At 51.1% G+C, this 143970-nt stretch overlaps 3 protein-coding genes across 8 annotated transcripts; 1 reads left to right on the top strand and 2 right to left on the bottom strand.

Moving 5' to 3' along the window:
• Window positions 1–6: 6 nt before the first annotated feature.
• CCDC197 (coiled-coil domain containing 197) lies at window positions 7–20581 on the bottom strand. Its single transcript, XM_089663643.1, has 9 exons — window positions 20386–20581; window positions 16748–16793; window positions 16181–16357; window positions 12862–13019; window positions 10184–10266; window positions 7482–7654; window positions 3577–3687; window positions 2470–2580; window positions 7–267 (listed from the first exon to the last, which is right to left on the bottom strand). Exons 1-9 carry the CDS (start codon window positions 20490–20492, stop codon window positions 106–108), a joined length of 1128 nt encoding a protein of 375 aa, XP_089519769.1. The 5' UTR covers window positions 20493–20581; the 3' UTR covers window positions 7–105.
• Window positions 20582–58054: 37473 nt separating this feature from the next.
• On the top strand, window positions 58055–124373 carry ASB2 (ankyrin repeat and SOCS box containing 2). Of its 5 annotated transcripts, XR_016308655.1 has the most exons (11): window positions 58060–58280; window positions 72843–73095; window positions 82562–82669; window positions 91180–91346; window positions 92422–92577; window positions 94816–95061; window positions 97017–97191; window positions 103123–103684; window positions 106933–107086; window positions 110589–116911; window positions 116943–124373. XR_016308655.1 is itself a non-coding variant. In XM_089663646.1 (10 exons), exons 2-10 carry the CDS (start codon window positions 72863–72865, stop codon window positions 110726–110728), a joined length of 1941 nt encoding a protein of 646 aa, XP_089519772.1. In that variant the 5' UTR covers window positions 58060–58280; window positions 72843–72862; the 3' UTR covers window positions 110729–124373. The 5 variants fall into 5 exon arrangements, 4 of the variants coding, with proteins under 4 accessions (XP_089519774.1, XP_089519775.1, XP_089519772.1 ...); XM_089663646.1 differs by having other exon boundaries at window positions 110589–124373; XM_089663647.1 differs by lacking the exon at window positions 58060–58280 and adding an exon at window positions 58688–58726 and having other exon boundaries at window positions 110589–124373.
• A 5104-nt stretch (window positions 124374–129477) lies between these two features.
• Window positions 129478–143372, bottom strand: FAM181A (family with sequence similarity 181 member A). 2 transcript variants are annotated; one of them, XR_016308654.1, is made up of 3 exons: window positions 142923–143372; window positions 140324–141734; window positions 129478–129894 (listed from the first exon to the last, which is right to left on the bottom strand). XR_016308654.1 is itself a non-coding variant. In XM_089663645.1 (3 exons), exon 2 carries the CDS (start codon window positions 141669–141671, stop codon window positions 140826–140828), a length of 846 nt encoding a protein of 281 aa, XP_089519771.1. In that variant the 5' UTR covers window positions 141672–141734; window positions 142923–143370; the 3' UTR covers window positions 129478–129894; window positions 140821–140825. The 2 variants fall into 2 exon arrangements, 1 of the variants encoding a protein (XP_089519771.1); XM_089663645.1 differs by having other exon boundaries at window positions 140821–141734; window positions 142923–143370.
• Between the last annotated feature and the right edge of the window lie 598 nt (window positions 143373–143970).

Below are 143970 nucleotides of genomic sequence, written 5' to 3'. Positions count from 1 at the left end.
AATCTGCGCCAAAGCGTCCAAATCAACGGATCTGATCTCCACCGCAATGTCACCGGGACTGTGAGAGGTAGAAGAACCCGCCGGGTGGTCCCTCCAACCAGGAAATCAGTTCTGGGAGGAAATCGCCCTTTTGGGACTTTTCTTCTTCTCCTTATTGGCCGTCTTCTTCTGTCTCCTGAGATATTCCTCCGGATTGGACAACACCTGCAGCTCTTCGTACGGCTTTCTGGCCAAACGTTCGATCTGGATTTTCTCCAGAATGTATTCCTGGAAATATGGAGGATGAGAGTCACTGAACGGCACCGTGTGTACGATGGGAGTCACTGAACGGCACCCTGTGTACGATGAGAGTCATTGAACGGCACCCTGTGTACGATGGGAGTCACTGAACGGCACCCTGTGTACGATGGGAGTCACTGAACGGCACCCTGTGTACGATGAGAGTCATTGAACGGCACGGTGTGTACGATGGGAGTCACTGAACGGCACCCTGTGTACGATGGGAGTCACTGAACGGCACCCTGTGTACGATGGAGTCACTGAACGGCACCCTGTGTACGATGAGAGTCACTGAACGGCACCGTGTGTACGATGAGAGTCACTGAACGGCACCGTGTGTACGATGGGAGTCACTGAACGGCACCGTGTGTACGATGAGAGTCACTGAACGGCACCCTGTGTACGATGGGAGTCACTGAACGGCACCCTGTGTACGATGGGAGTCACTGAACGGCACCCTGTGTACGATGGGAGTCATTGAACGGCACCCTGTGTACGATGGGAGTCACTGAACGGCACCGTGTGTACGATGGGAGTTACTGAACGGCACCCTGTGTACGATGGGAGTCACTGAACGGCACCGTGTGTACGATGGGAGTCACTGAACGGCACCGTGTGTATGATGGGAGTTACTGAACGGCACCCTGTGTATGATGGGAGTCACTGAACGGCACCGTGTGTACGATGGGAGTCACTGAACGGCACCGTGTGTACGATGGGAGTCATTGAACGGCACCGTGTGTACGATGGGAGTCACTGAACGGCACCGTGTGTATGATGGGAGTCACTGAACGGCACCCTGTGTACGATGGGAGTCACTGAACGGCACCGTGTGTATGATGGGGAGTTACTGAACGGCACCCTCTGTACGATGGGAGTCAACTGAACGGCACCGTGTGTACGATGGGAGTCACTGAACGGCACCGTGTGTACGATGAGAGTCACTGAACGGCACCCTGTGTACGATGGGAGTCACTGAACGGCACCCTGTGTACGATGGGAGTCACTGAACGGCACCGTGTGTACGATGGGAGTCACTGAACGGCACCCTGTGTACGATGGGAGTCACTGAACGGCACCGTGTGTACGATGGGAGTCACTGAACGGCACCGTGTGTACGATGGGAGTCACTGAACGGCACCGTGTGTACGATGGGAGTCATTGAACGGCACGGTGTGTACGATGAGAGTCATTGAACGGCACGGTGTGTACGATGAGAGTCACTGAACGGCACCCTGTGTACGATGGGAGTCACTGAACGGCACCCTGTGTACGATGGGAGTCACTGAACGGCACCGTGTGTACGATGGGAGTCACTGAACGGCACTGTGTGTACGATGGGAGTCACTGAACGGCACCCTGTGTACGATGAGAGTCACTGAACGGCACCCTGTGTACGATGAGAGTCACTGAACGGCACCCTGTGTACGATGAGAGTCACTGAACGGCACCGTGTGTACGATGAGAGTCACTGAACGGCACCCTGTGTATGATGAGAGTCACTGAACGGCACCCTGTGTACGATGGGAGTCACTGAACGGCACCCTGTGTACGATGGGAGTCACTGAATGGCACCGTGTGTACGATGGGAGTCACTGAACGGCACCGTGTGTACGATGGGAGTCACTGAACGGCACCGTGTGTATGATGGGAGTTACTGAACGGCACCCTCTGTACGATGGGAGTCACTGAACGGCACCGTGTGTACGATGGGAGTCACTGAACGGCACCGTGTGTACGATGGGAGTTACTGAGAAATCCACAGGAAGAAGGCCAAGGAAAGAGCGCCACGTCTGTATATACCTATATACTGTACACCTATAAAGTGCCTATAGTGCAGGGGTCAGGTGTATGTAACTCACAGAGAGTGCAGGGGTCAGGAGTGGTTATCATAGAGAGTGCAGGGATCAGGAGTGTGTATTACAAAGAGTGCAGGGGTAAGGAGTGTTTATCACAGAGAGTGCAGGGGTCAGCAGTGTGTAACGCACAGAGTGCAGGGGTCGGGAAGTGCAGGGGTCGGGAAGTGCAGGGGTCAGACAGCAGCACAAGGCACACATCTCATTGACTGTACAGAATGTCCCTTGTGCTGATTTAAAAAGAAAACCCCTTTTTGAGGACAGTTCGTCTGGGATCCCTGAGGGGGCGCTGTGTGTGGATGTCTCATCGCTCAGCACAGGATTCGGCTCTCACTTTGATCATGTCCAGCTTCTGGCTGAGGTCGGCCAGCGGTCCGTAATGCTTCATCTGACATTGCTCCGCCAGGTTCACCACAGCCAATAGCAGGCTCCCGATTTCCACGCTCTGCGGACCGAAGAGATCGGATGAATTCAGTCAGAAAACAAAACTCACCCTCCACCCCCCCCCCCCCACTCCACCCACAATGACACTTACAGCCGGTTCACACGCCAAAACGCACAGAAAGTCGGTGATATGGCGGTCAGTGTCGTAGTTCACGTCTGGAGCCATGACGAATCGAGGTGCGACTTCCATAGACATCTGTGTCCTGCAAATCGCACCCCAAATCCGAATCACACCCGACTTTGAAATCGTGCGACTTCACTGAAAGTTGGATCGCTGTGACCGGGGTGTAAATGGACTGCAATGTGTTTCTGCAAAATGCAAAACGCACCACAAAAGGCGTAGGTGGGAACGTAGACGTACACCCCGGTCACAGCGATCCAACGTACAGTGAAGTCGCAGGGTTTCAAAGTCGGGTGTCATTTGGACTTGAGGTGCGATTTGCAGGACACAGATATCTATACAAATCGCACCTGAAGTCGCACATGAGCTACTTTTAAAATCGCTGCGTCTCCGACCAAATCAGAATCGCACCGATAGGACCGCTGTAATTGCAGACAATAAGGTGCGACGTGTCATGCGATTTGCTAGTCGCATGGCATGGCAAATCGCATGCCAAGTCGCACCCGGTGTGACCGGAGAGTAAATGGATTGCAATGCGTTTCTGCAAGATGCAAAACACACCGCAGAGGGCATAGGTGGGAACGTAGACTTACACCCCGGTCACAGCGATCCAACTTACAGGGAAGTCGCATGAGTCGGGAGTCATTCGGATTTGAGGTGCGTCTATGCAAGTCGCACGTACACTACTGTACAAATCGATCCGACCGAGTCAGAAAGCGCATGATATTGCCGCTGTAATTGCAGACAATAAGGTGCGACTTGCCATGCGATTTGAAAGTCGCATGGCATGGCGCACTCGTTGTGACCGCGGACAATATTTGCCTGTCCCGGAGTTCCGCTTTAACCCCCCCCCCCACTTCCTGCTGCCCGGCTCACCTGGTGCCTGAACTGGTTCTTCTCCAGGTTGAAGGCGACTTCCAGCTGCTTGCTCTTCTCCTGCAGCCGGTCGCAGTTCAGTTGCAGCCGGGACAGCTCGCCCGTCATTGTCTGCGGGGCACAAACACAACGCTGGCTCATGTGGCGGCTGCATTCCTTTTCTTTTTGCTTCATTTTCGTCAGAAACACATTTTGTGTCCCGGGGTGACAACGCTCATTCGCTGTACTGCATCTGTAGGGGAGCGGCACTGGCAACCTAGGACAGGACTACAGAACACCTCCTCCTCTTCTCTATAAAACGGGGAGGGGGGTTCTGTAGTCCACACAGGACAACTGGTCCCAGGATACAGGGCAGGACCTCTGCTGTTCCCTCCAGGAGGACAGCACCATCATTGTTCAGGCATCATCCAGAGACACCATCTCCTTCCTGATGTGCCAAATCAGAGATGACACAATCATGTAAATCCTGGTGTCTGTGCGGTTTTTTGGCTGTGTTCACAAATGTCTGACACAGATCAGCCCCTGCTGCAAACTCTCACCTTGTCCCTTGGTACAAAGTTACAATGTACAGTCTGATCACTGGGGGAGGGGAGACTGAGGAAATGCCTCCTCCTCCTTCTACAAAGTTACAATGTATAGTCTGATCACTGGAGGAGGGGAGACTGAGGAAATGCTTCCTCCTCCTCCTACAAAGTTACAATGTACAGTCTGATCGCTGGGGGAGGGGAGACTGAGGAAATGCTTCCTCCTCCTTCTACATAGTTACAATGTACAGTCTGATCACTGGAGGAGGGGAGACTGAGGAAACGCCTCCTCCTCCTTCTACATAGTTACAATGTACAGTCTGATCACTGGGGGAGGGGAGACTGAGGAAATGCTTCCTCCTCCTCCTCCTACAAAGTTACAATGTACAGTCTGATCGCCGGCAGAGGGGAGACTGAGGAAATGCCACCTCCTCCTTCTACAAAGTTACAATGTACGGTCTGATCAGTGGGGGAGGGGAGACCGAGGAAATGACTCCTCCTCCTTCTACAAAGTTACAATGTACAGTCTGATCACTGGGGGAGGGGAGACCGAGGAAATGCCTCCTCCTCCTTCTACAAAGTTACAATGTGCAGTCTGATCACTGGGGGAGGGGAGACCGAGGAAATGCCTCCTCCTCCTTCTACAAAGTTACAATGTGCAGTCTGATCACTGGGGGAGGGGAGACTGAGGAAATGCTTCCTCCTCCTTCTACAAAGTTACAATGTACAGTCTGATCACTGGGGGAGGGGAGACCGAGGAAATGCCTCCTCCTCCTTCTACAAAGTTACAATGGACAGTCTGATCACTGGGGGAGGGGAGACTGAGGAAATGCCTCCTCCTCCTTCTTCTACAAAGTCCCCGGTGCCCAGTAGAGCCGACGGGCCTCTTGATGACATCAGAAACAACATGGCGGTGGGGGACTGAGCAGTGGCTGAGCATGAGAGGATCTCAGAAAGACAATGGAGGGTGGTGGTCTCATACCTGATGAAGTCATGTGGTGTGTGACGTAACGCGTAGGGCAGAAGCGTGATGACGTCATTTCATTCATTAGATTGTAAGCTCTTAGGAGCCCTCCAACCCCGTCTGTATTGTATTGTAACTGAATAATAATAATAATAATAATAATAATAATATAACTCAATCCAAAATATTTAGAAAAGCAAAATCTCTGACAGGAACTCAAAACAAAAGAAAAAGAAAAAAGAAGCCGTTGTTGGTGCAGATTGTGAGATGTCAGGAATTGTGACTCCTCGGGGTACACTTACTGGCAGCGAATGTCACATTCACCAAACATTAGCTGAAGGCGAATCAATCGCTGTAACTAAAAGTCCCACATATTGGGAGGATTCGCCTGCGGTGAATGTCGGGTGAATGGCGTATTGGCTGCTTTGTATATGCCCCTATATGGTGAATAGGACGGCCCATTTTCTACGCATTGTGTGGGATCGGAGGTGACAACACGGATCGGGCGATTCCCCTCCGGCGCTGCAGTCCGCCTTCTCGTGCGTTCGGAATCCGCGGGAGAGAAGCTCCTCCCATCCTCCATTGTCTCGCTGTAACTATGTATCGAGAATCCAATTACGATTGTATCCAATAATGAATGGTGAATGGGAAACAGACGGCGTCCAATTCCACGCCAGCGCCGGGTAATCCTTTAATTGTCCGAACGCAGATTGCTCAATTCTCAGAGCGGAATTCCACAACAAAAGAAGCGATTATTGCGGCTCTCCTCCTGCTCACTTCATGGCAACAACCCCTCCGGAGGGGGCCAGGTGCAGCCGCGTTCTCCTGCGGGAGGAGCAACGGAATTCACAGCAACTTAACCCCTCAGCGCCACCTCCTGGCGCCCCTTTAAGAGGGCTTCTGTACTGTGACCTCTGTGATTGGTCCGTCACATGATCCCGTTGGCTTCCAATCAGAAGCTGTGACCAAACGCCATCAGTGACAGCTCAGTCAGCTCATAATGAACGCACTCCCCGCACACGCCCTCCGGCCATCTTGGACGCAAATGTGCAGCACGCGGGCGATATTGTTATTTATTTAATATTTTATATTCTTATTATTCAGGATTTTTATATCGCCAACAGTTTGCTCAGCGCTCTACATTATAAGTACAGTTACAATACAATACAGACGGGGTTGGAGGGCTCCTAAGAGCTTACAATCTAATGAATGAAATGACGTCATCACGCTTCTGTCCTACGCGTTACGCCACACACCACATGACTTCATTAGGTATGAGACCACCACCCTCCATTGTCTATCTGAGATCCTCTCATGCCCCACCACCGCTCAGTCCCCCACCGCCATGTTAGAGCCATTTCCTCAGTCTCCTTCCCCCAGTGATCAGACTGTACATTGTAACTTTCTAGAAGAAGGAGGAGGCATTTCCTCAGTCTCCCCTCCCCCAGTGATCAGACTGTACATTGTAACTTTGTAGGAGGAGGAGGAGCCATTTCCTCAGTCTCCCCTCCCCCAGTGATCAGACTGTACATTGTAATTTTGTAGGAGAAGGAGGCGGCAGCGTTGCCTCAGTCTCCTCCCCCAGTGATCAGACTGTACATTGTAACTTTGTAGAAGGAAGAGGCAGCATTTCCTCAGTCTCCCCTCCCCCGGTGATCAGACTGTACATTGTAACTTTGTAGAAGGAGGAGGGGGTATTTCCTCAGTCTCCCCTCCCCCAGTGATCAGACTGTACATTGTAACTTTGTAGGAGGAGGAAGCATTTCCTCAGTCTCCCCTCCCCCAGTGATCAGACTGTACATTGTGTCTTTGTAGAAGGAGGAGGAGGCATTTCCACAGTCTCTCCTCCCCCAGTGATCAGACTGTACATTGTAACTTTGTAGAAGGAGGAGGAGGCATTTCCTCAGTCTCCTCCCCCAGTGATCAGACTGTACATTGTAACTTTGTAGGAGGAGGAGGAGGCATTTCCTCAGTCTCCCCTCCCCCAGTGATCAGACTGTACATTGTAACTTTGTAGCACATGGTGAGAGGCTGCAGCAGGGGCAGATCTGTGTCAGGCATTTGTGAACACAGCTAAGACCTGCACAGGAAGCAGGAATTACATGGTTGTGTCATCTCTGAGCCAGGATGTAGGTGGTGACCCTGGACGATGCCTGAACAAAGATGGCGCCAACCTTCTGTTGAGAAGAAAGCAGCTGACGGCATTGTCAGGAAGGGACACATTACTCCTAGCCAGGGGCGGACTGACAACTCATGGGGCCCCTGGGCAATAGGAGATCATGGGGCCCCTGTGTCGTCACCCACACTCAAACCACACCCAAAAAAGCTTAAGAAAGTACTAGGGGCATCTCATGGGGCCCCTACTGACCCCGGGCCCTTGGTCAGTCCGCCCTGGTCCTAGCAGGCAGTGTGATTACCAGTTTGGCCGTGTCATGCTGTCTCTTCAGCGCCTCCAGGCTGTACTGCGCGCTCTCGTGCTCATCGGCGAGGACCGTCAGGTTATTCACCAGATTCTCATTGGTTAGGGACAGCGTTTGGTAGCGTCTGATTATGGCTTTCACCGGAGAATCCACGCCGTACTCCAGATAATCTACAATGAGGAGCACAGAGGGAATACAAAGTGACCGGCCGTGATCTGGGTGTCATACCTGCCCGCTGACAAATGCTGAGCAGTTCTACCCAATGACAACGATCGTCCAGCTGGCTGGGCGGGGCTCCTCCCTCCCTCTTCTCTATGCTCTCGGCTCAATTGGACTTTCATGTTTTGTATCTATTACTTCCGATATGAAATCGTTGTTTCAGCTGTGACAAAGGATTCCCAGAGAACGCGGCAGCAGTTACCTCCTTTCAGGCACCCCGAGGGGACCATACAGAAGAAGGGGGAGGAGTCACTGCTCAGACTTATTACTGGTGTAGCTTGAGCTACTGAGCTCTATAAACAACCAACTTTTGTCAGCAATGAAGGATAGTCTAGAAAACATGGAAGAGGAAGCTAAAGTGCCATCTGCTGTGTGGAGGAGGAGTTATAGGAGTTGGGGGGAGTCATGTAGGAGGGGTTATAGGAGTTGGGGGAGGTGTGGAGGTGTTATAGGAGTTGGGGGGAGTCGTGTAGGAGGGGTTATAGGAGATGGGGGGAGTGGTGGAGGAGGGGTTATAGGAGTTGGGGGAAGGTGTGGAGGAGGGGTTATAGGAGTTGGGGGGAGGTGTGGAGGAGGGGTTATAGGAGTTGGGGGGAGTGGTGGAGGAGGGGTTATAGGAGTTGGGGGGAGTTGTATAGGAGGGGTTATAGGAGTTGGTGGGAGGTGTGGAAAAGGGGTTATAGGAGTTGGGGGGAGTCCTGTAGGAGGGGTTATAGGAGTTGGGGGGAGTGGTGGAGGAGGGGTTATAGGAGTTGGGGAAGGTGGGGAGGAGGGGTTATAGGAGTTGGGGGGAGTGGTGGAGGAGGGGTTATAGGAGTTGGGGGGAGTGGTGGAGGAGAGGTTATAGGAGTTGGGGAAGGTGGGGAGGAGGGGTTATAGGAGTTGGGGGGAGTGGTGGAGGAGGGGTTATAGGAGTTGAAGGGAGTGGTGGAGAAGGGGTTATAGGAGTTGGGGGAGGGGTTATAGGAGTTGGGGGGGAGTGGTGGAGGAGGGGTTATAGGAGTTGGGGGGAGTGGTGGAAAAGGGGTTATAGGAGTTGGGGGAGGGGTTATAGGAGTTGGGGGGAGTGGTGGAGGAGGGGTTATAGGAGCTGGAGGGAGTGGTGGAAGAGGGGTTAAAGTTGGGGGGAGTGGTGGAGGAGGGGTTAAAGTTGGGGGGAGTGGTGGAGGAGGGGTTATATGATTTGGGAGGAGGTGTATCTATTACTTCCTATATGAAATCTTTGTTTCAGCTGTGACAAAGGATTCCCAGAGAATGCGGCAGCAGTTACCTCCTCTCAGGCACCCTGTCTTTCAGTCCGGGATTACAATGGAGAGGAAGGGATATAGGAGTTGGGGGAAGGAGTGGAGGAGGGGTTATAGGAGTTGGGGGGAGTGGTGCAGGAGGGGTTATAGGAGTTGGGGGGAGGTGTGGAGGAGGGGTTATAGGAGTTGGGGGGAGTCGTGCAGGAGGAGTTATAGGAGTTGAGGGGAGTGGTGGAGGAGGGGTTATAGGAGTTGGGGGGAGTGGTGGAGGAGGGGTTATAGGAGTTGGGGAAGGTGTGGAGGAGGGGTTATAGGAGTTGGGGGGAGTCGTGTAGGAGGGGTTATAGGAGTTGGGGGAGTGGTGGAGGAGGGTTTATAGGAGTTGGGGGGAGTGGTTATAGGAGTTGGGGAAGATGGGGAGGAGGGGTTATAGGAGTTGGGGGGAGTGGTGGAGAAGGGGTTATAGGAGTTGCAGGGAGTGGTGGAGGAGGGGTTAAAGTTGGGGGGAGTGGTGGAGGAGGGGTTATAGGAGTTGGGGGAGGGGTTATAGGAGTTGGGGGGAGTGGTGGAGGAGGGGTTAAAGTTGGGGGGAGTGGTGGAGGAGGGGTTAAAGTTGGGCGGAGGTGTGGAGGAGGGGTTATAGGAGTTGGGGAGGGAGTGGTGGAGGAGGGGATATAGGAGTTGGGGGAGTGGTGGAGGAGGGGTTATATGATTTGGGAGTAGGTGTGGAGGAGGAGATATAGGAGTTGGGGGAGTGGTGGAGGAGGGGATATAGGAGTTGGGCAGAGGTGTGGAGGAGGGGTTATATGATTTGGGAGGAGGTGTATCTATTACTTCCTATATGAAATCTTTGTTTTACATTTTTGGGGCACAGCTGTGACAAAGGATTCCCAGAGAACGCGGCAGCAGTTACCTCCTTTCAGGCACCCTGTCTTTGAGCCATACAGAGGAAGGGGGAGGAGTCACTGCTCAGACTTATTCACTGGTGTAGTTTGAGCTACTGAGCTCTATAAACAACCAACTTTTGTCAACAATGAAGGATAGTCTAGAGAACATGGAAAAGGAAGCTAAAGCGCCATCTGCTGGTTGAAAATGAGATTACAAAAAAATCTGGGTATACTTAATGGCCAGGAAATCGGTATTTTGAAGTGGAGGGAAGAGGAGAACATTGGGGAGCTCTAGGACAGGAAAATGGTGACACGACGGATTGGTCGGTTCGGCTCAGCGATCACTTACTGTCCGGGACTTTCTCCAACATCTTCAACAAGAACTCCTCGTAGATTGTGTTCCTCCTCACCCGATCCTGGAGCCTCCGCTGTCTACAGGAGAAAAGATTTCATGTTATTCCAGAGATTTCCCAACAAGGCCTCCATTGCAGGTTGTCAGTGAGGTGAGGGGAGGGGTAGAAGAGGTGGTGGCTCCACCAAGGGCCCCCTCTTTATAGGGCCCCATAGTGCGTACCCAACCTCATCATCCACCCTCATCATCACCATGTTATGGAGTCATGACGCAGATAAAGAGCTTCCAATGGGGGAAGAGCGCTGGGGGGGAGGGAATAAGAGTTGTGGTGATGGGGGATGGGGTGGGGGGTATAGGAGTTGTGGTGGTGGGGGATGGGGTGGGGGGTTTATGGAAGTGGGGCAAGTGGAGGAAAAGTTGAAAGAATTGAAGTAGGTAGGTATAGAGGAGGAGTATCAATGGTTGGAAACCAGGATAGGTGTGCAGGAGGGGTTATAGGAGTTGGGGGGAGTTGGTTGGAGGAGGGGTTATAGGAGATGGGGGGAGTTGGTTGGAGGAGGGGTTATAGGAGTTGGGGGGAGTTGATTGGAGGAGGGGTTATAGGAGTTGGGGGGAGTGGTGGAGGGGTTATAGGAGTTGGGGGGAGTTGGAGGAGGGGTTATAAGAGTTGGGGGGAGTTGATTGGAGGAGGGGTTATAGGAGATGGGGGGAGGTGTGCAGGAGGGGTTATAGGAGTTGGGGGGAGTTGGTTGGAGGAGGGGTTATAGGAGATGGGGGGAGTGGTGGAGGAGGGGTTATAGGAGATGGGGGGAGAGGTGGAGGAGGGGTTATAGGAGTTGGGGGGAGTTGATTGGAGGAGGGGTTATAGGAGTTGGGGGGAGTTGATTGGAGGAGGGGTTATAGGAGTTGGGGGGAGTTGATTGGAGGAGGGGTTATAGGAGATGGGGGGAGGTGTGGAGGAGGGATTATAGGAGTTGCGGGGAGGTGTGGAGGAGGGGTTTTAGGAGTTTGGGGAGTTGGTTGGGGGAGGGGTTATAGGAGTTGGGGGGAGTTGGTTGGAGGAGGGGTTATAGGAGATGGGGGGAGTTGGTTGGAGGAGGGGTTATAGGAGATGGGGGGAGTTAGTTGGAGGCGGGGTTATAGGAGTTGGGGGGAGTTGGTTGGAGGAGGGGTTATAGGAGATGGGGGGAGTTGGTTGGAGGAGGGGTTATAGGAACTGGGGGGAGGTGTGAAGGAGGGGTTATAGGAGATGGGTGGAGTTGGTTGGAGGTGGGGTTATAGGAGTTGGGGGGAGTTGGTTGGAGGAGGGGTTATAGGAGATGGGGGGAGTTGGTTGGAGGTGGGGTTATAGGAGTTGGGGGGAGTGGTGGAGGAGGGGTTATAGGAGTTGGGGGGAGTTGGTTGGAGGAGGGGTTATAAGAGATGGGGGAGTTGGTTGGAGGAGGGGTTATAGGAGTTGGGGGGAGTTGGGGTTATATGAGATGGGGGGAGTTGGTTGGAGGTGGGGTTATAGGAGTTGGGGGAGTGGTGGAGGAGGGGTTATAGGAGTTGGGGGGAGGAGTGAAGGAGGGGTTATAGGAGTTGGGGGGAGTTGGTTGGAGGAGGGGTTTTAGGAGTTTGGGGGAGTTGGTTGGAGGAGGGGTTATAGGAGATGGGGGGAGTTGGTTGGAGGAGGGGTTATAGGAGATGGGGGGAGTTGGTTGAAGGTGGGGTTATAGGAGTTGGGGGAGTGGTGGAGGAGGGGTTATAGGAGTTGGGGGGAGTTGGTTGGAGGAGGGGTTATAGGAGATGGGGGAGTTGGTTGGAGGAGGGGTTATAGGAGTTGGGGGGAGTTGGTTGGAGGAGGGGTTATAGGAGATGGGGGAGTTGGTTAGAGGAGGGGTTATAGGAGTTGGGGGGAGTTGGTTGGAGGAGGGGTTATAGGAGATGGGTGGAGTTGGTTGGAGGAGGGGTTATAGGAGTTGGGGGGAGGTGTGAAGGAGGGGTTATAGGAGATGGGGGGAGTTGGTTGGAGGAGGGGTTATAGGAGATGGGTGGAGTTGGTTGGAGGAGGGGTTATAGGAGTTGGGGGGAGGTGTGAAGGAGGGGTTATAGGAGATGGGGGGAGTTGGTTGGAGGAGGGGTTATAGGAGTTGGGGGGAGTTGGTTGGAGGAGGGGTTATAGGAGTTGGGGGGAGTTGGTTGGAGGAGGGGTTATAGGAGATGGGGGGAGTTGGTTGGAGGAGGGGTTATAGGAGATGGGGGGAGTTGGTTGGAGGAGGGGTTATAGGAGATGGGGGGAGTTGTTTGGAGGAGGGGTTATAGGAGATGGGGGGAGATGGTTGGAGGAGGGGTTATAGGAGATGGGGGGAGTTGTTTGGAGGAGGGGTTATAGGAGATGGGGGGAGTTGGTTGGAGGAGGGGTTATAGGAGATGGGGGGAGTTGGTTGGAGGTGAGGTTATAGGAGTTGGGGAGAGTTGGTTGGAGGAGGGGTTATAGGAGTTGGGGGGAGGTGTGGAGGAGGGGTTATAGGAGTTGGGGGGAGGTGTGGAGGAGGGGTTATAGGAGTTGGGCGGAGGTGTGGAGGAGGGGTTATAGGAGTTGGGGGGAGGTGTGGAGGAGGGGTTATAGGAGATGGGGGAGTTGGTTGGAGGCGGGGTTATAGGAGTTGGGGGGAGGGCACAGGGCAGCCTACCTGACTTTCTTTTCTTGGAGTTGTTCTGCCAGTTGTTCGATCTCGGTTCTGCGCTGATCGTTTTGCCGCGACTCGGCTTGGTATCTCGCCGTCGCCCGCCGCTGTTTGGCTTCGCTGTCCTTTAGGAACTTTTCGAACTTCTCCGCTTTCTCTGAATACTGCGGATGGGAATTCCGGGACCGTTAGGTCCGGGTGATATACAGCGGGAATTGCGGAGATAAATACTGGAAATGCGTATATGTGCGCGGTCACGCCGCGGCGAACTCACGTGTGATTTGCAAACTGAAATCACATGAAATGAATGTGAATGTCTTAACATGACTTTTTCGGCAGTTTTGTTGCGATTTCACATACAGAGAATAGAATGGAAATCGCAAGAAATCGTTGAAAATCTTCACAAGCAGCAATAAAGTCTTCAGAAATCGCACCTGAAATTGCACACAAATCGCAGCGGTGTGACTAGTGACTAAATGTCCTCAGTCATGTGACCCACCCTGCCCCCCCAGCCTCCATGTTGGTAAATGAAGTCACCGTTCTCAATACAGGACCAACCGGGAGCCTTGGGGGTCAGTAGTATGTAATGTACATAGTTCAGGGGTCAACAATATGCAATGTACAGAGTACAGGGGTCAGCAGTATGTAATGTACAGAGTACAGGGGTCAGCAGTATGTAATGTACAGAGTACAGGGGTCAGCAGTATGTAATGTACAGAGTACAGGGGTCAGCGGTATGCAATGTACAGAGTACAGGGGTCAGCAGTATGTAATGTAAAGAGTACAGGGGTCAGCGGTATGTAATGTGCAGAGTGCAGGGGTCAGCGGTATGTAATGTGCAGAGTGCAGGGGTCAGCGGTATGTAATGTACAGAGTGCAGGGGTCAGCGGTATGTAATGTACAGAGTGCAGGGGTCAGCGGTATGTAATGTACAGAGTGCAGGGGTCAGCGGTATGTAATGTACAGAGTGCAGGGGTCAGCAGTATGTAATGTACAGAGTGCAGGGGTCAGCGGTATGTATTGTGCAGAGTACAGGGGTCAGCAGTATGTAATGTACAGAGTACAGGGGTCAACAATATGTAATGTACAGAGTACAGGGGTCAGCAGTATGTAATGTACAGAGTACAGGGGTCAACAATATGTAATGTACAGAGTACAGGGGTCAGCAGTATGTAATGTACAGAGTGCAGGGGTCAACAATATGTAATGTACAGAGTACAGGGGTCAGCAGTATGTAATGTACAGAGTGCAGGGGTCAACAATATGTAATGTACAGAGTACAGGGGTCAGCAGTATGTAATGTACAGAGTACAGGGGTCAGCAGTATGTAATGTGCAGAGTACAGGGGTCAGCAGTATGTAATGTACAGAGTACAGGGGTCAACAATATGTAATGTACAGAGTACAGGGGTCAGCAGTATGTAATGTACAGAGTACAGGGGTCAGCAGTATGTAATGTACAGAGTACAGGGGTCAACAATATGTAATGTACAGAGTACAGGGGTCAGCAATACGTAATGTACAGAGTACAGGGGTCAACAATATGTAATGTACAGAGTACAGGGGTCAGCAGTATGTAATGTACAGAGTACAGGGGTCAACAATATGTAATGTACAGAGTACAGGGGTCAGCAATACGTAATGTACAGAGTACAGGGGTCAGCAGTATGTAATGTACAGAGTGCAGGGGTCAACAATATGTAATGTACAGAGTACAGGGGTCAGCAGTATGTAATGTACAGAGTGCAGGGGTCAACAATATGTAATGTACAGAGTACAGGGGTCAGCAGTATGTAATGTACAGAGTACAGGGGTCAGCAGTATGTAATGTAAAGAGTACAGGGGTCAGCGGTATGTAATGTGCAGAGTGCAGGGGTCAGCGGTATGTAATGTGCAGAGTGCAGGGGTCAGCGGTATGTAATGTACAGAGTGCAGGGGTCAGCGGTATGTAATGTACAGAGTGCAGGGGTCAGCGGTATGTAATGTACAGAGTGCAGGGGTCAGCGGTATGTAATGTACAGAGTGCAGGGGTCAGCAGTATGTAATGTACAGAGTGCAGGGGTCAGCGGTATGTATTGTGCAGAGTACAGGGGTCAGCAGTATGTAATGTACAGAGTACAGGGGTCAACAATATGTAATGTACAGAGTACAGGGGTCAGCAGTATGTAATGTACAGAGTACAGGGGTCAACAATATGTAATGTACAGAGTACAGGGGTCAGCAGTATGTAATGTACAGAGTGCAGGGGTCAACAATATGTAATGTACAGAGTACAGGGGTCAGCAGTATGTAATGTACAGAGTGCAGGGGTCAACAATATGTAATGTACAGAGTACAGGGGTCAGCAGTATGTAATGTACAGAGTACAGGGGTCAGCAGTATGTAATGTGCAGAGTACAGGGGTCAGCAGTATGTAATGTACAGAGTACAGGGGTCAACAATATGTAATGTACAGAGTACAGGGGTCAGCAGTATGTAATGTACAGAGTACAGGGGTCAGCAGTATGTAATGTACAGAGTACAGGGGTCAACAATATGTAATGTACAGAGTACAGGGGTCAGCAATACGTAATGTACAGAGTACAGGGGTCAACAATATGTAATGTACAGAGTACAGGGGTCAGCAGTATGTAATGTACAGAGTACAGGGGTCAACAATATGTAATGTACAGAGTACAGGGGTCAGCAATACGTAATGTACAGAGTACAGGGGTCAGCAGTATGTAATGTACAGAGTGCAGGGGTCAACAATATGTAATGTACAGAGTACAGGGGTCAGCAGTATGTAATGTACAGAGTGCAGGGGTCAACAATATGTAATGTACAGAGTACAGGGGTCAGCAGTATGTAATGTACAGAGTACAGGGGTCAGCAGTATGTAATGTACAGAGTGCAGGGGTCAACAGTATGTAATGTACAGAGTACAGGGGTCTGCAGTATGCAATGTACAGAGTACAGAGGTCAGCAATATGTAATGTACAGAGTACAGGGGTCAGCAGGATGTAATGTACAGAGTACAGGGGTCAGCAGTATGTAATGTACAGAGTACAGGGGTCAGCAGTATGTAATGTACAGCATGCAGGGGACAGAAGTACGTATTGTAAAGAATGCAGGGGTCAGGTGTATTCAACGTATAGAATTCGGGAGGCATCAGTATGTAATACACAGAGCACAGGAGTCAAACGTATATACAGCCCAGTACACAGCGACCCCTATGATGTAATGAGCCGTACTTTTCAAGGCCCAACCAGTTGTACAATCAGATTGTCTGGTCTGTGGTCTGCTCAGCAGGCAGAAAATGACGATCCATACTGCAGTGTCCTCACCTCTTTCTCTTTCAGCGTAAACTCCTCCCTCCGCGCCTCCAGCTCCCGCATGCGCTCGCCGAACTCCTCCCTTTTGCGAACCAGTTCCTGGCTGATGCGGTCGTACTCCACCTCTTTTTTCAGGACCAGCGTCCTCTGCAGAGTGTTCTTGCTGGTGTCCAAAATCTTACCAGCAGCCTAAACTCCAGCAGAAAAATATTTCCCGTTACGGGCGGATATTGGGCGCAATAAGGGATGAGCACGCAATTTGCAACCATTTCACGCAAATGCCTGGCACTGACAGCACCGGAAGGAGATCAGATTAGCCCCCCCCCCCTTCCCCCGAGCATCTCAGTCCAGGAGGTAGATGGTGACCCTGGATGATGCCTAAATAAAGATGGCGCCGCCCTTCTGGAGAGAAGAGCAGATGACAGCATTGTCGGGGGGGGGGGGGGGTCCTGGGAGGAAACAAATACCTGGAATGGTTACAATGACACATTACATAGGAGGATACGCCTCACATGATACAATGTATCGGATTTGGATCCACGTTACTGGCTGCAATAAATGTGGAGACGCCTCACTCACCTCTTTTATTATGGGGATTTGTGTGACACCTTCATCCTCCTCATCCCTGAAAAAGAAAGTTTCAACATTGACAGGGAATCCTGATAAAGCTGCACCGTGGATCTGGAACATCAATCCGGTGTCACCGACACCCTCCGGGCGCTGTGCCCACACCTGCTGAACCCGCATCATGAAAATGCCATGCGGCTATTAGTAGTCGGCTGGCCTGGTGTCCCCCTGAGCTGCCCGCACTGAGCGCATCCAATCCCACAAAGGGGCTCATTCACATCACACCTCCCTTTCCATCCCAGGGTGATACGCTGTATACGGTATATACTGCCTGTGTTGGCTGCATTCGTTTCCTTTGTATACCATTATTTTCACCTGGTGATCCCGCCAGTAACACTTCCTGTCCCAGGGTGACAACGCTTGCTGGCTGTGCTGTATCTGTGGGGGAGCAGTGTTGTCACCTTAGGGCAGGACTACAGAACCCCCCCCTCTCCTCATCTCTATAATAAAGGGGGAGGTGTTCTGTAGTTTGCAGAGGAGCTTGGCTGCTGATATTATTGTTTGAGATAACACAGGACAGCACCGGATTTCTGGCAGGATCAAAGGATATGTTTAGCACTTATCAAACAGATACCACACAATGAGTCCCCCTTTACAGTGCAGGAAATGTGTATTTGCTCCCCTCTGATGCTGAATTTTCGCCCCTCACACAGAAATGATCGGTCTAACAATGGAATGTTCGCCCCTCACACAGAAACGATCGGTCTAACAATGGAATGTTCGCCCCTCACACAGAAATGATCGGTCTAACAATGGAATGTTCGCCCCTCACACAGAAACGATCGGTCTAACAATGGAATGTTCGCCCCTCACACAGAAACGATCGGTCTAACAATGGAATGTTCGGTGTAACACTGAGAGACAGAATACAACAACAAATTCAGCAGAAATGCGTCTAACAAATGATGACGGATCTGCATGTTCATGAGGGAAAGAAGGATTTGATCCCCTATCATTCAGCAGGATTTCTGGCTCCCAGGTGTCTCTCATACAGGTAACAAGCTGAGATTAGAAGCAGTCTCTTAAAGGGAGTGCTGCTAATCTCATTGTGTTACCTGTATAAAAGACACCTGTCCACAGGAGCCATCAAACCATCAGATTCCAAACTCTCCACCATGGCAAAGACCAAAGAGCTGTCCAAGGATGTCAGGGACAAGATGGTAGACCTACACAAGGCTGGACTGGGCTACCAAACTATGGCCAAGCAGCTTGGTGAGAAGGTGACAACAGTTGGTGCAATCATTCACAAATGGAAGAAACACAAAACAAGTGTCAGTCTCCCTAGGTCTGGTGCACCATGCAAGATCTCACCTCGTGGGGTGTCAATGATCATGAGAACAGTGAGGAATCATCCCAGAACTACACGTGAGGATCTTGTCAATGATCTCCAGGCAGCTGGGACCACAGTCACCAAGAAAACAATTGGTAACACACTACGCCGACAAGGACTGAAATCCTGCAGTGCCCGCACGGTCCCTCTGCTCAAGAAAGCCCATGTCCAGGCCCGTCTGAAGTCTGCCACTGAACATCTGAATGATGCCGAGGAGGACTGGTGGGAAGTGTTGTGGTCAGAGGAGACCAAAATCCAGCTCTTTGGCATCAACGCAACTCGCCGTGTTTGGAGGAGGAGGAATGCTGCCTATGACCCCAAGAACACCATCCCAACTGTGAAACATGGTGGTGGAAACATTCTGCTTTGGGGGTGTTTTTCTGCTAAGGGGACAGGACAACTGCACCGCATCAAAGGGATGATGGACGGGGCAATGTGCCATCAAATCTTGGGTGAGAACCTTCTTCCCTCAGCCAGGGCATTGAAAATGGGTGGTGGATGGGTGTTCCAGCATGACAATGACCCAAAACACACGGCCAAGGCAACAAAGGAGCGGCTCAAGAAGAAGCACATTAAGGTCCTGGAGTGGCCTAGCCAGTCTACAGACCTTCATCCGATGGAAAATCTGTGGAGGGAGCTGAAAGTTCGAGTTGCCAAACGTCAGCCACCAAACCTTAATGACTTGGAGAGGATCTGCCAAGAGGAGTGGGCCAAAATCCCTCCTGAGATGTGTGCGAACCTGGGGGCCAACTCCAGGAAACGCCTGACCTCTGTGATTGCCAACAAGGGATTGGCCACCAAGTACTAAGTCATGTTTTGTGAAGGGGATCCAATCCTTCTTTCTCTCATGAACATGCAGATCCGTCATCATTTGTTAGACGCATTTCTGCTGAATTTGTTGTTGTATTCTGTCTCTCAGTGTTACACCGAACATTCCATTGTTAGACCGATCACTTCTGTGTGAGGGGCGAACATTCCATTGTTAGACCGATCATTTCTGTGTGAGGGGCGAACATTCCATTGTTAGACCGATCATTTCTGTGTGAGGGGCGAACATTCCATTGTTAGACCGATCACTTCTGTGTGAGGGGCGAACATTCCATTGTTAGACCGATCATTTCTGTGTGAGGGGCGAACATTCCATTGTTAGACCGATCATTTCTGTGTGAGGGGCGAACATTCCATTGTTAGACCGATCATTTCTGTGTGAGGGGCGAACATTCCATTGTTAGACCGATCATTTCTGTGTGAGGGGCGAACATTCAGCATCAGCCGGGGAGCAAATACGCATTTCCTTCACTGTATATCTGTGGAGTAGCAGTGTTGTCACCTTAGGGCAGGACTACAGAACACCTCCCCCTCATCACTATAATAAAGGGGGAGGTGTTCTGTAGTTTGCAGAGGAGCTAGGCGGCTGATATTGTTTGAGATAACACAGGACAGCACCGGATTTCTGGCAGGATCAAGGGGTATGTTTGGCACTTATCAAACAAATATCTCACAATGAGTCCCCCTTTTTATCACATGTCCCCATCAGAGCGCCCCCTTACCTCAGGGGTCTGCATCAGACTGGCTCGCGGATCAGTGGATGCGCTCTAAGAGACCTGGGGGGATGGGGGCACAAGTAAAATGTAGGGGGGTACAGCCCACCCCAGCATCCTGCTAGATCAGCCCTGTGATGGGGGATATTATTGGGAGTAATGGGATATATAATTGGAGGTGAGAAATAATTTTGGGGATATATTTGGAGGGATATAATTTGGGGGGTATATTTGGGGGATAACATTTGGGGGTGGGATATAATTTTGGGAGTATAATTGAAGGGGGTGGGCTATAATTGGAGGTGGGATATAATTGGGGGGATGTAATTGGGCGATTATAATTGGGGGGTATAATTGGGGGTGGGGTATAATTTGGGGGATATAATTGGGGGTATAATTGGGGGGATATAATTGGAGGTGGGACTGGGATATAATGGGGGGATAAAATTGGGGGGGATATAATTGGGGTGGGATATCATTTGGGGGTGTATAATTGGGGGTGGGATATAAATTAGGGGTGGGATATAATTGGGGGGTATAATGGGGGGGATATTATTTGAGGGAATATAATTGGAGGGAGTGGGATATAAATGGGGGGTGGGATATAAATGGGGGGTGGGATATAAATGGGGGTGGGATATAATTGGGGGTGGGATATAAATGGGGGGTGGGATATAATTGGGGGGTGGGATATAATTGGGGGTGAAGGGGGGGCTGACCTGGCCTCCTCCAGCTGGGTGACGAAGACATTCCTCCTCCGGAGGTCCAGGTTGAGCTCATATTTCGGGGTGTTCCCGGGGAACGGAGGTTGCTCGGGATCGCTCATTGTTCTCCGACGATCGCCGCCGGACGTACTTGGAAAACTTCTCTCCGCACGGCGCTGGGTCCGCGTTCTGTCACCATGGAGACCCTCCGCCAATCACAGCACCAAACAGCGACTGAGGGTCCCCGCCCACTCCGCCGGGCTAGTCCAGTGTGTGCCAAAGAGGGTGCGTGTGTGGGAGGAGCCAAAGTGTGTAAAGGAGGAGGGGGGCAATATGTACAGAGGGGGGGCATTGTGTACAGGGGGGACGGGGTGCATGGATGGAGGGGTGCATTGTGTGTGATGTCTATATATTCTGCCTGGAGCTGACCCTCCCCCACCTGCCCCATTCCTGGCCTACAGCCCCATTTATGCCGTGGCTGTGCGTCTACGTGCGGAAAGGAGCGCTGCGTTCTGCCGCGGTGTGCAGGTCTGCAGGTTCTGTCCGCACATCCGTGTCCATGCGTACATGTTTAGTCATTGATTGGAATGGAAGAAGAATTGTATACATCCAATGGCTGGAAACACAAACTATCGGCACCCAATGAGGGTGACATACATTCCTGACCAATACACACATTACTGCCACGTGTGGCTGCTGGTGGCGATATGTGGTCTCCAAACTGTGGCCCTGGGGACAGATGCGGTTCTTTGCTTGCCTTTATCCAGTCCTTGAAGCACTATTCCTCCACTGACACCAACGATGGGGCACTATTCCTCCACTGACACCAACGATGGGGCACTATTCCTCCCACTGACACCAATGATGGGGCACTATTCCTCCCACTGACACCAATGATGGGGCACTATTCCTCCCACTGACTCCAATGATGGGGCACTATTCCTCCCACTGACACCAATGATGGGACACTATTCCTCCCACTGACACCAACGATGGGGCACTATTCCTCCCACTGACACCAACGATGGGGCACTATTCCTCCCACTGACACCAACGATGGGGCACTATTCCTCCCACTGACTCCAATGATGGGGCACTATTCCTCCCACTGACACCAATGATGGGACACTATTCCTCCACTGACACCAATGATGGGGCACTATTCCTCCCACTGACACCAATGATGGGGCACTATTCCTCCCACTGACACCAATGATGGGGCACTATTCCTCCCACTGACACCAATGATGGGGCACTATTCCTCCCCACTGACACCAACAATGGGGCGCTATTCCTCCCACTGATACCAATGATGGGGCACTATTCCTCCCACTGACACCAATGATGGGGCACTATTCCTCCCACTGACACCAACGATGGGGCGCTATTCCTTCCACTGATACCAATGATGGGGCACTATTCCTCCCACTGACACCAACGATGGGGCGCTATTCCTTCCACTGATACCAATGATGGGGCACTATTCCTCCCACTGACACCAATGATGGGGCACTATTCCTCCCACTGACACCAATGATGGAACACTATTCCACCCACTGACACCAATGATGGGGCACTATTCCTCCACTGACACCAATGATGGGGCACTATTCCTCCCACTGACACCAACGATGGGGCACTATTCCTCCCACTGACACCAACGATGGGGCACTATTCCTCCCACTGACACCAACGATGGGGCACTATTCCTCCCCACTGACACCAACGATGGGGCGCTATTCCTCCCACTGATACCAATGATGGGGCGCTATTCCTCCCACTGACACCAATGATGGGGCACTATTCCTCCCACTGACACCAACGATGGGGCGCTATTCCTTCCACTGATACCAATGATGGGGCACTATTCCTCCCACTGACACCAATGATGGGGCACTATTCCTCCCACTGACACCAATGATGGGGCACTATTCCTCCCACTGACACCAATGATGGGGCACTATTCCTCCCACTGACACCAATGATGGGGCACTATTCCTCCCACTGACACCAATGATGGGACACTATTCCTCCCACTGACTCCAATGATGGGGCACTATTCCTCCCACTGACTCCAATGATGGGGCGCTATTCCTCCCACTGACACCAATGATGGGGCACTATTCCTCCCACTGACACCAATGATGGGGCACTTCTAGACCCCTGATCTAGACGAACCCCAAATAAATACAAATACACAGTAAAGGGAGGTGTGGAGGAAACAATGTGACTCGTTGTGGTAATCGAATCTCGCTCAAGACACGAGGATGACTTATTTAGTGTCTGGTGGGTGAGGCGAAGTGTTGCGTTACTCCGGTGATCCCAGCGCATCAGAAACGTCCTTCCTTACATGAAGAGTTATATATGACATCGATCATGTGACCCCAAACCTCCTCCACCCGCCTCCGGCCTCCCCGTCAATGTTACTGTTCGGCATGTGCAAAGTTCACTGTTTATCGTCTTGTTTGGGACGACTTTTCTATCCTAAGATGTCACAGCTCAGCGGGTCCGGACCAGGAAAATGAGACTTTATCTGAACCCATCATGGAATGCAGAAAACCTGTCCTCACATGTGCTGGCTGCATTAGTTTTCCTTTTTTAGGGCTTTATTTTCACCTGGTGATCCTACAAATACCACATTTCCTGTCCTGGGGTGACAACACAACATTTGTTATCCTTAGATGTTTTATATACACTATATTGCCCCAAGTATTGTCCCCGCCCCCCCTATATACACTATATTGCCCCAAGTATTGTCCCCGCCCCCCCTATATACACTATATTACCCCAAGTATTGTCCCCGCCCCCCCTATATACACTATATTACCCCAAGTATTGTCCCCCCCCTGTATATACACTATATTACCCCAAGTATTGTCCCCGCCCCCCTGTATATACACTATATTGCCCCAAGTATTGTCCCCGCCCCCCTGTATATACACTATATTGCCCCAAGTATTGTCCCCGCCCCCCTGTATATACACTATATTACCCCAAGTATTGTCCCCGCCCCCCCTATATACACTATATTGCCCCAAGTATTGTCCCCGCCCCCCTGTATATACACTATATTACCCCAAGTATTGTCCCCCCCCCTGTATATACACTATATTACCCCAAGTATTGTCCCCGCCCCCCTGTATATACACTATATTGCCCCAAGTATTGTCCCCACCCCCCCCTATATACACTATATTACCCCAAGTATTGTCCCCGCCCCCCTGTATATACACTATATTACCCCAAGTATTGTCCCCGCCCCCCCTATATACACTATATTGCCCCAAGTATTGTCCCCCCCCTGTATATACACTATATTACCCCAAGTATTGTCCCCGCCCCCCCTATATACACTATATTGCCCCAAGTATTGTCCCCCCCCCTGTATATACACTACATTGCCCCAAGTATTGTCCCCCCCCCCTCGTATATACACTATATTGCCCCAAGTATTGTCCCCGCCCCCCCTATATACACTATATTGCCCCAAGTATTGTCCCCCCCCCTGTATATACACTATATTGCCCCAAGTATTGTCCCCCCCCTGTATATACACTATATTGCCCCAAGTATTGTCCCCCCCCCCCTCGTATATACACTATATTGCCCCAAGTATTGTCCCCGCCCCCCCGTATATACACTATATTGCCCCAAGTATTGTCCCCGCCCCCTCTATATACACTATATTACCCCAAGTATTGGGTCGCAGCCCTTTCCACGCACATGACATTTAATGGCCCCCCAGTCTTAGTCCGTAGGGTTCAATATTGAGTTGGCCCCGCCCTTCCCACACACATGACCTTTCATGGCCCCCCAGTCTTAGTCCATAGGGTTCAATATTGAGTTGGCCCCGCCCTTTCCACACACATGACCTTTAATGGCCCCCCAGTCTTAGTTCGTAGGGTTCAATATTGAGTTGGCCCCGCCCTTTCCACGCACATGACCTTTAATAACCCCCCAGTCTTAGTCCGTAGGGGTCAATATTGAGTTGGCCCCGCCCTTTCCACGCATATGACCTTTAATGGCCCCCCAGTCTTAGTCCATAGGGTTCAATATTGAGTTGGCCCCGCCCTTTCCACGCATATGACCTTTAATGGCCCCCCCAGTCTTAGTCCATAGGGTTGAATATTGAGTTGGCCCCGCCCTTTGCCTCTTCTGGGAAGGCCGTCCACAAGGTTTAGGAGGGTGTCTATGGGAAGGTTGGACCATTCTTCCAGAAGCACATTTGTCAGGTCAGGCACTGATGTCGGGGGAGGAGGCCTGGCTCGCAGTCTCCGCTCTAATTCATCCCAAAGGTGTTCTATGGGGTTGAGGTCAGGACTCTGTGCAGGACAGTCAAGTTCCTCCACCCCAAACTGGCTCCTCCATGTCTTTATGGACCTTGCTTTGTGCACTGGTGCGCAGTCATGTTGGAACAGGAAGGGGCCATCCCCAAACTCCTCCCACAAAGTTGGGAGCATGAAATTGTCCAAAATGTCGCCTTAAGAGTTCCCTTCACAGGAACTAGGGGGCCAAGCCCAACCACTGAAAAACACCCCCACACCATAATCCCCACTCCACCAAACTGTACACTTGGCACAATGCAGTCAGGCAAGTACCGTTCTCCTGGCAACCGCCAAACCCAGACACGTCCATCGGATTGCCAAACAGAGAAGTGTGATTGGTCCCTCCAGAGAACACGTCTCCTCTGCTCTAGAGTCCAGTGGCGGCGTGCTTTACACCACGGCATCCGACGCTTTGCATTGCACTTGGTAATGGAAGGCTTGGATGCAGCTGCTCAGCCATGGAAACCCATTCCATGAAGCTCTCTACGCACTGTTGTTGGGCTCATCTGAAGGCCACACCAAGTTTGGAGGTCTTTAGCTATTGACTCTGCAGACAGTTGGTGACTTCTGCGCACTGTGCGCTTCAGCATGCGCTGACCCCGCCCTGTCATGTGACGTGGCCTACCACTTGGTGGCTGAGTGGCTGTTGTTCCCAGTTGCTTCCAGGTAGACATTACAGGTACAATACCATTTGGTACAAGAGGAAACAGAGGGCCCTGATCCTGGGAGGAGGAAGGGTTGAGTGATACAAAAGATAATAGCTGTGGGGGGGAGGAGCTGATGGAGGAAATAAATGGCAGTTTACTAGGTAGAAGCAGGATAGGCTGCTTTAAAGAGAAAGGTTTTCAGGGATTGTCTAAAGGTGGACAGATTAGGAGACAGCCAGATAGATTAAGGTAGAGAGTTCCATAGGGTGGGAGAAGCTCAGGAGAAGTCCTGGAGGCAAGCATGGGAGGAGGTGATGCAGGAAATAGAGAGCAGCAGGATTTGGGAGGATTGAAGAGAGCGGTTTGGTTGATATTTTGAGACCATTACATTACATTACATTGAGTTTATATAGCGCCAAAGGGTTTGCTCAGCGCTGTACAATAGAGGGGGGGACAATACATGAAACATTACAGCAACTACAAACAGCACACGAGGGGTTCAAGGGCCCTACTCTTTCGAGCTTACAATCTAGGAGGGAGGGGGTAGAGGCACAGGAGGAAGTGGCTGTGGGGGATGGAGTGGTAGGAGGAATGAAGGAGAGCAGCAGTTAGGTGAGGGTGGGGTAGGCTTCCCTGAAGAGGTGGGTTTTCAGGGAGCGCCTGAAGGTGAGGAGGGAAGGTGACAGTCTGATGGATTGGGGTAGTGAGTTCCAGAGGATGGGGGAGGACCTGGAGAAGTCTTGCAGACGTGCGTGTGAGGAGGAGACCAGGGAGCAAGATAGAAGGAGGTCCTGTGAAGAGCGAAGGGTACGGGTGGGGTGGTACTTGGGAATCAGGTCGGTGAGGTAGTTAGGGGCAGTGTTGTGAATGGCTTTGTAGGTCAGAGTGAGTAGTTTGAATTTGATGCGTTGGGCAATGGGGAGCCAGTGGAGGGAGAGGCAGAGGGGGGTGTCAGAGGTGGAGCGGGTGGTGAGGTGGATGAGTCTAGCCGCTGAGTTGAGGATGGTCTGAAGCGGGGAGAGCCTGCACTGGGGTAGGCCGGTGAGGAGGGAGTTGCAGTAGTCAAGGCGTGAGATAATCAGGGAGTGAACGAGTAGTTTAGCGGCGTCTGGGGTAAGGAAGGAGCGTATTTTGGCGATATTGCGGAGGCGGAGCCTGCATGTGTTTGTGAGAGATTTGACATGAGGTTGGAAGGAGAGGTTAGAGTCCAGAATGACTCTCCAGGTTGGTGATGTAATTGGGGGCCGAGTTGTGGATGACTTTGTAAGTTGGTGTTAGTATTTTGAATTTTATTCGTTAGGCGAGTTGAAACCAGTGGAGGGATTGGCAGAGAGGGGTGGAGGACACTGAGTGGAGGTCAGTGGAGGGATTGGCATAGAGGGGTGGAGGACCCTGAATGGAGGCCAGTGGAGGGATTGGCAGAGAGGGGTGGAGGACACTGAGTGGAGGTCAGTGGAGGGATTGGCATAGAGGGGTGGAGGACCCTGAATGGAGGCCAGTGGAGGGATTGGCAGAGAGGGGTGAAGGACCCTGAATGGAGGCCAGTGGAGGGATTGGCAGAGAGGGGTGGAGGACCCTGAATGGAGGCCAGTGGAGGGATTGGCAGAGAGGGGTGGAGGACCCTGAATGGAGGCCAGTGGAGGGATTGGCAGAGAGGGGTGGAGGACCCTGAATGGAGGCCAGTGGATGGATTGGCAAAGAGGGGTAGAAGACACTGAGTGGAGGTCAGTGGAGGGATTGGCAGAGAGGGATGGAGGACACTGAATGGAGGCCCATGAAGGAATTGGCAGAGAGAGGTGGAGGACACTGAGTGGAGGCCAGTGGAGGGACTGGCAGAGAGGAGTGGAAGACACTGAATGGAGGTCAGTGGAGGGATCGGCAGAGAGGGGTGGAGGACACTAAATGGAGGTCATTGGAGGGATCGGCAGAGAGGGGTGGAGGACACTGAATGGAGGCCAGTGGAGGGATCGGCAGAGAGGGGTGGAGGACACTAAATGGAGGTCAGTGGAGGGATCGGCAGAGAGGGGTGGAGGACACTGAATGGAGGCCAGTGGAGGGATCGGCAGAGAGGGGTGGAGGACACTGAGTGGAGGCCAGTAGAGGGATTGGCAGAGAGGGGTGGAGGACACTGAGTGGAGGCCAGTGGAGGGATTGGCAGAGAGGGGTGGAGGACACTGAATGGAGGCCAGTGGAGGGATTGGCAGAGAGGGGTGGAGGGATTGGCAGAGAGGGGTGGAGGACACTGAGTGGAGGCCAGTAGAGGGATTGGCAGAGAGGGGTGGAGGACACTGAATGGAGGCCAGTGGAGGGATTGTCAGAGAGGGGTGGAGGACACTGAGTGGAGGCCAGTAGAGGGATTGGCAGAGAGGGGTGGAGGACACTGAGTGGAGGCCAGTAGAGGGATTGGCAGAGAGGGGTGGAGGACACTGAGTGGAGGCCAGTGGAGGGATTGGCAGAGAGGGGTGGAGGACACTGAGTGGAGGCCAGTGGAGGGATTGGCAGAGAGGGGTGGAGGACACTGAATGGAGGCCAGTGGAGGGATTGGCAGAGAGGGGTGGAGGGATTGGCAGAGAGGGGTGGAGGACACTGAGTGGAGGCCAGTAGAGGGATTGGCAGAGAGGGGTGGAGGACACTGAATGGAGGCCAGTGGAGGGATTGTCAGAGAGGGGTGGAGGACACTGAGTGGAGGCCAGTAGAGGGATTGGCAGAGAGGGGTGGAGGACACTGAGTGGAGGCCAGTAGAGGGATTGGCAGAGAGGGGTGGAGGACACTGAGTGGAGGCCAGTGGAGGGATTGGCAGAGAGGGGTGGAGGACACTGAATGGAGGCCAGTGGAGGGATTGGCAGAGAGGGGTGGAGGACACTGAATGGAGGCCAGTGGAGGGATTGGCAGAGAGGGGTGGAGGACACTGAGTGGAGGCCAGTGGAGGGATTGGCAGAGAGGGGTGGAGGACACTGAGTGGAGGCCAGTGGAGGGATTGGCAGAGAGGGGTGGAGGACACTGAGTGGAGGCCAGTAGAGGGATTGGCAGAGAGGGGTGGAGGACACTGAATGGTTGATAAGGTGGGTGAGTCTGGCAGCAGCATTCATGATGGACTGGAGGGGGGGTGGCCTATGTAAAGGTCAGCCAATGAGTAGGGAGTTGCAGAAGTCAAGGAGGGAGATGACCAGGGATCAGTTAGGGTCGTTCACACGACTTACTTCTAACTCTTGCTAGACGCCCCTATAGCGTTGGACAGGCGTTTTTAACGCTCCTCAAATGCTCCCCAAACGCCCCCCAAACGCCGTATGCACATTTTTGAGGCGTTTGCCAAGCACTAAAACTGCACCACAAACGCCTACAATGAAGTTTATTGGTATTAACACTCTGCAAATGCCTGCCAGGCGTTTCAGGAGCGTCACCATAGACTTGAATGGAAGGCTTCAACTCCTCCTGACTCAACATGAGGCTTCAGTTTTGCCGCGACGCTGACGCTTCAGTGTGAACAGCGCTGTTTGCCGCCATGTGTAGGATTTTGTAACAAACAAATCCATAATTAAGCAAAATGAATTTCTCCATCTTGCACATCTCTTCCTCAGCCTCTTGTATTGTACCTGCACTGCCTCCCTCTATGTTGTACAGCACTGCACATACTGTTGGCGCCATTTAAATCCTGTAAATCCCGCCCCTACATGGCCCAAAACTAAAAAGTAACCCCAAAAACATGTTGGCTTCCGTTTCCCTTTAAGCTGGTGACAGATATCTGATGGCCATCCCCGGCCATGTCAGTTACCACATGGAGACACCAGCAAATCTCTATTTATAGAGGAGAAACGTTTTGGCCGGAGTTGAGCTTTAAAGAGCAACTGTCATGATTTTGTTTTTAAAAATGCAAGTCACCCACCTGACATGCTGATCCTTTGGCTTCAATATCTTCTGACATAAAAGTATGCAGATCAGGAGTCCTGACTTCACCTTACACTGTGACATTAATACCTATAGATCCAGGAGGACTCAATACCGATAGATCCAGGAGGACCCAACACTGATAGACCTAGGAGGTCTCAATACCGATAGACCCAGGAGGTCTCAATACCGATAGATCCAGGAGGACTCAATACCGATAGATCCAGGAGGACTCAATACCGATAGACCCAGGAGGACTCAATACCGATAGATCCAGGAGGACTCAATACCGATAGATCCAGGAGGACCAAATACTGATAGACCCAGGAGGACTCAATACCAACAGACCCAGGAGGACTCCATACTGATAAACCCAGGAGGACTCAACACTGATAGACCCAGGAGGACTCAATACTGATAGACCCAGGAGGACTCAACACTGATAGACCCAGGAGGACTCAATACTGATAGACTCAGGAGGTCTCAATACCGATAGACCCAGGAGGTCTCAATACCGATAGATCCAGGAGGACTCAATACCGATAGATCCAGGAGGACTCAATACCGATAGACCCAGGAGGACTCAATACCGATAGATCCAGGAGGACTCAATACCGATAGATCCAGGAGGACCAAATACTGATAGACCCAGGAGGACTCAATACCAACAGACCCAGGAGGACTCCATACTGATAAACCCAGGAGGACTCAATACTGATAGACCCAGGAGGACTCAACACTGATAGACCCAGGAGGACTCAATACTGATAGACCCAGGAGGACTCAATACCGATAGATCCAGGAGGACTCAATACCGATAGATCCAGGAGGACTCAATACCGATAGACCCAGGAGGACTCAATACTGATAGACCCAGGAGGACTCAATACCGATAGATCCAGGAGGACTCAATACCGATAGATCCAGGAGGACTCAATACCGATAGACCCAGGAGGACTCAATACCGATAGACCCAGGAGGACTCAATACCGATAGACCCAGGAGGTCTCAATACCGATAGATCCAGGAGGACCCAATACTGATAGACCCAGGAGGACTCAATACCGATAGACCCAGGAGGTCTCAATACCGATAGACCCAGGAGGACTCAATACCGATAGACCCAGGAGGACTCAATACCGATAGACCCAGGAGGACTCAATACCGATAGACCCAGGAGGACTCAATACCGATAGACCCAGGAGGACTCAGTACCGATAGACCCAGGAGGACTCAATACTGATAGACCCAGGAGGTCTCAATACCGATAGATCCAGGAGGACTCAATACCGATAGATCCAGGAGGACTTAATACTGAAAGATCCAGGAGGACTCAATACTGATAGACCCAAGAGGACTCAATACCGATAGACCCAGGAGGTCTCAACACCGATAGACCCAGGAGGACTCAATACCTACAGACCCAGGAGGACTAAATACCGACAGACCCAGGAGGACTCAACACCGATAGACCCAGGAGGACTGAATACCGATAGACCCAGGAGGACTGAATACCGATAGACCCAGGAGGACTCAATACCGATAGACCCAGGAGGACTCAGTACCGATAGACCCAGGAGGACTCAGTACCGATAGACCCAGGAGGACTCAGTACCGATAGACCCAGGAGGACTCAATACCGACAGACCCAGGAGGACTCAATACCGACAGACCCAGGAGGTCTCAATACCGACAGACCCAGGAGGTCTCAATACCGATAGACCCAGGAGGACTCAATACCGATAGATCCAGGAGGACTCAATACCGATAGATCCAGGAGGACTCAATACCGATAGATCCAGGAGGACTCAATACCGATAGACCCAGGAGGACTCAATACTGATAGATCCAGGAGGACTCAATACTGATAGATCCAGGAGGACTCAATACGATAGACCCAGAAGGACTCAATACCGATAGACCCAGGAGGACTCAACACCGATAGACCCAGGAGGTCTCAATACCTACAGACCCAGGAGGACTAAATACCGACAGACCCAGGAGGACTCAACACCGATAGACCCAGGAGGACTCAATACCGATAGACCCAGGAGGACTCAATACCGATAGACCCAGGAGGACCCAATACCGATAGACCCAGGAGGACTCAATACCGATAGACCCAGGAGGACTCAATACCGATAGACCCAGGAGGACTCAATACCGACAGACCCAGGAGGTCTCAATACCGATAGACCCAGGAGGACTCAATACCGATAGACCCAGGAGGACTCAACACTGACAGACCCAGGAGGACTCAATACCGATAGATCCAGGAGGTCTCAATACCGATAGATCCAGGAGGACTCAATACCGATAGACCCAGGAGGACTCAATACAGATAGACCCAGGAGGACTCAATACAGATAGACCCAGGAGGACTCAATACCGATAGACCCAGGAGGACTCAATACTGATAGACCCAGGAGGTCTCATTACTGATAGACCCAGGAGGTCTCAATACCGATAGACCCAGGAGGACTCAATACTGATAGACCCAGGAGGACTCAATACTGATAGACCCAGGAGGACTCAATACCGATAGACCCAGGAGGACTCAATACTGATAGACCCAGGAGGACTCAATACTGATAGACCCAGGAGGTCTGAATACCGATAGACCTAGGAGGACTCAATACTGTTAGACCCAGGAGGACTCAATACCGATAGACCCAGGAGGACTCAATAGCTATAGACCCAGGAGGACTCAATACCGATAGACCCAGGAGGACTCAATACTGATAGACCTAGGAGGACTCAATACTGATAGACCCAGGAGGACTAAATACTGATAGACCCAGGAGGTCTCAATACTGATAGGCCTAGGAGGACTCAATACTGATAGACCCAAGAGGACTCAACACCGATAGACCCAGGAGGTCTCAATACCGATAGACCCAGGAGGACTCAATACTGATAGACCCAGGAGGACTCAATACCGACAGACCCAGGAGGACTCAATACCGATAGATCCAGGAGGACTCAATACTGATAAACCCAGGAGGACTCAATACTGATAGATCCAGGAGGACTCAATACTGACAGACCCAGGAGGTCTCAATACCTATAGACCTAGGAGGACTCAATACCGATAGACCCAGGAGGACTCATTACTGATAGTTACAGGAGGACTCAATACCGATAGACCCAGGAGGACTCAATACCGATAGACCCAGGAGGACTCAATACCGATAGATCCAGGAGGACTCAATACCGATAAACCCAGGAGGACTCAATACCGATAGATCCAGGAGGACTCAATACCGATAGATCCAGGAGGACTCAATACAGATAGACCCAGGAGGACTCAATGACGATAGACACAGGAGACCTCAATACCGATAGACCCAGGAGGACTCAATACTGATAGACCTAGGAGGTCTCATTGCTGATAGACCCAGGAAGACTCAATACCGACAAACCCAGGAGGACTCAATACCGATAGACCTAGGAGGTCTCATTACCGATAGACCCAGGAGGACTCAATACCGATAAACCCAGGAGGACTCAATACCGATAGACCCAGGAGGACTCAATACTGATAGACCCAGGAGCACTCAATACGATAGACCCAGGAGGACTCAATACCGATAGACCCAGGAGGACTCAATACCGATAGACCCAGGAGGACTCAATACCGATAGACCCAGGAGGTCTCAATACTGATAGACCCAGGAGGATTCAATACTGATAGACCCAGGAGGACTCGATACCGATAGACCCAGGAGGACTCGATACCGATAGACCCAGGAGGACTCAATACCGATAGACCCAGGAGGACTCAATACCGATAGACCCAGGAGGTCTCAATAACGATAGACCCAGGAGGACTCAATACCGATAGACCCAGGAGGACTCAATACCGATAGACCCAGGAGGACTCAATACCGATAGACCCATGAGGACTCAATACCGATAGACCCAGGAGGTCTCAATACCGATAGACCCAGGAGGACTCAATACCTATAGACCCAGGAGGACTCAATACCGATAGACCTAGGAGGACTCAATACCGATAGACCCAGGAGGTCTCAATACCGATAGACCTAGGAGGACTCAATACCGTTAGACCCAGGAGGACTCAATACCGATAGACCCAGGAGGACTCAATACCGATAGACCCAGGAGGTCTCAATACCGATAGACCTAGGAGGACTCAATACTGTTAGACCCAGGAGGTCTCAATACTGATAGTCCCAGGAGGACTCAATACTGATAGACCCAGGAGATCTCAATACCGATAGACCCAGGAGGACTCAATAGCTATAGACCCAGGAGGACTCAATACTGATAGACCCAGGAGGACACAATACTGATAGACCTAGGAGGACTCAATACTGATAGACCCAGGAGGACTCAATACCGATAGACCTAGGAGGACTCAATACTGATAGACCCAGGAGGACTCAATACCTATAGACCCAGGAGGACTTAATACTGATAGACCCAGGAGGTCTCAATACCGATAGACCCAGGAGGACTCAATACTGATAGACTCAGGAGGTCTCAATACCGATAGACCCAGGAGGTCTCAATACTGATAGACCCAGGAGGTCTCAATACCGATAGACCTAGGAGGACTCAATACTGATAGACCCAGGAGGTCTCAATACTGATAGACCCAGGAGGTCTCAATACCGATAGACCTAGGAGGACTCAATACTGATAGACCCAGGAGGTCTCAATACCGATAGACCCAGGAGGACTCATTACTGATAGACCCGGAGGACTCATTACTGATAGACCCAGGAGGACTCAATACTGATAGATCCAGGAGGACTCAATACTGACAGACCCAGGAGGTCTCAATACCTATAGACCTAGGAGGACTCAATACCTATAGACCCAGGAGGACTCAATACTGATAGACCTAGGAGGACTCAATACTGATAGACCCAGGAGGACTCAATACTGATAGACCTAGGAGGACTCAATACCGATAGACCCAGGAGGTCTCAATACCGATAGACCTAGGAGGACTCAATACTGATAGACCCAGGAGGACTCAATACCTATAGACCCAGGAGGACTCAATACTGATAGACCCAGGAGGTCTCAATACCGATAGACCCAGGAGGACTCAATACTGATAGACCCAGGAGGACTCAATACTGATAGACCCAGGAGGACTCAATACTGATAGACCTAGGAGGACTCAATACCGATAGACCCAGGAGGTCTCAATACCGATAGACCTAGGAGGACTCAATACTGATAGACCCAGGAGGACTCAATACCTATAGACCCAGGAGGACTCAATACTGATAGACCCAGGAGGTCTCAATACCGATAGACCCAGGAGGACTCAATACTGATAGACCCAGGAGGACTCAATACCGATAGACCTAGGAGGACTCAATACCTATAGACCTAGGAGGACTCAATACTGTTAGACCCAGGAGGTCTCAATACTGATAGTCCCTGGAGGACTCAATACTGATAGACCCAGGAGATCTCAATACCGATAGACCCAGGAGGACTCAATAGCTATAGACCCAGGAGGACTCAATACCGATAGACCTAGGAGGACTCAATACCTATAGACCCAGGAGGACACAATACTGATAGACCTAGGAGGACTCAATACTGATAGACCCAGGAGGACTCAATACCGATAGACCTAGGAGGACTCAATACTGATAGACCCAGGAGGACTCAATACCTATAGACCCAGGAGGACTTAATACTGATAGACCCAGGAGGTCTCAATACCGATAGACCCAGGAGGACTCAATACTGATAGACTCAGGAGGTCTCAATACCGATAGACCCAGGAGGTCTCAATACTGATAGACCCAGGAGGTCTCAATACCGATAGACCTAGGAGGACTCAATACCGATAGACCCAGGAGGTCTCAATACTGATAGACCCAGGAGGTCTCAATACCGATAGACCTAGGAGGACTCAATACTGATAGACCCAGGAGGTCTCAATACCGATAGACCCAGGAGGACTCATTACTGATAGACCCGGAGGACTCATTACTGATAGACCCAGGAGGACTCAATACTGATAGATCCAGGAGGACTCAATACTGACAGACCCAGGAGGTCTCAATACCTATAGACCTAGGAGGACTCAATACCTATAGACCCAGGAGGACTCAATACTGATAGACCTAGGAGGACTCAATACTGATAGACCCAGGAGGACTCAATACTGATAGACCTAGGAGGACTCAATACCGATAGACCCAGGAGGTCTCAATACCGATAGACCTAGGAGGACTCAATACTGATAGACCCAGGAGGACTCAATACCTATAGACCCAGGAGGACTCAATACTGATAGACCCAGGAGGTCTCAATACCGATAGACCCAGGAGGACTCAATACTGATAGACCCAGGAGGACTCAATACCGATAGACCCAGGAGGACTCAATACTGATAGACCCGGAGGACTCATTACTGATAGACCCAGGAAGACTCAATACTGATAGATCCAGGAGGACTCTATACTGACAGACCCAGGAGGTCTCAATACCTATAGACCTAGGAGGACTCAATACTAGAGATGAGCGAATTGTTCAAAAATTCGATTCGACTGATTCGGCGAATTCGTGAAAAAATTTCGATTCGAGTTGAATATATTCACCGCGAATTTAACTTATAAAAGGGTTTCTAGGCTTCAGAGAGCCTTTATATTAGTGCAGAACACTGTACCTTTAATTTAAATGCCCTTGGAGTCTGCTGGGGAAGAGAAATAATACTGACAGTCAGTATGACATGCAGATGAGTGCCGTCGATCTTAGAATCACTGCACACTTTGTGATGGATTTGGTAAAATGCCTATTTCGTTTCCTATTGAATATATATATATATATACGCTATTTCTATAAGTTTTATAAATATTTACTTTTATACTTTAATACATATGTTGTGTGAATATTTTCTGCCTGCTAGGCTTTGTGGTACTTTAAGAAATCCTTGCTTAAGAAATATTTGCTCACAGGAACAGACCCCCTCCCATCGTGTGATTTGGAAGACAAAAGAATGTTTTTCTCTTTTTAAGATAAGACTGAAGAAGATCACACCTATACCATGATGGAGATTGTTTTCGTGTAAAGTGACCAATCAAAGACTAATATAATGCTTATGCTGTTATCACGTTGAGTTCGCATCATTTTTCATATATAAACTCACGGTTTCATTTCAATAAATTAGAGAGAAGTTTTCACAGACCAAACGTGTCAGTGTGAGTTTCTTTATGTGCGCACATTCCAAAAGCTGGCCAGCGTCATAAATTTTGGACAGGAACAGATAAGCACTGGATGATTAAGTCCAAGACTAAAACAACTTCACTCATTTGGGCAGTCACGGGGCCAAAACCAGAGTGTGGAGCCACAGTGTGGCGGTGGAGGCAGCAGCAATGGGAGGCCATACAGCACCCTATGACAAAAATGGAACCCGCCAGCAGTGTGAGGAGACCTGAAAGTGGCACATGGCAGAGTGTGGCGATGGAGACAGCAGCAATGGGAGGCCGTACAGGGACCCATGACACACTCTGGACCTGGCAGCAGCATGAGGAGGCGGTACAGGGGCCCATGACAGATTACGGGCCTGGCAGCAGCATGAGGAGTCGGTACGGGGGCCCATGGCAGATTACGGGCCTGGCAGCAGCAATGGGAGGCCGTACAGGGACCCATGACACACTCTGGACCTGGCAGCAGCATGAGGAGGCGGTACAGGGGCCCATGGCAGATTACGGGCCTGGCAGCAGCATGAGGAGGTGGTACAGGGGCCCATGACAGATTACGGGCCTGGCAGCAGCATGAGGAGGCGGTACAGGGGCCCATGACAGATTACGGGCCTGGCAGCAGCATGAGGAGTCGGTACGGGGGCCCATGACAGATTACGGACCTGGCAGCAGCATGAGGAGTCGGTACGGGGGCCCATGACACACTCTGGACCTGGCAGCAGCATGAGGAGGCGGTACAGGGGCGCATGACAGATTACGAGCCTGGCAGCAGCAACTTGGACAGGAGGACGTTCAGCTTCTGCACCGTCGGGTGCGTGCTCCCAAACTGTTGTCTCTTGGAAACGGATTCCAAGAAAGACTGCTGACGGAATCCGTGAAGAGGAGTAGCAGGAGAAGGAGCATCTGAACGAGCGGAATATGCCAACAAGCGACAACAGGGGCCCATGACAGATTACGGGCCTGGCAGCAGCATGAGGAGTCGGTACGGGGGCCCATGGCAGATTACGGGCCTGGCAGCAGCAATGGGAGGCCCGTAATCTGCCAGCACCCTATGACAAAAAATGGAACCCACCAGCAGTGTGAGGAGACCTGAAAGTGGCACATGGCAGAGTGTGGCGATGGAGACAGCAGCAATGGGAGGCCGTACAGGGACCCATGAGAGACTCTGGACCTGGCAGCAGCATGAGGAGGCGGTACAGGGGCCCATGGCAGATTAGGGGCCTGGCAGCAGCAATGGGAGGCCCGTAATCTGCCAGCACCCTATGACAAAAAATGGAACACAACAGCAGTGTGAGGAGACCTGAAAGTGGCACATGGCATGAGACACTGTGGACCTGGCAGCAGCATGAGGAGGCGGTACAGGGGCCCATGGCAGATTAGGGGCCTGGCAGCAGCTATGGGAGGCCCGTAATCTGCCAGCACCCTATGACAAAAAATGGAACACACCAGCAGTGTGAGGAGACCTGAAAGTGGCACATGTTTGGGGCATGATTCATGGCGGATTTAGTCAGTTGTGTCAGGAACTGGTGGTTTGAAATCCAGACTAATCCACGCCTGATTCATTTTCACAAACGTGAGTCTCTCCACACTTTGGGCGGACAGTCGTGTCCTCCGCGGAGTTACAATACCTCCTGCCGCACTAAACACGCGCTCCGATGCCACGCTACTGGCCGGGCATGACAGCCTTTCAAGGGCAAATTCAGCTAGTTGGGGCCAAAGGTCAAGTTTCGTTGCCCAGTAGTCAAGGGGATTGTCTACCTCGGTTGGCAGGGTGCTGTCCAAGTAGGCCCAAGCCTGTTGTTTGAGGTCCTGCTCCAGGTCCACCTGATGCTGCTGCTGCTGCGGCTGGTTAGTAGTTTCCTCACTGCGCTGGTGAAGAAAGCTACTCATCATCGACTGCAGACTGAGGCAGCCGCTGCTGGTGGAGCTGCCACTGCTCCTACCACCCCACCCCTCCCCTGCTGCCATGGCAGCGGAGCGCGAGCGCACAGGGCCCACAGTGTCTGAGGATGGACACTGGATGGTCACCCAGTGTGAGGAGACCTGAAAGTGGCACATGGCATGAGACACTGTGGACCTAGCAGCAGCATGAGGAGGCGGTACAGGGGCCCATGGCAGATTAGGGGCCTGGCAGCAGCTATGGGAGGCCCGTAATCTGCCAGCACCCTATGACAAAAAATGGAACACACCAGCAGTGTGAGGAGACCTGAAAGTGGCACATGGCATGAGACACTGTGGACCTGGCAGCAGCATGAGGAGGCGGTACAGGGGCCCATGGCAGATTAGGGGCCTGGCAGCAGCTATGGGAGGCCCGTAATCTGCCAGCACCCTATGACAAAAAGTGGAACACACCGGCAGTGTGAGGAGACCTGAAAGTGGCACATGGCAGAGTGTGGCGATGGAGACAGCAGCAATGGGAGGCCGTACAGGGACCCATGAGAGACTCTGGACCTGGCAGCAGCATGAGGAGGCGGTATAGGGGCCCATGGCAGATTAGGGGCCTGGCAGCAGCTATGGGAGGCCCGTAATCTGCCAGCACCCTATGACAAAAAATGGAACACACCAGCAGTGTGAGGAGACCTGAAAGTGGCACATGGCAGAGTGTGGCGATGGAGACAGCAGCAATGGGAGGCCGTACAGGGACCCATGAGAGACTCTGGACCTGGCAGCAGCATGAGGAGGCAGTATAGGGGACCATGGCAGATTAGGGGCCTGGCAGCAGCTATGGGAGGCCCGTAATCTGCCAGCACCCTATGACAAAAAATGGAACACACCAGCATTGTGAGGAGACCTGAAAGTGGCACATGGCAGAGTGTGGCGATGGAGACAGCAGCAATGGGAGGCCGTACAGGGACCCATGAGAGACTCTGGACCTGGCAGCAGCATGAGGAGGCGGTATAGGGGCCCATGGCAGATTAGGGGCCTGGCAGCAGCTATGGGAGGCCCGTAATCTGCCAGCACCCTATGACAAAAAATGGAACACACCAGCAGTGTGAGGAGACCTGAAAGTGGCACATGTTTGTGGCATGATTCATGGCGGATTTAGTCAGTTGTGTCAGGAACTGGTGGTTTGAAATCCAGACTAATCCACGCCTGATTCATTTTCACAAACGTGAGTCTCTCCACACTTTGGGTGGACAGTCGTGTCCTCCGCGGAGTTACAATACCTCCTGCCGCACTAAACACGCGCTCCGATGCCACGCTACTGGCCGGGCATGACAGCCTTTCAAGGGCAAATTCAGCTAGTTGGGGCCAAAGGTCAAGTTTCGTTGCCCAGTAGTCAAGAGGATTGTCTACCTCGGTTGGCAGGGTGCTGTCCAAGTAGGCCCAAGCCTGTTGTTTGAGGTCCTGCTCCAGGTCCACCTGATGCTGCTGCTGCTGCGGCTGGTTAGTAGTTTCCTCACTGCGCTGGTGAAGAAAGCTACTCATCATCGACTGCAGACTGAGGCAGCCGCTGCTGGTGGAGTTGCCACTGCTCCTACCACCCCACCCCTCCCCTGCTGCCATGGCAGCGGAACGCGAGCGCACAGGGCCCACAGTGTCTGAGGATGGACGTTGGCGCAGAAAGGCAGAGACCAACTGACTACATAGGTGGTTTTTATAGTACGTTATTTTGGCCTCCCTCTCAGCAGGTGTGAAAAAGGCCACCATTTTTGAACGGTAGCGAGGGTCCAACAAGGTGGACAGCCAAAAGTCATCCCTCTGTCTGATGGTTATTATTCGGCTGTCGCTACGCAAGCAACCGAGCATGCTATGGGCCATTTGTGCCAAGGAATGCGAGGGACTCCCTGCCTCCATCTCCACAGCATACTGCCACGGTGCGTCTGGGTCCTCTGTCTCCTCCTCCTCCTCTACCAGATGCTCCTGCTCCTCCACTCCTGTCCGCTGAGTGGAAAAACCACCCATTTCACTCAATAATTCCTGAGCACCAATGTCCTCCTCTACCTCCTCCTCTTCTTCCTGTCCTGCCCCCACAGGGGTCATGTGGCGTTGAGATCTGTGCGCCACGTCTACCGCACCCTGACCAGCCATTGTTAACAGCATTTGTTCCAGGACGTGCAACAGAGGAATGACGTCGTTCATTCCATAGTCCTGCCGACTCACGAATAGCGTGGCCTCCTCAAAGGGCCTGAGCAAGCGGCAGGTGTCACGCATGAGCTGCCAATGGCTGACATCTAAGTTACACAGGGGAGTACCTTTATCCGCTTGTAACATCAGGAAATCGGTGATGGCCTTTCGCTGTTCGTAAAGGTGGTCTAACATGTGTAGGGTTGAATTCCACCTTGTTGCAACGTCGCAGATCAGGCGATGCTGTGGAATTCCGTTCTTCCGCTGCAGCTCAAGGAGGGTGTGCTTTGCGGTGTAGGAATGGCTGAAATGCATGCAAAGTTTACGTGACATTTTAAGGATGTCTTGCAGTGGGATGGTGGATTTTAGGAACCGCTTGACAACCAGATTGAACACGTGAGCCATGCATGGCGCATGGCACAACCTTCCTTGACGCAGAGCAGACACCATGTTCTTTCCGTTGTCGGTCAACATGGTTCCGATTTTCAGTTTGCGCGGAGACAGCCATCTGTCGATTTCTCTGTTCATTACACTCAGAAGTTCCTCCCCTGTGTGACTACGTTCGCCAAGGCATACCAGGTGCAGCACAGCGTGACACCGTTGCGCCCTGCACATGTGATATGCCGGTCGGGTAATGGGACTTGGCACGGGGGTGGCGGCTGAGGACACGGCGGAAGAAGAGGTGGTAGAGGCGGACATGTTTGCTGGACCAAGGACGTGCAAACGTGGAGGCAAAAGCGGCGTGACCTGTCCAAGTTGCTGGTGCGGCTGTGCCGGCACCACGTTCACCCAGTGGGCCGTAAATTACATGTACTGTCCCTGACCGTAGTTACAGCTCCACACGTCGGCGCTGCCGTGCACTTTGGCAGAGACCGACATGCTCAAAGACTGGCCCACCATCTCTTCTACATGTGAATGCAGGGCTGGCACTGCCTTTTGGGCGAAGAAATGCCGGCTTGGCACTCTCCACCGCGGCGCGGCACAAGCCATCATTTCTCGGAAAGGTGCTGAGTCCACCACTTGGAAAGGGAGGGACTGCAGCACCAGCAACTTGGACAGGAGGACGTTCAGCTTCTGCACCGTCGGGTGCGTGCTCGCAAACTGTTGTCTCTTGGATACGGATTCCAAGAAAGACTGTTGACGGAATCCGAGAAGAGGAGTAGCAGGAGAAGGAGCATCTGAATGAGCGGAAGATGCCAACGAGCGACATCTCCCCTCAGCAGAGGTGTTGGAGCCTTGACTGGCTGATAGAGGGCGATTGACGTCGGGTGACGGAGCAAGTAACGGAGCGGGTGATGGAGCGGGGGCTGGGGCAGGCAGAACCGCCGTATCTTTATCACGGTTTTCCCAGGCCACCAAATGGCGACGCTGCATATGCTGACGCAACGCTGTAGTCCCAACATGGGCCCCCTGGCCACGCTTGACTTTCTGGCCACATAGTCGACATACGGCTACGTTTACTTCCTCGGGCGGCTTGACAAAAAATTGCCACACCGCCGAGTAGGAAACTTTGCCCCCGCTACTCCTCACTGGCTGACTGCTACTTCCTCCGTGCACACCGGCACCACTACTGGCCGTGGTGGTAGGCTGCAGTGGAGCTGGTGCTCTACTCCGTGGCCGTTTGGCTCCACTGACACTGCTGCGACCCTGCTGCCTCCTGGGCAACCCACCGACTGTTTTGCTCGCTGCCAAGCTGGCACCCTCTTCTCCTGATGATGCGGAAGAAAATGCCTGATGACGACGAGGCTGCCAAGTGCGATCAACCTCCTCATCATCAAGTAGGGTCTCCGCCTCACTACTAGCCCCCTCGGCTGCGTGTGGGTCAGGAGACAGACCTGTCTCTAGACCGGCTACCGAGCCACTCTCCTCGCCAGTACTTCTTCGCCTGGCTGCTGAAAAGGCGGATGTCTCCCCCCGTTCCTGACCGCCCTCTGTTAGCTCTTCCTCACTGTACAGTGGGGCTGAGCCCACAGCATGCGATACTTCGCTTGGTGAGGGAACACCAAAGGACAGGGGCAGGTAGAGGACACGTGATTTCAGTGGGCTTGCTCCCGGGCCATGCCAACTAACGGTTGTGTCTGACGTACCCACCGACCGTTGGCTGTAGGTGTCAGAGGTGACCTGGGAAGAGGAAGACGACCGAGCCAACTAATCGATGACGGCAGGGTTGTCGGTGGAGACACGACCACTGGATGACACCGGGAGCACTGGCCTCTGGCTGCGACTAGTGCTGCCTCGACCCCTTCCTCTGCTGCCACGTCTGCTCGCTCCTAAAACATTGCCTCCTCTGCCACTCCTCTGCATGTTGTCTGACATACTCTTTAATTCAACGATTCTCTGTCCCTGAGTAACGATTCTGTGTCCCTGAGTAACAATTCTGTGTCCCTGAGTAACAATTCTGTGTCCCTCAGTAACAATTCTGTGTCCCTGAGTAACAATTCTGTGTCCCTGAGTAACAATTCTGTGTCCCTCAGTAACAATTCTGTGTCTGTCCCTGAGTAACGTTTCTGTGGCCCTAAGTAACGGTTCTGTGGCCCTCAGTAACAAATCTGTGTCCCTCAGTAACAATTCTGTGTCTGTCCCTAAGTAACGATTCTGTGGCCCTAAGTAACGTTTCTGTAGACCTAAGTAACGTTTCTGTGGCCCTAAGTAACGTTTCTGTGGCCCTAAGTAACGTTTCTGTGGCCCTAAGTAACGGTTCTGTGTCCCTCAGTAACAATTCTGTGTCCCTCAGTAACAATTCTGTGTCCCTGAGTAACAATTCTGTGTCCCTCAGTAACAATTCTGTGTCCCTCAGTAACAATGCTGTGTCTGTCCCTGAGTAACAATTCTGTGTCCCTAAGTAACGTTTCTGTGGCCCTAAGTAACGGTTCTGTGGCCCTCAGTAACAAATCTGTGTCCCTCAGTAACAATTCTGTGTCTGTCCCTAAGTAACAATTTTGTGGCCCTAAGTAACGTTTCTGTGGCCCTAAGTAACGTTTCTGTGGCCCTAAGTAACGATTCTGTGGCCCTAAGTAACGTTTCTGTAGCCCTAAGTAACGTTTCTGTGGCCCTAAGTAACGTTTCTGTGGCCCTAAGTAACGTTTCTGTGGCCCTAAGTAACAGTTCTGTGGCCCTCAGTAACAATTCTGTGTCCCTCAGTAACAATTCTGTGTCTGTCCCTGAGTAACAATTCTGTGTCCCTAAGTAACGTTTCTGTGGCCCTAAGTAACGGTTCTGTGGCCCTCAGTAACAAATCTGTGTCCCTCAGTAACAATTCTGTGTCTGTCCCTAAGTAACGTTTCTGTGGCCCTAAGTAACGATTCTGTGTCCCTAAGTAACGTTTCTGTGGCCCTAAGTAACGTTTCTGTGTCCCTAAGTAACGTTTCTGTGGCCCTAAGTAACGTTTCTGTGGCCCTAAGTAACGTTTCTGTGTCCCTAAGTAACGTTTCTGTGGCCCTAAGTAACGTTTCTGTGTCCCTAACTAACGTTTCTGTGTCCCTAAGTAACGTTTCTGTGGCCCTAAGTAACGTTTCTGTGTCCCTAAGTAACGTTTCTGTGTCCCTAAGTAACGTTTCTGTGGCCCTAACTCTCTCCCTGAATACAGCCAGGTCTGCCTCTGTTGAATGACTGGAGGCAAATGGAGAATTCTAAAATGGCCGCCAGTTATAGCTCGACCATTACACAGTGCTGGCTGGCTGGCTGCTGATTGGCTAATGCGATCACATGTCATGAATGAAAGCATTATGGGTCAGCGCGCCTTGTCTGCGCACCTTCCCAGACATCCCCGCTCCGTCGCCGCACATGTCGCCGCCATTTTAGGAAAAATTTCGATTCGCGCATCCGAAATTTTCCTAATATTCGAAACGAATTCCACTTCGCCTACTTCGATTCGCTCATCTCTACTAAATACCGATAGACCCCGGAGGACTCCATACTGATAGACCCAGGAGGACTCAATACCAACAGACCCAGGAGGTCTCAGTACCGATAGACCCAGGAGGACTCAACACTGATAGACCCAGGAGGACTCAATACCGATAGGCCCAGGAGGTCTCAGTACCGATAGACCCAGGAGGTCTCAATACCGATAGACCCAGGAGGACTCAATACCGATAGGCCCAGGAGGTCTCAGTACCGATAGACCCAGGAGGTCTCAGTACTGATAGTCCCAGGAGGACTCCATACTGATAGGCCCAGGAGGTCTCATTACCGATAGGCCCAGGAGGTCTCAGTACCGATAGGCCCAGGAGGTCTCAGTACCGATAGACCCAGGAGGTCTCATCCTTTGCTCAGTACCCACCATCTCACATTTCCTAATACTTTGTACATGTTATTATCTCTTACAAGGTGTCAGGTGACTCCACACGCCAGTCCTGTTTTCATTAGTCCTGCCGGTTCTGTTTGATATCAGCCACAGGAGTGAGTGGTGAACCTCGGTCATGTGATATCTGCCCTCTCCTGTGCTAAACATAGATCTGCTGCAAATCTTGGAGCACGTGAAATGTCAGCTCTGCAGGAACATCACAATGTAGTTTGCAGAAGACACTTAACCCCGATGAACCCGGGGGCTGGCTGTGGGGGACTTTTCAAGGACTTTATATTACGTCTGCATGAACAAGCCCCCGACGTGTGATCGTCTTGCAGATACGTCTCCATTAGAAGGCTGTCAGGAAAGCTCACCTCCAGGTGTGGATTTCATTGTATAGTTACATTGTTTCAGCTTGGACCAATGCATGTACCATGCCTGTGGGATCCCTATTGACTCGTACAATCACCGTAGTTGTCCTCATCCAGGTTCTGTGCCAAACAGCTGCCCACAGGGGGTCACAGACACCATTCACAGCACACCTTGCATTGTTCTCATGATCGGATGAGGTGGAGAGGTGGGTTGGTGACATCATGATCTCCACCTTGACCAAACACAGAACGCCTTGCATTGTTCTCATTGAATACAAGGCATTCTCTGACTGGATGGGTAGAGAGGTGGGTTGGTGACATCGTGATCTCCACCTTGTGCAATCACAGAATGCCTTGCATTGTTCTCATTGAATACAAGCCATTCTCTGACTGGATGAGGTAGAGAGGTGGGTTGATGAAATCATGATCTCCACCTTGTGCAATCACAGAACGCCTTGCATTGTTCTCATTGAATACAAGGCATTCTCTGACTGGATGAGGTAGAGAGGTGGGTTGGTGACAGGATCTCCACCTTGTGCAAACACAGAACACCTGGCATTGTTCTTATTGAATACAAGGCATTCTCTGACTGGATGAGCTAGAGAGGTGGGTTGGTGACATCATGATCTCCACATTGTCCAAACACAGAACACCTGGCATTGTTCTCATTGAATACAAGGCATTCTATGACTGGATGAGGTAGAGAGGTGGGTTGATGACATCATGATCTCCACCTTGTGCAATCACAGAATGCCTTGCATTGTTCCCATTGAATACAAGCCATTCTCTGACTGGATGAGCTAGAGTGGTGGGTTGATGACATCATGATCTCCACTTTGTGCAATCACAGAACACCTTGCATTGTTCTCATTGAATACAAGGCATTCTCTGACTGGATGAGGTAGAGAGGTGGGTTGATGACATCATGATCTCCACCTTGTGCAATCACAGAATGCCTTGCATTGTTCCCATTGAATACAAGCCATTCTCTGACTGGATGAGCTAGAGTGGTGGGTTGATGACATCATGATCTCCACATTGTGCAATCACAGAACACCTTGCATTGTTCTCATTGAATACAAGGCATTCTCTGACTGGATGAGGTAGAGAGGTGGGTTGGTGACAGGATCTCCACCTTGTCCAAACACAGAACACCTTGCATTGTTCTCATTGAATACAAGGCATTCTCTGACTGGATGAGGTAGAGAGGTGGATTGATGACATCATGATCTCCACCTTGTGCAATCACAGAACGCCTTGCATTGTTCCCATTGAATACATGGCATTCAAAGCGCACAGAAAGTAGGTGATCTGGTTGTAAATGTCATAGTTCACATCAGCGCTTGCAGTTCCGGTGCGTTCCAGATGCAGAAAAAAAGGAGAACCGGCTGCATTTTTCCTGCACAGAACTGCACTGAAACGCAGTAAAACGCACCAAAAACGCACCAAAAACGCACCAAAAACGCACCAAAAACGCACACGTCCCTATTTAAATTGAATTAAAATATAGGAGAAAAAATTAACCAGAACGCATCAAAAACACGCAAGCAGAAGCCCATCCGGACTGCGTTTGTGGACTGCGTTTCTACGGTGTGAACCGACCCTCAGGGTGTAGAATAGGCAGTGAGGAGGCGACATAATGTCTATCATTTGCCCTCTGAGGAACGAACTGAGCGGGGATTGCCCTTCAGAGGGCACATGGGTTAATGCGAGGCACTCGGATGCCGGGACTGAAGGGGCCCCCAGTGGGTTATATGCAGAGGACAGGTTCAGCCTTTGTCCCATTGGATGGTCGGAGGTATTGTGTGAGGAGCTCCTGAAGGTCAGTAGATGTCCTTCACCGGGCCGTGAGCTATAAGTGGCCGCACACAGAACACACATTATACATTGTGTCCCCGGGAGATTCTTTGTGTCCCCGGGGACAGCTGTATGGGATCATCTGTCTGCGCCGGAGTCGGGTTCCTCCAACAATATCCATTGTTCTCTCCAGTCTGTAAATGACTCCCGCCACTCCGAGCCATGCAGACCATTCCCAGCCATGCAGACCATTCATAGCCATGCAGACCATTCATAGCCATGCAGACCATTCATAGCCATGCAGACCATTCCGAGCCATGCAGACCACTCCGAGCCATGCAGACCATTCATAGCCATGCAGACCATTCAGAGCCATGCAGACCATTCATAGCCATGCAGACCATTCAGAGCCATGCAGACCATTCATAGCCATGCAGACCATTCAGAGCCATGCAGACCATTCAGAGCCATGCAGACCATTCAGAGCCATGCAGACCATTCATAGCCATGCAGACCATTCCGAGGCATGCAGACCATTCCGAGCCATGCAGACCATTCCGAGCCATGCAGACCATTCAGAGCCATGCAGACCATTCATAGCCATGCAGACCATTCCGAGCCATGCAGACCATTCAGAGCCATGCAGACCATTCCGAGCCATGCAGACTATTCCGAGCCATGCAGACCATTCATAGCCATGCAGACCATTCATAGCCATGCAGACCATTCCCAGCCATGCAGACCATTCCGAGCCATGCAGACCATTCCGAGCCATGCAGACCATTCATAGCCATGCAGACCATTCATAGCCATGCAGACCATTCCCAGCCATGCAGACCATTCCGAGCCATGCAGACCATTCCGAGCCATGCAGACCATTCATAGCCATGCAGACCATTCCGAGCCATGCAGACCATTCATAGCCATGCAGACCATTCCCAGCCATGCAGACCATTCCGAGCCATGCAGACCATTCCGAGCCATGCAGACCATTCCGAGCCATGCAGACCATTCCGAGCCATGCAGACCATTCATAGCCATGCAGACCATTCCGAGCCATGCAGACCATTCCGAGCCATGCAGACCATTCCGAGCCATGCAGACCATTCCCAGCCATGCAGACCATTCATAGCCATGCAGACCATTCATAGCCATGCATACCATTCATAGCCATGCAGACCATTCCGAGCCATGAAGACCATTCCAAGGCATGCAGACCATTCATAGCCATGCAGACCATTCATAGCCATGCAGACCATTCCGAGCCATGCAGACCATTCATAGCCATGCAGACCATTCCGAACCATGCAGACCATTCATAGCCATGCGGACCATTCCGAGCCATGCAGACCATTCATAGCCATGCAGACCATTCCGAGCCATGCAGACCATTCATAGCCATGCAGACCATTCATAGCCATGCGGACCATTCCGAGCCATGCAGACCATTCATAGCCATGCGGACCATTCCCAGCCATGCAGACCATTCTGAGCCATGCAGACCATTCCCAGCCATGCAGACCATTCCCAGCCATGCAGACCATTCCGAGCCATGCAGACCATTCCGAGCCATGCAGACCATTCCCAGCCATGAAGACCATTCCCAGCCATGCGGACCATTCCCAGCCATGCGGACCATTCCCAGCCATGCGGACCATTCCGAGCCATGCAGACCATTCCCAGCCATGAAGACCATTCCCAGCCATGCGGACCATTCCCAGTCATGCGGACCATTCCCAGCCATGCAGACCATTCCGAGCCATGCAGACCATTCCGAGCCATGCAGACCATTCCCAGCCATGAAGACCATTCCCAGCCATGCGGACCATTCCCAGCCATGCAGACCATTCCCAGCCATGCAGACCATTTAGAACCATGCAGACCATTCCGAACCATGCAGACCATTCCCAGCCATGCAGACCATTCTGAGCCATGCAGACCATTCCCAGCCATGCAGATCATTCCGAGCCATGCAGACCATTCCGAGCCATGCAGACCATTCAGACCATTCCGAGCCATGCAGACCATTCCCAGCCATGCAGACCATTCAGAGCCATGCAGACCATTCCGAGCCATGCAGACCATTCCGAGCCATGCAGACCATTCCGAGCCATGCAGACCATTCCCAACCATGCAGACCATTCCGAGCCATGCAGACCATTCCGAGCCATGCAGACCATTCCAAGCCATGCAGACCATTCCCAGCCATGCAGACCATTCCCAGCCATGCAGACCATTCCGAGCCATGCAGACCATTCCCAGCCATGCAGACCATTCCCAGCCATGCAGACCATTCCGAGTCATGCAGACCATTCCCAGCCATGCAGACCATTCCCAGCCATGCAGACCATTCCCAGCCATGCAGACCATTCCGAGCCATGCAGACCATTCCGAGCCAATCAGACCATTCCGAGCCATGCGGACCATTCCGAGCCATGCGGACCATTCCCAGCCATGCGGACCGTTCCGAGCCATGCAGACCGTTCCGAGCCATGCAGACCGTTCCGAGCCATGCAGACCATTCCCAGCCATGCAGACCATTCCCAGCCATGCAGACCATTTAGAGCCATGCAGACCATTCCGAGCCATGCAGACCATTCCCAGCCATGCAGACCATTCCCATCCATGCAGACCATTCTGAGCTATGCAGACCATTCCCAGCCATGCAGACCATTCCGAGCCATGCAGACCATTCCGAGCCATGCAGACCATTCCGAGCCATGCAGACCATTCCCAGCCATGCAGACCATTCCCAGCCATGCAGACCATTCCGAGCCATGCAGACCATTCCCAGCCATGCAGACCATTCCCAGCCATGCAGACCATTCAGACCATTCTGAGCCATGCAGACCATTCCCAGCCATGCAGACCATTCCGAGCCATGCAGACCATTCCGAGCCATGCAGACCATTCCGAGCCATGCAGACCATTCCCAGCCATGCAGACCATTCTGAGCCATGCAGACCATTCCGAGCCATGCAGACCATTCCCAACCATGCAGACCATTCCGAGCCATGCAGACCATTCCGAGCCATGCAGACCATTCCGAGCCATGCAGACCATTCCCAGCCATGCAGACCATTCCGAGTCATGCAGACCATTCCCAGCCATGCAGACTATTCCCAGCCATGCAGACCATTCCCAGCCATGCAGACCATTCCAAGCCAATCAGACCATTCCGAGCCATGCGGACCATTCCGAGCCATGCGGACCATTCCCAGTCATGCGGACCGTTCCGAGCCATGCAGACCGTTCCGAGCCATGCAGACCATTCCGAGCCATGCAGACCATTCCCAGCCATGCAGACCATTCCCAGCCATGCAGACCATTCCCAGCCATGCAGACCATTTAGAGCCATGCAGACCATTCCGAGCCATGCAGACCATTCCGAGCCATGCAGACCATTCTGAACCATGCAGACCATTCCGAGCCATGCAGACCATTCAGACCATTCCGAGCCATGCAGACCATTCCCAGCCATGCAGACCATTTAGAGCCATGCAGACCATTCCGAGCCATGCAGACCATTCCGAGCCATGCAGACCATTCCCAGCCATGCAGACCATTCAGAGCCATGCAGACCATTCCGAGCCATGCAGACCATTCCCAGCCATGCAGACTATTCCGAGCCATGCAGACCATTCCCAGCCATGCAGACCATTCCCAACCATGCAGACCATTCCGAGCCATGCAGACCATTCCGAGCCATGCAGACCATTCTGAGCCATGCAGACCATTCTGAGCCATGCAGACCATTCTGAGCCATGCAGACCATTCCCAGCCATGCAGACCATACCGAGCCATGCAGACCATTCCCAGCCATGCAAACCATTCCCAGCCATGCAGACCATTCAGACCATTCTGAGCCATGCAGACCATTCCCAGCCATGCAGACCATTCAGAGCCATGCAGACCATTCCGAGCCATGCAGACCATTCCCAGCCATGCAGACCATTCCGAGCCATGCAGACCATTCCCAGTCATGCAGACCATTCCCAGCCATGCAGACCATTCCGAGCCATGCAGACCATTCTGAGCGATGCAGACTATTCAGAGCCATGCAGACCATTCCGAGCCATGCGGACCATTCTGAGCCATGCGGACCATTCAGAGCCATGCGGACCATTCAGAGCCATGCAGGCCATTCCGAGCCATGCAGACCATTCCCAGCCATGCAGACCATTCCGAGCCATGCAGACCATTCCCAGCCATGCAGACCATTCCCAACCATGCAGACCATTCCGAGCCATGCAGACCATTCCGAGCCATGCGGACCATTCCCAGCCATGCAGACCATTCCCAGCCATGCAGACCATTCCGAGTCATGCAGACCATTCCCAGCCATGCAGACCATTCCCAGCCATGCAGACCATTCCGAGCCATGCAGACCATTCCAAGCCAATCAGACCATTCCGAGCCATGCGGACCATTCCGAGCCATGCGGACCATTCCCAGCCATGCAGACCATTCCCAGCCATGCAGACCATTCAGACCATTCTGAGCCATGCAGACCATTCCCAGCCATGCAGACCATTCCGAGCCATGCAGACCATTCCGAGCCATGCAGACCATTCCGAGCCATGCAGACCATTCCCAGCCATGCAGACCATTCTGAGCCATGCAGACCATTCCGAGCCATGCAGACCATTCCCAACCATGCAGACCATTCCGAGCCATGCAGACCATTCCGAGCCATGCAGACCATTCCCAGCCATGCAGACCATTCCGAGTCATGCAGACCATTCCCAGCCATGCAGACTATTCCCAGCCATGCAGACCATTCAGAGCCATGCAGACCGTTCCGAGCCATGCAGACCATTCCGAGCCATGCAGACCATTCCCAGCCATGCAGACCATTCCCAGCCATGCAGACCATTTAGAGCCATGCAGACCATTTCGAGCCATGCAGACCATTCCCAGCCATGCAGACCATTCCGAACCATGCAGACCATTCCGAGCCATGCAGACCATTCAGACCATTCCGAGCCATGCAGACCATTCCCAGCCATGCAGACCATTCCGAGCCATGCAGACCATTCCGAGCCATGCAGACCATTCCCAGCCATGCAGACCATTCCGAGCCATGCAGACCATTCCCAGCCATGCAGACCATTCCCAACCATGCAGACCATTCCGAGCCATGCAGACCATTCCGAGCCATGCAGACCATTCTGAGCCATGCAGACCATTCTGAGCCATGCAGACCATTCTGAGCCATGCAGACCATTCCCAGCCATGCAGACCATTCCGAGCCATGCAGACCATTCCCAGCCATGCAAACCATTCCCAGCCATGCAGACCATTCAGACCATTCTGAGCCATGCAGACCATTCCCAGCCATGCAGACCATTCAGAGCCATGCAGACCATTCCGAGCCATGCAGACCATTCCCAGCCATGCAGACCATTCAGAGCCATGCAGACCATTCCCAGCCATGCAGACCATTCCCAGCCATGCAGACCATTCAGAGCCATGCAGACCATTCTGAGCCATGCAGACCATTCCCAGCCATGCAGACCATTCAGAGCCATGCAGACCATTCCCAGCCATGCAGACCATTCCCAGCCATGCAGACCATTCCGAGCCATGCAGACCATTCTGAGCGATGCAGACCATTCAGAGCCATGCAGACCATTCCGAGCCATGCGGACCATTCTGAGCCATGCGGACCATTCAGAGCCATGCGGACCATTCAGAGCCATGCAGGCCATTCAGAGCCATGCAGACCATTCCCAGCCATGCAGACCATTCCCAGCCATGCAGACCATTCAGAGCCATGCAGACCATTCCGAGCCATGCGGACCATTCCCAGCTATGCAGACCATTCAGAGCCATGCAGACCATTCCCAGCCATGAAGACCATTCCCAGCCATGCAGACCATTCTGAGGAGAACATGATCCAACCTTTAATTAAGGCTTCAGGCAGCAATTTGTCACTTGTTGGAGCTGAGTTTATTGATGTGTCGCTTTAAAGGGCCACTCCACCTAGAACTGGCATTTCAGTCCCCTGTGGGGACCAGAGCCGGATCAAGCTTATCTGATCTGGGGGTGCAGTAAAAATAAAAAGTCTGGGGGCACAATGTCAACACTGTGTGAGCCACGCACAGTTTGTCACACGTGACCTTGAAAACGTGATTAAACAGAACCTGTTCCCCCTTATATTAGATGTCCCTGTAAGATCCCCCTATACATCATAACTACACATCAGAGTGCCCCCTTATATCAAGTGTCCCCATCAGAGTGCCCCCTTACATCAAGTGTCCCCATCAGAGTGCCCCCTTATATCAAGTGTCCCCATCAGAGTGCCCCCTTACATCAAGTGTCCCAGAGTGCCCCCTTATATCAAGTGTCCCCATCAGAGTGCCCCCTTATATCAAGTGTCCCCATCAGAGTGCCCCCTTACATCAAGTGTCCTCATCAGAGTGCCCCCTTATATCAAGTGTCCCCATCAGAGTGCCCCCTTACATCAAGTGTCCCCATCAGAGTGCCCCCTGACATCAAGTGTCCCCTTGAGAGTGCCCCTTTACATCAAGGTCCCCAACAGAGCTCCCCCTTATATTAGATGTCCCTGTAGGATCCCCCTATACATAATAACTATGCATTAGAGTGCCCCCTTATATCAAGTGCCCCCATGAGAGTGCCCCTTTACATCAGGGCCCTATCAGAGTGCCCCCTTATATCAAGTGCCCCCATGAGAGTGCCCCTTTACATCAGGGTCCTATCAGAGTGCCCCCTTGCATAAGATCAGTTATCTCCATGAGCGTTCCCCCTTACTTTGGGGTCTCTAGTAGACTCCTCCTTACATAAGGTTCCTATCAGAGTGCCCCCTTACATCAGGTGTTCCCATCAGAGTGCCCACTTACATCAGGTGTTCCCAACAGAGTGCCCCCTTACATCACGGTCCCCAACAGAGTGCCCCCTTACATCAGGTTTCTATCAGAGTGCCCCCTTACATCAAGTGTTCCCATCAGCGTGCCCCCTTACATCAGGGACCCCAACAGAGTGCCTCCTTACATCAGGGTCCCTAATAGAGTCCCCCTTACATCAGGTTCCTATCAGAGTGCCCCCTTACATTAGGTGTTTCTATCAGTGTGCCGCCTTATATCAGGGCCTCAACAGAGTGCCTGTTTGCACCTGGCATCCCCATCAGAGTGCTCCCTTACATCATGTGTTCCCATCACAGTGCCCCCTTACATCATGTGTTCCCATCAGAGTGCCCCCTTACATCATGTGTTCCCATCAGAGTACCCCCTTACATCATGTGTTCCCATCAGAGTGCCCCCTTACATTAGGTGTTCCCATCAGAGTGCCCCCTTACATTAGGTGTTCCCATCAGAGTACCCCCTTACATCATGTGTTCCCATCAGAGTGCCCCCTTACATCATGTGTTCCCATCAGAGTGCCCCCTTACATTAGGTGTTCCCATCAGAGTGCCCCCTTACATTAGGTGTTCCCATCAGAGTGAACCCTTACATCAGGGTCCCCATCAGAGTGCCCCCTTACATCAAATTCCTATCAGAGTGCCCCCTTACATCAGAATCCCTATCCGAGTGCCCCCTTGCATCAAGTTGCTATCAGAGTGCCCCCTTACATCAGGATCCCTATCAGTGCCCCCTTACATCGGGTTCCTATCAGAGTGCCCCCTTACATCAGGTTCCTATTAGAGTGCCCCCTTACATCAGGTTCCTATCAGAGTGCCCCCTTACATCAGGTTTCTATCAGAGTGCCCCTTTACATCAGGTTCCTATCAGAGTGCTCCCTTACATCAGGATCCTATCAGAGTGCTCCCTTACATCAGGTTCCTATCAGAGTGCCCCCTTACATCAGAATCACTATCAGAGTGCCCCTTTACATCAGGATCCCTATCAGTGTCCCCTTACATTGGGTTCCTATCAGAGTGCCCCCTTACATCAGGTTCCTATCAGAGTGCCCCCTTACATCAGGTTCCTATCAGAGTGCCCCCTTACATCAGGTTCCTATCAGAGTGCCCCCTTACATCAGGATCCCTATCAGTGTCCCCTTACATTGGGTTCCTATCAGAGTGCCCCCTTACATCAGGTTCCTATCAGAGTGCCCCCTTACATCAGGTTCCTATCAGAGTGCCCCCTTACATCAGGTTTCTATCAGAGTGCCCCTTTACATCAGGTTCCTATCAGAGTGCTCCCTTACATCAGGATCCTATCAGAGTGCTCCCTTACATCAGGTTCCTATCAGAGTGCCCCCTTACATCAGAATCACTATCAGAGTGCCCCTTTACATCAGGATCCCTATCAGTGTCCCCTTACATTGGGTTCCTATCAGAGTGCCCCCTTACATCAGGTTCCTATCAGAGTGCCCCCTTACATCAGGTTCCTATCAGAGTGCCCCCTTACATCAGGTTCCTATCAGAGTGCCCCCTTACATCAGGATCCCTATCAGTGTCCCCTTACATTGGGTTCCTATCAGAGTGCCCCCTTACATCAGGTTCCTATCAGAGTGCCCCCTTACATCAGGTTCCTATCAGAGTGCCCTCTTACATCAGGTTCCTATCAGAATGCCCCCTTACATCAGGATCCCTATCAGAGTGGCCCCTTACATCAGGTTCCTATCAGAGTGCCCCCTTACATCAGGTTCCTATCAGAGTGCCCCCTTACATCAGGTTCCTATCAGAGTGCCCCCTTACATCAGGATCCCTATCAGTGCCCCCTTACATCAGGTGTCTGCATCAGACTGGCTCATGGATCAGTGGATGCGCTCTCAGAGACCTGGAGGAGGGGAGGCATCTAAAATCTGGGGAGGGGGGGGGGGCACAGCCCACTGCAGCACCCCCCACCCCTTCCCAATAGGGGATCATGGGGCCCCTGTGTCCTCGCCCACACTCAAATCACACCCAAAAAAGGCTATGAAAGGTACCAGGGACATCTTACGGGGCCCCCTACTGACCCCAGACCCTCGGGCGGTGCCCGAGTTCCCCAATGGTCAGTCCGCCCCTGACAGCGATCCTATCGGGGTGATGCCGACGTGGGCGGAGCCGCACCGATTTCTAAAGCAGTGAATGGACTACATTTGGTGCGATTTGCATTGATCAGTGGCAGTTGCACCTCAAATTGGCATGTCATCCGACTTTGAAATCGTGCCACTTCACTGTCTGTCACATGACTTCAAAGCCCTAATGCAGGCCATAGACGTTTCGTTTATTGGCCGATTTTTCGTCCGAAAGAATAATCAGTCGATTTTCGCTCTGTTAGTGGGGCGATGGCATCGGCCGATTTTCTTGGTTCCTCCCCATTTTGTTTATCGGTCATGTTGGAAAATTTGGGAAAAAGGTCCGATTTTCGCAATCATTGGTGGCAACAGGATGACCAATGTTTTGTTTTTCAGACGAAAAATCGTCCCATAAACGAACCGTCTATGGCCTGCATTAGTGCCCGGTCACACCGTGCGATTTCAGGTGTGGTTTGCAAATTGATATTGCACCTGAAATTGCATCTAATGAATGTGAATGTCGGCGTCTTAACACGAGCGATTTGCTGCAGCGCCATTTCTAAAGTCGTTCTTGCGTGACCTTTTCTGCAGTTTTGTTGCGATTTTACATAGAATACAATGGAAATCGTACTGCGAATTGCAAGAACTCGTTGAAAATCTTCACAAGTCGCAGTAAAGTCTTCAGAAATTGCACCTGAAATCGCTGTGAAATTTCACACAAATCATGCGATTTTAAATCGCAGCGGTGTGACCGCCGACTAATGCAGGCCATACACGGTTCGAATTGCAAACGATTTTCGTACGAAAATTGGACCTATGTATGTTGATGCACATTTTCCTGCATGCTGGGCTGCTTTGTTGTTGTTTTTTTGGCCAATGGAATGCTGAGTAAGCCCGAGTTCACATACATGCAGTGCGGCACATCACATGTGATTCACACAGGAACCGTGCCGCATCCCCTGCAGATCACGCGATTCGCACAGGAACCGCACCGCATTCCCTGCAGATCACATGTGATTCTCACAGAAACCGCGCCGCATTCCCTGCAGATCTCATGTGATTCTCACAGAAACCGCGCCGCATTCCCTGCAGATCACGTGATTCTCACAGGAACCGCACCGCATTCCCTGCAGATCACATGTGATTCTCACAGGAACCGCGCCGCATTCCCCGCAGATCACATGTGATTCTCACAGGAACCGCGCCGCATTCCCTGCAGATCACGTGATTCGCACAGGAACCGCGCCGCATTCCCTGCAGATCACACGTGATCCGCACAGGAACCGCGCCGCATTCCCTGCACATCACATGCGATTTGTGTGCGGTGCAATCGGAGACGTACATTTTGTGTGGCTCTAATCACACCAAACACGTGCAGAACCCTTTTTTTGGTCCGGATCACATGAGTATTCACACCCATGCGATCCGATTCTGCACATCGCACCGCATTTTGTGCACCGCTTTTGGGGCGTTGTAAACTTAACATACACACCCGCAGCGGTTTGCATGAACGGGGTGCAATTCTGATGCGGTGCAGAATTCACACAGAAGACGCTGCAAATTCTAAACCCCCTCAGTGTGAAGCAAGTTAGGATTGCCATGGGGGGGGGGGTGGGGCTGGTTACCATGTCCATGAAATGCATCAAAATGCACATCGCCAGTTTTCATGCACTGCCATTGCCATCACTAGAACGCACATTGGCGCACTAAAAAAACCAAGATGTGCGTTTTCTTGGCCAGCGTGTCTGGACGGCGCCATTAAATGAAAGGCAAAGCTGTGCACATGCAATGACGCATGTTCCAATGCATGATGGTGCACATGGGACCCAAAGCTTTAACCACACAAAGATCGTTGCGTCTCCAGCTCTGCATATCACTGCGTTTCGGAAAGGTTTGTGCCGCGATTCCCCGTGTTATATACATTTTCGGGAAGAGCGGACTTTCCCATTGGGCGTGTCCATGAAGTTTAGTAATTAATTATGATCTGCCTCAGGTTCCCTCGCAGGAGGAATTCTTCACGGAGATCGAACGTTCGCAGCTACGTGGCCATATATGGCGCACGGCTCGGAGCGAATACACAGTGATGCAATGGCAGCGTTAACCCTCCTGTGCCAGGCAGAGGGCCGGAGGTAACAGACGCGTCCAGCAATCTCCGCGCTGGAAATATGAGATATGGGACTGGCCGGGTCCTGGCTTGTCACTTGTGATCATGTGTTGCTCCAGAAATACTCGGAAACTTCCAGAGAGCAGAGCCTGGCAGTCACACGGACAACCTGCAGCCGAGGGAAGTGCTGGGGTGCGCTGGAAGAGGAGCCGGTGACCCCCCACATATAACATCTGAGAGGCCCCTACACCTACAGAAAAAGGTAACCCTACAAATGCCATCTGAGACACCCCTACACCTACAGTATGAGGTGACCCCCCACATGTGACATCTGAGACACCCCTACACCTACAGTATGAGGTGACCCCCCACATATGACATCTGAGACACCCCTACGCCTACAGTATGAGGTGACCCCCCACATATGACATCTGAGACACCCCTACACCTACAGTATGAGGTGACCCCCCACATATGACATCTGAGACACCCCTACACCTACAGTATGAGGTGACCCCCCACATATGACATCTGAGACACCCCTATGCCTACAGTATGAGGTGACCCCCCACATATGACATCTGAGACACCCCTACACCTACAGTACGAGGTGACCCCACAAATACCATCTGAGACACCCCTACACCTATAGTATGAGGTGACCCCCCACATATGACATCTGAGACACCCCTACACCTACAGAAAAAGGTAACCCTACAAATGCCATCTGAGACACCACTACACCTACAGTATGAGGTGACCCCCCACATATGACATCTGAGACACCCCTACACCTACAGTACGAGGTGACCCCACAAATACCATCTGAGACACCCCTACACCTACAGTATGAGGTGACCCCACAAATACCATCTGAGACACCCCTACACCTACAGTATGAGGTGACCCCACAAATACCATCTGAGACACCCCTACACCTACAGTACGAGGTGACCCCCCACATATGACATCTGAGACACCCCTACACCTACAGTATGAGGTGACCCCACAAATACCATCTGAGATGTCCCCACGGCTAAAGAACGAGGTGACCCCACAAATACCATCTGAGACACCCCTACACCTACAGTACGAGGTGACCCCCCACATATGACATCTGAGACACCCCTACACCTACAGTATGAGGTGACCCCACAAATACCATCTGAGATTTCCCCACGGCTAAAGAACGAGGTGACCCCACAAATACCATCTGAGACACACCTACAGTATGAGGTGACCCCACAAATACCATCTGAGACACCCCTACAACTACAGTATGAGGTGACCCCACAAATACCATCTGAGACATCCCTACACCTACAGTATGAGGTGACCCCACAAATAGCATCTGAGACACCCCTACACCTACAGTATGAGGTGACCCCACAAATACCATCTGAGACACCCCTACACCTACAATATGAGGTGACCCCACAAATACCATCTGAGACACCCGTACACCTACAGTATGAGGTGACCCCACAAATACCATCTGCAACACCCCTACACCTACAGTATGAGGTGACCCCACAAATACCATCTGAGACACCCCTACACCTACAGTATGAGGTGACCCCACAAATACCATCTGCAACACCCCTACACCTACAGTATGAGGTGACCCCACAAATACTATCTGAGACATCCCTACACCTACAGTATGAGGTGACCCCACAAATACCATCTGCAACATCCCTACACCTACAGTATGAGGTGACCCCACAAATACCATCTGCAACACCCCTACACCTACAGTATGAGGTGACCCCACAAATACCATCTGCAACACCCCTACACCTACAGTATGAGGTGATCACATAAATTACATCTATGACGTTCCTACAACTACAGATCGGGGTTACCCCACAAAGAGCACCTACAACACCCCTACACCTACAGATCAAGGTGACCCTACAACTAGCATCTGCAACCTCCCTACACCTGCAGTATGAGGTAACCCCATAAATAACATCTATAATGTTTCTACACCTACAGAACCAGGTGACCCCACAAAGAGGTGACCCAATAAAGTGTATTTGCAACTTCCCTACACCTACTGAATGAGGTGACCCCACAAATAACATTAGTGTGAGGTGACCCCATAAATAACATCTATGACATCCCTACACCTAAAGAACAAGGTGACCCTACAAATAGCATCTGTGACCTCCCTACACATGCAGTATGAGGTGACCCCATAAATAACATCTATGACGTTACTATACCTACAGAATGAGATGATTCCCACAAAGAGCATTTACAATGTTCCTACACCCCAAAATAATGAGGTGACCCTTCAAATTGCATCTGTGATGTCCTTACACCCACAGAATGAGGTGACCCCCATAAATAACATCTATGACACCCTTACATCTAATGAATAAGGCAAACCCACAAATAGCACCTATGACATCCCTACACCTACAGAATGAGGTCACCCCACAAAGAGAACCTACAACATCCCTACACCTACAGAATGAGGTCACCCCACAAATAACATCTACGAGATCCCTATACCTACAGAGCAAGGTCACCCCACAAAGAGAACCTACAAAATCCCTACACCATCAGAACAGGGTCACCCCTCAGATAACACCTGCAACATCCCCACACCTACAGAACAAGGTCACCCCTCAAAGAGAATCTACAACATCCCCACACCTACAGAACAAGGTCCCCCCACAAATAACATCTATGAGATCCCTATACCTACAGAACAAGGTCACCCTACAAATAGCATCTACGACATTCCAATGCCTACATAATGAGGTGACCCTAAAATAGAATCTAGAATGTCTCTGCACCTTCAGAACAGGGTCACCCCACAAATAACATCTACAACATCTCTACACCTACAGAATGAGGTGACCCCCATAAATAACATCTATGACACCCTTACATCTAATGAATAAGGCAAACCCACAAATAGCACCTATGAGATCCCTATACCTACAGAACAGGGTCACCCCTCAGATAGCATCTGCAACATTCCCACACCTACAGAACAAGGTCACCGTACAAATAGCATCTACGACATTCCAATGCCTACATAATGAGGTGACCCTAAAATAGAATCTAGAATGTCTCTACACCTACAGAACAGGGTCACCCCACAAATAACATCTACGACATCTCTACACCTACAGAACGAGGTCCCCCCACAAATAACATTTATGACATCCCTATACCAGCAGAACAAGGTCACCCTACAAACAGCATCTACGACATCCCTATGCCTACACACTGAGGTGACCCCAAAAATAGAATCTAGAATGTCTCTACAGCTACAGAACAGGGTCACCCCACAAATAACATCTACAACATCTCTACACCTACAGAATGAGGTCCCCCCCACTTGCCTACACCTACAGAATGAGGTCCCCCCACTTGCCTTCACCTACAGAATGAGGTCACCCCACTTGCCTACACCTACAGAATGAGGTCCCCCCCCTTTTGCCTACACCTACAGAATGAGGTCCCCCCCTTTTGCCTACACCTACAGAATGAGGTCCCCCCCTTTTGCCTACACCTACAGAATGAGGTCCCCCCACTTGCCTACACCTACAGAATGGGGTCCCCCCTTTTGCCTACACCTACAGAATGAGGTTCCCCCACTTGCCTACACCTACAGAATGAGGTCACCCCACTTGCCTACACCTACAGAATGAGGTCACCCCACTTGCCTACACCTACAGAATGAGGTCCCCCCCTTTTGCCCACACCTACAGAATGAGGTCCCCCCCCCTCTTGCCTACACCTACAGATTGAGGTCCCCCCCACTTGCCTACACCTACAGATTGAGGTCCCCCCTCTTGCCTACACCTACAGATTGAGGTCCCCCCTCTTGCCTACACCTACAGAATGAGGTCACCCCACTTGCCTACACCTACAGAATGAGGTCACCCCACTTGCCTACACCTACAGAATGAGGTCACCCCACTTGCCTACACCTACAGATTGAGGTGAACTCAAAATAGCATCTAGGGCTAGGCCATCCCTACACCTACATAAGGTCTTCCCATGAACGGCATCTATGCTGTCCCTTCATCTACAGAACGAGGTGACCCCACAAACAGCATCTTCAATGGCCCTACACCTAAAGAATGAGGTGACCCTACAAATAGTATCTATGACATCCCTACACCTACAGAACAGGGTCACCCCTCAAATAGCATCTGCAGTGTCCCTACACCTACAGAATGAGGTGACCCCACAAAACATCTGTAGTGTCCCTACACCTACAGAACGAGGTGACCCCACAAATAACATCTACGACATCTCTACACCTACATAAGGTCTTCCCATGGATGGCATCTATGCTGTCCCTTCATCTACAGAACGAGGTGACCCCACAAACATCATCTGTGACATTCCTACACCAACAGTATGTGGTGACCCCATGAATGACACCTGGAGAACGAGGTCACCGCACAAAGCGCACCAACTATGTTCCTACACCTATGACATCCCTACACCTACAAAACAATTAATGCCACAAAGAGTATGTGCAACACCCCAACACCTTCTGAACGAGCTCATCCCACAAATAACACCCTCAATGCTCCTAATGAGCTGTGATTTTTTCAGGAAGCTATGTCCCTGCTGGCCCCTCCCTCCAGCCATGATCTGCTTGCATTGCATAGAGAAGCACAGAGACCCAGTGATGACATCATCAGCATGTTGATCGGGTAAGGGGAGGCGCAGGGAAAGCAAAATATAAACAGCAAACACGTTCTAGTTTGGCATATGGAAGTTGGGTGGAGGAGGTCAGAGGTCAGAGGTCAGAGGACCAAAGAGGGCAGTAAACAGGGGCGTTCTCCTTTTATTTGTGTGAGTAGAGTGCTGCCCCCTCTGGCCATTCATGGAGGTGCAGTCTTGGTCAGAGTTCATTGCCGGTGTGTTTGCGCGCACCGTGTCATCGCCTAATAATCCCTCCTGTGTGATTGACCGCGACGTGCGCACAGACAGATGGTTGGTGTTTACTTGGACGGCTCCACGTGTGGTGACACCGCTGTATAAAATTATCTTTCCTGTGTCAGGTGTCGGCGTAGAAACAGCTTGGGTGACGTCTGCGGTCCCTCTGCCGCAATGCAGCGATTCTGGCTGTATGCGGACTCGGCTTTAAAACTTTCCTGTTCGTGGAGCTCGTGGAGAGATCAGTTAACCCCGTATAGGATGCACGCCGACGATCCCCGCAGGATGGATCTGATCTGCGGATTAGGGACTCCGACCCATTATGCTCCCCAATCTGCAGATCCGATCCATCCAGCGGGGATCATCGGCTTGCTTTACAACCAGGGGAGGACTGACCATTTGGAAATTCGGGCACTGCCCGAGGGCCCGGGGTCAGTAGGGGGCCCCATGAGATGCCCCTGGTACCTTTTTCATTGGCTTTTTTGAGTTTGGGCAAGGACACAGGGGCCCCATGATCCCCTATTGCCCGGGGGCCCCATGAGTTGTCAGTCCGCCCCTGGATACAACTTACCTTTTCGTGGAGAGATCAGTTAACCCCGTATAGGTTGCAAACCGACGATCCCCGCAGGATGGATCGGATCTGCGGATTGAGCATAATGGATCGGAGTCTGATCCATTATGCTCCCTAATCCGCAGATCCGATCCGTCCTGCGGGGATCGTTGGCTTGCTTTACAACTTACCTTTTGGTTGAGCGGGTCCAGCGTCACCCCGTATAGGTTGCAAACCGACGATCCCCGCAGGATGGATCGGATCTGCAGATCAGGGAGGATAATGGATTGGACTCCGGTTCATTATGCTCAATCCGCAGATCTGATCCATCCTGCGGGGATCGTCGGTTTGCTTTAAAACTTACCTTTTCGTGGAGTGGGTCCGGTGTCACCCCGTGTGATAGGTGTCACCCAGTGTGGTGCGCACCCCCCCCCTGCGCACCAGCCTAGGGACGCCCCTGATGCAGAGTGCAGGGATTGGTTGGTGGAGCTCTCCTCGGCGATCAGGCCGATCCAGCTGATCGCACTCTGATGCTCGATTTACATCGAATGTCCAAATAATCGGGCTTTTTCCCCAGAGAATAGTTGCAGCTGCACCCCTTGTCATTATATACCAGGGGCGGACTGACAACTCATGGGGCCCCCGGGCAATAGGGGATCATGGGGCCCCTGTGTCCTCGCCCACACTCAAAGCACACCCAAAAAAGCCTATAAAAGGTACCAGGGGCATCTCATGGGGCCCCCTACTTACCCCGGGCCCTCAGGCTGTGCTTGAGTGGTCAGTCCGCCCCTGTTATATACTGTATATTCAGTGCTGGAGGTGCCGGAACTGCGTCCCCCCCCCACTGCGTCCCCCCCCCCCCTGCGTTCCCGCTGAAAAAAAGTACTTTTCTGCCTCTGTTCCCCCACACAGCGCTCAGCACTCCTGAAAAGTGAGATTGGAATCATTATCTCCATGAACACAAGACCGATCTCCACCATCGGGACAGATCGCAGTTTGATCGAACGTTTTATCCGCTCAATACAAGGAAGGTAATAATAGAACTTCGGTGACAAAATCTGCAGTTTTACTCCAATGAGTTGATGCAGAAATGAGTCCCCCTCCCCCCCCCCCCCACAACAAGATCTCCTCCATCGAGTATTTTGTACGACCGCCATGATTTGTAAGGACGACACCAGAAGAGAAGCACAGAGACCCAGTGATGACATCGTCAGCATGTTGATTGGGTAAAGGGGAGGGGCAGGGAAGGCACCGGAAGACCAGAAGAGTGTCATCTAGGCATGGAATGAACAAGTTGGCGACATATTGCGACATCGATCTTTTTCCGTTCTTCAAGAACAACCTTTTTTAGGGCCAGTTCACACTCCATGCGTTTCAGTTGCTTTTTTTCCGCAAAACGCCCAGTCGGTGATATGGTGGTCAATGTCGTAGCTCACATCAGCGCTCGCAGTACCGGTGCGTTCCGGATGCAGAAATAAAAGTAGAACAGGCGGCATTTTTCCTGCACAGAACTGTACTGGGATAAGGTAAAACGCACCAAAAAATGCACCAAAAATGCACATCTCCCTATTTAAATTGAAGAAAAAGAGGGGGAAAAAATGAACTGGAATGCACCAAAACGCACCAAAAATGCACATGTCCCTATTTAGAAAGAAAAAGAGAGGGGGGAAAATGAACTGGAATGTATAGAAAATGCACTGGAACGCGTCAAAAGTGCGTCCACCAGAATGTGTCAAAAACGTCCATGCAGAAACGCATCCGGAACACATCTGGACTGCGTTTCTGTAGTGTGACCCGGCCCTTAGGGCCAGTCACACTCCATGTGTTTCAGTTGCTTTTTTTCTGCATCCAAAAATCACGGAAAGTTGGTGATTTGGTGGTCCATGTCATAGTTCCCATCAGCGCTTGCAGTTCCGGTGCGTTCCGGATGCAGGAAAAAAAATTGAACAGGCGGCATTTTTCTTGCAAAGAACTGTACTGGAACGCACTAAAAACGCACCGGAACGCACATGTCCCTGTTTAAGGGCTGGTTCACACTATAGAAACACAGTCCAGATGCATTCCTGATGTGTTTTTGCGTGCGTGTTTTTACGCATTTTTGGCGTGTTCCGGTGTATTTTTTATGCATTATTAACGCATTCCGGTGCATATTTATGCATTCCAGTTTATTTTTTCTCCTCTTTTTCTTCAATTTAAATAGGGACATGTGAGTTCCAATGCATTTTTGGCACGTTCCAGTCAGGGGCGGACTGACAATTCACGGGGCCCCCGGGCAATAGGGGATCATGGGGCCCCTGTGTCCTTGCCCAAACTCAAAAAAGCCTATGGAAAAGGTACCAGGGGCATCTCATGGGGCCCCCTACTGACGCCGGGGTCAGTCCTCCCCTGGTTCCAGTGCATTTTTTATGCATTTTTTATGCATTCCAGTTTATTTTTTCTCCTCTTTTTTTCTGCAGTTTAAATAGGGACATGTGAGTTCCGGTGCATTTTTGATGCATTTTTACTGGTCTAGTTCTGTGTACGAAAATGCGGCCTGTTCAACTCTTTTCCTGCATCCGGAACGCACCGGAACTGCAGGCGCAGATGTGAACTATGACACTGACCACCATATCACCGACTTTCTTTGCGTTTTGGATGCAGAAAAAAATCAACTGAAACGCATGGAGTGTGAACCGGCCCTAAATTGAAGAAAGAGAGAGGGGAAAGAATGAACTGGAATGTAGAAAAACGCACTGGAATGCACCAGAATGTGTCAAAAACGCGTGTGCAAAAACACATCTGGGACGCATCTGAACTGCGTTTCTATAGTGTGACCCGGCCCTTACAGCCTGGATGCTGGATGGAGAGCGATGCTCCGCTTGTCTCCTCAGAATTCCCCTCATAGGTGTTCGGTTGGGTTCAGGAGTTCAGGAAACAGACTTGGCCACTGGATCACCTTCCCCTGGTTCTTCTTCAGGAATGCAGCAATGGCCTTAGATGTGTGATTTGGATCGTTGTCATGTTGGAAAAGTGCACGACGATCGAGGGCATGGGGTGATGGCAGCATCTTCTCTCTCAATATAGAGCAGTACATCTGTGAATTCATGACACCATCAATGAAATGCAGCTCCCTGACACCAGAAGCACTCATGCGGCCCCACAGAAGGACACTGCCACCACCATGTTTCACAGTAGGCACCATGCATTTGTCTTTGTACTCCTCACCTGACACCATACAGGTTTGAAGCCGTCGGTTCCAAAAACATTTATCTTGGTCTCATCCAGGGAACACGGGGGGAACGCGGGGGGAACGCGGGGGGAATGCGGGGGGGAATGCGGGGGGGAACGCGGGGGGGAACGCGGGGGGGAACGCGGGGGGACCGCAGGTCTGGCACCTCCAGTACTGAATATATGTAATGGCAAGGGGTGCTGGAGGGTCTATTGTTGCTGGAGTGGATCTATTTTTGCATGGTGGTCTATTGTTTTTGATGGGGCTTATGTTGCTGGGTGTCTATTGTTGCTGGAAGGCATCTAGTTTGTGTGGCTGTCTATTGTTCCCGGAGAGATCTATCGTTGCTGATGGGGTATCTACTGTTGCTGGGAAGCTCTATTGATGCTGCTGGGGTATATATTGGTGCCAGAGAGATCTATTGTTCCTGCTGGGGTATATATTGTTGCCAGCTATATCTTTTGTTGATGCTGGGGTATATGTTGTCGGCAGCGATCTATTGTTGCTGCTGGGGTATATTGTTGTTGGATGGATCTATTGTTGCTACTGGGGTGTCTGTTGCTGTCAGATGAAACCATTGTTGCTGCTGGGGTATCTATTGTTGCCAGTGAGATCTATTGTTGCTGCTGGGGTGTCAGTTGTTGTTGGAGAGGTCTATTGTTGCTGCTGGGGTCTTTATTGTTGCTGGAGTGGATCTATTTTTGCATGGTGGTCTATTGTTGTTGATGGGGCTTATGTTGCTGGGGGGGGTCAATTGTCGCTGGAAGGAATCTACTGTTGAGGGGGGTCAATGGTTGCTAGAAGGGATCGACTGTTAAGTTGTTGCTGGCTGTTGGAGAGTCTGGTTGCTGGGAAATCTGTTGTTGCTGCTGGGGGTCCATTGTTGCTAGAAGGGAACTACTGTTGAGTTACGGGTCTATTGTTGCTGGCTGGTGGAGAGTATTTGATGTTGGCTGCTGGGAAATCTGTTGTTGCTGCCGGGGGTCAAATGTTGCTGGGGGTGGAATCTATTGGTGCTGGGGGGGTCTATTCCTGCCGGCTGCGGTGGATCTATTTTATTGCTTTTCTTGATATCATCAACAAATTTCATACAAATTACTTAACTTCACAAAATTATTCTTGGCTTTGTATTCTCTAAAAGGGGCGGTACTGGGAGGTGGGTAGGGGGTGGAGTCAAGGGACAGTGCGCAGAGTGGGTAGAGTGTGGAACCAAGGGACAGTGCTCAGAGGTGGGACCAAGGAATGGTGCTCAGAGGTGGGTAGGGGGTGGAACCAAGGGATGGTCCCCAGAGGTGCATAGGTGGTGGAACCAAGGGACAGTGCTCAGAGGTAGGTAGCGGGTGGAACCAAGGGACGGTGCTCAGAGTTGGGTAGGGGGTAAAACCAAGGGAGGGTGCTCAGAGGTAGGTAGGGGGTGGAACCAAGGGAGGGTGCTCAGAGGTAGGTAGGGGGTGGAACCAAGGGAGGGTGCTCAGAGTTGGGTAGGGGGCGGAACCAAGGGAGGGTGCTCAGAGTTGGGTAGGGGGCGGAACCAAGGGAGGGTGCTCAGAGTTGGGTAGGGGGCGGAACCAAGGGAGGGTGCTCAGAGTTGGGTAGGGGGCGGAACCAAGGGAGGGTGCTCAGAGGTAGGTAGGGGGTGGAACCAAGGGACAGTGCTCAGAGTTGGGTAGGGGGTGGAACCAAGGGAGGGTGCTCAGAGGTAGGTAGGTAGGAGGTGGAACCAAGGGAGGGTGCTCAGAGGTAGGTAGGAGGTGGAACCAAGGGAGGGTGCTCAGAGGTGGGTAGGAGGTGGAAGAAGTGACTCAGAAGGGGGGAGTTCCTGCACCTATTCTCTGAGAAAAAAAGCCCTGATCTCATCACTCATCTCTCCAGAGTACAGAGTCCCAGTAGTCTTCTTTTTCAGCATGGGCCCTGGCAAATAGTGACGGGCCGAACATCCCCCTCCCCCCCCCTTTCGGTTTGTGGTTGAACATCTGAACCTGCATTATGTTCAACCACAAACACAAATCGAACAACTGAGCGGTGTCTTCCTGCATCTGAGTGTGTGGTGCGATCCCGCTCAGTGACTACAATCCGGCGGGAGTTCTATGATGAAGTCACGCAGTATTTTAGTAATGAGACATTCATTCATGTTCCCGGAGTCAGTGAGGTTCCTGGTGTCAGTGGGGCTCCTGGTGTCAGTGGGGCTCCTGGTGTCAGTGGGGTCCCTGGTGTCAGTGGGGTTCCCGCTGTCAGTGGGGTTCCCGGTGTCACTGCGGTCCCTGGTGTCACTGGGGTTCCCGCTGTCAGTGGGGTCCCTGGTGTCAGTGGGGTCCCTGGTGTCAGTGGGGTTCCCGGTGTCAGTGGGGTTCCTGGTGTCAGTGGGGTTCCCCATGCTCCAGTACAGTTCTGTGCAGGAAAAACACTTTTTTTTTTCTGCGACCGGAACGCACTGGAACTGCATTGACCACCATATCACCGACTTTCTGTCCATCTTGTATGCAGAAAAAAGGCAACAAAAACGCATGGAGTGTGAAGCGGCCTGAAGTCTAGGTTCACACTCCATGCGTTTTGCAGACTACAGTCCATTTAGCGCGATTTTCACGTTCATATTTCCTTGTTTTCACCCGGTGCGATTTCAGGGGCGATTTGGGAATTGAAATCGCATCTAATGAATGTGAATGTCGGCGTCATAACACGTGCGATTTGCTGCGGCGCCATTTCTAACATAATTCTTGCGTGACTTTTTCTGCCGTTTTGTTGCAATTTCACATTTCTAATAGAAATCGCATCGCATTTGCAAGAAATCCTTGAAAATATTCACAAGAAGCAATAAAGTCTTCATAAATCTCGCTGAAATTGCACACAAATCGCAAAATTTGAAATCGCAGCGGTGTGACCGCGGACTAAATGCAAAACATTGTGTTTTGGTTCAATAGACTGCAATGGAGATGCTGCAGAAATGCATGTAGTGCATTTGATGCGTTTTGCATTTGAATCTGCCCAGCAACAAGTTGGCAACCCCTCCCCCCCCATAAAAATGCATCAAAAACACACCGCAAAACGCACTGCAGAAATGGATCAAACACAAACTGCATAGGTGTGAACAGGCGTGGACTGACCATTTGGAAACTCGGGCACTGCCCGAGGGCCCGGGGTCAGTAGGGGTCCCCATGAGATGCCCCTGGTACCTTTTTCATAGGTTTTTTGAGTTTGGGCAAGGACACAGGGGCCCCATGATCCCCTATTGCCCGGGGGCCCCATGAGTTGTCAGTCCGCCGCTGGATATGAACCGATCCTTAGATGTGACGGCTGCATTCGTTTTCTTTTTTAGGCTCAATTTCTTCTATTTTCATCTAGTGATCCGGCTAGTCAATCTGTTTTTTTTTTTCAAAAGAACAAGCTCTCCAGCAGATGTATCAGTTACATGGATGAGACAAACCATTTACCGGGCGTGCTTACAATGATCAGCTTTTATTTATCGATCTAAAACTTTTATCCCAAAAAGAGAAAAAAAAACTGTTACTGTAACCGATTATAAATATTAGCTGGAGTTTGGCTTCAATATGTTAGTGTAGTTAAATCTGCTAGTCCAACTCTCCCCTCCCCCCAGGATGACAATGCTGCCGTCTGCTGTGCCCCATGTGCTCCTACATCCAGAGTGGGGGCGCTCTAATACAGGAGGGGTGTTACAGGCCAGATCACCAGGTGAAAACAGAGGGGGGGGGGCCTAAAAGGAAAGAAAACGAATGCAGTCGCCAGGAAGAAAATCGATAAACTGCAAATCCACAGAAGCCGAACTCCGGAGTGTCGCTGAAACGCCAATATTTGTCTGGCTTGTAGCGCCCTCTGCTGACACAGTGCTCAAATGTCACTTTTGGTCTTGGAAGGTTCTCATTGGACGGTTTGTATGGGAAGGATGTTTCCTTTGATCCCAGGTCTTTCAATCGAAATCTGCTGGAAAAGGATTGACAATGGAAGGAAATGCCTTGTGTGTACGACCTTCTGTGTATGTCCGCCCACGGCCATGTGTGACCACCAGGGGGCAGGGGGGGTCTGGTGTCTCTGCTGGGCATATTCACTTTCCCCTGAGATGAGGCAGAGACTTCAGGGCCCCTTGCACCTGGGGCCATCTAAGTGCTGTGTGGCCCTCCCGACATTTTAGTGCACCCAGGAGGGACAGGTGCAGCGTCATGCCCCCACCACCTGCAACATGTCAGTGTCTATGGCTGGATGGGGCTGAATGATGTTCGGGGCCCCTCTGCTTTCAAGGATGAAAGTCTGGAATGCATGAGGGACTTCTGTCGCTCCTGACCGCATAGGGCCCGCAAAGTGAGTCCCGCTGGGTACAGGCACAGGAGTTAGATGGCCCCATGTGCCGGGGCCCCAGATGCTGGATGCTGCACCTGTCCCCCCCTGGGAGCACCAAAATACAGGAAGGAAGGTATAGGAGTAAGATGGCCCCATGTGCCGGGGCCCCAGATGCTGGATGCTGCACCTGCCCCCCCCGGGGAGCATCAAAATGCAGGGAGGAAGACACAGCAGCTAGACGGCCCCTTATGTTGGGGCCCCAGACGCTGGATGCTGCACCTGTCCCCCCCCCCCCCCTGGGAGCACCAAAATACAGGAAGACACAGCAGCTAGACGGCCCCCTATGTTGGGGCCCCAGACGCTGGATGCTGCACCTGTCCCCCCCCCCCCCCCTGGGAGCACCAAAATACAAGAAGACACAGCAGCTAGACGGCCCCTTATGTTGGGGCCCCAGACGATGGATGCTGCACCTGTCCCCCCCCTGGGAGCACCAAAATACAGGAAGGAAGGTACAGGAGTTAGATGGCCCCATGTGCCGGGGCCCCAGATGCTGGATGCTGCACCTGCCCCCCCCCCCGGGGAGCATCAAAATGCAGGGAGGAAGACACAGCAGCTAGACGGCCCCTTATGTTGGGGCCCCAGACGCTGGATGCTGCACCTGTCCCCCCCCTGGGAGCACCAAAATACAGGGAGGAAGGTACAAAGTTAGATGGCTCCTTGTGCTGGGGCCCCAGAGGCTGAAGACAGCACCTGTCCCCCCCAGGAGCACCAAAATGCAGGAAGGAAGACACAGCAGCTAGTTGGGCCCCTTGTGTTGGGGCCCCGGGGTTCAGTCATACCTGGGACTCATGCACACTGGCGTTTAATGCTGCTCTTAGGAGCGTCGTGTTTTTTTTGCCGTCTCTAAACCCTCGCCATGTTAGCCTATGTGTCCATGTATGAGGAGCGAAGGCCTCATTCACACCTGAGCATGGAACGCATGTTCTCGCTGGCTTTTTGCGCATTTTTTCCCGTGTAACGCATGTTGTACCATTCCCCTGTGTGTGCTGCTCTACCCGTGTGCAACAAACGCCCCAGTGTAGCTCCAGAACATTGTAGTGCGCTTTGTTGCGTCACAAACACACGGAAAAAACACGCCTGCTGCCCACGATTGGGGTGGTGCGTCACAAACACACGGAAAAAACATGCCTTCTGCCCATAATTGGGGTGCTGCGTCACAAACACACGGAAAAAACACGCCTGCTGCCCACGACTGAGGTGCTGCGTCACAAACACACGGAAAAAACACGCCTGCTGCCCATGATTGGGGTGCTGCGTCACAAACACACGGAAAAAACACGCCTGCTGCCCACGATTGGGGTGCTGCGTCACAAACACACGGAAAAAACATGCCTTCTGCCCACGACTGAGGTGCTGCGTCACAAACACACGGAAAAAACATGCCTTCTGCCCATAATTGGGGTGCTGCGTCACAAACACACGGAAAAAACACGCCTGCTGCCCACGATTGGGGTGCTGCGTCACAAACACACGGAAAAAACATGCCTTCTGCCCACGATTGGGGTGCTGCATCAAACACACGTAAAAAACATGCCTGCTGCCCACGATTGGGGTGCTGCGTCACAAACACACGGAGAAAACACGCCTGCTGCCCACGATTGGGGTGCTGCGTCACAAACACATGGAAAAAACACGCCTGCTGCCCACGATTGGGGTGCTGCGTCACAAACACACGGAAAAAACACGCCTGCTGCCCACGATTGGGGTAACGGTGTCATCGGTGCGGGTGGAGCAGAGATCATTGTAGGTTTTTTTTTCCTCTTGTTTGATTGGTCGTTCCTCTCTGTCCCGCTCTGCAGCTCCTGGACTGAACACGGCGATGGAGATCTCGGCGTCGCGGCCCGCGCAGCGCACTCTGGGATCGGAGGAGTACAGTCTGTACAGCAGTTTGAGCGAAGAGGAACTGATACAGATGGCCATCGAGCAGAGTCTGTCTGAAGGGGGCGCCAGCCAACCAGACGTCCACAGCCAGCAGAAGAGGGCCAACGCCGAACCGACCGCCCCCAGCTGGAACCAGAGACCCGCCCACAGACCGCCTCCTCCCGCTAACAGGTGATCTCAGAACCAGGGTGTGCATTCCAAAGTGTGAGGACAAGGTGAAGCTGGCCTCCCCCCTCCCCCCTTTATCATTTAATAAATCTTTCATTTTCATTACATACTATATTATAGACTCAGTGATGTCATCACTGGGTCTCTGTGCTTCTCTATGCAATGCAGGCAGATCGTGGCTGGTGGGAGGGGCTGGCAGGGGGATGTACATCACTTCCTGAAAACATCACAGCACCCTACCTCAGTACTCCTCTCCAGAGCTGAAATACGGCCACTAGATGGAGCTGGGGGTCATAGGAAATAAATGCATTTCAACAAGAAGAGATACATTTGAAAACATTCTAGGGAATGATCCAATAAACAGGACCCAGTAGCAGCAATGGTTACATGTATGTGATCATCCTCTTCAGCATTCTCTAGAATTGTTACATTGTATCTCTTCTAGCTAAGATGCATTTATTTCCTAGGATCCTCAGCCCCATCTAGTGGCCAGAAAGTGGTATTGTCCAGATGCACTCAGGATCATTCATAAAGAACATATAATGCACATATGACGAACATATAATGAACATATGACAAACATATAATGAACATATGACAAACATATAATGAACATATAATGAACATATAATGAACATATGATGAACATATAATGAACATATGACGAACATATAATGAACATATGACAAACATATAATGAACATATGACAAACATATAATGAACATATGATGAACATATAAAGAACATATAATGCACATATGACGAACATATAATGAACATATGACGAACATATAATGAACATATGACAAACATATAATGAACATATAATGAACATATGATGAACATATAATGAACATATGACGAACATATAATGAACATATGACAAACATATAATGAACATATGACAAACATATAATGAACATATGATGAACATATAATGAACATATAATGAACATATGACGAACATATAATGAACATATGATGAACATATAATGAACATATAATGAACATATAATGAACATATGATGAACATATAATGAACATATGACAAACATATAATGAACATATGATGAACATATAATGAACATAGCATGAATCAGGAAAATACCAAACATTGGGCAGTTGATGGAGCCGAGGATCACAGGAGATAAATCCATCCTATAATACAAGGAGAGATACAATGTAACAATTGCAGAGAACACTGGAGGGGATCAAAGTAACGGGGACACCGCAGCAGCAATGGTTACATTTATTTGAACATTCCCTCCCATGTTTCCTAGAATTGTTACATTGTATCTCCTCCTACTAGGATTTATTTCCTGAGATCCTCAGCGCCATCTAGTGGCCATAATGTAGAATTTTCCAGATTCGCTCTGTGCATGAAGAATGAGCCGATCTCCACTGCAGACATCGAAGATTGGAAAAGACTTTAGTGACATTTCCTTCATTGTGGAGGTGCACCCTCCCCCTTCCCCCCTCCCCCCTCTCTCTCCCTTCCCCCCCTCCCTCCTCTCTCTCTCCCTTCCCCCCTCTCTCTCTCTCCCTCCCTTCCCCCCTCCCTCTTCTCTCTCCCTTCCCCCCTCCCTCTTCTCTCTCCCTTCCTCCCTCCCTTCCCCCCTCCCTCTCCCCCTCCCTCTTCTCTCTCCCTTCCCCCCTCACTCTCTCTCACCCCTTCCTTCTCTCTTTTTCCACCCCCCTTTTTCTCCCCTGCCTCCCTCTCTCTCCCTGCCCCCCCTCCCTCCTCTCTCTCTCTCCCCTTTCTTTATTTCTCGCCCCCCCCCCCCCACCCTTGTGTCCCTCACTCCCCCCCTCTCTCCCCTCCCCCTCTCTTCCTGCCCCCCCACTCCCTTCCTCTCCCCTCTCTTTCTTTCTTGCCCCCCCCCCTCCGTGCCCCCCCCCCTTTCTCTCCCCCCCATCTCTCAGGATACAGGAATATCACTTAATAGATCCATCAATCCCGTCATTTCGGATTCTTAATGAAATTAAAGACAGATTTGGGCACACAATGGCCGCCTCTGTGGGAATTCCCGGGTGACACCATCATCTCCTCTGTTTGTTCTGTAGCTCCGAGCAAAGAAAACAAATCTCATCAGAAAGCAGATCCTCCGAGTCCCGGAACCCGGCAACTAGAGGAACATGAAAGAGGACCTGTCATGGCTGAAGTGCAGGAGCTGCTTTACCCAAATATTTCTCCAGTCCTGCACAGGTGTACCGGCTCCTCCCCTTCAGTCTTGCACAGGTGTACCGGCTCCTCCCCTTCAGTCTTGCACAGGTGTACCGGCTCCTCCCCTTCAGTCTTGCACAGGTGTCCCGGCTCCTCCCCTCCAGTCCTGCACAAGTGTCCCGGCTCCTTCCCTCCAGTCCTGCACAGGTGTTTCGGCTCCTCCCCTCCAGTCCTGCACAGGTGTCCCGGCTCCTCCCCTTCAGTCTTGCACAGGTGTACCGGCTCCTCCCCTTCAGTCTTGCACAGGTGTACAGGCTCCTCCCCTTCAGTCTTGCACAGGTGTACCGGCTCCTCCCCTTCAGTCTTGCACAGGTGTCCCGGCTCCTCCCCTCCAGTCCTGCACAGGTGTACAGGCTCCTCCCCTTCAGTCCTGTACAAGTGTGCCAGCTCCTCCCCTTCAGTTCTGCACAGGTGTACCAGCTCCACCCCCTCAGTCTTGCACAGGTGTACCGGCTCCTCCCCTTCAGCCTTGCACAGGTGTTCCAGCTCCTCCCCTTCAGCCTTGCACAGGTGTTCCAGCTCCTCCCCTTCAGCCTTGCACAGGTGTTCCGGCTCCAGCCCTTCAGCCTTGCACAGGTGTTCTGGCTCCTCCCTTTCAGCCTTGCACAGTTGTAGAGACTCCTCCCCTTCAGTCTTGCACAGGTGTCCTGGCTCCTCCCCTGGACTCCAACATTCTGCCCATTTGGAGGCATCTATAGTAGGATTACTACCACTCCTTTATAGGCCAGCTCTCCTCCCTCCCATGGTTACTAGGGAAGCTGCGGGGGCCAGTTCCCACCACGTCCCTAGCGCCCAGTGATGTCACCGATTCCATTGTTGGCTGGGAATCCCCGACTGTGTAAAAGAAAGGGGCGGAGATAGCATGACATCACTGACCAAGTATGGCCATATTTGGGCAATCTGGTTTGGGCCATGCTGGACGCGCTGGATTGGTCACGTTGGTGGGTGACTCCACTGACAGTGAGGAAGGAATCATTTCCAATGAGATGGGCCCGTTGGTGGATGGTGGTGGTGGACCCTCTTGCAGGCTTGGGTCCAGGGATTCCCAGCCACTCCCACAATCCCAGCCAATCCCACAATCCCAGCCAATCCCACAAAACGTTTATTGATAATGTAATCATGTACATTGATCCAACGCATTTCTGCAGAATGGACGCCTTCTGTCATTTACTGTCATTTACTAGCCGAAGCAAGGGAACTGTCATTTACCAGCTGGGAAGTGTTGTTTACCAGCCGGGAAGTGTGTTTTACCAGCCAGGAAGTGTCGTTTACCAGCCGGGAAGTGTCGTTTACCAGCCGGGAAGTGTCATTTGCCAGCCGGGAAGTGTCATTTGCCAGCCGGGAAGTGTCATTTCCCAGCCGGGAAGTGTCATTTACCAGCCGGGAAGTGTCGTTTACCAGCCGGGAAGTGTCGTTTACCAGCCGGGAAGTGTCATTTACCAGCCGGGAAGTGTCATTTGCCAGCTAGGAAGTGTCATTTGCCAGCTAGGAAGTGTCTTTTACCAGACAGGGAAGTGTCCTTTACCAACCGGGAAGTGTAATTTACCAACCGGGAAGTGTCATTTACCAGCCGGGAAGTGCCATTTACTAGCATGGAACTTTCATTTACCAGCCAGGAAGTATCATTTACCAGCCGGGAACCGTCATTTATCAGCCAGGAAGTATTTACCAGACAGTGAAGTGTCATTTGCCAGCCATTCACACACCCTGATTGCTCAGTAAACATCAGTGTTGCAGTAGCGTGTGCACATGGTACAGATGGTCTCTTCGCAGGTCAGGTCAGGACACCCCCCCCCCCCCCTCAGAGTTTTGCATTTTTAATGTTTCACTTAAAGGATCACTAAAATCTCTTCTGGAATTTTTACCAGTTTTTGGATTTAGTTCATGTCCCCCAGGACAGTGCCCAGCCCCCCACCGCCATCTGCTTGACAACCCCTTGTCTGTCTAGAAAATGGACTGAAGATTTTTGGACAGTCGTCTCCTCACCTCAACCCGCACCCCGAGGATATTTGGCTCCTCCCTACTGCTGATCCTGCTAGGAAGGTCCAGGTCCAGGCACTTCCTGGTAATGGGTGACAACTGTTTACCAATTGTTCTTCTGCGTTGTCACGCGCGCCCCCTGCTGGAGGCTACAAGGAGTGTTGCTGTTATCAGGAAGCCAATGATGCACAGCCAACGCATGTAGACAGGAAGCCGACTGACGGCGGCTGCAGAAGCTGCAGATTTCAGGGGACTGAAAACAAATTTTCCTGATTTCAGATCCACTTAGTTCTCTGCGGCGCATTACCCCCCCCCCCCTACATATGTCTTGCATTGATGTGCGTTCTGTTGGGCTGCCAACGCACCCTAAGACGTATGCTTCTTCTGCGCTGTGCGTTGTGAGGTGCTGCAATGCAGGTGTGTCGCCTTTACTGCGTTGGCGTGCCATTCAGAATGTCACATGCGTTGCTGCAACATGCGATCACACACCTAGCAAGCATTGCGGTGCCTTTCATAATGAATGGCATGTGCGTCGTGGCATGTTGTGCAGCGTAGGAGTGTACACGGCTCATTAGGTCCCATTTGCTTGTTTGCGGTGTGTTAACGCATGTGCGGTAACATGCGATGGCTGTGCATTAACCTGCGTTGCATTACGCCAGGCCGTGTATAATGAATGGGCAGCCAATGCGCCCAAAATCACGCATGACCCTCTATTTGTAATGCTACAATGCAGGGGCTTTGCCTATGGGACCGCCCTGCAGCAACGCATGTTACATGCATTATTGCGATGCAGGGGTGTGGCTGGTCAAAAGCAAGCGCTATTTGAACGAGCCGCTGACCATTCATCAAAACGAATGGCACTGCCGTGCATGTGATGTGCATTGTCGCATGTTGGGGTAACGCATGCGTTACTGCGACGCAGGAGTGTAGAAGGGCCCTTAGGTCCCATTTGCATCCTTGCAGTGTGCGAACGCATGTGCGGTGAGTTGTGCATTAACCTGCGTTGCCTTGATGAATGGGTTGCCGGTGCGCCCCCATGTGCCTAAAATCACGCATGACCCTTTATATGTAATGCTGCAGTGCGGGGGCTTCGCCTGCGGGACCGTCGTGCAGCAACGCAGGTTAGGCGCATTATTGCGATGCAAAGGTGTAAATGCGGCCAGGTAGAAGCAGGCCCGACCACTGGTGCATGGACCTTTATCATGGACGGTGCGTTGTGTATGGGGGGGGGGGGCAGACAAAGAGGACGCACAGCTCATTGTCCTGACAGCTGCCCCACCCCCTCCCACATGAAGTGACAGGCAGATTATTGCATATGCAATCAGCTGTACAACCCCCCCCCCCCAACACCAGCTGTACCCCTCCCCCGCCACCCACAGAATGACAATGATGTACAAAATGCAGCGTCCTGGAGCAGCCAATGGGATGACAGCGCTCTGGGGGGGTCTGTTTATAACCCGGAGATCATGGGTCTATGGGGGACGCAGACAATGGGGTCCACATTCCTCCTAATGGCGCCACTTTAAGAATCCTTTTGCCTTTCCAGGCCGCCATTACCCATCTGCAGAACAGTGTACATGCGTTTATATAGCGATTTTCCCCAATGGGTCCATACTGATCCAGCAAGGGGGGGCTAGAGATCCACCAATCACGGCATGACGGGTCCACTTGAAGACGGGGAGTCGGGCCAACCAGCGTCCCACCAATCTGATCCCGCCAGCAGAAAGGCCATAAGAATGACTTCACATGCGTTAGCACAATACGCAAAACATGCACGTGATGCGAATCGGGGGGCCGCGGTGCCATTCGCACTCCCCAGTCCACGGGAACGCACAACCGTCTGTTGAGGAGCACTGCCTACAGCCAGGGGCAGGCTGAGCATTTGGAAACTCAGGCACTGCCCGAGGGCCCGGGGTCAGTAGGGGGCCCCATGAGATGCCCCTGGTACCTTTTTCATAGGCTTTTTTGAGTTTGGGCAAGGACACAGGGGCCCCATGATCCCCTATTGCCCGGGAGCCCCATGATCCCCTATTGCCCGGGAGCCCCATGATCCCCTATTGCCCGGGAGCCCCATGATCCCCTATTGCCGGGGAGCCCCATGATCCCCTATTGCCCGAGAGCCCCATGATCCCCTATTGCCGGGGAGCCCCATGATCCCCTATTGCCGGGGAGCCCCATGATCCCCTATTGCCCGGGAGCCCCATGATCCCCTATTGCCCGGGGGCCCCATGATCCCCTATTGCCCGGGAGCCCCATGATCCCCTATTGCCTGGGAGCCCCATGATCCCCTATTGCCCGGGAGCCCCATGATCCCCTATTGCCTGGGAGCCCCATGATCCCCTATTGCCCGGGAGCCCCATGATCCCCTATTGCCGGGGAGCCCCATGATCCCCTATTGCCGGGGAGCCCCATGATCCTCTATTGCCCGGGAGCCCCATGATCCCCTATTGCCCGGGGGCCCCATGATCCCCTATTGCTCGGGAGCCCCATGATCCCCTATTGCCTGGGAGCCCCATGATCCCCTATTGCCCGGGAGCCCCATGATCCCCTATTGCCTGGGAGCCCCATGATCCCCTATTGCTTGGGGGCCCCATGAGTTGTCAGTCCGCCCCTGCCTACAGCGGAGAAGTACATGCATGAATTTCTTAATGCGTTTTAGTGCGGTGTGCCGCTGGTAATGCGTGTTACATGCGTCATTGCGGTGCCGTACGTCGTCAGCGGCATCCCACAGATGAACCCAACGCACCTCCGACGAATGAGCGAATTTCGAATTGCGATTCTGCTTTCTGAAAACGCAGCGGCTCAAAAAAAAAACCGCATACATGTGAACGTGTCCCATAGGAAACCCTAAAAAAAACGCATTGGCGTGAACCTGGGGTAAGGATAGGTTCACACCTGGCATTTTGTCAACATGCGTTTTTTTTTTTTTTTCAATGCTTTTTATGGGGCGTTTCTGTGCCGCACACATAGGGCGGCGCATTCATTTGAACGGGCGTGTCCTACGCGCGACAAGCGCACCAAAGAAGCTATGGTACCTTTTGCTGCGTTGAGCTTCACAGGTTTTTAAACTGCGTTTTTGCTTCGGTTTTTTTTTTACCTTTTTTATTTGTTGCTGGGCAGGAAAAATAAAAAAGCGCAAAACATGGCAAAAACGCAACTACATGCGTTTCAGCAGCTTCTCCATTGAACTCCATTGTAAAAAAAAAAATTCTGCTTTTCGCTTTCGAAAGGGTTTTTTTCGACATGCGTTTTTCAGGCGCTTTGACGTGCAAAATAGAAAAAAAAACGCATCTGCTTACCACAGTTGGGATGCCATTAACAATGAAATGGCAGCGCCGATGCATCGCGTGAAAACGTATGCTTTTGCGCATATTCACGGAACGCTCAGATGTGAACGCTGCCGTGCGTCGTGTATATGAAAAACGTATGCTTTTGTGCATATTCACGGAACGCTCAGATGTGAACGCTGCCGTGCGTCGTGTATATGAAAAACGTATGCTTTTGCGCATACTCACGGAACACTCAGATGTGAACGCTGCCGTGCGTCGTGTATATGAAAAACGTATGCTTTTGCGCATATTCACGGAACACTCAGATGTGAACGCTGCCGTGCGTCGCGTATATGAAAAACGCATGCTTTTGCGCATATTCACGGAACTTTCAGCTGTGAACGCTGCCGTGCGACTCGTATATGAAAACGTATGCTTTTGCGCATATTCACGGAACGCTCAGATGTGAACGCTGCCGTGCGTCATGTATATGAAAATGCATGCTTTTGCGCATATTCCCGGAACGCTCAGATGTGAACGCTGCCGTGCGTCGCGTATATGAAAAACGTATGCTTTTGCGCATATTCACGGAACGCTCAGACGTGAACGCTGCCGTGCGTCGCGTATATGAAAAACGTATGCTTTTGCGCATATTCACGGAAGGCTCAGATGTGAACGCTGCCGTGCGTCGCGTATATGAAAACGTATGCTTTTGCGCATATTCACGGATTGCTCAGATGTGAACGCTGCCGTGCGTCGTGTATATAAAAAACGTATGCTTTTGCGCATATTCACGGAACGCTCAGATGTGAACGCTGCCGTGCGTCGTGTATATGAAAAACGTATGCTTTTGCGCATATTCACGGAACGCTCAGATGTGAACGCTGCCGTGCGTCGCGTATATGAAAAACGTATGCTTTTGCGCATATTCACAAAACGCTCAGATGTGAACGCTGCCATGCGTCGCGTATATGAAAAACGTATGCTTTTGCACATATTCACAAAACGCTCAGATGTGAACGCCGCCATGTGTCGTGTATATGAAAACGTATGCTTTTGCGCATATTCACGGAACGCTCAGATGTGAACGCTGCCGTGCGTCGCGTATATGAAAACGTATGCTTTTGCGCATATTCACAGAACGCTCAGAAGTGAACGCTGCCGTGCGTCGCGTATATGAAAAACGTATGCTTTTGCGCATATTCACAAAACGCTCAGATGTGAACGCCGCCATGTGTCGTGTATATGAAAACATATGCTTTTGCACATATTCACGGAACGCTCAGATGTGAACGCCGCCGTGTGTCGTGTATATGAAAACGTATGCTTTTGCGCATATTCACGGAACGCTCAGATGTGAACGGAGTCTCATCCGCTGTCGTGCGACTCGGTCCGCTGCCTTTTTTTTTTTAATGACATGCATTTTTTTGGTGCAGTTTAGTGCGCAAGGATCTGATAGAAATGAGTCCGCTGCTCTAACGCAACGCATGTTAACACGCAAAGTTCGCTTTTGCGCGCCTACGTGGTGCGAGCGTTCGCCAGGCATGTACCTTCACGCTGTTTACAGATCGTTAGCGACACGCTGCCGGCTGGAGAAGGTAAGCAGCCCTCCCTCCCCCCCCGGAGAGGTGACAGTCCCAGCCTCACTCCTGGAGGTGACCCCCGGGGGCCCCTTGGACCTGTCATATGTATGTGACTCCATTGTTGTCTTATATGGTCATCGAAATCCCGGCCGGCTCCCTCCCGGGGCCAAAAATAATCGCGAGCTGCGAGCAGCTGATCCCCCGCCATCTGCTTCCATTCAGAGCTTCATCACTCACACCGCCTGCCTGCCGTCCCATCACACCGCCTGCCGCCCCCCCCCCCACCCCGTCCCATCCCCCCCACCCCGTCCCTGTCCCACCACACCACCGCCGCCGCGTCCTCTCCTCCGTCCGATATGATCTGCTTCTCTTACTCTGAATATTTCTCTCTCTTCCACGCTTGCCGACGCAGGTCGCCCCCGGGAAACGCCGCCGACGCCAACCAGAACCTCAACCCGGACCGAGGCGGGGTGATCCGCAAGAGATACGATGGGAGCTACTTCCGCACCAGCATGCCCATGTAAGTGTTGTGATTTATTATAATTGGGGGGCTTCTTCTGGATCAACATAATCGCACATCGATCGATCGGTTGGGGGCGGTCGAATGGTCTATGGGGCGCATAGCACTGAACTGAATGCGGTTTCCTACTGAGCAGCACGGCGTCCAATGACATGCAGCGATTCGCCATCGATTTAGATCCAAGCGATCACAAACAGGGCGCCATTCACACCCGAGAGTAGCGGGAATGTTCGCATTTTTTTATGTTTTTCAAGTGTTGAAGCGCGTCGCAGCCAGGGCAGTCCAATCGCTGGAACGCACGACGATCGCTCCAAAGTACCTCCAGGACCTTGTCGGTCGGTTGTAATGCGTTTTGTCACTTGACCAATGCCTGTCCGCTACCCGCGTTTGGGGCGGCATTATCAATTAAGTGCGACCTGTGACCAGAGAGGGATTCTGAAACGCGCGGGGAATGTTTTGGCGCACTGTTAGGAAAGGCGCAGGTGTGAGCGCAGCCTAAGAGATCGATCACCGATTAAATTATAGACTGAATACGAAACATCGTATCTTCTGCATCTTCAATTGTATCCATGGAATAGACGATCGATCAGCTATAAATGTAACCGATCAATATCAGGCGACTTTGTGTGTGTCGGGAACGAGCGTAAAGAAATGCGCACTTTAGCAGGCATGGGGCGGGGCTAATATTTGTTAACACCCCCCACGCATCTCCTAATGCTTGCAGAAACGCACAACAAACGCAGCGAAGTGCGCGGCTAAACACCCGGAAGGCTCAATTCGTCAAAAAGCTACTGAACTACTTTGCTAAGAATTAATGGCGCCGCATGTGCGACCCGCGACTGAAGCGCGTTTCCGAAACGTGCGGCCAAATGCACAATTTTGTGTTTAGTCGCGGTGTTAGGAAAGGCGCAGATGTGAGCGCAGATCCGTCATCGATTAAAATACTGACTGAAATCGCAACGTTTTATCTTCTGCATCTTCAATTGTATCGATGGAATTGATGATCGATCAATCAGCTATAAATGTAACCGATCAATATCAGGCGACTTGTGCGTGTCGGAAACGAGCGCAACAATGAATGGCGTCATAAGTGCGACCAATGACTGAAGCACATTTCTGAAACGCATGGCCAAATGCACAGGAAAGGAGAAGGAAAGGCGCAGGTGTGAGCGCAGATCCGTCATCGAGTAAAGTATAGACTGACACCGCAACATCGATCGTATCTTCTGCATCTTCAATTGTATCGATGGAATAGACGATCGATCAATCGGCTATAAATGTAACCGATCAATATCAGGCGACTTGTGCGTGTCTGGAACGAGCGTAAAGAAACGCGCACTTTCCTAAGGCGCACAGAATTGCGCTGCACTTTAACAGAGATGGGGCGGGGCTAATATTTGTTAACACCCCCCACGCAGCTCCTAATGCTTGCAGAAACGCACAACAAACGCAGCGAAGTGCGCGGCTAAACACCCGGAAGGCTCAATTCGTCAAAAAGCTACTGAACTACTTTGCTAAGAATTAATGGCGCCGCATGTGCGACCCGCGACTGAAGCGCGTTTCCGAAACGTGCGGCCAAATGCACAATTTTGTGTTTAGTCGCGGTGTTAGGAAAGGCGCAGGTGTGAGCGCAGATCCGTCATCGATTAAAATACTGACTGAAATCGCAACGTTTTATCTTCTGCATCTTCAATTGTATCGATGGAATTGATGATCGATCAGCTATAAATGTAACCGATCAATATCAGGCGACTTGTGCGTGTCGGGAACGAGCGCAACAATGAATGGCGTCATAAGTGCGACCAATGACTGAAGCACATTTCTGAAACGCATGGCCAAATGCACAGGAAAGGAGAAGGAAAGGCGCAGGTGTGAGCGCAGATCCGTCATCGAGTAAAGTATAGACTGACACCGCAACATCGATCGTATCTTCTGCATCTTCAATTGTATTGATGGAATAGACGATCGATCAATCGGCTATAAATGTAACCGATCAATATCAGGCGACTTGTGCGTGTCTGGAACGAGCGTAAAGAAACGCGCACTTTCCTTAGGCGCACAGAATTGCGCTGCACTTTAACAGAGATGGGGCGGGGCTAATATTTGTTAACACCCCCCACGCATCTCCTAATGCTTGCAGAAACGCACAACAAACGCAGCGAAGTGCGCGGCTAAACACCCGGAAGGCTCAATTCGTCAAAAAGCTACTGAACTACTTTGCTAAGAATTAATGGCGCCGCATGTGCGACCCGCGACTGAAGCGCGTTTCCGAAACGTGCGGCCAAATGCACAATTTTGTGTTTAGTCGCGGTGTTAGGAAAGGCGCAGATGTGAGCGCAGATCCGTCATCGATTAAAATACTGACTGAAATCGCAACGTTTTATCTTCTGCATCATCATTTGTATCGATGGAATTGATGATCGATCAATCAGCTATAAATGTAACCGATCAATATCAGGCGACTTGTGCGTGTCGGGAACGAGCGTAACAATGAATGACGTCATAAGTGCGACCAATGACTGAAGCACATTTCTGAAACGCATGGCCAAATGCACAACTTTAGGAAAGGAAAGGCGCAGGTGTGAGCGCAGATCCGTCATCGAGTAAAGTATAGACTGACGCCGCAACATCGATCGTATCTTCTGCATCTTCAATTGTATCGATGGAATAGACGATCGATCAATCGGCTATAAATGTAACCGATCAATATCAGGCGACTTGTGCCTGTCGGGAACGAGTGCGCACTTTAGCAGGCATGGGGCGGGGCTAATATTTGTTAACACCCCTCACGCAGCTCCTAACGCTTGCAGAAACGCACAACAAACGCAGCGAAGTGCGCAGCTAAACACCCGGAAGCCTCAATTCGCCAAAAAGCTACATGAACTACTTTGCTAACAATTAATGGCGCCATAAGTGCGACCCGCGACTGAAGCGCGTTTCCGAAACGCACAATTTTGTGTTTTGGCGCGCTGTTAGGAAAGGCGCAGGTGTGAGCGCAGATACGTCATCGATTAAAATATTGACTGAAATCGCAGCATTGTATCTTCTGCATCTTCAATTGTATTGATGGAATAGACGATCAATCAGCTATAAATGTAACTGATCAATATCAGGCGACTTGTGCGTTGGGAACGAGCGTAAAGAAATGCGCACTTTCCCGGCGTGCACAGAATCGCGCTTCACTTTTGCAGACATGGGGCGGGGCTAATATTTGTTATCAGCACCCCCACGCATCTCCTAACGAGCGCATTTTTTGCGCACATGAAACTGCATAGTGCTGCAATTCGCTGCGATTTTGAAAAAGTATCGTTTTAATAAACAATTGCGCATTTTTTGCACATATTTGCGAAACGCACTAACTGATCTATATCAGGCGACATAAACAAGCGTAAAAAAAGTGCACTTTTCTGACGCACACAGAATCGCGCTGCACTTTAGCAGACATGGGGCGGGGCTAATAATTAACAGCACCCCCCACGCATCTCCTAACGTGCGTAAAAACACACAACAAACGCACACTTAAAAACCCGGAAGGCTCAAATCGCCAAAATACTACAAGAACTGCTTTGCTAACAATGAATGGCTCCGCATGTGCGACCCGCGACTGAAGTTCGTTTTTGAAACCCGCGGCCAAACGCACAATTTTGTAGTTTGTCGCTTCGTTAGGAAAGGCGCAGATGTGAGCGCAGATCCGTCATCGATTAAAATATTGACTGAAGTCGCAACGTTGTATCGTCTGCGTCTTCAATTGTATCGATGGAATAGATGATCAATTGGCTATAAATGTGACCGATCAATATCAGGCGACTTGTGCGTGTTGGGAACGAGCGTAATAAAAGCGCACTTTCCCGACGCGCACAGAATCGATTTACTATATATTCACACTACAATGCAGTGCGGGAGAGCCGCGTTCCGGTGCAACTTCCTGCACCGCATTCCAATCGCAGTGCCCTTGCGATCTGCTGCGGGGGGGTCAGTTAAAGTTCACACCCCAAACGCAGGTCACAACGCATTGCACTCGCCCGCCGCGGCCCGCAGAAAACTGCATGATAGAAAATACCGTGCGATGCGGTCGCTGTGCATATTAAAAAAAGTAGTGCATGCGGTACGTCTAGGCGTGGCTCACACCGCTGCGATTTCAGGTGTGATTTGGGAGTTGAAATCGTATCAGAAATCGCATCTAATGAATGTGAATGTCATCCGGGATTTGCTGCAACGCGGTTTCAAAGGTAGTTCTTGTGTGACTTTTTCCGCAGTTTGTTGCGATTTCATTGTGTTTTCTGAAGATTTGTTTGAGATTTCCCAGCGATTTCTTGCGTTTTGCTTTACATTTTTGCGGTGCGATTTCTAAAGTCGTTCTTGTGTGACTTTCTGCAGTTTGTTGCGATTTCACATATAGACTACAATAGAAATCGCTCTGCAAAACGCAAAGGAATAAGCAAGAAATCGCTGGGAAATCTCAAACAAATCTTCAGAAAACGCGGTGACTTTTTCCACACTTTGTTGCGATTTCATTGCGTTTTCTGAAGATTTGAGATTTCCTAGCGATTTCTTGCGTCTTCCTTTGAGTTTTGCAGAACGATTTCTATTGTAGTCTATATGTGAAATCGCAACAAACTGCAGAAAGTCACACAAGAACTACTTTAGAAATCGCATTGCAGCAATTAGTCACCGGCCCTAAACAATCCTACACCAATCCTACACCGCTCCTACACCGGCCCTACAGCTCTCCTACACCGCTCCTACACCGGCCCTACACCGCTCCTCCACCGGCCCTACACCGCTCCTACACCGGCCCTACACCGCTCCTACACCGCTCCTACACCGGCCCTACACCGCTCCTCCACCGGCCCTACACCGCTCCTACACCGGCCCTACACCGCTCCTACACCGCTCCTACACCGCTCCTACACCGCTCCTCCACCGGCCCTACACCGCTCCTACACCGCTCCTACACCGCTCCTACACCGGCCCTACACCGCTCCTACACCGCTCCTCCACCGCTCCTACACCGCTCCTACACCGGCCCTACACCGCTCCTACACCGGCCCTACACCGGCCCTACACCGCTCCTACACCGCTCCTACACCGGCCCTACACCGGCCCTACACCTCTCCTACACCGGCCCTACACCGCTCCTACACCGCTCCTACACCGCTCCTACACCGGCCCTACACCGCTCCTACACCACTCCTACACCGCTCCTACACCGCTCCTACACCGGCCCTACACCGCTCCTACACCGGCCCTACACCACTCCTACACCGGCCCTACACCAATCCTACACCGCTCCTACACCGCTCCTACACCGGCCCTACACCACTCCTACACCGCTCCTACACCGGCCCTACACCGGCCCTACACCACTCCTACACCGCTCCTACACCGCTCCTACACCGGCCCTACACCGCTCCTACACCGCTCCTACACCGGCCCTACACCGCTCCTACACCGCTCCTACACCAATCCTACACCGGCCCTACACCAATCCTACACCGCTCCTACACCACTCCTACACCAATCCTACACCGCTCCTACACCACTCCTACACCGCTCCTACACCAATCCTACACCAATCCTACACCGCTCCTACACCGGCCCTACACCGGCCCTACACCACTCCTACACCAATCCTACACCGCTCCTACACCACTCCTACACCGCTCCTACACCGGCCCTACACCGCTCCTACACCGCTCCTACACCGGCCCTACACCACTCCTACACCGCTCCTACACCGCTCCTACACCGGCCCTACACCGGCCCTACACCGCTCCTACACCAATCCTACACCGCTCCTCCACTGGCCCTACACCGCTCCTACACCAATCCTACACCGGCCCTACACCGCTCCTACACCAATCCTACACCGGCCCTACACCGCTCCTACACCGGCCCTACACCGCTCCTCCACCGGCCCTACACCGCTCCTACACTGCTCCTACACCGGCCCTACACCGCTCCTACACCGCTCCTACACCAATCCTACACCGCTCCTACACCGGCCCTACACCGCTCCTACACCGCTCCTACACCGCTCCTACACCGGCCCTACACCGCTCCTACACCGCTCCTACACCGGCCCTACACCGCTCCTACACCGCTCCTACACCAATCCTACACCAATCCTACACCGCTCCTACACCGGCCCTACATCGCTCCTACGCCCGGAATGGGGCAATACGCTACATGAGCTACTTTGACCCATCGCATGGAAATGTGCAAAAACAAATCGCTTGTTCACAAAATGCTCGATGTGAACGGTTCCTCAGGGAATTCTTTATTCTCAGTAGCAGGGAAGTCCATTGAAATCGATTGGCTTCCCTACACACGGCGCGCCCTGTACAGGGGGAATCGAGCCGAAAGAACGATCGTTCACTCCATCTGAATCACGATCGGCTCTCCAGCACTTCGTCCAATCGATCGGAAGCGATCGCCCAAATTTCCGCTGCGACCACATACTGTATATACCGGACTCCTCCTACTATATACTGTATATACCGGGCTCCTATATACCGGGGGATATGTAGGAGTCAGTGGGGGGATGTTGGTGTCACTGGGGGATATTGGTGTCACTGGTTGGGATGTGGGTGTCACTGGGGGGGATGTCTGTGTCACTGGAGGGGATTTTCTTATCATTGGAGGGAATGTTGGTGTCACCAGGGGGATGTCAGTGAAACGTGGGGATGTTGGTGTCACTGGAGGGAATGTTGGTGTCACTGAAGGGGATGTTGGTGTCACTGAAGGGGATGTTGGTGTCACTGGAGGGGATGTTGGTGTCACTGGAGGGGATGTTGGTGTCACTGGAGGGAATGTTGGTGTCACTGAAGGGGATGTTGGTGTCACTGGAGGGGATGTTGGTGTCACTGGAGGGGATGTTGGTGTCATTGGTTGATCTCACCGAATAATGTGTGAAGAGTAGAAGTCGGCCGGTGGGAGGTGTCACATTCTCAGGGATAGCTATTATTATTATTGCTAATAATTATTGTTAATAATTAATAATTTTATTATTTAATTGGCTAATAATTTTATAACAATAACAATAATAATAATTAACAAATGAAATAACAAATCAGATAAATGTTAATGAATTCATTATTATGATGAATAATAATAATAACAATAATAGTTGATGTTATTATTATGATTATATTATTCTTGTTAATTAACAATTATTTGTTCTGTAATTTAATTTATTAGTAAATTATTATTATTTAATCATTAACAAAAATAAGTAAATACAATATTTTTTAAAATTCATTTTTATTGTTAATTAACGATTGTTTAAATTATTATTAAAATTATTCGCAGTAAGAAAGAAAGTCAGGAAAAGAGTAACATAAAAAAAATGTTCACATAAATATCATTTTTTTTACCTCATTTTCTGTGTACTTTCTACTTTGTAAAAAAAAAAATCAAATAATAAAATAAACAAAGGAGGAAAATAAAACATCGGGGGTCTATTTATACAAGATTTGTTGGACGAATGTCACACACATTGGTGCAGATGCCCCCCCCCCCCCCCCCGGGTTGACCTTTGACCGCTCTACCTACTGGCCAAAATGCTGTATAGTTTTGAGAGTGACCTCAAACAGAAGAAATGACCATTTTGACCAGCAGGTGGCGCTGAAACAGGATTTATTCTATTATAGAAAATACGGGAAGATTTGTCCAACGAATGTTTTATAATCCGACCCCAATGTGTGCGCCTGCAGGATATACTGGATATTACCTTGTAAAAGGAGCAGTGACATCATCGCTGTGACATCATCATCATAGCAGAGCTGTGGGAGGGGCCCAGCAGGCTCTACCCACTACAGAGAACTATGGGAGGGGGCGGAGACAAGATCAGTCACCCTGCACAAGGAGAGAGAGCAGAGCTGTGGGAGGGGCCCAGCAGACTCCACCCACTACAGGAGGGGGCGGAGACGAGACCAGTCACCCTCTACAAGGAGAGAGAGCAAAGCTGTGGGAGGGGCCCAGCAGGCTCAGCCCACTACAGGAGGGGGCAGAGACAGGACCAGTCACCCTCTACAAGGAGAGAGCGCAGAGCTGTGGGAGGGGCCCAGCAGGCTCCACCCACTACAGAAAGCTACAGGAGGGGGCGGAGACAAGACCAGTCACCCTCTACAAGGAGAGAGCAAAGCTGTGGGAGGGGCTAGCAGGCTCCACCCACTACAGAAAGCTACAGGAGGGGGTGGAGACCAGACCAGTCTTCCTGCACAAGAAGCAAGAGCAGAGCTGTGGGAGGGGCTAGCAGGCTCCACCCACTATAGAAAGCTACAGGAAGGGGAGGAGACCAGACCAGTCTCCCTGCACAAGAAGCAAGAGCAGAGCTGTGGGAGGCGCCCAGCAGGCTCCACCCACTACAGAAAGCTACAGGAGGGGGTGGAGACCAGACCAGTCTTCCTGCACAGGGAGAGAGATCAGCAGTGGGCGGTCTTTCTTCCAGGAAGTCTCACCCTGGGGTGACGGCACACTTTGTGATGATCCCTCATTGTCTCTCGCAGAGAAGCGAACCCCATCGAGGAGATGATCATGAAGGGAGACGAGGAGGGCCTGAACAACGCCATGAAGTCCGGGAAGAGGCTGAACGTGTCCAACAAAGATGGCTGGCTGCCCATGCACGAGGCGGCCTATTATGGATCCCTGGGCTGCCTGAAGGTGTTACTGAAAGGTCTGTAGCAGCTCACAGCCCTGACACTGTATAACATGAGGAACATACCGCCTATGGCCACCAGAGGGAGCAATTCTGTGCGATTTACCTCCCTCTAGTGGCCAAATGTGGCATTTTCTGTTATAAATCAATGACTTACATTCGAACAGAACAGGGTGTAGCCTATTCACATTCTTTTTTTGGGGGTTTTTTTTTGCCCCATTTGCACAGAACAAATGTACGTGTATTTTTAACCGGGTAATCAACCCCTCAGGTGTATTGTCCATGCCACTTATATTTGAATTGCCAGCTACACGTGGAATGTTGTATCCTCTATTACAGTGGGCTCCAATCTGTGGCCCGTGGGCCGAATGCAGCCCTTTGTCTGCCTCTATCCAGCCCTCGGGGTACTATTCCTCCTACTGACACCAACAAGGAGGCACCATTTCTTCCACTGGCACCAACTATGGGGCAGTTTTCCTTTCACGGACACCAAGGATTATAATAAATAATTAATAATTAAATAATAAATATGAATGAAAAAGCTGAAAAAACATAACAAATGATAAAACAGATGATAAGTTTTCTCTATTGGCTAATTAAAAAAAAGCTTTATAAACGCTGTACAAAAATGCGCAACAAAACGCCCCAAAAAATGCTCGAAAACGCAACTCTCAGGTGTGAATGCAGCCTTAGGTACACTCTACACAAATGGGCGGACTGACAACTCATGGGGCCCCTGGGCAATAGAGGATCATGGGGCCCCTGTGTCCTTGCCCAATCTCAAACCACACCCAAAAAAGCCTATGAAAGGTACCAGGGGCATCTCAAGGGGCCCCCTACTGACCCCAGGCCCTCGGGCAGTGCCGGAATGGTCAGTCCGCCCCTGCTCTGCAGATTTCTCTATGTATCCCTCTTGAGTAGATTTCCCTTTACTTCCTGTTCTGGAGACCATACAGGAAGTGAGGGGAAATTTCCCCAGTGTGGGGCACATTGATAAAAATGAGCCCCTCCCCCGCTGTATCCAAAGCTGGAGTTGAGCTGTATGAGATCACAGAACATTCACCCCGAACATTCCGCTTGTTCCTTCCCGCAGCGTACCCTACGACCATCGACCAGCGCACTCTGCTGGAGGAAACGGCGCTCTATCTTGCTGCTGTGAGAGGGCACTTGGATTGCTTGCATCACTTGCTGGAGTATGGAGCCGAGCCGGACATTGTGAACAAGACGAGGGAGACTCCACTGTATAAAGGTGAGAGGTTCTAGGAACTGGTCCTATGTTAAAGCTGCCTTCCCTGGTCCCCCTCATCACCATTCACTGGGTCTCTGTGCTTCTCTATGCAGCCACTTCATGCCTACATGTACCCCAGCAATGGCTGAATGGCATTTCTCAGGGTGGGTTTCCCGATGGTGACCATGTGAGTGGGCCGTGTCTGTGACGTGTGTGTTGGAATGTCCACAATGGGTGACAACCCAGGAGTGCAAGTGGGGGACAGGAACACAGCGTTGTCACCCTATAACAGGAAGTGCCTGAACAAGGATCTTCATGGCAGGATCACCAATTTTTATGACAGCTGCAGATTTAAAATGATTGAAAACGACTTTTGAACTCCGGGCAGATATAAATGACTCAACCGAATGCAGCTCTGTATCCAAGTGTCGCTAAAGGACATTTGTTTTCCATTTTGGATAGCGTAAGGGAAGATTATGACCCCTGTCAGGTTTTTATTGCATCTGTGTCCCCATTGTAGAGATCTCCCCTTACTTCCTGCCCCATTGCACAACAGGAAGTGAGAGGAGATCCCTCCAAAGTGAGGGAATCCCGGGCTGTCTCCATCACTAGTGTCCCCATTGTAAGATTTTCCCTCTGTTCCTGTTCTGGTGACAACCAAAAATGTAGGATTTTCTTTCACTTTCAATGGTCACTGGGACAAATAAAGAAGGTGAATCTCCCTAACGGGGACGCAGACAGCAACAAAAAACAGACAGGGGGTCTAATCCCCCTCCACTCCATCCAAAACTAACACATTTTTTTTTTTACTTTAGTGACCCGTTCATGAATGTATCATGAAATCTATTAAATCCAAGCAGTCCCTGAATGTGACCTGCATCAGCCTCTTGCAGTCCCTGTACAGCAGGGCTATAGTGAAGGAAGGAGCAGCACAAGGAGCCAGTCAATTCATGTGCTGACAGGAGGAGAGAGCGGAGTGACAGATCAGCTCATCACTGTGCTGCTTCTTCTTTCACTGTCTAGTCAAAGTATGGGGGCTCGTCCGGGACTACCTGGGCTCAGAAGAAATGAAGGATGCTGAATTTGCCTTGGCCTCAAATTTCTGTACAAGCACAGATCAGATTGCCTATTTGTGCTGCTTCTCTTTATTCCAGTCTGATCTTTGCTGTACAGAAAATTGATACCAATGCAAATTCAACATCCTTCATTTCTTCTGAGCCCAGGTAGTCCCGAACGAGCCCCCATACTTTGCCACTCTGCTCTCTTCTCCTAACAGCATGCTTCTTACAAGTACATGAACTGATTGGCTATTTGTGCTGCTTCTCTTTATTCCAGGCTGATCTCTGCTGTACAGAAATGTGATGCCAAGGCAAATTCAGCACCCTTCATTTCTTCTGAGCCCAGGTAGTCCCGGACGAGCCCCCATACTTTGACTAGACAGGGAAAGAAGAAGCAGCGCAGTGATGAGCTCATCACTCTGTCACTCTTCTCTCTCCTCCTAGCAGCATGCTTCTTACAAGTACATGAACTGATCGGCTATTTGTGCTGCTTCTCTTTATTCCAGTCAGTTCATATATGTGTAAGAAGCATGCTGTTAGGAGGAGAGAGCAGAGTGGCAGAGAGATGAGCTCATCACGGCGCTGCTTCTTCTTTCCCTGTCTAGTCAAAGTATGGGGGCTCGTCCAGGACTACCTGGGCTCAGAAGAAATGAAGGATGTTGAATTTGCCTTGGCATCAAATTTCTGTACAGCAGAGATCAGAGTGGAATAAAGAAAAGCAGCACAAACAGCCAAGCAGTTCATGTACTTGTAAGAAGCATGCTGCTAGGAGGAGAGAGCAGAGTGACAGAGAGATGAGCTCATCACTGTGCTGCTTCTCCTTTCACTGTCCGGTCACTGGCTGGGGGCAGGTCCAGGATGACCCAGGCTCAGAGGAAGTGGGTTGAATGATGCTGGCCTTTGAACTGAGGACATCTAGTGGCAGTAGAAAGTACTGCAGGGCAATAGTTGGTGAATATTGCAGCAAAATCTTTCTGCTTTAAGCAATGCGGGATTCTAGCGATTGGGTCGCATTTATTTTAAATTAAAATGGCGGTCAGCTGCGTTCAGCGATTTCAGTGGCTCCTTATTTAAAACGTTTCATAGAGGTTCCCCTTCAATAAATGGGACAGATCGTCCTCCTGAGCACAGCAGGTGGCAGGGGGGTCATATTGATTTGATCGTCAGCTCACGTGTCTACTGTTGTGGTTGTTCTGCGCAGCTTGCGAGCGGAAGAGCGCGGACGCAGTGCGGACGCTGGTGGCGTTCAGGGCCGACGTCAACCACAGGTGTAACCAGGGCTGGACGGCGCTGCACGAGGCGGTGGCCAGGAACTCCCTGGACATCATGGACATCCTGGTGACAGCCGGCGCCAAGGTCGAGGCCAAGAACTGCTACGGCATCACTCCCTTGTTTGTAGCGGCGCAGAGCGGGCAGCTGGAGGCGCTGCGGTACATCCTGAAGTGCGGTAGGTGCCGTTCGCCAGATCAAATCAGATCTCATAAAGGGGTGTCTGGGGGGGGGAGGGGTTTACTTACTGAGCACCGTGTGAATCTAATGCTGGCCATACTGTACATTCACCTGTTACATTGTTTCAATCTGGGAACTCTTCTCCTTCTCAGGGTCCCTTCATGACGTCTATTTGCGGAAATGCGCGTCAGGTGCGTTCATGCAATGCAGATCAGTTCATTGAATGCGCTTGACGTGCATTCCACTGCAGTACCAAGAAAATGGGGACTGTCCCCAACAAACAGGGACAGGCAGCAACCAAATTCTAATGGACCTTTGAAGTATATTTGCTGCCTGTCCCGGTTTGCTGGGGACAGTCCTCATTTTTTTGGCAGCATGTTGGCGCATTTCTGCCACCAATAGATGGAGTGAGCGAGCGCTTTGATTCAAAGCATCCATTAAAGAGAACTATGAACAAAGCACATCCCTCTATAGTGTGTACTTGTCTCAGTCCAGAGCACTAAGCGCCATTTCTGTCTGCTGTCTCCTTCCTCTGCTATCAGCTCAGTTCTGGTAAGTTTTCCTGACACCAAGACACAAAAGGTGACAGAGAAGGGAGTTCCAGCACACAGCCTGTGATTGACAGCCTCAGCTCTGTTCCTGTGTGCTGTGTGAAGGGGTGTCCCTTTCTTCCAATCTGTGTCCTTGGTTCCACCCCCTACCCACCTTTGAGCTCTCTCTTTGTTCCACCCCCCCCACCCACCTCTGAGCACTGTCCCTTGGTTCCACCACCTACCCACCTCTGAGCACCATCCCTTGGTTCCACCCCCTACCCACCTCTGAGCCCCCTCTCTTGGTTCCACCCCCTACCCACCTCTAAGCACCCTACCTTGGTTTCACCTCCTACCCACCTCTGAGCCCCCTCTCTTGGTTCCACCCCCTACCCACCTCTGAGCACCCTACCTTGGTTCCACCCCCTACCCACCTCTGAGCACGTCCCTTGGTTCCACCCCCTACCCACCTCTGAGCACCCTACCTTGGTTCCACCTCCTACCCACCTCTGAGCCCCCTCTCTTGGTTCCACCCCCTACCCACCTCTGAGCACCCTACCTTGGTTCCACCCCCTACCCACCTCTGAGCACCCTCTCTTGGTTCCACCCCCTACCCACCTCTGAGCACCCTCCCTTGGTTTCACCCCCTACCCACCTCTGAGCCCCCTCTCTTGGTTCCACCCCCTACCCACCTCTGAGCACCCTACCTTGGTTCCACCCCCTACCCACCTCTGAGCACGTCCCTTGGTTCCACCCCCTACCCACCTCTGAGCACCCTCTCTTGGTTCCACCCCCTACCCACCTCTGAGCACCATCCCTTGGTTTCACCCTCTACCCACCTCTGAGCACCCTCCCTTGGTGCCATGCCCTACCCACCTCTGAGCACTGACCCTTAGTTCCGCCCACTGCCCACCTACCAGTCCCGCCCCTTTTAGAGAATACAGAACCAAGTATAATTTTGTGCTGCTAAGGCATTTGTATGGAATTTGTTAATAACAAGAACAGATCTCCCAGTAGCCAGCAACAATGGCCCCCTCCCTCAACAGTAGATCTCTCCGAGCAACAATAGAAATCCACGCAAAATTAGATCCCCACCAGTGACAATAGATCCCCCAGCAGCCAGCATTAATAGACCCTCCAGCCTACCCCAGCGTCCCTTGTCATTACATATATCCAGTGCTGCGTCCCCTGACTGAATCACTCAATTAATTTCTGAACAGATATGGAAGTCGATGTCAGCTGATCACATAAAATCACTTCAGGAAACAAAAATCCTGTAAAAGCTGAATATTGTCTGAAGTCCAATCGCCTGTAACAGTCAGGCGCATGTGGTGAATGTAAAGTTTCTGGAGCTGTGTGTGGCCACGCCCCCTCCACAGCATAGCTCAGCTGTGTACTGATGAGTGGACTGTTCCTTTAACAGGAGCCGATATCAATACTCAGGCCAATGACAACGCCACCGCCCTGTACGAGGCGAGCAAGAATGGGCACGACCACATCGTGGAGTTCCTGCTGTCGCAAGGGGCGGACGCCAACAAGCCGAATAAGGACGGATTCTTACCCATCCACATCGCCGCCAAGAAGCGGGATAATGACGAGTAAGTGCCGCCATTCCTATACTACCCAACTGGAAGCTGTTCTCTCCACCCTTCATGCCGCCTTCTCTCCACCCCTCATTCCTCCATAGCTCCGCCCCTTATTCCTCCGTCTCTCCACCCTTCATTCCTCCATCTGTCCGCCCTTCATTCTGCCTTCTCTCTGCCCCTCATTCCTCTGTAGCTCCGCCCCTCATTCCTCCGTCTCTCCACCCTTTATTCCTCCATTTGTCCGCCCTTCATTCCTCTGTCTCTCCGCCCCTCATTCTTCCATATCTCCGCCCCTCATTCCTCCGTCTCTCCACCCTTCATTCCTCCATCTGTCTGCCCTTCATTCCTCTGTCTCTCCGCCCCTCATTCCGCCTTTTCTCTGCCCATCATTCCTCCATAACTCTGATCCTCATTCCTCTGTCTCTCCGCCCTTCATTCCTTCATCTCTCTGCCCCTCACTCCTTCATTTCTCCGCCCCTCACTCCTTCATCTCTCCGCCCCTCACTCCTTCATCTCTCCGCCCATCATTCCTCTATCTCTCTGGCCTTCATTCCTCCTTCTCTCGTTCCTCCATCTCTCCACCCCTCGTTCCTCCATCTCTGCACCTCTCATTCCTCCATCTCTCTGCCCCTCATTCCTCCATCTCTCCACCCCTTATTCCTCCTTTTCTCCACCCCTAATTCCTCCATCTCTCTGCCTCTCATTCCTCCATCTCTGCACCTCTCATTCCTCCATCTCTGCACCTCTCATTCCTCCATCTCTCTGCCTCTCATTCCTCCATCTCTCTGCCTCTCATTCCTCCATCTCTGCACCTCTCATTCCTCCATCTCTGCACCTCTCATTCCTCCATCTCTCTGCCTCTCATTCCTCCATCTCTCTGCCTCTCATTCCTCCATCTCTCTGCCTCTCATTCCTCCATCTCTCTGCCCCTCGTTCCTCCATTACTCCGCCCCTCAATCCTCCATCTCTCCGCCCCTCATTCATCCGTCTTTTCGCCCCTCATTCCTCTGTCTTTTAGCCCCTCGTTCCTCCCTCTCTCCACCCCTCGTTCCTCCCTCTCTCCACCCCTCGTTCCTCCCTCTCTCCACCCCTCATTCCTCCCTCTCTCCGCCACACATTCCTCCCTCTCTCTGCCTCTCGTTTCTCCTTCTCTCTGCCCCTCATTCCTCCTTCTCTCCGCCCCTAATTCCTCCTTCTCTACGCCCCTAATTCCTCCTTCTGTCCGCCTCTCATTCCTCCATCTTTTCACCCCTCATTCCAATGTTTTTTTGCCCCTCTTTACTCCGTCTTTCACCCCTCTCTCTGCCCCTTGTTCTTCCCTCTCTCTGCCCCTTGTTCCTCCCTCTCTCTGTCCCTCGTTCCTCCCTCTCTCCGCCTCTCATTCCTCCTTCTCTCCACCTCTCATTCCTTCATCTCTCCGGCCTTCATTCCTCCTTCTCTCCGCTTCTCCACCCCTCATTTCTCCTTCTCTCTGCCCCTAATTCCTCCATCTGTCCACCTCTCATTCCTCCATCTGTCCGCCCCTCATTCCTCCATCTTTTCACCCCTCATTCCACTGTTTTTTCGCCCCTCTTTCCTCCGTCTTTCGCCCCTTTCTCTGCCCCTCATTCCTCCCTCTCTCTGCTCCTTGTTCCTCCCTCTCTCTGTCCCTCGTTCCTCCCTCTCTCCGCCTCTCGTTCCTCCCTGTTTCCGCTTCTCGTTCCTCCCTGTCTCCGCCTCTCGTTCCTCCCTCTCTCCACCTCTCGTTCCTTCTTCTCTTCGCCTCTCATTTCTCCTTTTCTCCGCCTTTCATTCCTCCATCTCTCTGCCTCTCATTCCTCCATCTCTCTGCCCCTTGTTCCTCCATCTCTCCTCCCCTCGTTCCTCCTTTTCTCCACCCCTAATTCCTCCATCTCTCAGCCTCTCATTCCTCCATCTCTGCACCCCTCATTCCTCCATCTCTGCACCTCTCATTCCTCCATCTCTCTGCCTCTCATTCCTCCATCTCTCTGCCTCTCATTCCTCCATCTCTCTGCCCCTCGTTCCTCCATCTCTCCGCCCCTCATTCATCTGTCTTTTTGCCCCTCATTCCTCTGTCTTTTAGCCCCTCGTTCCTCCCTCTCTCCACCCCTCGTTCCTCCCTCTCTCTGCCTCTTGTTCCTCCCTCTCTCTGCCTCTCGTTCCTCCTTCTTTCCGCCTCTCGTTTCTCCTTCTCTCCGCCCCCAATTCCTCCTTCTCTCTGCCCCTAATTCCTCCATCTGTCCGCCTCTCATTCCTCCATCTGTCCGCCCCTCATTCCTCCATCTGTCCGCCCCTCATTCCTCCATCTGTCCGCCCCTCATTCCTCCATCTTTTCACCCCTCATTCCAACGTTTTTTTGCCCCTCTTTACTCCGTCTTTCACCCCTCTCTCTGTCCCTCGTTCCTCCCTCTCTCCGCCTCTCATTCCTCCTTCTCTCCGCCTCTCATTCCTTCATCTCTCCGGCCTTCATTCCTCCTTCTCTCCGCTTCTCCACCCCTCATTTCTCCTTCTCTCTGCACCTAATTCCTCCATCTGTCCACCTCTCATTCCTCCATCTGTCCGCCCCTCATTCCTCCATCTTTTCACCCCTCATTCCACTGTTTTTTTGCCCCTCTTTCCTCTGTCTTTCGCCCCTTTCTCCGCCCCTCATTCTTCCCTCTCTCTGCTCCTTGTTCCTCCCTCTCTCCGCCTCTCCTCCCTCCCTCTCTCCGCCTCTCGTTCCTCCCTCTCTCCGCCTCTCGTTCCTCCCTCTCTCCGCCTCTCGTTCCTCCCTCTCTCCACCTCTCATTCCTTCTTCTCTTCGCCTCTCATTTCTCCTTTTCTCCGCCTTTCATTCCTTCATTTCTCTGGCCTTCATTCCTCCTTCTCTCCGCTTCTCCACCCCTCATTTCTCCTTCTCTCTGCCCCTAATTCCTCCATCTGTCCGCCTCTCATTCCTCCCTCACTCCTCCCCTCGTTCCTCCCTCTCTCCACCCTTCATTCCTCCTGGGTTGTCCCTCTCTGTGGTCTGATGTGTAGATTTCTATATACAGTTTAAAGATCTCCTATACACAGAGAGGGCTCATTCACAATAACATTACCAGCTCCTGATCATGTGATCACAGTGATAGCCAATCACTATCCAAACAAAAAAATGTTTTAGGCCCCACCCCCTGCACTGCTTCCCCTCTATGTGGATATATTGTAACTTTTTCTGTGTAGAAATAAAGATACAATAATTCATTCCGAACTGGATCCAGGTCAGGCTGCGCTCCCGCTGTCGGAGCGCACGTGCAATTCTGCTGGTCACATGCAGGGCGGCTCATTCATTTGAATGGGCTGCACTATGTGCAACAAACACTCTGAAGACGTCCCCGACCCTTTTTAGAAATTGCGTCACACCGAACGCGTAAAAACGCGCAAAATTACAGATGTGTGTAGGGGTATAAAAATGCCCGAAACTCAGGTTCCCAGAGAAGTGTATTTGTGCTTTTTACATGGTGGTTAGAAAAAACTTTGCTGGGTACCATGGATGTAAGGGGGGACTCTGCTGGGTACCATGGATGTAAGGGGGGACTCTGCTGGGTACCATGGATGTAAGGGGGGACTCTGCTGGGTACCATGGATGTAAGGGGGGACTCTGCTGGGTACCATGGATGTAAGGGGGGACTCTGCTGGGTACCATGGATGTAAGGGGGGACTCTGCTGGGTACCATGGATGTAAGGGGGGACTCTGCTGGGTACCATGGATGTAAGGGGGGACTCTGCTGGGTACCATGGATGTAAGCGGGGACTCTGCTGGGTACCATGGATGTAAGGGGGGACTCTGCTGGGTACCATGGATGTAAGCGGGGACTCTGCTGGGTACCATGGATGTAAGGGGGGACTCTGCTGGGTGCCATGGATGTAAGGAGGGACTCTGCTGGGTGCCATGGATGTAAGGAGGGACTCTGCTGGGTGCCATGGATGTAAGGGGGAACTCTGCTGGGTACCATGGATGTAAGGAGGGACTCTGCTGGGTGCCATGGATGTAAGGAGGGACTCTGCTGGGTGCCATGGATGTAAGGGGGTACTCTGCTGGGTACCATGGATGTAAGGGAGGACTCTGCTGGGTACCATGGATGTAAGGGGGGACTCTACTGGGTACCATGGATGTAAGGGGGGACTCTACTGGGTACCATGGATGTAAGGGGGGACTCTACTGGGTACCATGGATGTAAGGGGGGACTTTGCTGGGTACCATGGATGTAAGAAGGGACTCTGCTGGGCACATATGGATGTAAGGGGGGACTCTGCTGGGCACATATGGATGTAAGGGGGGAACACTGCTGGGCACATATGGAAGTAATGGGGAACTCTGCTGGGCACATATGGATGTAAGGGGGGACTCTGCTGGGCACATATGGATGTAAGGGGGGACTCTGCTGGGCACACATGGATGTAAGGGGGGACTCTGCTGGGCACACATGGATGTAAGGGGGGACTCTGCTGGGCACATATGGATGTAAGGGGGGACTCTGCTGGGCACACATGGATGTAAGGGGGACTCTGCTGGGCACACATGGATGTAAGGGGGGACTCTGCTGGGCACATATGGATGTAAGGGGGGACCCTGCTGGGCACACATGGATGTAAGGGGGGGGGGACTCTGCTGGGCACACATGGATGTAAGGGGGGGGGGGCTCTGCTGGGCACACATGGATGTAAGGCGGGGGGACTCTGCTGGGCACACCTAATGCAGCCCCCACATGTAAGGAGTGGTGATCTTCTCTATGACACTTCTTGTCCGGGGTTCAGATCCAGGCTCAGGGCGCCCCTCTTTCCCATCTCATACCATTGGGAGGAATGTTCTCCCGTGGCCTCTGCGTTGTGATCTCAGCCTCCACCCCCCACCCCCCCCCCCTCCATATTCCATGCTTGGGGGAAGAGATTAGGCTGACAGATCTTACAAGTAATGAGTAATGGATCTGGCACTGAAAACACTAACAGCAGCTCCTGCACTGGGGGTCCGATGTCACTGCTCAGGAATCTCAGGCGCTTCACAACTGCAATCTGCTTCTCTATCAGCCCGAGGCAACCTGCTGACCTCCATCTGGGGAGGACCAGCGAGGAGCCATGATGCTGGGACTTGCAGTTCCTCCATGGCTGGAAAAGTATGCGTTCTGTAAACCCTGACGATGGACTTCTCTTGGTGTGATGCGGTTTGGCCGCAGCGCGTGCATTTAGCCGCAGTTCCATCAATTTTCCGTCACATCGCAAGTTTTTGCTGCATCTTTGCACTTTCAGAAAACGCGGCACAAAGACGTCATCGAAGGCCGAGACGATTTTCAAACGCGATTTTCTGTGTCGCATAGGGCCGGCTTGTTCACTTGGATGGGCTGCCAATGCGCTTTTGTCGTCCCAAAAGAAGCTCCTCCTCCTCTTCAGGCAACAAGCTTCATGGGATTCTGAAAGCTTTGCAATGATTGTGGCAGAATCGCATCGCGTTTGGGATGCCACTAGAGAATTATGGCACCCAAAAGCACGTTCTGCAGGTATTTGGGATCGCAGGCGGAATCGCAGAGATTCTGCCCGCGATCCCAAATCGCGAGATATGAATGGGGCCCCATAAAAAGTCCATGGGGCCGCCGCTAAAACCACAGGTAGCAAGCAAAAAACGCAGAGATACCCGCGCTGCGGCCAAAGTACAGTGTGAAGCCCAGCTTATTAGTTAGGCCCCGTTCACGTAGCGTTCTCAATCGTGATCCTCAAATTGCGATTCTCACACGATTCCACGTGTCACGCATAGGACAGCCCAACCTGGAGGGGCTTTTAAAGCACCGCCTATGGAAAGTATAGGGGACTGAAGTTTGCCGCCGTTTCACGGGCGCACGCAATTTTAATGTTTGACATGTTCGGTATCTATTTACTCGGCACCATGTACTGTTCCCCGTTTACATCCCGCATTCTGTCTATTTCCGATAGGATCGTGTCCATGCTGATCCCGGTGACGAGCCGCACGCGGGTGAAGAGGAGCGGAATAAGCCCCCTGCACATTGCGGCCGAACGCAATAACGACGACATCCTGGAGGAACTCATTGAGGCCGGCTATGACGTCAACTTCACTCTCTCCTTCGACCGCGCCAGGCTGTACGAGGACAGACGCAGCACCGCGCTTTACTTCTCCGTCATGAACAACAACATTTATGCCACCAGGCTGCTCCTGGAAGCCGGCGCCAACCCTAACGTGGACATCCTCAACCCGCTGCTCATCTCCATCCGACACGGCTGCCTGACCACCATGAGGCTGCTCCTGGATCACGGCGCCAATATCAACGCCTTCATCGCCTCCCACCCCACCTCCTTCCCGGCCACCATCATGTTCTCCATGAAGTATCTCAGCTTGTTGAAGTATCTCATGGATCTCGGCTGTGACGCCGACTCCTGCTTTCAATGCGAATATGGAAACGGACCGCACCCGCCTGTTGAGGATGGGAGACGCCGCGACGACGATCCCCAAAACCAAAAACAGCCCAAAATTGTTCAGGTACGAGTTTTCCTGGTATTTCTACTCATTATATTGCATTTTAATTAAAGTAGAAACCTCGTTCGCAGGGGGGTCCTACAGCGTGTGCCTGTGCGGGGGGGGGGGCATGATTCCCCACACCAAGACATCAGAGGTCCTCCCATCACATCAGAGGATCCCCCCACCACATCAGAGGTCCTCCCATCACATCAGAGGTCCTCCCATCACATCAGAGGTCCTCCCATCACATCAGGGGATCCCCCATCACATCAGAGGATCCCCCCATCACATCAGAGGATCCCCCATCACATCAGAGGATCCCCCATCACATCAGAGGATCCCCCCACCACATCAGGGGATCCCCCATCACATCAGAGGCCCCCCATCACATTATGGGATCCCCCATCACATCAGAGGGTCCCCCCATCACATCAGAGGATCCCCATCATATCAGAGGATCCCCCCATCACGTCAGAGGATCCCCCCATCACACCAGAGGATCCCCCATCACACCAGAGGATCCCCCATCACACCAGAGGATCCCCCATCACACAAGAGGATCCCCCACATCACATCAGAGGGTCCCCCCATCACATCAGAGATCCTTTCATTACATCAGAGGATCCGCCAATTATGTCAGAGTCTCCCCCATCACATCAGAGGTCCCCCAATCACATCAGAGGATCCCCCATCATATCAGAGGATCCCCCATCATATCAGAGGATCCCCCCATCACATCAGAGGTCCCCCAATCACATCAGAGGATCCCCCATCATATCAGAGGATCCCCCCATCGCATCAGAGGATCCCCCATCACATCAGAGGTCCCCCCCCATCACATCAGAGGATCCCCCATCACATCAGAGGTCCCCCCCCATCACATCAGAGGATCCCCCATCACATCAGAGGTCCTTTCATCACATCAGTGGATCCCCCAACATATCAGAGGATCCCCCATCACATCAGAGGTCCCCCCCATCACAGAGGATCCCCCCATCACATCAGAGGTCCCCCAATCACATCAGAGGATCCCCCATCATATCAGAGGATCCCCCCATCACATCAGAGGTCCCCCCCCATCACATCAGAGGATCCCCCATCACATCAGAGGTCCTTTCATCACATCAGAGGATCCCCCAACATATCAGAGGATCCCCCATCACATCTGAGGTCCCCCCATCACATCTGAGGTCCCCCCCCATCACATCAGAGGATCCCCCCATCACATCAGAGCCCCTCCCATCTCATCAGAGGATCCCCCCATCGCATCAGAGGATCTCCCCATCGCGTCAGAGGCCCCCCCATCACATCAGAGGATCCTCCATCATATCAGAGGCCCCCCCATCACATCAGAGGTTCCCCCATCACATCAGAGGTTCTTCATCACATCAGATGCCCCCCATCACATCAGAGGTCTCTCCATCACATCAGAGGTCCCCCAACACATTAATGCCCCCCATCACATCAGAGGATCCCCCCATCACATCAGAGGATCCCCCCATCACATCAGAGGATCCCCCCCATCACATCAGAGGATCCCTCCATCAATTTGGAGGTCCTTCTATCACATCGGAGGGTCCCCCCCATCACAACGGAGGGTCCCCCATCACATCAGAGGGTCCCCCCATCACATCAGAGGGTCCCCCATCACATCGGAGGTCTTTCCATCACATCAGAGGGTCCCCCATCACATCAGAGGTCCCCCATCACATTAAAGTCCCTCTGATCACTTCACAGTCCCACGACCACCATCACATCAGAGGGTCCCCCATCACATCGGAGGTCCTTCCATCACATCTGAGTCACCCCCATCACATCAGAGGTCCCCCCATCATATCAGAGGTCTCCCCATCACATCAGATATCCCCCCCATCACATCAGATATCCCCCCATCACATCAGAGGGTCTCCCCATCACATCAGAGGTCTCCCCATCACATCAGATATCCCCCCATCACATCAGAGGTCTCTCCATCACATCGGATATCCCCCATCACATCATAGAATTGTCTCATCACATCAGAAGCCCCTTCTTTCCCATACATGGCTCCTGTACATTCTAGCCCTCCCCTATACATGTGTGCAGCCATGGTGAGACTTACCCCCCTGTTGCTTTCAGCAGCCACTACTGCCCGCTAGTCATGACACATTCAAGTGAATGGGGCCGCTCTGCAATCATGTGCAATGCATGCGGTCGTGCTGCACATGTGTGGGGTCCAAGGGGTTAAAGCAGGTGATGAGAAAAATATACAGTGCCCCCTCACTCATGTCATATGCACTTTGAAGAACGATTCAAATGCGGATCACTCTTCAGACAGCTATGCTAGTGTGAGTGAGCCCTGATCTCCCCTCCCCCTGCCACAGGACAACCCAGAGATCAGACCTCCACATCGTGTCTGACTCTATATATAGAACACGCCAAAAACATGAGACTGGATCGTGAGCAGGGGCGGACTGACAACTCATGGGGCCCCCGGGCAATAGGGGATCATGGGGCCCCCGGGCAATAGGGGATCATGGGGCCCCTGTGTCCTTGCCCAAACTCAAAAAAGCCTATGAAAAAAGGTACCAGGGGCATCTCATGGGGCCCCCTACTGACCCCGGGCCCTCGGGCAGTGCCCGAGTTTCCAAATGGTCAGTCCGCCCCTGTACATGAGAACTTCATTTATCCCATCTAAGGATTTCCCATCTGAAGGATCCATTGTGGGGTTGGGATATATTTCTGAGTGGGGGGGGGGGGATGGGAGCACGCCTAGCTGTAGATTGCAGGCACGGGTGGACCAACCAGGAGCAGGAATACTAATTTTGTATAATTTTGGGTGTTGGTGGGGGGCACCACAAAACCTGGTCAAGGTGCGTTTTTGAAAATTCTGGCCATGTTTTAGATGGTTGATGGCCCATCCAACACGTTTCAGGTTTTTTGGTCGCCTTCTTCAAAGTTCTGCGATTATATTAGTTTGGATCCACCTAACGACTGGATCTTCTATAAGTTGGAGCATTAGTGGCCTTCAATGTAGTCTTCCTCCATGGCTGCTTGTCACCAGGACAGGAAGTGAGGGCAAATCTCCCCAACGGGAACATAGAGAAGGGTTCTAACCCCTCCACACTCCATTCAAAACTAACATTCTGGGCTTTGCCAACCATCTTTTGTGGACTGTTGTATGGAAATTAGATTGTCAGCTCTTCAAGGCCAGGAACTGATTGAAATGGATCAGCGTTGGGTGCTTACAATGGATCCATTTGGTGATTGGTCTGTTTTTGCCTCTTTAGTTTTGTGAGATGGTGTCCACCCCGGAGCTCAGCCGCTGGGCCGGTCCCATCATTGACGTCCTCCTGGATTATGTAGGAAACGTCAAGCTCTGTTCGCGGTTGCAGGAACATTTGGACAGCTATGCGGACTGGGAGTGCATCAAGATAAAATCACGTAAGTGTATCGCTCGTTGGCTGGGGGCAAGCAAAGGTGTAAACATACAGCGTGAACATACAGAGTGAACATACAATAATCAACACGCGTGCATATAATGTGAAAGGTTAGCAAGAAGGTTCAATCCAGGATGGACCTTCAGTGGCAGAACTTCATCAGGAAAGGAACCACTCAAACAGTACATGTCCTCCACCAAGAATCACTCTGAGGCTTACCTATGTGCAGGGGCGCCCCTAGGGTGGGTGTCACCCGGTGCGGTAACACTTGGTGACACCCCCTCCGACGATCCCCGCAGAATGGATCGGATTTGCGGATTGAGCATAATGGATCGGACTCTGATCCATTATGCTCCCCAATCCGCAGATCCCATCCATCCAGCGGGGATCATCGGATTTCTTTACAACTTACCTTTTCGTGGAGCGGGTCCGGTGTCACCCCGTATACGTTGCATGCCGATGATCCCCGCAGGATGGTTCGGATCTGCGGATTGGGGAGGATAATGGTTCGGACTCCGATCCATGATGCTCCCAAATCCGCAGATCCCATCCATCCTGCGGGGATCGTCAGCTTGCTTTACAACTTACCTTTTCGTAAAGCAGGTCCGGCGTCACCCCATGCGGTCGGTGTCTCTCGGTGCGGACCGCACTCCCCACACCTGCCTCGGGACACCACTGCCTATGTGCATCCAACCCTCAGAGAATTCACAAACCGTGCCGCTTGATAAACTGCAGACCACAGATCAGCGACCCATGCGATTCCTCTGCAGCAATCAACGCATCAAAAGGGTTCACAATAACAAATTTGGCTACTATGTTTATTAAATCAGTTAAAAGCACTGACAAACAAGGAGCTTGAAAAACAGCATCACACAGGACATATCCCGGAATTCTCAGCAGTGCTCGTGCATGCGTAATGACGTTGTGGTTTCTGACTCTGCCCAACGCATGTCGTCAGAGATGACGTCATCAGGAGCACCTGAAATTTTGTATTTCGAGGGGATCCTTCTGTAGCTTTACTAGTCTGCAAGAAGACGTTTTGACAAAATAGGTAGTGCGTGTGCATGCGTAATAATTTATTGGCTTCTAGTCCGCCCCAACGCATTTCATCAGAGATGACGTCATCAGGGGCACCTGAAATTTGGTATTTGGAGGGGATCCTTCTGTAGCTTTACTAGTCTGCAAGAAGATATTTTCACAATATAGAGCAATAGTATCACTTTTTCACAAAAGCTTTCCCTTTTTTTAGTTAAAAAGCCACCCATGAGCTCCACACAAGTGGCTTTGCTTAGCCTGCAGGCATGAGGAAGCATTTCCTCAGTCTCCGGCGATCACACCAACATTGCAACCCTGAGAGATGGGAGGCTGCAGCAGGGGCTGATCCGTGTCAGACTTTTGAGAACACAGACAGGAACTTCACGGGCACTAGGATTTACAGAATTGCATTATCTTAGATTCGCCATCTCAGTCCAGGAAGTAAATCATGACCCTGGAGGATGGTGCTGTCTTCCAGAAGAGAAAAGCTGATGAAAGAAAGGTGGGGGGGTATTGTGATCTTGTCAGGGGGAGTCGTTACTAAACCCCGGACCCCGCATTCACTATATCCGCTCTCCCCGGACCCCGCATTCACTATATCCGCTCTCCCCAGACCCCGCATTCACTATATCCGCTCTCCCCGGACCCCGCATTCACTATATCCGCTCTCCCCAGACCCTGCATTCACTATATCCGCTCTCCCCGGACCCCGCATTCACTATATCCACTCTCCCCGGACCCCGCATTCACTATATCCGCTCTCCCCGGACCCCGCATTCACTATATCCACTCTCCCCGGACCCCGCCTTCACTATATCTGCTCTCTCCGGACCCCGCATTCACTATATCCACTCTCCCCGGACCCCGCATTCACTATATCCGCTCTCCCCGGACCCCGCATTCACTATATCCACTCTCCCCGGACCCCGCATTCACTATATCCGCTCTCCCCGGACCCCGCATTCACTATATCCACTCTCCCCGGACCCCGCCTTCACTATATCCACTCTCCCCGGACCCCGCATTCACTATATCCGCTCTCTCCGGACCCCGCATTCGCTATATCCGCTCTCCCCGGACCCCGCATTCGCTATACCCGCTCTCCCCGGACCCCGCATTCGCTATACCCGATCTCCCCGGACCCCGCATTCGCTATATCCGCTCTCCCCTGACCCCGCATTCGCTATATCCGCTCTCCCCGGACCCCGCATTCGCTATACCCGCTCTCCCCGGACCCCGCATTCACTATATCCGCTCTCCCCGGACCCCGCATTCCCTATATCCGCTCTCCCCGGACCCCGCATTCACTATATCCGCTCTCCCCGGACCCCGCATTCACTATATCCGCTCTCCCCGGACCCCGCATTCACTATATCCGCTCTCCCCGGACCCCGCATTCACTATATCCGCTCTCCCCGGACCCCGCATTCACTATATCCGCTCTCCCCGGACCCCGCATTCACTATATTCGCTCTCCCCGGACCCCGCATTCACTATATCCGCTCTCCCCGGACCCCGCATTCACTATATCCGCTCTCCCCGGACCCCGCATTCCCTATACCCGCTCTCCCCGGACCCCGCATTCACTATATCCGCTCTCCCCGGACCCCGCATTCACTATATCCGCTCTCCCCGGACCCCGCATTCACTATATCCGCTCTCCCCGGACCCCGCATTCACTATATCCGCTCTCCCCGGACCCCGCATTCACTATATCCGCTCTCCCCGGACCCCGCATTCACTATATCCGCTCTCCCCGGACCCCGCATTCACTATATCCGCTCTCCCCGGACCCCGCATTCACTATATCCGCTCTCCCCGGACCCCGCATTCACTATATCCGCTCTCCCCGGACCCCGCATTCACTATATCCGCTCTCCCCGGACCCCGCATTCACTATATCCGCTCTCCCCGGACCCCGCATTCACTATATCCGCTCTCCCCGGACCCCGCATTCACTATATCCGCTCTCCCCGGACCCCGCATTCACTATATCCGCTCTCCCCGGACCCCGCATTCACTATATCCGCTCTCCCCGGACCCCGCATTCACTATATCCGCTCTCCCCGGACCCCGCATTCACTATATCCGCTCTCCCCGGACCCCGCATTCACTATATCCGCTCTCCCCGGACCCCGTATTCACTATATCCGCTCTCCCCGGACCCCGTATTCACTATGTCCGCTCTCCCCGGACCCCGCATTCACTATATCCGCTCTCCCCGGACCCCGTATTCACTATATCCGCTCTCCCCGGACCCCGCATTCACTATATCCGCTCTCCCCGGACCCCGCATTCACTATATCTGCTCTCCCTGGACCCCGCATTCATTAATTATTATTTATTTTGTTAATTTAGTTTATTATTTATTTTTTATTATTATTATATATCTATTATTAAATATTAACTAACTAACCTTAAAAAACAGTTATAGAATTTTTCATTTTCTGACCCTTTTTCTTTGCTTTCAGAGCCTCCTAGGCCGCTCACTCATTTGTGTCGCCTGAAAATTCGAAGCATGCTGGGCAGGAACCGCCTGACAGTCTTGGACACGTTACCTCTCCCGTGTCGGCTGATCCGATATTTAAGCCACGACAACTCCAGCCAGTGATAGTTCTCTGACAGACTTTGATACGAAGGTATCCGGAACACAATTCAGTGGCTGTATAAAAACTAACGATGGGATTTGTTTTGGTCAAACAAGGGACGGGTTTGCCGCGATGCGGTGACTTCAGCTTGGCGACATTTGCAGAAGTCAGAGGGGCCGTCCCTGTGATAGAGCAATGCACTGTAAAGTTAGCAAAAAGTTATAAAAGTGTTGAAGTTGTAGGACAGCCTTTCTCAACCAGGGTATGTGGAACCCCAGAGGTTCCTTGAGCTGTGTCTGATTGGCCTCCCAACTGACGGTGCCTGTTCCAGGGGCCAACACCACTGGCCGAGCCAACAGCATGACACCAATTTAGCCATCTGTAAACTGGGCATTCTTCCCCCTGGCTACCAACAAAAGGAATATACTTCCCACTGACCCCCAATGTAAGGGACATTCTTCCCACTGACCCCCAATGTAAGGGACATTCTTCCCACTGACCCCCAATGTAAGGGACATTCTTCCCACTGACCCCCCAATGTAAGGGACGTTCTTCCCACTGACCCCCAATGTAAGGGACATTCTTCCCACTGACCCCCAATGTAAGGGGAAATTCTTCCCACTGACCCCCAATGTAAGGGACATTCTTCCCACTGACCACCAATGTAAGGAACATTCTTCCCACAGACCTCCAATGTAAGGGACATTCTTCCCACTGACCACCAATGTAAGGAACATTCTTCCCACTGACCCCCAATGTAAGGGACATTCTTCCCACTGACCCCCAATGTAAGGGACATTCTTCGCACTGACCACCAATGTAAGGGACATTCTTCACACTGATCACCAATGTAAGGGACATTCTTCACACTGATCACCAATGTAAGGGACATTATTCCCACTGACCACCAATGTAAGGGGCATTCTTCCCACTGACCACCAATGTAAGGGACATTATTCCCACTGAACACCAATGTAAGGGACATTATTCCCACTGACCACCAATGTAAGGGACATTCTTCCCACTGACCCCCAATGTAAGGGACATTCTTCCCACTGACCACCAATGTAAGGGGCATTCTTCCCACTGACCCCCAATGTAAGGGACATTCTTCCCACTGACCACCAATGTAAGGGACATTATTCCCACTGACCCCCAATGTAAGGGACATTCTTCCCACTGACCCCCAATGTAAGGGACATTCTTCCCACTGACCCCCAATGTAAGGGACGTTCTTCCCACTGATCCCCAATGTAAGGGACATTCTTCCCACTGATCCCCAATGTAAGGGACATTCTTCCCACTGACCCCCCCCAATGTAAGGGACATTCTTCCCACTGACCCCCCAATGTAAGGGACATTCTTCCCACTGACCCCCCAATGTAAGGGACATTCTTCCCACTGACCCCCAATGTAAGGGACGTTCTTCCCACTGACCCCCAATGTAAGGTACGTTCTTCCCACTGACCCCCAATGTAAGGTACGTTCTTCCCACTGACCCCCAATGTAAGGGACATTCTTCCCACTGACCCCCAATGTAAGGGACATTCTTCCCACTGACCCCCAATGTAAGGGACATTTTTCCCACTGACCACCAATGTAAGGGACATTCTTCCCACTGACCCCCAATGTAAGGGACATTCTTCCCACTGACCCCCCAATGTAAGGGACGTTCTTCCCACTGACCCCCAATGTAAGGGACATTCTTCCCACTGACCCCCAATGTAAGGGACATTCTTCCCACTGACCCCCAATGTAAGGGACGTTCTTCCCACTGACCCCCAATGTAAGGGACATTCTTCCCACTGACCCCCAACGTAAGGGGCATTCTTCCCACTGACCCCCAATGTAAGGGACATTCTTCCCACTGACCCCCAATGTAAGAGACATTCTTCCCACTGACCCCCCAATGTAAGGGACATTCTTCCCACTGACCTCCAATGTAAGGGACATTCTTCCCACTGACCCCCAATGTAAGGGACATTCTTCTCACTGACCCCCAATGTAAGGGACATTCTTCCCACTGACCCCCATTGTAAGGGACATTCTTCCCACTGACCCCCAATGTAAGGGACATTCTTCCCACTGACCCCCAATGTAAGGGACATTCTTCCCATTGACTACCAATTAAAGGAATGTTTTTCCCACTGGCCACCAATTCATTGGTTTTATTAGGTGATCCCCAGACCTGACATTTATTTCAAGGGTTCCTATATTATATAATGGTTGAGAAAGGCTGGCATAGGTATTTATATGGGGTTGTGTCACAGTGAGTGCACAGCCCACTAATGTAGGTGATATGATACATTCAAGCATCGTATGAGACAAGGAGGCCATCATAGTGGAACGGTACCAGGCATATTCAAGTTTTGGATGCTTCTCTTACAGCTGGCAGAGATTTTCCAGCACGTTGGATTGCCATTCATTCCTTTTCTGTAGAGAAAAAGGATGAAACCTTTCATGCTGCTTTTGTTCATTGGCATAATTAGGGAAGAATAATTATAGAGAGTTCCAACAGTGAAGTGATTTCCACAATGGCAGTTGATTACAGTGGATAGGTAGCACTGGACCCTAGGGTTGTCCTCTTGGTGTTGGGTTGTCCCCTTGGTGTTGGGTTGTCCCTTTGTTGTTGGGTTGTCCTCTTGGTGTTGGGTTGTCCCCTTGGTGTTTGGGTTGACCCCTTGGTGTTGGGTTGTCCCCTTTGTGTTGGGTTGTCCCCTTGGTGTTGGGTTGTCCCCTTGGTGTTGGGTTGTCCCCTTGGTGTTGGGTTATCCCATTGGTGTTCAGTTGTCCCATTGGTGTTGGGTTGTCCCCTTGGTGTTGGGTTGACCCCTTGGTGTTGGGTTGTCCCCTCGGTGTTGGGTTGTCCCCTCGGTGTTGGGTTGTTCCCTCGGTGTTGGGTTGTCCCCTCGTTGTTGGGTTGTCCTCTTGGTGTTGGGTTGTCCTCTTGGTGTTGGGTTGTCCTCTTGGTTTTGGGTTGTCCTCTTGGTGTTGGGTTGTCCCCTTGGTGTTGGGTTTTCCCCTTGGTGTTGGGTTTTCCCCTTGGTGTTGGGTTTTCCCCTTGGTGTTGGGTTGTCCCCTTGGTGTTGGGTTGTCCCCTTGGAGTTGGGTTGTCCCTTTGGTGTTCGGTTGTCCTCTTGGTGTTGGGTTGTCCTCTTGGTGTTGGGTTGTCCTCTTGGTGTTGCTATCCAAAAGTATTATAATGGCGTTTGTATAGTTTGGTTACTGGGCTGGCAGCTACTTGCACAGGCTCAGGAATAATCAGCTTCCTCCTCTCTTCTTGGTGAATTGCTCACTCGCAGCAAGCAGTACGTAGAAGGTGTCAGGACACAATACACACCTTCTCGTTCCAGGGATATATCTTCCATTTTAATTCAAACTTGCATATTTTTTGGCTTCAGCCAGTTCTGCAATTTGCAGACATCAAAGCGATAAGAAAAAGTTGTCCATGGATAAATATGTCAATATTTCAGGAAGGAGAATAACTAAAGAGAAGCCGTAATGAAGGAGATCTGCCATGTTCCAGCTTCATGCCCGAAACCCCTACAAAATAATGCTGCCGGCTGTCTTGTTTAAAGGGAACATATAGAGGTTTTTGTATTTTTTTTTTCTTTATTTATTTGAACATGAACACTTTAAAATGATTCTTCTTCTTTTTTTGGTCAGGTGAATATAAAATATTGCATAGGGAATTATTTGTATTCTGATATTCAGTCTACAAGTGGAGCTGTCAGCTCCTTTTTTGTTTTTCATACTATCTTTATATGCTGTGCTGAAAACAGTCTGTTGTTTAGAAAGCCCAATAGCTCAAGATGAAATTTTCACACAGCCCAGTGACTCAGAAGCAGTGGCTCATCCTCCCTCCATGAAGCAATTTACAATACATACAGAGAGTCTGAAGGCAAGCAGCTACTGCTGTGCTCTAGTGTGATGACTGTGCCCTGTAATAAATATATAAATATAAATATATATATATATATATATATATATTATATATATATTTATAAATATATATATAAAAATATTATATGTATATAAATAATTATGCAAAGCTTTAAAAAATATAAATAAATAGACCCCCAAAACATTATAATTTTCCTTTAAGCCATCTGCAGCGTAAAATGGCAGCTAGAGAATAGGCTGGACGTCAGGCCCTGGATGACCTGTTGGTGGCACTGTGGTTCCCTGGGCAGAAGGTTTTAGTTCCTGTGTTCACCAGTGGGTGTCTCCTAGCAGCCAACAGATCCCAGTAATGAGTAATCCAACTGGTGCTGGGAGACACCCACTGGTGGACACTGGAACTACAACTTTTCCCCCAGGGAATCGCAGTGCCACCAGCAGGTGATCCAGGCCCTGACACTGGGTGACAATGTTATAAGCTTTGAGTATCTCTTTTCCTCTCTGCAGGTATGAACGCTTTTGCATATATCATGTCTGTGGAGGTTCTCATGCCTATATATTAGTAGCTAGTCACATTAAGCTGGACTCTTGTAATGTTGAGGTTCTCATTCTGGACAGAGAGGAGGACTAGTTCATAAAAGGTGTGGAAGAACCCATCTGTCCCCCAAAACGTAGATGGGAGCTTCAAACCCACGTGGCACATATACTACCAATTTAACGTCTCTACTCTGGCAGTCTGACAGCAATTTACACCTTCAGCCATGCGACTCGGGGAGTTAACACCTGACTAGACTTTGTGGCCTCATAATGTTTGGATTATAGGACCATGATGGGAGGGGTTCACAAATGTTCACTCCTCCCATCTAGTTCTTGGACAACCAACTTCTGTCTTGACATATTCCGTGGAGATTGGGTTAAGCTAAGGTGTTACCAGGGTGGCCAAGATTCTTGGGCAATGTTTCTGGCCATCAACCATGATGAGGAGACCATGAGGAGGAATGGTGGAACATTTAGGCCTCAATCACACAAGGCGGACCCATCAACGGATCTGCTTTCTCAGTGGAGGATCTATCTGCTGATCCCTGCTTAGCAAGCAGATTACAGGTCCATGGCTGTTCTGCTTATGCAGACAAAGCCATGGACAAGGACACAACCTGATGTCCTCCATGGATGGTTGGATGGAAACGGACTGCCTGTCTGTTTCCATCCGACTGACATGCGATCCAATGGAGGGAAGGGGAACAGATCCCCATCCGTCTCTTTTTGATAGATCGGATTGGATGTGTGCGGGTGTAAAGAGACATGTCCTTTTACACCCGCCACTCCATAGAGGTTCTGATTGGGTCCACCTGAAAAAAGGCACGTCCATGTGATGTAACTGTGGCCTAATATCACAGTTTTCGAACCTTTGTTCACCCTGGGTACCCAGGGTGGTCAGTGTACCCAGGGGGTGGTGGGCTCATGAGGATCTCCTGTTGTAGGTGGTCATTAAGGAGGAACTGGAGTCTTGAAGGTGGGACTAGTCACCTGTGATGCTGTGGTCTCCTTGCAGCTGATCTTTTCCCCTTACCGTGCTTTGTTCTGCCTGCGTCTCTCTATGGAAGCGGCCATCTTGGTTGGCAGGGCATTGCTTCCTCATGTCAGAACCTCCAGCAAGGAGAACAGTGAGCAGCACAGTAGTGAAATCACCAAATCGCACTCCAAATCTCCTGCGACTGACAGTCAGAGGCAGCAGTGCCTTAGATGATCTCGCATGGCAGATATACTACAGCTAGGAGGCCACAGCATTGGGGTGCCTCTCACATACCAGGAGGTGCATTGGGGTGCCTCTCACATACCAGGAGGTGCATTGTTACCATGTGATGTAACTGTGGCCCAATATCACAGTTTTCGAACCTTTGTTCACCCAGGGTGGTCAGTGTACCCATGGGGTGGTGGGCTCATGAGGATCTCCTGTTGTAGGTGGTCATTAAGGAGGAACTGGAGTCTCGAAGGTGGGACTAGTCACCTGTGATGCCTGTGGTCTCCTTGCAGCTGCTCTTTTCCCCATTATTGACTTACCAAGCTCTGTTCTGCACTGCGTCTCTCTATGGAGGTGGCCATCTTGGTTGGCAGGGCATTGCTTCCTCATGTCAGAACCTCCAGCAAGGAGAACAGTGAGCAGCACAGTAGTGAAATCACCAAATCGCACTCCAAATCTTCTGCGACTGACAGTCAGAGGCAGCAGTGCCTTAGATGATCTCGCATTGGCAGATATACTACAGCTAGGAGGCCATGGCATTGGGGTGCCTCACACATACCAGGAGGTGCATTGGGGTGCCTCTCACACACCAGGAGGTGCATTGTTATTTCTCAGGACAAAATGAACATTTTTCAGTGTCCTGCCCAGGCACAGCTAACATTTCTAATTTTGAGTTCAGATCAGCTGTCCCCATTTACACCAATGCGATTTGTCGTACTTTGGCCGTGGCGCAACACCAAAGAGGAAGCCCATTATTGTCTATGGGGCCCGTTGTTACCTATGCAATGCCCTTCCATGCGACTTGGAATAAGGTGCAAGCCATTTTCTTGGTGCATTTTAAGCCCCATAGCCAGGAGCGGTAGCACGTGAAAAGCGCATGTACATGCAGACGCACACGTGTGATCCTAGTCTGTTGTGGGGAGCCTCCTGCTTGTTTAATAGGCAAACAATTTCAGGGACCCGTCTGATTTCATCGCGGGATCGGGCGCCGTCCAGGAGCCAGAGTTTATTTTGCAGAACAGATGTCATGGCCGGACTCCCCCTCGCGGCAGCACGGGCCATGTGACACCTCAAGGAGGTCTCCCGCACTTTGGGTTCATTTGTAGGTTTTGCAAGGGAAGCTTTTACATAGCACACTGCTGGAACAATGTATCACCAATGAATACAATGCCAATGAATACAATGTTGCAATGATTTACATGGTAACTTTCTACATTTCCTGGCCTTTTGATGATGTATTTCTATAGAAGCAGATAGGAATCTACACCTATGGTGTCACATAGTATCACATGGTGTCACATAGTATCACATGGTGTCATATAGTATCACATGTTGTCAAATGGTGTCACATAGTATCACATGGTGTCATATAATATCACATGGTGTCACATAGTATCACATGGACAATGTTTTCTTTATGTACAAAGGTATGTAAAAAGGTTTTTTTAAATCGTTTTCTGGATCTGCAGGTGGGGCAGGGGGTACAGAAGTTGTATTTTTTTTCCATGGTTTGACTTTTGTTTCAGGCGTCTTGTGAATAAGTAGCAAACAGATAATTGCGCACACATTGTCGCAGCTTTTATACGGCTACTTTCAAGCTGCTCTGTTGCCAAAACGCATGGGTGTTTTTTTTTTTTGCTGCTTTTTTGCCGTGTTTCTGGTGCCTTTTGTGCCTGTGAAAAAAGGACACGTGACTCTGAAAAAACGCAACCGTGGGCGCGTTCTTGATGTGTTTTTGATGCTTCTTCCATTCATTTCAATGTGGAGGTGCATTTTCGGTGCTTTTATTTATTTATTTTTTTACCGCACCAAAAATGCAGCTTGCAGGACTTTGAAAAACGCAACTAACCAGTGTGAAGAGTTCCATAGGATTTAATGGTCATGCGTTTTTTTTTTAGTTTTTTTTAATGCAATAAAAAGTCCAGGTTCACACAGTCCCACACGCTGCTGGCTGGTTGTGGACGCAGGAGACGCGCCTATTCCCGCAACCACCCGCATCTTGCTGAATGGCACATCCCGCAGCGCGATCGGGATCCGCATGGTCAAGAAAGCTGTGCGCTTTCCCTGCGGATGCATTTTGGAAAAGATGAATGCACCGTTTCCTTGCGTGAAATGCAGGCACAACAGCCCATTCAAGTGAAGGGGCCGCAGCGCCTGCGCGATCGTGAGCCGCAGCGCCTGTGCGATCGTGAGCCGCAGCGCCTCTGTGATCGTGGGCCGCCGCACCTGCGCGATCGTGAGCCGCAGCGCCTCTGTGATCGTGGGCTGCAGCGCCTGTGCGATCGTGAGCCACAACACCTCTGTGATCGTGGGCCGCCGCACCTGTGCGATCGTAAACCGCAGCGCCTGTGTGATCGTGGGCCGCCGTGCCTGTGTGATCGTGGGCCGCCGTGCCTGTGTGATCGTGGGCCGCCGTGCCTGTGTGATCGTGGGCCGCCGTGCCTGTGTGATCGTGGGCCGCAGCGCCTGTGCGATCGTGAGCCGCAGCGCCTGTGCGATCGTGGGCCGCAGCGCCTCTGTGATCGTGAGCCGCAGCGTCTGTGCGATCTTGAGCCGCAGCGCCTCTGTGATCGTGAGCCGCAGCGCCTGTGCGATCGTGGGCTGCAGGGCCCGGCGTGGTGCAAGTCAGGCAGATAAACTGATCAGTGAAAGCGACTATAGAGGGTTCCCCTTGAAAACAAACCTGCTTGTCATATATTGAGGTCGCAGGGACCCCTAGTGACTAAAGTGAGCACTGCAACCACAGGCAAAGTGAATAGGGGCCTGCTTCTACTTTCACCGAACATTCACTGCCAATTACTGTCATGTAAAACACATGGCGCCAGAAGACTCACCTGCCTTTGATGAATGTCAGACTAACTAATCAGCGTGGCTGTTAACAAGAAAAGGGAAAAAAAAACGATATTAAACCCAAAAGCAAACATTTATTAAATTGCTGCCTATCAATTCTTAGATGTGGCGGCTGCATTCGTTTTCTTTTTTTAGGCTTCCTTTCTGCTATCTTCACCTTGCGATCCAGCCAGCAAGCCTGTTGTATTTCAAAAGCACAAGCTGTCCTGCAGATGTAGCAGTTACAAGGATGAGACAAACCATTTAGCCCCGGTTCACATCTATGCGGCCCGTGTTTTGCGGGGGCAGGAGAACCTATTTATTTGAATGGACTCCCGTGCCCCGGGACATGCAGGGAAGAAGTCCCAGCACTTCTTCTAAAAATGCAGCCCACACAAGAACCTTGGTACAGCTGTGTTTTCCAGTGCGGGCGGGGTGCCATTAGAACTAATGACACCCGCCCACAGGTCCGAATTTCTCAGTGCGGGTGGTGCGGCTGCACGGATTTTCGTGCACCACCCGCACAGATGTGAACCTAGCCTTGCCACAATCATCGGCTTTTATTGATGTAAAAAGAAAAACAAAAAAAACAGTTTTTAAAGTGTGAGCTGGACTTTGGCTTCAATTTGTTAGTGTATTTAAATTGGCTAGTCCATCTAACATCACCCCTTCTCCCAGAATGACAATGCACAGTGGCTATGGGCAGCACAGTGGCTAAATAGTTAGCACTTCCGCCTGGCAGTACTCGGGTCGTTGGTTTGAATCCCAACCACGGCATCACCTGCCTGGAGTTTGCATGTTCTCCCTGTGCCTGTGTAGGTTTCCTCCGGGTACTCCAGTTTCCTCCCACACTCCAAAAGACATGCCTGTAGATTAATTGGATCCTGTCTAAATTGGCCCTTGTATATGAATGTAGGTTAGGGACCTTATCCTGTCCATAGACGGTTCGTTTATCGGCCGAATTTTTGGCTGAAAAACAAAAAATTGGTCGTTCTTTTGCCACCAATGCTGTTTTTGGCTGTTTTTCGTAAATTTTCCAGCATGACTGATAAAAGAAATGAGGAGGAACCGTGAAAATCGGCCAACGACATTGCCCCACTAACGGTGCGAATATCGGCTGATTATTCTTGCAGACGAAAATTCAGCCAATAAATGAACCGTCTATGGCCTGCATTAGATTGTACGCTCCTCGGGGGCGGGGACTGATGGGAATGTACAATATATATGTAAAGTGCGGAGTAAATTGATGGCGCTATATAAGTACCTGAAATAAATAATAATGCTTCTGTGCCCCCTGTGCTCCTTCCTCCAGAGTGGGGGCGCTCTAATACAAGAGGTGTGTTGCTGGCCGGAACTCCAGGTGAAAACAGAGGGGAAGCCTAAAAAAGAAAACGAATGCAGCCAATGATTGGGAAGGTGCGATATAGGAGGTGTTTGGTGTTGGATTTGGCGCCCCCTGTAGGATAGTGGCTCTGCTGTGCCTGTGTGTTTATATTTCTGATCCTCTGAAGAGTTTGTTTTGTATCACTCTGTATATTGTACACATTTTAGGAGGATATGTTTAGGGGAAACTCCAGACAGACATAGAAAAAAAAAAATTAAAAGGGTTGAAGCGCATATTGTATATGGAATTTGCTATTTCGCCTCCAGCCTGGTGCACACCGGGTGAAATTTCAAATGAGGCTGGCAGAGGAGGTTCTGGCAGTGGGAGCGTCTGGCTAAAACAAAGAATTCGAACAAAAAAATCCTTCAGCTGTTCCTCGTCACACAAAACCAATGAAAGCGTCCAGCGGATCCTCTAATCCACCCAATCATATTACAGTGGATCTAGCCTGCCTGATGTGGGGGTGCAATAAAATAAATGTCAGGGGGCAGAGAATGGGAGGTCAGGAGGGCAGAGGGCAGGGGCCACTGTTATCAGGGCAAAGGACAGGGGTAATCAGGGTAGAGGACAGGGGTCATCAGGGTAGAGGACAGGGGTCATCAGGGTAGAGGACAGGGGCCACTGCTATCAGGGCAGAGGAGAGGGGTCAGCACGGCAGAGGACAGGGGTCATCAGGGTAGAGGACAGGGGTCACTGCTGGCAGGGCAGAGGAGAGGGGTCAGCACGGCAGAGGACAGGGGTCATCAGGGTAGAGGACAGGGGTCACTGCTGGCAGGGCAGAGGAGAGGGATCAGCAGGGCAGAGGACAGGGGTCATCAGGGTAGAGGACAGGGGTCACTGCTGGCAGGGCAGAGGAGAGGGATCAGCAGGGCAGAGGAGAGGGATCAGCAGGGCAGAGGAGAGGGATCAGCAGGGCAGAGGACAGGGGTCATCAGGGTAGAGGACAGGGGTCACTGCTGGCAGGGCAGAGGAGAGGGGTCAGCACGGCAGAGGACAGGGGCCACTGCTATAAGGGGAAAGGACAGGGGTAATCAGGGTAGAGGACAGGGGTCATCAGGGTAGAGGACAGGGGTCACTGCTATCAGGGCAGAGGAGAGGGGTCAGCACGGCAGAGGACAGGGGTCACTGCTGGCAGGGCAGAGGACAGGGGTCACTGCTGGCAGGGCAGAGGAGAGGGGTCAGCAGGGCAGAGGACAGGGGTCATCAGGGTAGAGGACAGGGGTCACTGCTGGCAGGGCAGAGGAGAGGGGTCAGCACGGCAGAGGACAGGGGTCATCAGGGCAGAGGACAGGGGTCACTGCTGGCAGGGCAGAGGACAGGGGTCATCAGGGCAGAGGACAGGGATCAGCAGGGCAGAGGACAGGGGTCACTGCTGTCAGCACAGTCAGCACAGCTCCTTCTCCCATCCCTGCACTGTACACGGCCTAGGCACAGGCAGCAGAGCTCCTCCTCCTCACACATAGCTTTGGTTTTGGGGGGCAAAACTAAAATCTGGTGAGCATAGACCACCCCTCCCCCCCGATCCAGCCATGCATTAGAAGCTGCAGCAATTCATACAGAGCCCATCTCATTCCTTGGCTGCAGGACGTCCAGCATCATCTAGCACTTTCCTCCCCAGGCTAACTGTCCCTGGCCCCACCCCTTTTCATTCTTTGGATTTCAGTTCATTTAATGATGGAGACTCAGCATCACGTGTGGGCGTTACCTCCACATGCCAACCGCAATCCGTATATATACATTGTGATTTGTAGGTGGTTTTACCGGGTTATGGCTGAAGCCGGGATCTTCTGTGTTGTAGCCGGCAGTTGGCTTTTTAATGGAAGTGATCTGAGCGGGTCATTGGCTACTGGATCACTTTTAGAAGCGGCAGGAAGGGACGCCCCCCCTCCCCCTTACCTTCCCCCTCCCCTTCCACCACTCGCTGCCGTTTCTCAGGCTTACCGTTTCAACCGGATCCTTCTCCACCATTGACCCTCCCCAGATCCTTCTCCACCATTGACCCCCCCACATCCTTCTCCACCAATGACCCCCCCAGATCCTTCTCCACCATTGACCCTCCCCTAGATCCTTCTCCACCACTGACCCCCCCAGATCCTTCTCCACCACTGACCCCCCCCCCCTCCCAGATCCTTCTCCACCATTGACCCTCCCCTAGATCCTTCTCCACCACTGACCCCCCCAGATCCTTCTCCACCACTGACCCCCCCCCCTCCCAGATCCTTCTCCACCATTGACCCTCCCCAGATCCTTCTCCACCATTGACCCTCCCCAGATCCTTCTCCACCATTGACCCCCCCCCACATCCTTCTCCACCAATGACCCCCTCCCCAGATCCTTCTCCACCATTGACCCTCCCCTAGATCCTTCTCCACCATTGACCCCCCCAGATCCTTCTCCACCACTGACCCCCCCCCCCTCCCAGATCCTTCTCCACCATTGACCCTCCCCAGATCCTTCTCCACCATTGACCCCCCCAGATCCTTCTCCACCACTGACCCCCCCCCCTCCCAGATCCTTCTCCACCATTGACCCTCCCCAGATCCTTCTCCACCATTGACCCTCCCCTAGATCCTTCTCCACCACTGACCCCCCCAGATCCTTCTCCACCACTGACCCCCCCCCTCCCAGATCCTTCTCCACCATTGACCCTCCCCAGATCCTTCTCCACCATTGACCCTCCCCAGATCCTTCTCCACCATTGACCCCCCCCCACATCCTTCTCCACCAATGACCCCCCCCCCCAGATCCTTCTCCACCATTGACCCTCCCCAGATCCTTCTCCACCATTGACCCTCCCCAGATCCTTCTTCACCATTGACCCTCCCCAGATCCTTCTCCACCATTGACCCTCCCCTAGATCCTTCTCCACCATTGACCTCCCCAGATCCTTCTCCACCACTGACCCCCCCCCTCCCAGATCCTTCTCCACCATTGGCCCTCCCCAGATCCTTCTCCACCATTGACCCTCCCCAGATCCTTCTCCACCATTGACCCTCCCCAGATCCTTCTCCACCAATGACCCCCCCCCAGATCCTTCTCCACCATTGACCCCCCCCCAGATCCTTCTCCACCACTGACCCCCCCCCTCCCAGATCCTTCTCCACCATTGACTCTCCCCAGATCCTTCTCCACCATTGACCCTCCCCAGATCCTTCTCCACCAATGACCCCCCCCCCAGATCCTTCTCCACCATTGACCCCCCCAGATCCTTTTCCACCACTGACCCCCCCCCTCCCAGATCCTTCTCCACCATTGACCCTCCCCAGATCCTTCTCCACCATTGACCCCCCCAGATCCTTTTCCACCACTGACCCCCCCCCTCCCAGATCCTTCTCCACCATTGACCCTCCCCAGATCCTTCTCCACCATTGACCCTCCCCAGATCCTTCTCCACCATTGACCCCCCCAGATCCTTCTCCACCACTGACTTTACAAAAATTGTTCCCAATCCCGAAACTCCCACGCCGGAACCCCCGACCTACATACTGGCCGGCTGCCGGGGAAATAATTGAATTTTCTTTAAAAATCTTTTCTTCTCTGGAGTTCCTCCTCGATACGTATTCCTTCTATGACTGGCCGGGATTTACAGAATTCAAGTATTTCTAGAATGAAATGTGCAATCCACTTGTTTTGCTGAGAGCACTCCCCCCCCCATCCCCCTTGTATCCCCTACACCCCCCATCCCCCTGTACCCCCCTACAACCCCCCCCACAAGTGTGTTTATTGTAGGATTTGTACAGAAACATTTTTTACAAAGTTTTTTTGGTACTGTTTGTTTACAAATCTAATTATAAATAAATGTTTACAATGTAAATTCTCCGTGTGAATTTGTGGAAATAGATTGCTATGACGGGGCGGGGGGGGGCAGGGGGGGAGGGGAGCCAAGATACACGAAGACCCCGAGGGATATGAAGGCAGAATATGGAAATTAACAAACAGCTTCGTTCTACCCCGCCAGTCCCGGGAGGACGGCACACAGGGGGGGAGGGGGGGGAGACTGCGGGGTATTCACTGACACCCCAATGCAGTGCAGTTGGTGGCAGAAAGCATGTGACCACGTTTCATTTTACACCCTAAATATGGATTATTATGACACCCCCAAAGGTGGAGTACGCCGTTTTTGTAAGGGTTTGTCCATACGGGCCATGCCCTCCGAAGAGTGATCTGCATTGGATCGCTCTTCAGATGGCACTAGATAGGCAGTGAGAAGGCATTCCTGTACCGCAATTGGTGTGGTTACATCGAAGGACTCTGCAGTGCATTGGAGCAGCGTTGTCTTAGTGCAGTGGTCTCCAAACTGCGGCCCCTATTCTGCCATTGGGGCACTATCCCTCCCACTGACACCAATGATGGGGCGCTATTCCTCCCACTGACACCAATGATGGGGCGCTATTCCTCCCACTGACACCAATGATGGGGCGCTATTCCTCCCACTGACACCAATGATGGGGCACTATCCCTCCCACTGACACCAATGATGGGGCGCTATTCCTCCCACTGACACCAATGATGGGGCGCTATTCCTCCCACTGACACCAATGATGGGGCGCTATTCCTCCCACTGACACCAATGATGGGACACTATTCCTCCCACTGACACCAATGATGGGGCACTATTCCTCCCACTGACACCAATGATGGGGCACTATTCCTCCCACTGACACCAATGATGGGGCACTATTCCTCCCACTGACACCAATGATGGCGGCACTATTCCTCCCACTGACACCAATGATGGGGCTCTATTCCTCCTACTGACACCAATGATGGGGCGCTATTCCTCCCACTGACACCAATGATGGCGGCACTATTCCTCCCACTGACACCAATGATGGGGCACTATTCCTCCCACTGACACCAATGATGGCGGCACTATTCCTCCCACTTACACCAATGATGGGGCTCTATTCCTCCTACTGACACCAATGATGGGGCACTATTCCTCCCACTGATACCAATGATGGGGCACTATTCCTCCCACTGACACCAATGATGGGGCACTATTCCTCCCACTGATACCAATGATGGGGCACTATTCCTCCCACTGACACCAATGATGGGGCACTATTCCTCCCACTGATACCAATGATGGGGCACTATTCCTCCCACTGACACCAATGATGGGGCACTATTCCTCCTACTGACACCAATGATGGGGCACTATTCCTCCCACTGATACCAATGATGGGGCACTATTCCTCCCACTGACACCAATGATGGGGCGCTATTCCTCCCACTGATATCAATGATGGGGCACTATTCCTCCCACTGACACCAATGATGAGACACTATTCCTCCCACTGACACCAATGATGGGGCACTATTCCTTCACTGACACCAAGGATGGGGCGCTATTCCTCCCACTGACACCAATGATGGGGCACTATTCCTCCCACTGACACCAATGATGGGGCACTATTCCTCCCACTGACACCAATGATGGGGCACTATTCCTCCCACTGACACCAAGGATGGGGCACTATTCCTCCCACTGACACCAATGATGGGGCACTATTCCTTCACTGACACCAATGATGGGGCACTATTCCTCCCACTGACACCAATGATGGGGCACTATTCCTCCCACTGACACCAATGACGGGGCACTATTCCTCCCACTGACACCAATGATGGGGCACTATTCCTCCCACTGACACCAATGATGGGGCACTATTCCTCCCACTGACACCAATGATGGGGCACTATTCCTCCCACTGACACCAATGATGGGGCACTATTCCTCTCACTGACACCAATGATGGGGCGCTATTCCTCCCACTGACACCAAGGATGAGGTGTGAAGCTCAGATATGAAATATGAACAAAGCACATCCCTCTATAGTGTGTCCTTGTCTCAGACCAGAGCACTGAGTGTCATTTCTGTCCACTGCCTCCTTCCTCTGCTATCAGCACTGACAAGTTTTCCTGACACCAAGAGAAAACTGGTGACGGGGGGAGGGAGCTCCAGCACACAGCCTGTGATTGACACCCTCAGCTCTGTTATTGTGTGCTATGTAGAGGGAGCGTGTCACTTCCCTCCAATCAGCTCCCAGAGCTCTCCTCACTGAGTGTGACTTCAGCTCTCTGTCCCCTTTTTCTCTGAACTCTCAGACAAGCTGTATAAATTCAGCACTTGAATGAATGTAGAGAAGACCGCAGGTAAACAGGTACAACGTATGTAGAAGGATTGGTTTAATCTCTTTGTGTCACCTGTATCTTTTCTTTTCTATTTTTTTTATTTTCTTTTCAAATATTTTCTATTCTATTCTTTTATCTTCTATTTTTTATTTTCTATTATATTCTTTTCTATTCTAATCAATTCTATTCCTTTATTTTCTATTCTATTTTGTTCTGTTTTACTCTGTTTTTCTCTATACTATTCTTTTATTTTCTGTTCTGTTCTTTTCTCCTCTATTTTTTTTCTATTCTATTCCATTGTTTTATATTCCATTCTAATGTATTCTCTTCAAATTGTAATTCATTATATACTCTTCTATTGTTTTTCTATTCGATTCTTTCATTTTCTTTTCTATTCTATTATTTTATTTTATTTTCTATTCTATTATTTTTTTTATTCTTTTATTTTATTTTTTATTCTATTATTTATTTTATTTTCTATCCTATTCTATTCTTTCCAGCTCATTTCTTTTCTATTCTATTTTATTCTATTCTTGTTTTCGAATCCGAATTTGTGTTTGAATGCAAATAGATTAGAATTTTGGCCAAATTTCATTTCGTTATTTTGGATGCCATTCATGGGTTGTATTCCGAACGAATTTTCTTTAGAAAAATGAAATTTTGTGCGTTTTGTAATGTAAAATCATTCTTGTTTTCGAATCCGAATTTGTGTTTGAATGCAAATAGATTAGAATTTTGGCCAAATTTCATTTCGTTATTTTGGATGCCATTCATGGGTTGTATTCCGAACGAATTTTCTTTAGAAAAATGAAATTTTGTGCGTTTTGTAATGCGATGGCGCCAAGCATTGATTTCAAAGTTCGACCAACCGAGCCTTTCATCTCTCCGGTGACTACAGAAAATAATTTTCGTGGCCGGGAATCTTCTTTTCTTTGCAGCTCGCGCTCATTTCTTTTTCGATTCCATTTCTCGCACGATTCTCCCATCCTTCATCAGAAATTCATTGGTTTTCCAAACAATTTCCAACACGTCTGATCACTCAGATTGGATGGTCGCTTGAAATTCGTCCGTTTGCGGCGACCTCACTAATGGTGGGAAACGGGCGGACTGACAACTCATGGGGCCCCCGGGCAGTAGGGGATCATGGGGCCCCTGTGTCCTCGCCCACACCCAAAAAAGCCTATGAAAAAGCCAATGAAAGGTATCAGGGGCATCTCATGGGGCCCCCCACTGACCCCGGGCCCCCGGGCAGTTCCCAAGTGCTTGAATGGTCAGTCCGCCCCTGGTGGGAAATTGAAAGGAAAATTCTTAGAAAAGATTTTTTGAAAGAAGATTGAGAATTCGACCCGCGGATGGCCGGACTTCGATTGGGAACGAGACAATGAAGAGGAAGATGAAGAGCAGAAGAAAATAAAGATGAAGAGGAAAAGCAGATGCAGAGGAAGATGAAGAGGAAGAGCAGATGAAGAGGACGATGAAGAGGAAGAGCAGATGAAGAGGAAGAACTGATGATGAGGAAGAGCTGAGCAGGTGACGATGAAGAGGAAGAGCAGATGATGAGGAAGATGAAGAGGAAGTGGAAAAGCAGATGAAGAGGAAGAGCAGAGGAAGAGGAAGATGAAGAGCAGAGGAAAAGCAGATGAAGAGGAAGATGAAGAGGAAGATGAAGAGCAGAAGAAAAGGAAGATGAAGAGGAAAAGCAGATGCAGAGGAAGATGAAGAGCAGATGAAGAGGAAGATGAAGAGCAGAAGAAAAGGAAGATGAAGAGGAAAAGCAGATGCAGAGGAAGATGAAGAGGAAGAGCAGATGAAGAGGAAGAACTGATGATGAGGAAGAGCTGAGCAGGTGACGATGAAGAGGAAGAGCTGAGCAGGTGACGATGAAGAGGAAGAGCAGATGATGAGGAAGATGAAGAGGAAGTGGAAAAGCAGATGAAGAGGAAGAGCAGAGGAAGAGGAAGATGAAGAGCAGAGGAAAAGCAGATGAAGAGGAAGATGAAGAGGAAGATGAAGAGCAGAAGAAAAGGAAGATGAAGAGGAAAAGCAGATGCAGAGGAAGATGAAGAGCAGATGAAGAGGAAGATGAAGAGCAGAAGAAAAGGAAGATGAAGAGGAAAAGCAGATGCAGAGGAAGATGAAGAGGAAGAGCAGATGAAGAGGAAGAACTGATGATGAGGAAGAGCTGAGCAGGTGACGATGAAGAGGAAGAGCAGATGATGAGGAAGAGGAAGTGGAAAAGCAGATGAAGAGGAAGAGCAGAGGAAAAGGAAGAGGAAGATGAAGAGCAGAGGAAAAGCAGATGAAGAGGAAGATGAAGAGCAGATGAAGAAGAAGAAGAGGAAGTGGAAAAGCAGATGAAGAGGAAGAGCAGAGAAAGATTAGGAGGAAGATGAAGAGCAGAGGAAGATGAGGAGGAAGAGGAAAAGCAGATGAAGAGGAAGATGAGCGGAGGAAGAGGAAAAGCAGAGGAAGAGAAAGATGAAGAGCAGATGAGGATGAAGAGGAAAAGCAGATGAAGAGGAAGATGAGGAGGAAGATGAAGAGCAGAGGAAGATGAAGAGGAAGAGCAGATGAAGAGGAAGAGCAGGTGAAGAGGAAGAGGAAGAGCAGATGAAGAGGGAGATGAAGAGGAAGAGCAGATGAAGATGAAGAGGAAGAGCAGTGGAAGAGGAAGAGCAGATGAAGAGGAAGAGCAGATGAAGAGGAAGATGAAGAGGAAGATGCGTCTATTACCCAGGTGGGGGTGTACCGGCCATGCAGGCGCTTGGACAAGGACAGACTTTTCCGGTAACAATCATAACTTTATTGATCACACACAGGAAACATTGGCGGTCTGTACAAGATTTACACAGTGAAAGGGACCAATCACAGATCAGTTCACAGACAGCAGATCAGATCCTGGGAACAAAGAAAAGTCATTTCCTTCCCTAATGTTGCAACAATGTAACACCCAGCAACCCGGATACACGATATATACATTGTATCCCGCGGGGCAGAGACTTCGAGGATGCGTTCGCCTTCCTCCGTGGTGGGGGGATCCATTTATTTTGGTGGCCCCCTGACAATGAATGAGCCACCATGGCCCCCCTCCAACCTGCCGACAAAGCACCGGAACCCTCTCTGTAACGCGTGGCCCTTGTGAGTGCCGGGGGCTGCAAACATTCCAGTAGGAGGGCCACGCCGCGAGAACGCACGATCTATAAATAAACAAATCAGATTTAAATGAACAAATATTTATTACGGGGGGAGGGGTTCAATCACCATGATAGGATATAGATCGGGGGGTCTCCAAACATTATATACAAAGGGTACGTTTACTGTCCTTCAGACTTTAGGGGGGCTGGAGTGGGAGTAGCAAATGTCCTGGTGTCAGTGGAAGTAAATTATGACCCGTCATTGGTGTCAGTGGAAGTAAATTATGACCCGTCATTGGTGTCAGTGGGGGGAATAGTGCCCCATCATTGGTGTCAGTGGGAGGAATAGTGCCCCATCATTGGTGTCAGTGGGAGGAATAGTGCCCCATCGTTGGTGTCAGTGGGAGGAATAGTGCCCCATCATTGGTGTCAGTGGGAGGAATAGTGCCCCATCATTGGTGTCAGTGGGAGGAATAGTGCCTCATCATTGGTGTCAAAGGAAGGAATAGTGTCCCATCATTGGTGTCAGTGGGAGGAATAGTGCCTCATCATTGGTGTCAGCGGGAGGAATAGTGTCCCATCATTGGTGTCAGTGGGAGGAATAGTGCCCCATCATTGGTGTCAGTGGGAGGAATAGTGCCCCATCATTGGTGTCAGTGGGAGGAATAGTGCCCCATCGTTGGTGTCAGTGGGAGGAATAGTGCCCCATCATTGGTGTCAGTGGGAGGAATAGTGCCCCATCATTGGTGTCAGTGGGAGGAATAGTGCCTCATCATTGGTGTCAAAGGAAGGAATAGTGTCCCATCATTGGTGTCAGCGGGAGGAATAGTGTCCCATCATTGGTGTCAGTGGGAGGAATAGTGCCCCATCATTGGTGTCAGTGGGAGGAATAGTGCCCCATCATTGGTGTCAGTGGGAGGAATAGTGCCCCATCGTTGGTGTCAGTGGGAGGAATAGTGCCCCATCATTGGTGTCAGTGGGAGGAATAGTGCCCCATCATTGGTGTCAGTGGGAGGAATAGTGCCTCATCATTGGTGTCAAAGGAAGGAATAGTGTCCCATCATTGGTGTCAGCGGGAGGAATAGTGTCCCATCATTGGTGTCAGTGGGAGGAATAGTGCCCCATCATTGGTGTCAGTGGGAGGAATAGTGCCCCATCATTGGTGTCAGTGGGAGGAATAGTGCCCCATCATTGGTGTCAGTGGGAGGAATAGTGCCTCATCATTGGTGTCAAAGGAAGGAATAGTGTCCCATCATTGGTGTCAGCGGGAGGAATAGTGTCCCATCATTGGTGTCAGTGGGAGGAATAGTGTCCCATCATTGGTGTCAGTGGGAGGAATAGTGCCCCATCATTGGTGTCAGTGGGAGGAATAGTGCCCCATCATTGGTGTCAGTGGGAGGAATAGTGCCCCATCATTGGTGTCAGTAGGAGGAATAGAGCCCCATCATTGGTGTCAGTGGGAGGAATAGTGCCCCATCATTGGTATCAGTGGAAGGAATAGTGCCCCCACATTGGTGTCAGTGAGGGGAATAGTGCCCCATTGTTTATGTCAGTGGGAGGAATAGTGCCCCATCATTGGTGTCAGTGGGAGGAATAGTGCCCCATTGTTTATGTCAGTGGGAGGAATAGTGCTCCATCATTGGTGTCAGTGGGAGGAATAGTGCCCCATCATTGGTGTCAGTGGGAGGAATAGTGCCCCATCATTGGTATCAGTGGGAGGAATAGTGCCCCATCATTGGTATCAGTGGGAGGAATAGTGCCCCATCATTGGTGTCAGTGGGAGGAATAATGCCCCATCATTGGTGTCAGTGGGAGGAATAGTGCCTCAAGGGCTGGATAAAAGCAAGCAAAGGGCCACAGTATGGAGACCCCCGCCTGAGTATGCCGGGACACCAGTCAAAACAAATGACACCTCGATGCAGGTCACCGCCATCACTGCTGGTTCAGCAACAACTCCTCCTCTGTACTTGCATCATGTTGGCCCCTGAGGGCCCCTTTACTCCTCACTGTTGCTGCAGCACATGTATCCCCAGGCGCGTTGCTGCAACGCAGAAATGTACATTGGGCCCTCAGGGGACAAAAAGGAGGAGAAGGATGAGGAGAAGAAAAAGGAGGAGAAGAAAAAGAGGAGGAGAAGAAGGAGAAGAAGGAGGAGAAGAGGAGGAGAAGAAGGAGGAGGAGAAGGAGGAGAAGAAGGAGGAGAAGGAGGAGAAGGAGAAGAAGGAAGAGAAGAAGGAGGAGAAGAAGAAGGAGAAGAAGAAGGAGGAGAAAGAGGAGGAGAAGGAGGAGGAGAAGAAGGAGGAGAAGAAGAAGAAGGAGGAGAAGAAGAAGAAGGAGAAGGAGGAGAAGAAGAAGGAGGAGAAGAAGGAGGAGAAGAAGAAGAAGGAGAAGGAGGAGAAGAAGTAGGAGAAGAAGAAGGAGGAGAAGAAGAAGAAGGAGAAGGAGGAGAAGAAGTAGGAGAAGAAGAAGGAGGAAGAGAAGAAGGAGGAAGAGAAGAAGGAGGAGAAGAAGGAGGAGAAGAAGAAGGAGGAAGAGAAGAAGGAGGAGAAGAAGGAGGAGAAGGAGGAAGAGAAGAAGGAGGAGGAGAAGGAGGAGGAGAAGAAGGAGGAGAAGAATGAGGAGAAGAAGAAGAAGGAGAAGGAGGAGAAGAAGTAGGAGAAGAAGAAGGAGGAAGAGAAGAAGGAGGAAGAGAAGAATGAGGAGAAGAAGGAGGAGAAGAAGAAGGAGGAAGAGAAGAAGGAGGAGAAGAAGGAGGAGAAGGAGGAAGAGAAGAAGGAGGAGGAGAAGGAGGAGGAGAAGAAGGAGGAGAAGAATGAGGAGAAGAAGAAGATCTCTGGTCACCAGAGCCCCCAGAGTTCTCCTTTACATCAGAATCTGCAGAGTTCCCCCTTACAGTGCAAGAGGGACCTCTGCAGACCATGATGTAAAGGGGAACTCTGAGAAGAAGAAGAATTCCAGTCCGCTATTATAGTTTACATGAAAGTCTTGCAGTTGCAACAAATGTATCTATTTGTATCCGAATAAACACATCTGTATCCGAAATGGATACAAATGGATACATTGTTGCAACTGCAAGACTTTCATGTCAGATATATTAGCGGAGCTCTCTGCAGGGACAGAAGTAAAAATGCCGGCCGTAGACGGTACGAAAATTGGCCGATTTTTTTACCGTTGGTGGTAATGTTGGCTGATTGAACGGCCGATTTTTCGTTTTTTTTTTTAAACGGCCGGTTTTGGACCCGTCTATGGCCTGCATAAGTCCGGTAAAGAGTGTATTTTATCCTGGCTGCAGGGTAGAGGATGTAACCAACGCGTTTCGGATTTCTCAGCCCCCATCATCTCAGGAGCTTATAAGCAGAGAATTCTGAAGCCCCCTCCAAAAAAAAGGAAAGACAGTAACACCAACTGCAGGGTTCCCCCTTACATCAGAGTTCTCCTTTACATCGTATTCCAAAAAGTTCCCCCTTACATCCGACGGCACAGAGTTTCCCTTTACATTGGAGTCCTTACAGTGCAAGCGGGAACTCTGCAGACACTGATGAGGGGGACACTGTGGACTGTGATGATAAGGGGAACTATGATATAGGGGGGCCTCTGGTCACCAGAGCCCCCCTCCCTCACAGAGTCCCCAGAGTTCCCTTTACATCAGAATCCACAGAGTAACCCCTTACATCAGAATCTGCAAGGTTCCCCCTTACAGTGCAAGGGGGAACCTCTGCGGACCATGATGTAAAGGGGAACTCTGATGTAAGGAGGAATGCTGTGGACTTTGGTGTAAGGGGGAGCTCTGTTGACTTTGATGTAAAGGGGAACTCTGATGAAAGGGGGAACACTGCAGACTGTGATGTAAAGGGGATTGTAGTACAGCAGACTATGTACTGTGTATATATGGAGGAATGCTGGGAGTTGTAGTACAGCAGACTATGTACTGTGTATATATAGAGGAATGCTGGGAGTTGTAGTACAGCAGACTATGTACTGTGTATATATAGAGGAATGCTGGGAGTTGTAGTGCAGCAGACTATGTACTGTGTATATATAGAGGAATGCTGGGAGTTGTAGTGCAGCAGACTATGTACTGTGTATATATAGAGGAATGCTGGGAGTTGTAGTGCAGCAGACTATGTACTGTATATATAGAGGAATGCTGGGAGTTGTAGTACAGCAGACTATGTACTGTGTATATATGGAGGAATGCTGGGAGTTGTAGTGCAGCAGACTATGTACTGTATATATATATATATATATATATATATATATATATGGAGGAATGCTGGGAGTTGTAGTACAGCAGACTATGTACTGTGTATATATAGAGGAATGCTGGGAGTTGTAGTACAGCAGACTATGTACTGTATATATAGAGGAATGCTGGGAGTTGTAGTACAGCAGACTATGTACTGTGTATATATAGAGGAATGCTGGGAGTTGTAGTGCAGCAGACTATGTACTGTATATATATAGAGGAATGCTGGGAGTTGTAGTGGGGCAGGTTATGTAGTGTTGGAAGTTGTAGTGGGGCAGGTTATGTAGTGTTGGGAGTTGTAGTGGGGCAGGCTGTGTATTGCTGGGAGTTGTAGTGTCAGTCATTCTCTCTCCTTGGACTCCTCCCACCTCATTAGGACACACATACACATCTCCAGTCTCTCCCCTCCCCCCACACGCACCTCACATCCAGGCCCCCAGCAGCCGCCATCTCCGTCTCCTTCTCCCCCACCGCGGAACACGTGACCCCACGTCACCCGCCTGCCACACTACATGGGGGATGTTGAAGTAGCCGCTGCCGGAAGTGGTATGGCACCTCGTGGCGTCATTTCTGGTCTGGTGGCCGGAGCCCAAGATGGCGCTGTCTTCGGTGAGGCTGGTGGTGGGGTGTGGGGGAGACTCTGGCGATCGGACAGTGTGGGTGATGGAGGAGGTACTCATACAGAAAAAGAACTACAGACGGGTGCCCCTCTAGGAAGGGCGCCTGTAGGCACAGGCCTACAGTGCCTATCGGGAACCCCAACCCTGGCGCTGGCAGTGAGTTGGGTTTATTGGATGGCAAACAAGGACTTGAACAGTTGCTGGTCGCCAACCTCAGGTGTACCCCAATCATTGGCCGCATGCAAGCCCTGATGAAGGGAGTTCCGAGCCCCTGAAATGCATTGGATATCCTCTATAGCAGCTGTGTCAGGACTACATGATCTTCCCCATATTGTCTCCGGATCCTGTGCAGATTCTTGAAGTATCCATCAATGGTCAAAGTGGAGATCTCGCTCTCTGCCACGGAGAATGATAAAGACGCAGACAGGGGCAGACTGACAACTCATGGGGCCCCCAGGCAATAGAGGATCATGGGGCCCCTGTGTCCTCGCCCACACTCAAACCAAACCCAAAAAAGCCTATGAAAGGTACCAGGGGCATCTCATGGGGTCCCCTACTGACCCCGGGCCCTCGGGCTGTGCCTGAGTGCCCAAATGGTCAGTCTGCCCCTGGACGCAGAAATCCCCCCCCCACCAGCCGATCCCAAAGTTCTGCAGAGGATCGACAGAACAAAACCTTTACTCTTGCCTACAGAGCTGACACTTTTTCTGCCCGGGCCTTCCAGTATCAACCATCCCGATGATGGAAGGATTAACCCTTAAAGACTCAGCAGCCCTGAAGTACAAGTCGGGAAAAGCTGGTGATAAAATGGATGGAACTCTCTGAAGGGGGGGGGGGGGCTGTGATCCAGTTGTCCATTTCCCTGTCAATATGCAGGGCATAGCAATGACTGGTAATGTGGAAGGAAAGAAAATATCTGCGTGAGAAGCCTCTGATGGAAGCAGTTGGATGCAGACTATCCAGGGCTGTGGAATTACTCTACGGAGAGACTAAATACAACCATCAGAAGCTTCTCACGCAGGCATTCAGAACATATTCCTAGTAATAGGATGTTCATACGCAAATAAAGGGGGTCAGTCTACCATGGGTGTCAGGTTTGGGTGGTCACCTTTCTGGCTTCTTGGGATTCCCTGGCTGTAGATGACATCTCTGTTTCCTGGGCACCCCCCTTGACTACTGCTATGGGGGTCTCTGCTACCACAGGGGTACACTCTGCATGAGGCAACCTCTACTGCAACAAGTCCACTCCAACCCGGAGACGTGCTTTGTGAATGCACCTCAATGCACCAAGGCAGTGGTCTCCAAACTGCGGGATGGGGGCCGGATGTGGCCCTTCGCTTGCTTGGGGCACTGATACCAACAATGGGACATAATCCCCACCCTGACACCAATGAAGGGGTACATTTCCTCCCAATGACACCATTTATGGGGCCAAATGACACCACTGATAGGTCAAAATTCCTCTCAATATCACCAATAATGGGGCCCAATTATATCATCGATGGGTCACAGTTCCTACTGATGATGGGACACAATTCCTCCCAATGACACCACTAATGGAGCCCAATGACACCATCGATGGGTCACAGTTCTTCCCAATTATACCAATGATGGAACACACTACCTCTAAATATCAAGAATAATGGGGCCCAATGACACCGTCGATGGGTCACACTTGCTACTAATGATGGACACAATTCCTCCCAATGACACCACTAATGGAGCCCAATGACAACATTGATGGGTCACGGTTCCTCCCAATGACACCAATGATGGAACACACTTCCTCCAAATATCACCAATAATGAGGCCCAATGACACCGTCGATGGGTCACACTTGCTACTAATGATGGGACACAATTCCTCCCAATGACACCAATAATGGGGCCCAAAGACACCATCGATGAGTCCCACTTCCTCAATGATACCAATGATGGGGCCCAGTTCCTCTCAATGACACCAATGATGGGGCCCAGTTCCTCTCAATGACACCAATAATGGGACCCAATGACACCATTGATGGGTCACAATTCCTCCCAATGACACCAATGATGGGACACAATTCCTCCCAATTATACCAATAATGGGGCCCAAAAGACACCATCAATGAGTCCTAATTCATCCCACTGACACCAATGATAGGGACAAGTTCCTCTCAATGACACCAAAGATGGGGCACTATTCCTCCCAATGACACCAATGATGGGACACATTTCTTCCCAATGACATCAACGATGGGGCACTATTCTTCCCAATGACACCACTAATGGAGCCCAATGACACCATCGCTGGGTCACAGTTCCTCCCAATTCCCAATGAAACCAATGATGGAACACAATTCCTCCAAATATCACCAATAATGGGGCTTAATGACACCATTGATGTGCCACACTTGCTACTAATGATGGGACTCAATTCCTCCCAATGACACCAATAATGGGGCCCAAAGACACCATTGATGAGTCACAATTCCTCTCAATGACACCAATGATAGACCCAGTTCCTCTCAATGACACCAATGATGGGGCCCAATGACACAAACAATGGGGTACTATACCTCCCAATGACACCAATGATAAAACACATTTCTTCCCAATGACACCAATTATGGGACACAATTGCTCCCAATGACACAAATAATGGGACCCAACAACACCATCGATGGGTCACAATTCCATCCAATGACACTAATGCTGGGACACAATTCCTCATAATAACACCAATAATGGGGCCCAAAGATACCATCAATGAGTCACAATTCCTCCTAATGACACCAATGATGGGACCCAGTTCCTTCTACTGACACCAACGATGGGGTGCTATTCCTTCTTCTGACACCAAAGATGGGGCATTGTCTATTCCATCTGATATTAGGACCTTTTCTACTCCCAATAGCCAAAGTCTGCCCCCCCCAAAGAACTAAGGACAGTAAACTGGCCCTTTCTTTAGAAAGTTTGGAGACCCCTACACTAAGGCAACGCTCATATGTTGCAGCGCGCGCCTCACTGTGTTGTGCATTGCGTTACAAAACGGCCCGTCCAATGACATCACAATAATGAGCGTGACACCATGAGGAGAAGATTTCCTTAGAAGACCAGCTGCCTCTGCTATAGGGACCCCTGGACTGTATGTGAGGAGAGAGCCCTAGACATAGCGCCACCTCAGTGCTACCTTCTCCCCCGCAAACTGCCCACCTGCACCAATCCTTACTGGAGCAAGAAAGTAGATGAAACCCCTTCACTAGAAGATGGAACCCCTTCACTAGAAGATGAAACCCCTTCACTAGTAGATGGAACCCCTTCACTAGTAGGTGGAACTCTTCACTAGTAGATGGAACCCCTTCACTAGTAGATGGAACCCCTTCACTAATAGATGGAACCCCTTCACTAGTAGATGGAACCCCTTCACTAATAGATGGAACCCCTTCACTAGTAGATGGAACCCCTTCACTAATAGATGGAACCCTTTCACTAGAAGATGGAACCCCTTCACTAGTAGATGGAACCCCTTCACTAGAAGATGAAACCCCTTCACTAGTAGATGGAACCCCTTCACTAGTAGGTGGAACTCTTCACTAGTAGATGGAACCCCTTCACTAGTAGATGGAACCCCTTCACTAATAGATGGAACCCCTTCACTAGAAGATGGAACCCCTTCACTAGTAGATGGAACCCCTTCACTAGAAGATGGAACCCCTTCACTAGTACATGGAACCCCTTCACTAGTAGGTGGAACTCTTCACTTGTAGATGGAACCCCTTCACTAGTAGATGGAACCCCTTCAATAGAAAATGGAACCCCTTCAATAGAAAATGGAACCCCTTCACTAGTAGATGGAACCCCTTCACTAGTAGGTGGAACTCTTCACTAGTAGATGGAACCCCTTCACTAGTAGATGGAACACCTTCACTAATAGATGGAACCCCTTCACTAGTAGATGGAACCCCTTCACTAGTAGGTGGAACTCTTCACTAGTAGATGGAACCCCTTCACTAATAGATGGAACCCTTTCACTAGAAGATGGAACCCCTCCACTAGGAGATGGAACCCCTTCACTAGTAGATGGAACCCCTTCACTAGGAGATGTAACCCCTTCACTACTAGATGGAACCCCTTCACTAGGAGATGGAACCCCTTCACCAGGAGATGGAACCCCTTCACTAGGATATGGAACCTCTTCACTAGGAGATGTAACCCCTTCACTACTAGATGGAACCCCTTCACTAGGAGATGGAACCCCTTCACTAGAAGATAGAACCCCTTCACCAGTAGATGGAACCCTTTCACTAGAAGATGTAACCCCTATACTAGTAGTGGGAACCCCTTCACTAGTAGGGGGAACCCCTTCACTAGTAGATGGAACCCCTTCATTAGTAGGTGGAACCCCTTCACTAGTAGATGTAACCCCTTCACTAGAAGATGGAACCCCTTCATAGTAGATGGAACCCCTTCATTAGTAGGTGGAACCCCTTAACTAGTAGATGTAACCCCTTCACAAGAAGATGGAACCCCTTCATAGTAGATATAACCCCTTCACAAGAAGATGGAACCCCTTCATAGTAGATGTAACCCCTTCACTAGAAGATGGAACCCCTTCATAGTAGATGGAACCCCTTCACTAGTAGATGGAACCCCTTCACAAGAAGATGGAACCCCTTCACTAGTAGGTGGAACCCAGAGGCGGACTGACAACTCATGGGACCCCCGGGCAATAGGGGATCATGGGGCCCCTGTGTCCTTGCCCAAACTCAAAAAAGCCTATGAAAAAGGTACCAGGGGCATCTCATGGGGCCCCCTACTGACCCTGGGCCCTCGGGCAGTGCCCGAGTTTCCAAATGGTCAGTCCGCCCCTGGTTGGACCCCTTCACTAGAAGATGTAACCCCTTCACTAGTAGATGGAACCCCTTCACTAGTAGGTGGAACCCCTTAACTAGAAGATGGAACCCCTTCATAGTAGATGAAACCCCTTCACTAGTAGGTGGAACCCCTTCACTAGAAGATGGAACCCCTTAACTAGAAGATGGAACCCCTTCACTAGTAGATGGAACCCCTTCACTAGTAGGTGGAACCCCTTAACTAGAAGATGGAACCCCTTCATAGTAGATGAAACCCCTTCACAAGTAGGTGGAACCCCTTCACTAGTAGATGGAACCCCTTCACTACTAGGTGGAACCCCTTCACTATTAGTTGGAACCCCTTTACTAGTAGATGGAACCCCTTCACTAGTAGTTGGAACCCCTTCACTAGTAGTTGGAACCCCTTCACTAGTAGACAAAACCCCTTCACTAGTAGATGGAACCCCTTCACTAATAGATGGAAGCCCATCACTAGTAGATGGAACCCCTTCACTAGTAGATGGAACCACTTCTCTTGTAGATGGAACCCCTTCACTAGTAGATGGAACCCCTTCACTAATAGATGGAAGCCCATCACTAGTAGATGGAACCCCTTCACTAATAGATGGAAGCCCATCACTAGTAGATGGAACCCCTTCACTAGTAGATGGAACCCCTTCTCTTGTAGATGGAACCCCTTCACTAGTAGATGGAACCCCTTCACTAGAAGCTTGTATCATTTCAAAAGACATTTTCAATCATTTTAAATCTGCATCTTCAATGCAATAATACCTGGTGATCCTGCCATAAGGTTTCTTGTTCAGGCACTTCCTGTTTCGGGGTGACAACTGTCTTCCAACTGTGCCACATGTGCTCCTGATTGGGACCAGAACCAGCCATGACAACACACACCATGGTCCGCTGTTGTCACCAGCAGAAAGCCAGTGCAGAGCAATGATGTGCAACCAACCCTGGAAAGAGCGCATGAACACAGGAAGTGGCTGAAAGCGGCTGCAGAAGATCAGCAGAGGTTGCAAAGAAAACTAAAGATCCTCCAGATGGTGTCTACATCTACATTCATGGGTCTATTGATAAAACCGCGAAGGTGACCTTCACCAAGCATTCTCCGGTGTAGAATCAAACCGTTGTCATTGGAAACACATGAACCTGGAAGATTCACCCACAGAGAATGTTTGCTGAATGTCAGATTCACTGCTTTATAAAGACGTTTCTAATATTCTGAGTCGTTCAAAGTATCCAAGAATCCAAAACATGCCCAAGTTTCCCACCTGTATTAAATATATCCAAAAACATTGAAAATGGAAGGCGGCATGGCGGGTTTGGTGGGTATGGGTTTGAAGACCACATGTCTGTAGATTCTCTGTCCGGAATCTTTACACAAGTGCTGGATCTCCACTGTGGGGGCGGTTGTGCTTTTACTCCACAAGGCTAGGGCTGCGAAGGGGTCAGGGGGAAGGGTCCCGTGACTGTGGTGGTACAGCATCTGTTGTCCATGGTACTGAAGAGGGCAGCAGCTACAAACATTGACCCGTCCAGCCAGGGGTGTCACTGAAGGCACTTTGCCAGCCTCCTTCTCGAAGCAGGAAGCACTGGAGGTCTCCTGGATCACTATGTTTTTTAATTTTTTGTTTTCAAAACTGGAAAGCGATGTCCCGGTGACAGACGTTCTGTCTTTGTATATAAGATCCAGTTTGGAAGGGCAAGACATCTCCAGAAGGCTGGTGGAAGGTCTGGGTTCTTCCCAAAAGGAAGGAGGCAGCTGTCTCTTTCTCATCGGCACTTGGTCCGGTCTCCCACCCTCCGCACCGTTTTCCCGCGAGCAGGCATTCCCGACGGCATTTTCGTCCAGCGTGGCCATGACTTTTTCGCTTAGTCCTTTACTGTGGGTGGCCAAATTGATCCTCTCCACCAATCCTTTCCTCAGATCGACGTTCTTACCGGATTGGCATCGAGGCAGCCTGGAGTATTTCTGAGAAAAACGTTTCAGCTGCTTCTGCAGATACTTTCTGTGGTCCACCGACCTCCGGCAAGGCGCCGACTTGTCCAAAGCGGCCTTGATGTCGCAGGAAGCCAAGTTGACGAAATTCAACAAAGTCTTGACTTCGTTATCAGACGCCATGGCTTGTCCCAGACCAGATTTCCATGAACGTCGGAAGGAAGAAGTTCTTCGATATAATGAGACCTAAAGGATCAAACAAAAACATTTTCAAAAGTTCAGCTCGCGATGAAATATAAAACGAATACGTTGGTTCAGGGGCGGACTGAAAACTCATGGGGCCCCCGGGCAATAGGGGATCATGGGGCCCCTGTGTCCTTGTCCAAACTCAAAAAATCCTATGAAAAAGGTACCAGAGGCATCTCATGGGGCCCCCTACAGCGCCCGAGTTTCCAAATGGTCAGTCCGCCCCTGGGTTGGTTAGACATCGATGTGCAATGCTGGATCTTCTAATCACAAGGTGACATCTAACCAGGGGTGGACTGACAACTCATGGGGCCCCTGGCCAATAGGGGATCATGGGGCCCCTGTGTCCTCACCCACACCCAAAAAAGCCTATGAAAAAGCCAATGAAAGGTAACAGGGGCATCTCATGGGGCCCCCTACTGAGCCCGGGCCCTCGGGAAGCGCCCGAGTGCTTGAATGGTCAGTCCGCCCCTGCATCTAACCCAGTGGTGTATTTAGGTTTTGTGCTGCCCTAGGCAACACAGAAATCGGACACCCACCCTCCCAAGCGGAGAGAGCCTGACACTGACCAACACCAGACCCCCCCCCCCCATGGAAAGAGCCTGACACTGACCAACACCAGACCCCCCCATGGAAAGAGCCTGACACTGACCAACACCAGACCCCCCCCCCCCATGGAAAGAGCCTGACAATGACCAACACCAGACCCCCCCCCATGGAAAGAGCCTGACACCGACCAACACCAGACCCCCCCCTCCCCCCATGGAAAGAGCCTGACACTGACCAACACCAGACCCCCCCCCCCCCATGGAAAGAGCCTGACACCGACCAACACCAGACCCCCCTCGCCCCCCATGGAAAGAGCCTGACACTGACTAACACCAGACCCCCCCAAGAAGCCTGACAGTGATCATCAACACCCCTACCCCATCCCTACCCCCACTTGAGAGAGCCCTGGGAATGACAGTTGGGCTCTGCATACACCATCAAGCTGCCCCTCTCGGATCCCACCTGGTCCCCATGCCGCATATATTCCTTCTTCTGGGGGGCAGTGCTGCTCCCCTAAAAAATGCCACCTTAGGCAAATGCCTTGTGGTAAATACGCCCCTGATCTAACCCACATTAAGGGGCGCAAATTGAGTTTTTTTTTTCTCCAAAGAGCACGCTCCGACACAACTCACGACTTACTTTAGACCCGTCCCGAATGTCTCCGCTGTTTGCCGTAGAGTAGTACAAGGGCTAATCTTGTTACGCTCACAACCTGTACAAGTGCAGGGATGCTTCTAGGGATGAGGAATAAAGTGAATGAACGCTCGTAGTTAGGGGGGATTGTTGGCCAATCAAATTCCGCTGTGCAAATACAAAGAATTGCAATCAGGCCTTAGCCAGTCCCGTTCCCACATTCTTGTCCATTTCAAATGGTCTCTATGGCGACAGCCACGAATGGCCACCAAAGGGAAAAAAAAAAAAATACCATCGATTCTCTTTTTTTTTTTTTGTCATGTCCCCTCTTCATCCCGCTCACAATACAACATGATACGCCGATGGTTAGTAAAAGAGGATAGGTGAACGGCCCTCCTTCCTTCTCTTCACAAGAGAATGTGTCTGGAAGGCTGAAGGAGACCATGCCTCACTGACACCGGACAATGCCGGCATTAAACGAGGGCCTGGCTTATTTTTTAACTGACCAGGGATCTGTTGTCTTGCCCCCTTTCACTTCTTTTTTTTTTTTTTTGGGGATGCGGGGGTGATGTCAGCAAGGTAAGAATGAAAACAAAATCCTTCAAGAGATGAACGCATAGCCATGGAAAGTAGGTTGGAGAGCTGTGGAATCTGTTTGCCCCCTCAATTGAGAGACACAAAAGGCGTATTACCCATTCAAACCCAGCGGACAAAAGGGGACCGAGCTGGGTAGCAACTCTCACATTTGTAGTCAAACAGTTAGAGACTTAAATCGAGTCGTCATGATGGAGAAAGACTTAGACAAAAGCCATAGAATTGCCATCACAAGACATTTCCCTGTGTCATTTTACCGTGTCTCCATAGCACCCCAAAGGCCCGGGGGACAATAGCACGAGTTTGCACACTCGACTACTGTCACCCTGCCAACGATGGCATTGACTGAAGGCAGGACAATCTGTTTAACCCTGAAAATGCCACCCCCCCCCCCCCCCACCGTACACCCCCCACACTCCTCATCACAGCTACATTAGACACGTCGAGAGTTTATTGGACG

This window comes from Staurois parvus, unplaced genomic scaffold, assembly GCF_062004578.1.
Source record: "Staurois parvus isolate SC_StPar_1 unplaced genomic scaffold, SC_StPar_1.0 ptg001737l, whole genome shotgun sequence".
Classification (NCBI taxonomy): domain Eukaryota; kingdom Metazoa; phylum Chordata; class Amphibia; order Anura; family Ranidae; genus Staurois; species Staurois parvus.
This window is presented reverse-complemented; position numbering and strand designations above follow the sequence as displayed.

Excerpts from the sequence above, each read along its gene's own strand:
- CCDC197 (XM_089663643.1), bottom strand. The coding sequence starts at position 20,492 with ATGAGCGATCCCGAGCAACCTCCGTTCCCCGGGAACACCCCGAAATAT. Across the intron at positions 16,794-20,385 it reads ACCCAGCTGGAGGAGGCCAG|GGATGAGGAGGATGAAGGTG; the intron begins GTCAGCCCCCCC and ends TTTCTTTTTCAG. Across the intron at positions 16,358-16,747 it reads AAATCCCCATAATAAAAGAG|GCTGCTGGTAAGATTTTGGA; the intron begins GTGAGTGAGGCG and ends GCTGGAGTTTAG.
- ASB2 (XM_089663646.1), top strand. The coding sequence starts at position 72,863 with ATGGAGATCTCGGCGTCGCGGCCCGCGCAGCGCACTCTGGGATCGGAG. Across the intron at positions 95,062-97,016 it reads GCGGTACATCCTGAAGTGCG|GAGCCGATATCAATACTCAG; the intron begins GTAGGTGCCGTT and ends TTCCTTTAACAG. Across the intron at positions 97,192-103,122 it reads AAGAAGCGGGATAATGACGA|GATCGTGTCCATGCTGATCC; the intron begins GTAAGTGCCGCC and ends TATTTCCGATAG.
- FAM181A (XM_089663645.1), bottom strand. The coding sequence starts at position 141,671 with ATGGCGTCTGATAACGAAGTCAAGACTTTGTTGAATTTCGTCAACTTG.